General features: G+C 40.3%; 9 protein-coding genes and 1 pseudogene across 10 annotated transcripts; 6 read left to right on the forward strand and 4 right to left on the reverse strand.

Annotated features, from left to right (window-relative positions):
* The first annotated feature begins 1,568 nt into the window (after positions 1-1,568).
* LOC128123769 (olfactory receptor 5AN1-like) lies at positions 1,569-2,507 on the forward strand. The gene has a single exon (XM_052760079.1). The coding sequence runs from the start codon at positions 1,569-1,571 to the stop codon at positions 2,505-2,507; it is 939 nt and encodes a 312-aa protein (XP_052616039.1).
* Positions 2,508-11,833: 9,326 nt separating this feature from the next.
* LOC128124372 (olfactory receptor 5AN1-like) lies at positions 11,834-12,747 on the reverse strand (annotated as a pseudogene).
* Positions 12,748-20,810: 8,063 nt separating this feature from the next.
* Positions 20,811-28,958, forward strand: LOC128095126 (olfactory receptor 5A2). Of its 2 annotated transcripts, XM_052713850.1 has the most exons (2): positions 20,811-21,722; positions 28,944-28,958. In XM_052713850.1, exons 1-2 carry the CDS (start codon positions 20,811-20,813, stop codon positions 28,956-28,958), a joined length of 927 nt encoding a protein of 308 aa, XP_052569810.1. The 2 variants fall into 2 exon arrangements, with proteins under 2 accessions (XP_052569810.1, XP_052569808.1); XM_052713848.1 differs by lacking the exon at positions 28,944-28,958 and having other exon boundaries at positions 20,811-21,770.
* Positions 28,959-31,780: 2,822 nt separating this feature from the next.
* On the reverse strand, positions 31,781-32,746 carry LOC128123770 (olfactory receptor 5AN1-like). The gene has a single exon (XM_052760080.1). The coding sequence runs from the start codon at positions 32,744-32,746 to the stop codon at positions 31,781-31,783; it is 966 nt and encodes a 321-aa protein (XP_052616040.1).
* A 7,945-nt stretch (positions 32,747-40,691) lies between these two features.
* Positions 40,692-41,733, reverse strand: LOC128094513 (glyceraldehyde-3-phosphate dehydrogenase-like). Its single transcript, XM_052712924.1, has one exon. The coding sequence runs from the start codon at positions 41,716-41,718 to the stop codon at positions 40,729-40,731; it is 990 nt and encodes a 329-aa protein (XP_052568884.1). The 5' UTR covers positions 41,719-41,733; the 3' UTR covers positions 40,692-40,728.
* Positions 41,734-42,618: 885 nt separating this feature from the next.
* LOC128094511 (olfactory receptor 5AN1-like) lies at positions 42,619-65,152 on the reverse strand. Its single transcript, XM_052712922.1, has 2 exons — positions 63,407-65,152; positions 42,619-50,668 (listed from the first exon to the last, which is right to left on the reverse strand). The coding sequence occupies exons 1-2, from the start codon at positions 63,442-63,444 to the stop codon at positions 49,699-49,701; spliced, it is 1,008 nt and encodes a 335-aa protein (XP_052568882.1). The 5' UTR covers positions 63,445-65,152; the 3' UTR covers positions 42,619-49,698.
* An 8,568-nt stretch (positions 65,153-73,720) lies between these two features.
* On the forward strand, positions 73,721-74,659 carry LOC128094865 (olfactory receptor 5AN1-like). Its single transcript, XM_052713451.1, has one exon. It carries the CDS (start codon positions 73,721-73,723, stop codon positions 74,657-74,659), a length of 939 nt encoding a protein of 312 aa, XP_052569411.1.
* A 12,122-nt stretch (positions 74,660-86,781) lies between these two features.
* LOC128094183 (olfactory receptor 5A1-like) lies at positions 86,782-87,858 on the forward strand. The gene has a single exon (XM_052712346.1). The coding sequence runs from the start codon at positions 86,797-86,799 to the stop codon at positions 87,760-87,762; it is 966 nt and encodes a 321-aa protein (XP_052568306.1). The 5' UTR covers positions 86,782-86,796; the 3' UTR covers positions 87,763-87,858.
* Positions 87,859-117,708: 29,850 nt separating this feature from the next.
* LOC128123772 (olfactory receptor 5A1) lies at positions 117,709-118,669 on the forward strand. The gene is given in 2 exon segments (XM_052760081.1): positions 117,709-118,352; positions 118,354-118,669. Coding segments are annotated over 2 exon segments (960 nt in total).
* A 9,845-nt stretch (positions 118,670-128,514) lies between these two features.
* LOC128094736 (olfactory receptor 4D6) lies at positions 128,515-129,459 on the forward strand. Its single transcript, XM_052713238.1, has one exon. It carries the CDS (start codon positions 128,515-128,517, stop codon positions 129,457-129,459), a length of 945 nt encoding a protein of 314 aa, XP_052569198.1.
* The last annotated feature ends 8,796 nt before the right edge of the window (positions 129,460-138,255 follow it).

Below are 138,255 nucleotides of genomic sequence, written 5' to 3' on the forward strand. Positions count from 1 at the left end.
GTTCTTCAGAATTCTGCTTTTAAAACAACAACTTGATTTCTGTTAAAATACATGGCTTGATTATAATTTTTGGGTAGCTAGACACAAAGTAAGTGTTAATGATATGACACAGCATTCGTGTAACTTCTTTTGCACTTTTGAAGGCTTCAATCAATTTGTTTTTCTCCTTCATTGTCCTGGCAGTCTGGAATCAACAGGATGGCAAAGCAGGTATTGGAATGCGTACAATAGGTGCAGAAGAATTTCAGCCTTCTGACTTCTTAACCTGAATCATTTTTTTTTCAGCAACATTCTCAGCCTCACCTGGTTTTCTGCCTCACAAGCCTCAAACTGATCACATCTTTATCAAGTCATCATTGGGAAACATGTTGATTAGCTCTGTGTACCTAGTTAAGTCTCCATTCAAGATTTGCATCCATCAGCTTTCCAGAGAGATAGTGGATGCAGAGAACATATCCATCAAAAAGAGTGAGTATATTCAGACTTCCCCTTTGTCAAATTGTACAGTATCAAGAAAAATCTTACTGGGAATAAAAAATAAGAATCCACATCTCCCCAGTCTCTTCTGGAAATGGTGGGCTACACAGAATTCACTGAAGCTTGGCTGCCCATGTTACCAGAGTGCAATTTAAGAAAATGATGAAATCTACTGCAGTTGATGGGTCGAGTTTCCCTGAACTTACCCCTGTAGGTCTGTGTTTCGAGATGCTCATAAACCTCCCAGTAAACTCAGAGTTCAAAGGCACTGGTGCTCAATTTGTTAGGAAAGGGGTAACTTTAGTTTTCTTAAGCAGTTTAGACAAATTCATAGTGAAAGGGAGCATCAAACCTAACCCTCTTATTTGGACCTTTAACCATATTCCTGCTATGTGGTTGCTCAAGAAACAAAACACCCTAAAATTGAAATAATTCTCCCTTAGTGCCAAGAGTGAACTACCACTTGCAGATTGGGTGTTTCATATGAGGGCTTCCCCAAGATTTACTCCATAATTTTATTGGCAACATATGCATAATTCTATTACAATTATAATTATATTATACTACAGGATACTTTCAAAATGTTGTATTAAACATATTAGCAAATACTTTGAGAAACTCTTATAAATAGGGTAACTTTTCCTAAAGGAAAAAAGTAAAATATTTCTAAAGTCATAATCTGGGATATAAAATTATTTCAAATTTATTCTGAAATAATGCCACCTACACTGTCATGAGTATGATGCAGCAGTTACACCAAAAAATATCAGTGAACCGCTAAAACCATTTTATTCCAATCAATGGCATCTGCATTCTTTTTCATAATCTCAGCATTTCATGGGTGCTCTAATACATATTTCCAGTCAATCTTTTATATATCTTTTTAAAAATCCTCATGACATTACATGAATCAGTTAGATCAGAGAAATGCATTGACAGATAGAGAAGACACACTGGGGCTTTTTCTGCAGAAGGACAATGAAGTATTTTTCCTCCTTCAAACTCACTGAAGCAAGAGACAGAAAATGCTATTTCGCTTGAGCCAACGATGCGTTCTTTTTCTCCTCTCTGATACTAGGATCACAGAAGCAATGATTGAAGGAAAAAATATTACTGAGATCACCCAATTCATCCTCCTGGGATTCTCAGATTTCCCCCGAGTCATAGCACTGCTCTTTGTTATATTCCTCATCCTTTACATTACAACACTGACCTGGAACCTGTCACTTCTTGTTTTAATAAGGATGGATTCCCACCTCTACACTCCCATGTATTTCTTCCTCAGTAATCTGTCCTTTATAGACCTCTGCTATATCACCTCAACAGTCCCCAAGATGCTTTCCAACTTCTTCCAGAAAAAACAAACTATCAGCTTTGTGGGCTGCATAGTTCAATACTTCATCTTTTCCACTATGGGGCTGAGTGAATCTTGCCTCATGACAGCCATGGCCTATGACAGGTATGCTGCCATTTGCAACCCACTGCTCTATGCATCAATCATGTCACCCACCCTCTGTGCTCGCATGGTGCTGGCAAGTTATACAGCAGGACTCATAGGTTCTTCATCTCAGATATGTGCCTTGCTACAACTCCACTTCTGTGGACCTAATGTCATCAGACACTTCTTCTGTGACATGCCTCAGCTGTTAAATCTATCCTGCACTGACACTTTCTTTGCACAGGTCTTGCTTGCCATATTAACAATGCTGTTTGGGCTTACAAATGCCTTAGCCATCATGATATCCTATGGCTATATTGTCTTGTCAATCATGAAGATCACTTCAGCTAAAGGCAGGTCTAAGGCATTCAATACCTGTGCTTCTCATCTCACAGCTGTTTCCCTCTTCTACACCTCCAGTGTCTTTGTCTATTTGAGTTCCAGCTCTGGTGGCTCCTCCAGCTTTGACAGATTTGCATCTGTCTTCTACACTGTGATGATTCCCATGTTGAACCCTTTGGTTTATAGTTTGAGGAACAATGAAATCAGAGGTGCTGTAAAGAGGTTACAGAGGAAGATGAGATGTTTCTAACAAAACATTCTGAGAGTTCTCACTGATCTGCCCTACAAAATGCCTACTTCCGTTGAAGAAAGGCTCAACTTGATATAGATTATATAGCAATATAGATCATTACTGATTCGATGTTCCTGAAACGTTATTCTTATAAGTCCTGGAGGTTTATCATTTTCATTTTACATCAGAAATAGTCTCATCTTATGTTGTTATCCAAAGTATTTATGAAACATCCAAATTTATAACTGTTTGCTGCTGCAATTGAAGACTTTTCAGCCCTGGGCCCCATCCTTACAGAAGATGCCTGGCTCAGGCTTCCTGGGTCCAGAACTCTTGTCCCACAAATGGCCCAATGTAGCCTAATAAAGACCTGGTGGGTTGTTCTTTGTTTTTAATCAGGAAACCTACTGTTTGAAGGAATAAAAGTAGCAGTGGTTTGGCTATACCTCCTAGAAACAATTACTTCTGATAGTTACATTGTTTCTAAGACGAATCAAGGCTAATCATCTATTATGTTTTGGGTCATATTCTTGTCTCCACCAGCTACTAGCTAAGTGAAGAAGACATGGTCTGACTCTTCAGTAGTGATGAACAATATGGTTTGTTCAGAGCTACGTAATATGAGTGTAGTTATTTCATTCTTGAAACCAGAGTCCAGATGAGATTTCATATTTAAATTCCAAAAGACCAATAGCATAAAACATGACTATTTGGTTAACATAGACAATGATATCTTACTATCAAATTGCTTCTGATATTTCAAGTATCTGTTCTATTTCTTATGCAATACACATATGATTTCACTGTACTAAGTTACTGAATATTCAATTTTCTAAAGACTAATAGCAAATATTGGAAACACTATACAGGCATCCAAAATTGAAAGAACAATATAGGTACAATCAAGAAACTACTAAGTGTCTATCAAGGGTCTGGAACCCCGAACAGAAGTGTCTGAGAGGAACTTGGATGGCCTGTTGTATAGAGAGCATGGTTACTTCTCTATATTTGGGCTGGAAAAACATTTGTGATTAAAAGACAATGGCATTAGCTTGTTCCATATTTACTGCTTTCTTCTAGTTTCTTTGTCATTTAAGATTATACTTGACAAATGCTCAAAAACACTTTTAAATGTGATGGGTTTTGCTGGTGAAAGAGGAGCAGGTGATGTGAATATTTGCAGGAGGAAGTCTGAAGAGGTAGATCACACATAGCCCAGCGTGCTTTCTCACTTTACCACTGGGAGCCAATGTGGCAGACAGTGATTGCTCTATCAGTAGAGACATGGGAGATGGATCGAGTTGCCTGACTTTGGCTGACCTTGGGGGATTATGGGATAGTAAAAAAAAATAAAGGTTGATTATTAAGTTATTGAGTTTTGGGTTGTTTGTTCAGTAGAACCAAACCTCATGACTATAACATTTGACTTAGTATGATCATAAACTCCAGATACCCAGTAACCCAAAAATTTCTAGTCACTCATATTATTTCATACAATTTGTTTTATCCTCTAGCTTAGTTTTCTAATTACTCTAAGCCTGATTTTATCAAAGAATGTAAGATAAATAGATTCCAAATAAATAAACTGAGAAATATCTCCAATAACACTGATTATCTGGACTATAGTAATGACCCATAAAGGAGTCTCACTTGAAATCATTCAAATTATTGAATTCAAAAGATATTTACTACATAAATTTTATTACAAAAAGATTATAGAAAAGTATTTTGCCATAAATTTAGTAATACATATTTTCTTTCTTCTGAAGCTAAAGATGAAACAAGTATGGATATTTACAAAAAAATACTGTGGGATATTCCTTTACACTGTATGAATGTATGTCTCTATGATTGATTTAATAAAGAAGCTGTCTGGTCAATAGCTGGTCAGAAAGAGATTGGGCAGGAGAGCTAGACTAGGAGAATGCTGAGAGGAAGAAGGGCAGAGTCTGGAGTCACCAACTAGATGCAGAGGGAGCAGGAGATGGTCGTGCTGTGTTGAAAGAAGGTACTGCTATGTTGCAGAGCATAAATAAGAAATATGGGTTAATTTAAAATGTAAGAGTTAGCTAGCAACAAGCATGAGCTATCAGCTAAGAGTTTATAATTAATATTAAAACTCTGTATCAGCTATTTGAGAGCTGCTGGTGAGAGAGGAACTTCTGCCTACAAATGAAGCCCAATGTCCAGGTCCATGTATATCCACATAAATCCTGAGAAAGCTTTAGAAAGGTTCTAAGGGCACAGAAATAGAGACTAACATAGCTTCCTAGTGTCACAGTCTTATGCCAGTGACAGTCCAGAGCTGCATCTCCCAATAGCTGCCTGCAAGATGGAGCCATCCACAAACCATCATGAGCTAAACAGTGTAGTGAGTTCCCACAGTCTCTCACATGGGCTGCAGTACAGAGAGGCTTCTCCCAGCCTCGGCCTGCAGGCTTAAGCTGCCATGGCAAGATCCACCAGCATACTGCATGGTGGGTTTGGAGTTTTGCTCATGCTGACAGAAATGGATTACAGATACACAGTAAAGACAGATTCAGATGGGAAGAAAAGCTCTAAGTGGGTTACAGTGTGTTTTTTAAAAATTTACAAAGGCTTGGGAGAAAGAGTATATACAATCTTAGACTAAAAATACAGTTTTAAAATAATAAAGTTCTTAAAAAGGAAGTAAAGTAATTTTAAAAAGCCATGTAATGATGGAAAAACACAAAGAATCTGGATACTGTATGTTATTGTGTTGTCTTTGAATTTTTTTGACTGCCGAGGAAGGAGTGATGGCTACTAAGAGACACTGGATTGAAGCTGCTAGATTAAATCAACCTATATATTTTAAAAATATCTTGACTTCAAAATTTAAGTCAAAAGGTATGTTGCTTTGGGGGGGGAGTATGCTTTTGTTTCCATGGGAAATGAGAAGCTGTGGATTCATTCCAGGTTGAAGAAAATCAGGTTTGATCACTGAAGACCCCCTGAAAACCCTGGCTACAAACACAGAGAAATAAACCTAAAAGAATTACAAGACACATGATGTATATTTTACCTGCTCAAACATATAACAAAAAAAATCATCTTTAGCTGATTTATGTGCAATGCACAGTCTATACTTGTATTAATACAGATATGTATGTTACCTTTAAAAGTTTATTTATTTTCAGAGCAAGGAGACCAGACACTAGTGAAAACAGATGGTCCAAGTGATCCAGCATTCAAAATAGCTTCAAGGTTGCTGGCTGAGATGGTCCAACCTCACAGAATACTTCATCTGTGACTTCATTATTATCCCAATTTTCCCCAAGTCCCCCCAAAAATAACAGCTCCCACAAACAAACAACAGGAAGTAGTCTAGAGAGTGACTACTTCTAGTAGTCACTACTTTAAGTAGGGTTGGTTACAAATTGTTATTGGTCATAGTCAGGAAAAAGCTAAACAAAGGAGTTAAATTCAAAGATCTCTTTGTAAAGGAAAAAAGGGGAATAAAATATAGAAATGATAGGATAAAAGGATAGATTATTGAATCTACTTTAATCCAAAAAACAACTATTAATTTTAAAATATTTTACATTGGTACGGATTTTGGTTTATTGATACAAATTTAAAGTTAATTTTGTTATACAGTATGTATGTTTCTACTCTTGTTTAGGATATTGTATTTACGCAGCTCATTTAAAAACGTATGGTATAATTTAAAAATATAGATTAATAGACATCTGTAATAGTCAAACCTATACTCATATTATGGCCTGTGTTGTTTACTTAGCAGGTATGAGGCCTTAGGTTCAATCCCCAGAGGAAAAGAGTAATACTTTGTGTCTAAGTTCATAGATTTAATTCAGGATTCTCCGTCCTGTTCAGTTACCTTACTTGCTGTTTTTTATTTGTTTTTTGTTTTGTTTTGTTTTAATAAAAGAAATTTATTTTCCCTCATGTATGTACCTTCCTGTCTGTTTGTTCACCAAATGTAGTGCAATGCTCCAGGAGGATCGGAGGACATCAGATGCCCTGAAACTGAGGGTTACGGGTGGTTGTAAGCTGCTTCCTGTGAGTGTCCACAGGAACACAGGTCCTCTACAAGAGTAGTAAGCACTTTTAACAGCTAAGCCATATTGTCAGCTACTTTTATATTGGTTTTTGTACAAGTACCATGCTCTTACTATAGTTTTATAGTACATTTTAAGTCAGTTATCTTGATACCTATCTCCATTTACTTAATATTGCTTTAGATTCTGTGATTTTGTATGAAATTTTGAATTTATTTTTTTATTTTGTGAAAAATGTCATTAGTGTTTTGAGTCATAGATTGGTTAGATTACTTGATCTTTTTAAAAATATTGGTTCTTCAAGGAATAGGAGACCATGGTAAATGAAGACCACATGAGAATAGGAAGAAGCAAAGTGCTAGAGAGGCCCACAGAAATCCACAAAGATACCCCCACAACAGACTGCTGGCAATGGTCGAGAGACAGCCCGAACTGACCTACTCTGGTGATGGGATGGCCAAATACCCTAACTGTCATGCTAGAAACCTCATCCAACTACTGAGGGATCTGGATGCAGAGATCCATGACTAGGCCCTGGGTGGATCTCTGGGAGTTCAATTAGCGAGAATGAGGAGGGTTTATATGAGCGAGAATTGTTGAGACCAAGGTTGGATAAAGCACAGGGACAAATAGCCAAATGAATGGAAACACATGAACTATGAACTAATGGCTGAGGGGTCCCCACTGGATCAGGCCCTCTGAATGGGTGAGACAGTTGATTGGCTTGATCTGTTTGGGAGACATCCAGGCAGTGGGACCGGGTCCTGTGCTCATGGCATGAGTTGGCTGTTTGAAACCTGGGGCCTATGCAGGATTGCTTGGCTCGGCCTGGGAAGAGGGGACTGGACCTACCTGGACTGAGTCTACCAGGTTGATCTCAGTCTGTGGGGAAGGCTTTGCCCTGGAGGAGATGGGAATGGGGGGGGGGGGGGGCTGGGGGGAAGGTGAGGGGGATGGGAGGGGGGGAGAACAAGGGAATCCGTGGCTGATAATGTAGAACTGAATTATATTGCAAAATAAAAAGAAAATAAAAGAAACTCAAATGGAAAAAAATATTGGTTCTTAAAGTTCATAAATGTGGACTGTCTTTCTGCTTATCTGTATCATCTTCGCTTTCTCCATCATCGATGTTTGATAGCCTTCATGTAAAGATCTGGCACTTACATGGTTAAGTTCATTCCTAGATTTCATTTGTTTTTGATATGTTTAGATATGTACCCCATGCTGGCCTTGAACTCATGGTGTTCCTGCATTAACCTCCCATGTGCAAGGATTACAAAAATGTACTACTATATCCAGTGCTTCCTAGGTATTTTATTTTGTGAATGATTATCATTATGGATTGCTCCCTTGATTTCTTTTTCATAGAGCTCACTATTAGGCTATAGGAATATGTTGAATTCGTTTGTCAGATCTACAAGTCTGAGTAGGCATCTTTAGAGTTTTAAAATGTGAAATCATGTCACTTGTAAATAGGGACAATTTCTTCTTCCTAATTTGCATGCTTTCTAATTATGCTCATTCCTAATTGCTCTGTCTAGGCTTTCTAATTCTGTGTTTAATAGATTATGGGTCCTTTGCCTGACTCTGTTGAGAGTGATGATAGAAGTCGCTGTGTCATATATAGACTTCACTTTTGGGGTAAAGTCTATACCTAATTAAAAATAATTATAAAGAGATATTGAATTTGTCAAATACTTTCTCTGTAACTATCCAAATGTTTATATACTTTCTCTCCTTCATTCTGTAAGTGTAGTGTACAGTTTATTTGTATGCAGTTAACCATCCTTGTGTCTGTACTTGAATCCCACTACATCACGATGGCTGATATTTTGATATATTTTTGAATTTGGTTTGCTAGTGTAGTTATACCTATGTTCATCATGGGTAGTGATCTAAGGTTTTCTTACTTGTCATATCTTTGATGGGGTTATTAATACTGCCTTCATTGAACAGATTTTGATGCTCTCCTCTTGAATTTCTTGATTAGTTTGAGAATTTTGTGGCTAGTTCTTCACATGTTTTGTAGGGTTAAGAAGTAAATCAGTCAGGCTTTTCTTTAATGCATACTTTTCCTTTCAATATCCTTACTTGTCATTGGTTCTTTTACATTTCTATTTCTTCAAAATTCAGTCTTAGTGGCTGTATTAGTCTGGAAACTATATCTTCTAGTTTATATTTCATCATTGTATTATTGTTTATATTCTTCTCTTGTGATCATTGGCATGTTTGTAGTGTTATTTGTAGTGTCTCCTTTTTCATATCTGCTTTTATCTGTTTTTGTTCCCCTATAATAACTTATTAATCTTATCTTTTAAAAATCCAACTTAAATTTAATTTTTGTATTACTTTTATATAATTAGTTTATTTGCAAAAATGTGAAATATTAATAGAAAAAATTTAATGATATCTTGATATAGTTATGAATTCTGTGATTATATATACATTTATCATGTTGTGGTAAAAAAAATTCAAAGTTCTTTCTAGACTTATGAAATATTTGTTTTATTTCTCTAATCCCCATTTATACTCCTTGTGTTTATTGTTTCCTTCAATAGTGGGTATAAGTTTGTTATTATTTTTGTAGCTCCTTAACACATGATAAAATGTTTATTTGATACTATTATTCTGCTGCTACTATTAAAATGACTACTAATGACTTATTGCTATGCCCATAGATGGTAGCATGCCTCAACCCTTATCAGAGAAACTTCTCCTTGAAGTAAATGACAATTAATAAGACCCTCAACTAATCAACATGCAGAGAATAAGAGACTGTGGAGTCAGGGCATTGAGGGCCCAGGCTGGCTGGAAGACATCCACGGGCACACCTGGCACCATAAGGCACCAGGCAGGCGGGGTCCCATTGTGATGAGCAAATATATGGTTGAGAAATAGGAGAGAAAGAGTAGAATTGATTCATGTGCTGTGGAAAGAGGAGGAATGGAAGAAGTGAAGATAGTAAGGAGTAGGCAGATGTGGGAGGCCTACATGCTACCCAGGGCCATGGCGATATTCAGACCAAGTCTGCAGCCAAGGGCTATGTCTGGGTCCATGGTACTACCACAGCCAGCAACTGCATGGACATGCATGGCCTATGCTGCCTGCCACCAAAGGCCACAAGGATGCTTAGTGTATGGGCTGCCACTGGTGGCAATGTAGATGTCCAAAAGCCATGCCACCAGTTGAACCACATTGATCTGTGTAGTTTTCTCATCAGCTGAGAGACTGCACATGAATCTACTGATACTTAAACTGCCTTCTGCAGCCCAGCAGCCCTCTAGTCAGAGCCCCACCATTCAGGCCACAGCCTAGCTGGACTTCCAGTTCCGCCAGAACCTGCTTGACTGCTGCCTCTAAATGTAGCTTTTAACTAAGTCTATTGTTCTATATACCAACAAAGTCTCAGGAGTCAGACGTTGGGGTGAAAACCTGCTAGCTCAGAGAATCTGAGAAGCAACCAGCTGACCTTCCTTTTTGGCCAGAGATCCAGCAAGAAAGCATCTCTCCAGCTGTCCCAAACCAAAAAAAAAAAAAAAAAAAAAAACCTGCAAAAACTCAAAGTCCCTCCTTACTCCTTCCTGTGCATCTCTCTATCCAACTTCCTGGCTTCTCTGTACTCTCTTTGGCCCTTCTCCCTGCTCCTGCCTTTGAGGTGGATTCGCTCCTGGTCAGATCAGAGGAGGACTTCTGCTGTCTACTCCATTCTGAAATCATGAGTATATTGCCTCAATTTATATCTTAATAAATTCTGTTATCCATTTAATAGATTCATGTGGATTGATCATGATAAGTTTGGTGGGTTTATGAAGTGTAATCCTGACAAAGAAACTGAGAATAAAGCAAATGAGGAGCAAGCTAATGCTATCACCTCCTAATCACATTTTTTTTAACCTGCACACAGAGAACTGATCACATTCCCTACAGAAGAGGGAGGGCTATCCAATCTCCTCTCAAGCACTACTTTATGTGCAGGGTTCAGGATCTTTGATAGATTTTTAAGAGTTTCTTAATAACACCTATATGGTGTAGCTAGAGTTTTTTCTCCGGTTCCCGCCAAGCCCCGGCAGTCCCACAGCCCACTTATAAAATAAACATACAGATGCTTATCTTATTTAAACTGTTTGGCTATTAGCTCAGGCCTATCATTGTTTAGTTTTTACTCTTATACTCAGTCCATTTTTGTTAATCTATATGTTGTCATATGTTTTGTGGCTTTACCTGTTGCCTTTATATGATGTTTTTTGGACAGCAGCTGGAGTCTTTTATTTTCTCTCTTTTTGTTTTTTTAATTTTTTTTCTGTTAGTCCCGCCTATACTTTTCGTCTGGCTACTGGCCAATCAGTGTTTTATTTATCAACTAATCATCCACAGCAATATGGTCCTTTTGGGTTCCAAGACCTGCATACTATTTTCCCGTATTTACCATTAGTCTGCATAAAACTAAGTATTCAGAAATCTGTTGTTACAATGATTTCATGTGTGTATCATTATACAAAATTGAACAGATATCTGAAACATCAAAAGCAATTTAACAATGATATTTCATTGACTATGTTAACCAATGATTAATAATAGTGATTTAATGTGGCACAGAACGAGAAATTGGGGCAGCACAGTATCAGATACTGCCATTGGTCATTTGGCATTTGAATATGAAATTGCATCTGGACTCTGATTTCAGGAATCTAATCATCATACTCACATGCAAATACCTCTGAAGAATCTATAGCCTTCATCATTACTAAAGATTTAGATCACAACATCTTCCCTTAGCCTACTGCTTGTGGAGACAAGAATATGACCCCAAATTTGTTAGATCATTAGCACTCATTTCCTGGAACTCACTTTGATCATCACAGGTGAGTCTTTTCCAGGCCAATGTTAATTTTACTTCTTTGAAAAGAGTATATCCCCCAACATTCATTTGTTCCCACATATTTAAAAACAAATAACAATCAATAGTCCTCACCAGTTTTTTTTATTATGCTACATCAGAGCTGCTGTGAGACAAGGTTTCTCAACCCATCGAGACTCATTCACCAATAATCTGTAGAGACAAAGTCGAGATATGGAGAATCTTCCAGTTTAGCAGCAAAAGGTCTAAATTCAGATATTTCACAAATGTGATAGGTAAATGGTAGAGGATGAGGCCATTTCTGATATAACAGGAGGAAAGATGAACCTCCGAAACAGATATCATGTTTGAATCAGCTATGGCCTGTATTAGCATAAATTCTGCATCAAGCTTTTGTTAAGATGTTTTATAAGATCAATCTGTCAGAAATCTCAGAATCTTTGACCTTAGCAGTAGCCCATCTTCCACAACCTTTTCATAGTGTCTTTGGTTTTCTTGTTCATCAGACTGTAAATCAAGGAATTCGACATGGGAATCACCACAGTGTAGGAGACAGATGCAAATCTGTCGAAGCTGGAGAAGCCCCAGAACTGGAACTCAGACAAATATCCTAAAAGTAGAGAAGAGGCCAACAGCTGCTGTGTGAGAAACACAGGTGTTGAATGCCTTGGACCTGTCTTTAACTGATGTGATCTTCATGATGGATAAGATGATATAGCCATAGGATACTATGGTAACGAAGGATTCTGCTAGCACAAAGATTGTTGTTAATAAGGCAATTGGAATTTGTACAGAGCAAACCTCACTGTGGGATAAATTTATCAGTTGGGAAATACCACAGGAAAAGTGACTGATGACATTAGATGCACAGAAGTGAAGCTCAAACCAAGTACACATGTAAGATACAGAACCTGGAAGTCTAGCCATATAGAATCACAGCACCATCTGAGCACAGAGTGGGGTGACATGATTGATGAATAGAGAAGTGGGTTACAAATGTCAACATACATGTGATTGTCCATGGATGTCATGAGGCAAGATCCACTCAGCCCCATAGTGAAGAAGACAAAGTACTGAGAGATGCCTCCCCATAAAGTTAATAGTCTACTTTTCCTGAAAGAAGTTGGAGAGGATCTTGGAAACCATGACAGTGCCATGGTAGAAGGCTATAAAGGACAGAACACTAGGAAGAAATACATGAAGAAATCCTTACTAAAACAATGAAAGATGGGTTCCAGGTCAGAGTTGTAAAGTAGATGAGCAGGAATGTAATAAAAAGCAATGTTATGATTCGGAGAAAATCTGAGAATTCCAGGAGGATGAACTGGGTGATCTCAGTAATAGTTCCTCCCCAAATCATTGCCTTGGTGAACCTAATACCAAAAGGCACAGAAAGAATGCATTATTGACTCAGGCAAAATTAGAGCATTAACATTTTAATGTTATCTATCTTCTTCTCCAGTGAGCCCTGGAAAAGAAGAAATATTCCACTGCCTTCTGTGGAAAGACTCCAGTATTTCTTCTCAAGATGTGAACAGAAGTCTTCCCAGGAGGCTGATGGTGTGGCTTGGTGTGCACAGTGCTTTTTTTTTTTTTTTTTTTTTTGGAAGCCTGAGAACCTGAGTTCTGATCCTCGGTGCCAGTTTAAAGCTTTGATGTCTGCTCACTTCTGTAACCCAAGAAGTGGTAGATGTTTGAAAGAAGACAGATTCCCGGGACCATCTACATAAGACTGTGAGCTCCAGGTTCAGTGAAAGCTTTTGCTTCAAAAAATTATTGGTCTGATTTTTTTTATTATTATTAAGAAATCCTCTATTCATTTTACATACCAACCACAGATGCCCCTCTCCTCCCTCCTCCAGCTCCCCAGCCTTTCCTCCCCCAATCCTACCTCCTCCAAGGCAATGCCTCCCATGGGGAGTAAGCAGAGCCTGAAACATTCAGTGGAGGCAGGTCCAAGGCCCTCCCCCTGCACCAATGCTGCACAAGGTGTCAAACCATAGGCACTGGGCTCCAAAAAGCCCTCTCATGCACCAGGGACAGATCCTGATCCCACTGCCAGGGGACCCCCTAAACAGTTCAAGCTAATCAACTGTCTCGCCTATCTAGGGAGCCTACTCCCGTCCCATGGGGGCTCCACAGCTATTGGTCCACAGTTCATGAGTTCCCACTAGTTTGGCCTGGCTGTCTCTGTATGTTTCACCCATCATGATCTCGATGTTCCTTGCTCATAGAATCCCTCCTCTCTCTCATCAATTGGACTCCTGGAGCTCCACCTGGGACCTGGCCATATATCTCTGTTTCTGCTTCCATCAGTTACTGGATGAAGGCTCTATGATGGCAGTTTAGGCACCCTCTTGACTATTGCTAGTAGTCTAAAGTGGTGTCATCCATGTGAATTCCTGAGAACTTTCCCAGCACCTGTTTCTCCCTATTCCCGTGATGTCTACATTTATCATGGTATCTCTTTCCTTGCTCTCCCACTCTGTCCCTGTTCCAGCTTGAACTTCCCATTCCCTTATGCTCTCATCTTGTACCCCTTACCCTCAATTGCCCCCCTCACCCCAGTTTGCTCATGTAGATCTCATCCATTTCTCCTTCACAGGGCAACCTGCTTAGGGTTCTCCTTGTTAGCTAGCTTCTCTGGAGCTGTGGGTTGTAGTTTGGTTATCTTCTGCTTTACATCTAGTATCCATTTATGAGTGAGTACATACCATGTTTGTCCTTCTGAGTCTGGGTTACCTCACACAGGAAATTTTCTAGTTCCATTAATTTGCCTGCAAATTTCATGATGTCATTGTTTTTTACTGCTGAGTAGTACTCCATTGTGTATATGTGCCACATTGTCTTTATCCATTCTTTGGTTGAATCAAATTGAAGACCCTGACATTAATACATACACCTATGAACACCTGATTTTTGACAAAGAAGCCAAAACTGTACAAAGGAAAAAAGAAAGCCTCTTCAACAAATGGTGCTGGCATAACTGGATGTCAACATGTAGATCACTGCAAATAGATCCATATCTGTCTCCATACACAAAACTCAAGTCCAAGTGAATCAAAGACCTCAACATAAATCCAGTTACACTGAACCTGATAGAAGAGAAAGTAGGAAGTAGTCTTGAACACATTGGCACCAAAGATCACTTCCTAAATACAACACCAGTAGCACAGACACTGAGAGCAACAATTAATAAATGGGACCTCTAAAAACTGAGAAGCTTTTGTAGGGCAAAGGACACGGTCAATAAGAGAAAACAACAGCCTACAGAATGGGAAAAGATCTTCACCAACCCCACATCTGACAGAGGGCTGATCTCCAGAATATATAAAGACTTGGTCTGATTTTTAATAAGACAATAAAATACACACTGGAAAAAAGAAAAGAAGAAAGCACTTTTACCAAGTGGTTAAGGGGAAAGTGAAGATCTATTTGTAGGATAATGAAACCAGATGCTTATGTCACAGCCTACACAAAAGTCAACTCCAATGGGTGGGTGGCCTGAACACAAAACAGAAAACTGTGAAACTACTATGAGAAAAGGTGGGGAGTACACTACTTAATATTGGCACAGGCGAAGTCTTTTTAAATAGGAGTCTGATTACAGAGGAAGTAAAGCCAACAATAAATAAATGAGATTTTTATGAAACTAAAAACCTTTTTTAGTGCAAAAGAAACTTTCAATAAAGTGAAGGAACAGCCTACCTGTAGGACGAGAAAAAATCTTTGCTAGATACATTCAACGAAGGATTATTGCCAAGAATCCACAAAGAACTAGGGGGGAAAAAAGCAAAACATCAACGAAACAGGCAACCCAATCAAACAGAAGTCTACCAATCTCAACAGGGAGTTCTCAAAAGAACAGTCTCAAAACACAAGTGAAATGTTAAATATCCAGCCAGCCATAAACCCTTGGATTTACAATGGTGTGCTGCCTGCAAAATATGCTAGGGCAATAGCGGCACAAAGCTTGTGGGAGTAACCAACCAATAACTGATTTGACTTAAGGCCTCCTCAAAAGATGGGACCCATACCCGACACTGCTTGGGTGTCCAAGAACCTAAGGCTAGAAAGCCCAGGTGCCTAGGGTAAAATCAAATAATACTGGTCTAAAGAAAGAAAAGGAAATGTAGTGATAAAATTATTTCTAATGTCATTCTGCTGCACTCATATATCAGTGCCTTCTTCAGCTCTCAGGGAGACTTCCTCTCTCAAAAACTGAAGTGAAGAATAACTGAGGAAGACTCAATGTCAAGCTCAGCCCTCCCCAAACAAATAAATGTAATATAACATTGATAATTCTTATATCTATAAAAAACAGTTCTTATATTTATAAAAACCAACATTTGTGAATTAGAACAAAAATGTCAACTAAAAAAGAATCACTGATTAATACACAAATTTACCGTTCTGAAGGAAAAAAATGTTTTGACTCATTCTCTCATACTTTCTCATTAACACAGACAGACAGACACACACACACACACACACACACACACACACACACACACACACACACACACACACACCAAATGAGCCCCTTGAAATGGCAAACACTAAATATAACAGATGACTCAAGAGATGCTCACCACTGGCACTAGCAGCAATCAGTAAGCATATCTAAACAACTCTTTCTCTCTCAGCTTGTCTTACTGCCCTTGGAGTCATTTGAACTGGAGGGGACACAGAGAAAAATATGACTCAAGATTTCAATTTCAATTCCCAAGTAGAAAACCTGAGGCAAGAAATGCCCAAGATGGCAGAGCCATCCAGTCAGGTAGACTGACAGTGATAAAGCAGATGCATGCACACTTCTTTTTTTCAACCCTTGATCTGATTCGGCCATCACAACCGTCCTGCAAAGCAGATGTGCTATTATTTCCCTTGCCTGTGTGAGGAAAACAAGGCACCAGGGAACATGACTGGACTGTCAAGAGAGCTGCAACCTATGATTCAAACTGCGAGGTTCTTAGCTTCAGATTGAAGCCTGTCACTGGCACTTGGGGGTTACATGAACTAGAATAAATTTATTTTTCAAAGCCTAAGTATTTTCCTCTGTAAAATCAGCTAAGGGTAGTAACTAACTCACAGTATAGATCAGTAGTACAGCAGTGTGTGTGTGTGTGTGTGTGTGTGTGTGTGTGTGTGTGTGTGTGTGTGTGTGTGTGTGTCTGTCTGTCTGTCTGTCTGTCCTTGGCCTCACTCTCCAGCACTACAAAAAATAAGAAAGCGAAATCCTTCCCTTTTCCTATTTAATGCAGACATTGTTAATTTATATATGGCTCTTTGCCCTTTATGTTGTCTGTCTTAGTATCATTCATTATCACAGTAATCAGAGTTGGCATAGGAGACAAAATGTATCATTACTCTCCTAGATGCATCAATTATAATTATGAGGTTAATCTTAGAAATTCCCCAGATCTTAATTCAGTATCAAAACACTTTCACAGTGAATTGGCTTCACTCTCTCAGCTTCAGGATCTCCTGGTTGATTTCTAATCCTACAAGAGACTGTTTCTTGTGGCAAAGAGCTCATATTTGCCTCTCATGTTCACAGTCTGAGCATAGCGATTGCAGTCATTACATTTCATTCCCTAATTTAAGCCCATTTACATGTATAGAAGGAATCTCAGAAACCCTATTCCTGTATATGGAATATTTGTTTTCAGAAGAAGGACTGATAATTTGATTTCCATGAAACAGAATAACTATGTTTTAAGATGTATTTATTTTTGGTGTATGACTGTTTACCTGCATGTATGTGCACCATGTGTGAATCTGGTACTTGTGGAAGTCGTAAGAGGGTATCAGATATCTGGAACTGAAGTTATTGAGGGTTATAAGCTGCCATATGCATACTGGGAACTGAACATTTATTCTCTAAAAGAGCAGTACCCACTCTTCACCACTTAGTCATCTCTCCAGCCCCAAATAAACTCTTTTGTTCAAGTTTTATTGCTAAAGAAAATGGGAGGAAAAAGGGAAAGAGAAAGGAAGGAAATCCATGACTCAAAATACAAGATTTTCAGAGCTCCAGGGATCTTCGGGAGATAGCTCAATTTGCTCAGTCCCTGGGGACGTAACTGACTTGCCCATGGTGACCCATTCAGGCGCTGACAGTACTGAGAGTAACACCTAGACATTAAAAAGCAAATGAATTGCTTTCATTCCAATGAAAGTAAGTCACAGTAAAAAGTCACTTGAGGCTAGAGAGATGGGTCAGAGATTCAGAGCACTTGCTGATTTTGCAGAGGATCCAGGTTCAAGATCATCTATAACTCCAGTTCCCAGGGATCCAATGCTTTCTTCTGATACCCCCCAGGCATGTACATGGTACATAAGCATACATACAGGCAAACACTCATGCACATAAAATAAGTGACTTTTTAAGTCAGGTAGAAGGGAAAGACTTCTTGGCCATGACTCAAGAGACAGAGTCATTCATGCTATTGTTTTATATCCCTGGAGTGATTTCTATTTATCGAGCACCGTGTGAAGAAGATGTTCTTATTCACATCCTATGGAATGACCTCAACACCCTTTGGGGCAGAAGTTATTGTTATATCAGTTTTACAAATAAAGAAGCTGGTATTTAAGAGATTAAGCAACTTCACATTTATTTTATATTGATAAGAGAGCACAGTTAGAATTTGATCCCAAATATCTCAGTTGGAAATTTTTGTTCCTAACCACTATATTTTAGCACAAGTCTTAGGCTGTTTATGTGTGAGGTTTATTTCCAGCTGAGGACTTCTTAAAATGAAAGCCTGTCCTTTAACATAAGATGAAGTCTTCTCGGACCCAAAGAAAGGAAGTCTCAGAGGAGAATAATGTGTGGATTTTGGTAATGGGTAGCCAGGCCATCACCATTACTCCAGAGAACAATTAGTACTCTGAAGGAGTTAGTTGTAACAGTTGTTCAGGTTCACACATTGGACCCTGGAGTGGCTGCAGTGGGCAGCCTCTGGGAGGCAGAGGGGGGCCATCTATGCCCATTAAAGTAATAAATTCCCACAAGCCATTTGGAAACTTTAGTGATAATAGAGCAGGTATTCCGTAAGCACACATTTTTATTTACACAAAGTCAATGTATTTAAAAAAAAAAAAAAACTGATGGAACCAGAAATGAGGCACACAGTGGGAAATGCAAATGGACAGAAGATTACAGAAGAGGTCGTGGATGAAAAGCCACTAACCTTCTCTTGTGGCATGGATCTCAAGATACTTCTGCCTAAAGTAATTTAGTAAGTCTAACTCATTCCTTCCCACTTCATTCTCCAGAAAATACAACATTCAAGCTTACCCCAGCTTTCATCTGTTAAAGCGCAGAGAAACACTGCCAAGTCCTGAGGCTGCAAAGGCCAGGCTTTGTACAGATTGAGTCTTTACAGCAGTGCCTGGTACACAGCAACTATTAAATAAGTATTCACAACTATATTATGATTGTTATCATATGTTAATATTGTTGTTTGTTACTAAAAAATATATCATGTATTTTATTATAGTAACATGCCAGGAATAATAACTGACAGGCCACTTGGCTGATAAGCAATGGAAAACATTCATCCATTCCATGAATATTTACCAGGTGCCTGTGACTTGAGGGAAGATTCAACATCTTAGAATACCCCAAGTCAGAAGCAGATGTGCAATGTAAGTGACAAGAAACAGTTTAGAGTCATGCTTGGACACAGGCAAGCATTGACAGTCAAGTATCATAGAAGTGAGAAAATATCAACAACTCGAACTTCACCAGCGTATCATGGCAAAGACTCTTTTGCCTTTTTAGACACGCTTCTGTGTTCACTTTGACATGACACCAGGACCAGCCTGCCTTTCTTAATTGCCAAGTGTGCACAGGCTTACCTCAAGTGTTTAGAAGGATAGTCTAGTCTGGCTGAGGACATGCAAGCTCAACTTTGCTGATCACTGTCCTAACAAACCCTCTTTCTTCCAGCTTCTTTCTCTGGGGGAAATCCCAGCATCTGGCACTTCTTGACATACAGCTAAAGCCAGTATCAGTCACTTCTGGAGTTTTCTCTCCCAACTCATGGAAACTTGTTCATAGCCCTTCTATTCTGTAATCTATGATGCTGAAATTGATCAAATCCAAATTTTCATCTTTCTATTAATTTTGTGTGGTGACTTGTAGAAAAACATTCAACAATTTTCTAATCTTCAGAGTGTATGTATACATACTTTTGTCTTGGTTTTGTTATGTGGAAAAATGAATTGTTAAACTATAGCTTGGATTCCCTGCCCCTCCCACACACATAGATATAATACATCAAAAATTATAGTCTTTCTTATTCATTTCCCTGTCTTTGAGCTTTATATTAAATATATATAAGGCATTAAAACAACCAACTTTATTTTACCTTACTCTAGCTTATATTTTAAGTAAGAAAGTCTTTAAAAGCCACAGAAAACCTAATTCCGAAAGGACTTAAAACAGCTGATTCAAGCGTCTCATTTTGGATTTGAAAAAGTGAGACTCTGGAGAGGTGAAGGGCTTCCCACAGCCCCTTCCACCACTGGAAAGTTGCTGGGGACAAAATCCTGACTCCTTTTCTAATCAGTTTTTACTCTGTTAGATTCTGTCTCTTTTGGTCAACCAGATATACACTATGCAGTTTTTAAATACTGCTAACAGATTATCTTAGGGTGACAACTTAGTTTTCCAGAAGATGTCTGAAACTGTTAACTGGGTGTTCATAGTTTCTGTGGTCTTCCAGACATTTCTATTCTCTCTCTCTCTCTCTCTCTCTCTCTCTCTCTCTCTCTCTCTCTCTCTCTCTCTCTCTCTCTCTCTCTCTCTGACACATGTTCACGTGTGTGAAGGTATGCATAGGGAACATGAAGGACAGAAGTCAACACAAAGCATATCTCTTAATGGTTCTCCACCTGATTTTCCAAACAAGAGTCTTTCAGTGAACTCTGAGCTCACTAATTTTGCTGCTACCCTGGTTGGCCAGAAAGCTCCAGGCATCCTCCTGTCTCTGCCCCACCAACCCCAGCCCCAGTGCCAGGATTATAGGCATGTAAAGCTGGGCTTTTTTTCATAGCTGCTAGGAGTTGCACTCAGGTCCTCACGATTGTGCAAACATCTTACTGGTGGAGTCATCCTGCAGCCCCATGTTTGGTTTTGTTTTTATTTTAGAGAATCATGTGTCCCATGTTGGCTTTGAACTAACTGTATAGTCAAGAATCACGATGAACTTCTAATCCTCCATGGATTACATGTGTGTGCCAGCATTCCCAGCTGATAAGGTGCTGGGGATCAAACTCAGGCCCTTGTGCATGCCAGGCAAACAATCTATCGACTGAGTTATATCTCTAGCCCCAAGTCTTTCTTCTTAAAGCTACAAACAATCTCACTAACCTCAGGACTACCCCTTCTTTTATGCAGGAAGCTTGCCTATGGCTGGAGGAAGAAACAACACAGCTGTGACTAGATTCATCCTCCTGGGGTTTTCAGATCAACCTCAAATGAAGGTTTTCCTTTTCATGCTCTTTTTGGGGATTTACCTCCTGACCCTAGCCTGGAACTTGAGCCTCATCACCCTCATCAGGATGGACACTCACCTCCACACACCCATGTACTTCTTCCTCAGTAACCTCTCCTTCTTAGACATCTGTTATTCATCCTCTACTGCCCCAAAGATGCTTTCTGATATCATCACAGATCAGAACACTATTTCCTTTGTTGGGTGTGCCACACAATACTTTGTCTTCTGTGGAATGGGGCTGACTGAATGCTTGCTCCTGGCAGCCATGGCCTATGACCGGTATGCTGCAGTCTGCAACCCACTGCTCTACATGGCTCTCATGTCCCATACTCTGTGTTTAAAGTTGGTAGCTGGTGCCTACATGGGTGGTTTCCTTAGTTCTCTGATTGAAACATTCTCTATCTACCAACATGATTTCTGTGGGCCCAACATAATCAACCACTTCTTCTGTGACCTTCCTCCAGTCCTGGCTCTGGCTTGCTCTGACATCTTCACCAGCCAGGTAGTGACCTTCATTTTGGGTGTCGTTGTGGGGGTGATGTCTGTCCTGGTAGTCCTCATCTCTTATGGATACATTGTTGCTGCTGTCCTAAGGATCAGCTCAGCTAAAGGTAGGACCAAGGCCTTCAGCACCAGTGCATCTCACCTGACTGCTGTGACCCTCTTCTATGGCTCTGGTCTCTTCATGTACATGAGACCCAGTTCCAGCTATTCCCTCAACCAAGACAAGGTGGTGTCTGTATTCTATGCTGTGGTTATTCCCCTGGTGAACCCTATCATCTATAGCCTCAGAAATAAGGACATTAAAAATGCAATAAGGAAAGCTGTCGAAAGGGACTACATGCTTTCTCATGGGCATTCATTTTTCTGACACTGGGTGGTATTTACACGAAGATCCGAGTGGCTCAATGTTGCAGCAATTTATGTAGTTTTGACTACTTGATCTTCAACACGATTTGAATGGGCCCAGCTTTTTCTCTCCTCTGTCATTTTAATTTTGACTAAAGACTGATTTGCCATTATTGGTTTCTAAAATAAATAGCATGAGTACATTGTGGTTTCAAATGTTCTCTTTAGTGGAAAATCTCACCCTAACGAAATAACATTCTGCAACATCAAAATACCACTTGTCTGTACTTTAGATGTGGGACACAGAGAAATTGAGCTGGAACTCAGATGGAGGCTTCCTCCCTGATGGCTACTGTTAATAGCACCAGAGGGTGTTATATAGGCTGTTAGGAGAGAAGTCATCATATATATCACCTAGCTGTGGACCTTGCCTAGTACAATACCGAACTGCTTGATAATATATGCCCACTGGACCAGTAGTGGCACAAATGTTCTAGAAGCAACCAATCACCTCCTGGTTGAATCTGAAGCCTATTCTATTAGAGGGAATACATGACCTAAAGCCTGTGGCCAAGGAAGCACAGCCACTTTGTGGGAGTCTACTGGTAATTCCTATGATAAATATAGTGACCCATGGGCATGGTGTCGCACTAGACACAGAAGCAGGCTGATCTCTGTGAGTTCAAGACCAGCCTGGTCTACAAATTGGGTTTCAGACCAGCCAGGGCTACACAGTGAGACTCTGTTTAAAAAAACAAAAATAAATAAATAAATAAATGGAATGTATTAAAACTGTCTTCCAAGTATTTATGTTTATACCCTTAGATTAGTGCAGTTCTCAGTCCTGGTCAGAGAGGCTTCTTTTGTTAGTGGGAGGTGATCAAAACAGAGATTCATGATGGGTCAAGGTGCTGAGAATAATAACTCTTGAGTGCTCGACTTTAAATCGAGCATTGATTTGACCTTCTCTCTCCTCCAAGGTTCAGGGAATAACAAGGACAAGGAGAAGAAAGAATATAAGAACATGAGCATGGGGTGGATGTTATGAAATTCTATCTTCTAGGAAGGACATGGCTACTGAACTCCTGAATTCACAGCAACTTTGGTTACCTGCACAAGATCTGCAGGAGATAGCGTCCTCCAATGTCCCATACACCCCTAGCTGAGGAACCAATGGAAGTTAATGTTTCCTGAGAGAGAGGGAATCACATTTCTTTATTTCTTCATTTTCCTCTGGTAAGCTGCCCATGATCAGTAAACGACTTCATGGTCATGCACATGCAAGGAACCCCAGTTAAACTCCGTGGGTTATTAAAAAAAAAAAAAACAAACAAACAAACAAACAAAAATCACATGAAAACAAGAGCAGGTAATATTGGGAAGAATAATAGTTCCAGAAGGAATATAAGGGGGACAAGAGAGAATGATGGGAGGTGAATATGATCAAAACACATTACATGGAAAAAATTTCAAAGAATAAATGTTGTTATCTTTTTAAGAAAAATGCAGTATTTTATCTAAAGCATGCATATTTATGTTCCTTCAAAATATTCATGGTTTGCCAAAGAACAGTATACAAGTACTTGTGATGATTAGGGGAGTGTTAAGGTTTCATTATTTTGTTATTTTTAATTATTATCAAAATTCTCTGTGTGTGTTGGTTAGTTTTAAATGTCCATTTGTCACAACCTAGAGTCATGTAGGAAGAGCCTAAAGGAAGAATTGCCTAGATCCAGTGGCCTCTGGTCATGCCTGTGGGAGACTGTCTTGAGTGTCTTAAATGAGGCTGAATAGAAGACCTACCATGAGTGTGGATAGCAAGATTTCATCAGCTGTGTTTTGTATAGAGTTTGGAGAGCAGAAAGTGAGCAAGCAAATAAGCATGCATTGGTTCTCTCTTTGCTCATGAATGTGGATGTGACGTGACTCCTTGCTTCCACTCCTGTGTTACGTTCTCCTCAAGGATGTAGCTAGGAATTGTAAGCCTAATAAACCCTTTCCTCCCTCCCTGTTGATTTTTGCTGGAATCTTTTAATCCCAAGAACAGAAATGAAACTCAAACACAAATTGGCACTGAGGGAGTGAAGTTGTTCCTGTGATAAAACTGACCGTGTTGTTTGGGCAGAGAAATTTGAAAGACTTTGCAACTTTACTCTGGAAAAGCCATTGGATGCTATTGGAAAAGCTTACTGAGCTGTTTATCTTGATGAAGACAGTAATACTGAAAGTAACGTGAGCAGTGGAGGCCCAGCACATGAGGATTTAGGGTGACAAGGACTTAACTAGAAAATGAGCCAGGGGCCATTCATGAGATATTTGGGCTAAGAATATGTGTGTTGATCAGGCTGGGGCTGAAGAATCTGTTATGAATAATAAGAAATTTGCACTATGGAAGTGAAAGTTGTGCTTCATTGGGACAACAGGAAAGTATTTCATCAGGGTCAGCATGCAGAAACTCATCTAACTGTAGTCCAAAAGGGCCAGGCTGGCTACACCAGGAGCTTACAGAAAAACTTGGCAGTAATGTAAGAGATATCTAAATGGTACTGGTGTTAAAGAAATAAAGTGATCATGGAGAGAAGGTGAGGCCTGGCACTTGTGTGGCAGGTCTAGAGACCCTATGGAAAGATAGTAGGAAACATTGGTGAAATCGAGGACTCAGTTGCAGTGGAGACTCCATTATACTGAGATGCCAGAGCCATTGGATATCCTTCAAGGACAGCTGTGGGTGTGGAATAGAGCCAGGCTAAGATGGAAACTGTGTGCAGGGAAGGGCAGAGCTGGGGAGTGGGGCCACCAAAGCCCTCTGGAGCCCAGGAGATCACCAGCCACAGCTAATCACACACTGAACAACTAGGTTTGGTGTTTACACAGTTGGATTTTGGTTTGGCTTACGTGTGATTGCTCACTTGCTCTGCCCCAGTTTTTCCTTTTTGGAATAAGAATGTCTAAGCGGTAAATTTTTATTTATTTTATAGAAGCTCATAGTTAAGAGACTTTAGGTTTTTTAATATTTTTGGACTATTGAAGTGTTGGACTTTTGGAGCTTTGTAGAGTATGACTTTATTTTGTATTATGATATTAACATGAGACTTTGGAGACAAGAGTTAAAAAGTATTATGGTTTGGGGTGATATGTTTGTGTGTCAAACTGACAAGGAGTGGATTATGAAGGATAACTTTAAATGTCATCTTGCCACAACCTAGAATCATATGGGACAAAAGTCTTTTTTTTTTTTTTTTTTGGTTTTTCGAGACAGGGTTTCTCTGTGTAGCTTTGCGCCTTTCCTGGAACTCACTTGGTAGCCCAGGCTGGCCTCGAACTCACAGAGATTCGCCTGGCTCTGCCTCCCGAGTGCTGGGATTAAAGGCGTGTGCCACCACTGCCCGGCGGGACAAAAGTCTTAATGAATGATTGCCTAGACCAAGTTGGTCCATTTGGTGACTGTTTTCTTTGCCTTACTTAGGATAGAAAGAGGGCCCTGAATATGGGTGGTACATCTCATTTAAGGGCTGGGCCTTAAAACACAGAAAAATAGAATATGTATAAAATCATAAAAAGCAGGAAGTAATAGGCAAAGGTCCCTTTGCTCTCTCCTCACTCTTGAATGTGGATGTGATGTGGCCATTATTCCTTTCTGGATTTCCCTTCAAGGATAGACTGTAACTTGGGATTGTAAACCAAATAAGACCACTTTTCCCCTTTACTGCTCTTTGTCAGAATATTTTTTATTAAAACAACAAAAGTGAAATTAGATCAGTACTTGCTTTATATCGTTCTAATAAATTGGTCCTTCTGTAAGTGAACAGAAAGTCAGCCATGACAGCAAATAAAACACAAAAGAAAAAAAAAGAATCTTCTAATCATTAATAAATGGGACTTTTTTCACACATTAAAAAATCAACCTATTCCAGGTTCTGTGTAGTACACAATGTGCTCTAATGAATTACATTTAAAATTTACAGTATCATTTTGACATGTTATTTGATAGACTATTAACACAATAAAAGGGTCGGAGACATATAAAGGCTTTTGTTACAAATGATCTTCCTAGAACAACTGTGAAATTCTCATTTATATACTTACTTGTCTTCCCATTTTTGTTGTAAATAATAGTACAGATGGCTTTGCAAATTTCAAATGATGTATCTTTACACTTTTAAAATTTATTTGAAGTTCTGGGGATAAAGTTTAGTTGGTAAATTATCTGCCATGTAAGCATGAGATCCTCAGTTTGAGGCTCAGAACTCAAGTAAAAATCCAGGATTGAACATCATCCTAAATGGAGAAAACCAAAACGTCCCCGCTAAAATCAGTAACAAGACATGGGTATCCATTCTCTCCATTCTTGTTCAATATATTGCCTAAGTCTGAGCAAGCACAAGCAGTAAGACAAGAGAAGGAAGTTAAAGGAATACATATAGAGAAGAGAAAAGTCAAAAGTATCCCTATTTGTGTATGACATAATCCTAAAGACACCACAAAATAACTCATATCTGATAAACACTTTCAGCAAAATGGCAGGATACAAAATTAATCTACAAAAATCAGTAACCATCCTATATACCAGTTACAAATACACTGAGAAAGAAATCTGGGAAACAATTCCATTTACAACAGCCTCAAAAAAAAAATACCTTGGAGAAAACATAACTAAAGAAATAAAGAACCTCTATAATGAAAACTTTAAAATGATGAAGAAAGAATTAAGGAAGATGCTGAAGGGTGCAAAGAATTCCTATATTCATGGATTGGCAGAAGCAATGTTGTAAAAATGACCACCCAACCAAAAAATAATCTACATATTCAGGGAAATCCCATCAAAAATTATACTAAATGCAGTAACTAAGGCCCAGAAAGACAAATGCCTCACATTCTCTTCATAGAGCCCACCTTCAAATATTTAGATTTGTGGGTTTAATGGAATACTTGCAGAATATAGGGCCCCTGAAAAGGATCATCGGTTGAATACCTCAAGGGATGGAGCATAGTAGAACACAGGTGATATGGAAACAGATAAGAGAATACTAGGATTGTGGGGGTAATTAAGAAGGCATGGATGGAGGGGATGGAGGAAAGAGGAAATAAAGGAGAGCTAACCACAAAAACAAAAAACGGTATATGAAAAAAACTCATATGGAAGCTGTTACTTTGTAAGCCAACTAAAATGTGTGTGAGTTAGAAGGATGATAACCTGCATGGTTGAACAGTGAGAAGCGTGGCAGTCTGTCTTCAGGTGTGTGTGTGTGTGTGTGTGTGTGTGTGTGTGTGTGTGTGTGTGTGTGTGTGTGTGTGTTTAAGTGCCTTCTCTCAGCTCCTGGGTTATATTTGCACATTTCTGTAACATCTTTTGGTGGAACTTAGATTTCATTTTATTTAATTACAAGCTTATGACATCACCATGATCTGTATGTAATATTGTTTATACTAAACCAGAGAGTGACCAAAATAATAAAATCCACTTGAAGCATACACACCATGAGTTAATTACTATCATACAGACTTTAATGCACTGTCATAATATCCCTGTGCTTTACAGATCAGAACAAAAGATTCAGAGAAAGATGGTCATTTGTCAAGTTAGATGTGGGACCCAGTCTCCAGATTATCTGAGTCTGACAACTGTTCATTCCAACCTCACCTTTGTGGTGCCAAGGTGCCAGGCACAGTGCTCAGTGGTCCAAATGTTCTGGGTAAATGTTAACTATTTGAATGTACTGGGCTTTGAAGGTGAACAGCCTAGGTGTCCATCAGCTAATGAATGGATAATGGAAATGTGGTACATACATGTGATGAAATTTTATTCAGCTGTAAAAAAATAAAATTAGGAAACTTGACAAGTAAATGGATAAAACTTGAAGAAAAAAATCATACTAACTGAGGTAACCCAGACACATAAAGACAAAAGCCACACACACCCACTCACATAGATCCTTGCTTTGAACCTTTAGATATATATGATTAACCTTGAGTACCTTTAGAAACCAGGGAACTAGAAAGAGGCCAATAGGATGGGCCTATAAAGAAAGATTTTAAGACAGAGGGATAACAGAATACAGGTGCCATGAAAGAGAAAAAGAGAAATTGAGTTGGAAAGATTTCAATGAGGAGGGGCTTGAGAGGCTAAGGCAGAGGAAGGGATAAAGAGGGATACCGAACACTAAAAATGCTTGAAAAGGTCACATAGAAACCTACAATTTTAGAAGTTTCTGCATGCGTGTGTGTGTGTGTGTGTGTGTGTGTGTGTGTGTGTGTGTGTGTGTGTGTGTGTGTGTTTAAATGGAGTAATCCTGTAGGGAAAGGATAGTGCCTCTCCCTGCTGCTATAGGTTTTGAAACAAAAAGCCTGGTACCAGATATGAGGTGTTGCTCTTGGACAATATCAACCCTCTCCCAAATAAAACAAGCTATTACCACTGCTCTTGGTTACACATTAGAAATAGACAGTAAGGCCCTATTGTTAAAGACACCATACATTTGGGTCAAAGGATATGGAGAAATGCTGGAGATGCAGCCAGTGGTTGATGCAGTCAAATTTTATTATAAACATGGTGAAACTCTCAAATAATGAATAAGAAAGGTTATATGGGAAACTCTGGAGGGAGGCAAGGGAAGGGAGAAAATATGTAATAATATAATCGCAAATTAAAAATAACTGAGTCTCTGAAGATAATGTGGAAATATAATGACATAGTCACTAACCATTTTGTCCAAATCTAAGCAGGGTAGTAAACCAGTAGCCATTGTTATTTGTATCTTATGGTCATGCTTTAAACCATAGAACCACAAACTTACGTCTGACTTGAGATTACTGGCAGAAATGGCAACTCAGTTTACATAATTACCTGTATCCTCTCCTGGTCCTTTGAACTCCCTGAATATTGGAAGAATTTTCTTGTGAATATATAAATAAACATATCACATAGAAAAGGAACTAGCAACAGACCAAAGAAATTATTCTGTCCAAGTCCAGCTTTCTGAACAAAGGACTTTATTAGGAAATGGTATAATTTTTCTTTTTTTAGTATAAAAATAATGTAATTATAATCTAATTTTTCGCAGTGTCCACATTTAGTCTTGCCAGTTATCACATGACTTTTCAAAGCCTCCTCCCATTAGGACTGTAAGGACAATGACTTCCCAGGTACTAGTTCTCTCTTTAGACTCATTAATTCATTCCATCTGTTAAGGAGTAGCGGGAGAAGAGGTAAAAACAAATGAGCTGTTGGACGATCCAAAGTTATGATATCCTGAGTTACAACTATTTGTCTAACACAATCAGACCATTTCCTTTTCAAAGAACAATTGTAATTTAAAGAATTACATGGTTGAGAGATATTTAGAAAGACATTTTCTAGGCAAAGCTGAATTTAAATCATTCTCCAGATACACTAAGTCCACTTTTTACTATAATTATTTCCACTGACATTACACAAAATTAATCAATTGCTTTTACTATGTGACTACAAAATATTAATTCTACTGCCTCCAAAAAGAATCAATAATTATTCTTATAGCATTAAAGTAATTATGGTATAATTTTTCTATAGAAAATGTATACCAAAGCGTGAATGACTCTTGAGCAGCAGCATCAACAATGACTCCCCTTCTCCAGAATATTGGAAGAACAAGCAACTGGATTCCTGGGGAGTTCCAGTCCCTAAACAGCCATGCACATCCTATATACTCCAGACTGAAAAACCAACAAAAAACCAACCACATGTAATGTTCTAAGAAACTGGGGGAAAGAGACTGGTGACTACAATCTCAGATAAGGGTCTTATGATGCCCTGTTTCAAGATGGAAGTTTGCTTGCATGTTTTGATTGTTTGTTTGTTCACTTTTTTGTGGCATAGTCTCATTCTGTAGCCCAGGCTGGGATGAAATTATGTGGCCCAGGTTGGACTAAAGCCTGTGGAAATTCTCCTGCCTTATCTTTTTCTTCTTATTCTTTGCTTATGTATTACATCTTGACCATGCTTTTCCCCTCCTCCCACCCATTCCAGTCCCCCCTCTTAACCACCTTTCTCCCCCAGATCTACTCTTCCTCTGTTTCCCTTCAGAAAAGAGAAGGACTCCCAGGGATATCAACCAAACATGGCATAACAATTTACAATAAGACTGGCACAAACCCTCATGTCAAGACTGGACAAGGCAACCCATAGAAGGAAAAGGATCTGTCTCAAAAGCAGGCAAAAGAGTCAGAGACAGGTCCCTCTCCCTCTGTTAGGAGTTCCCCAAGAACACCAAACTGCTGTGGGATGTCCTATATGCTTTCGATTTATGTTGCTATGATTGATTGATAAATAAAATGCTGATTGGCCAGTAGCCAGGCAGGAAGGATAGTGTAGGTGGGACAAGGAGAGAGGAGAATTCTGGGAGGTGGAAAGCTGAGGCAGAGAGACGCTGCCAGCCACTACGAGGAGAAGGATGATGTAAGATACTGGTAAGCCACGAGCCATGTGGCAAGGTATAGATTGATAGAAATGGGTTAATTTAAGATATAAGAACAGATAGCAAACAGCCTACCACGGCCATACAGTTTATAATATGAGTCTCTGTGTGTTTACTTGGGGGGCGCGAGTGGGAGAGATTTGTCCCGACTGCTGGTAGGCTGGGACACAGGAAAACTTCATCTACACCAAACTATACAACCAAAACATATAAACAGAAGACTTAGGTCAGACAGGCTACCTGATTGTCCATTCAGTCTCTGTGAGCCCCTAGGAACCTACTTAGTTGATTCAGTGGGCAGTGTCCTTGTTTCCCCTGCCTTATTAGTGATGGGATTATAGGTATAAACCACTTCTTTTGACTCTGGAAGAATTTTAACGCTCTATCCTTTTCATTTCCATGGACATGTTTATCACTGTACTATTGCCAATATTTAGTTCCCATGACTGTGAACCACGGTATTGTGTAAGGCAATTCTGCATCATGATGGTGAAGTTCAACTGGAGAAAAGAGCTCCCCTGCAATACTGGGGAATATCAGCTAAAATCTTTAGTTATTATACTACAACCATTACATCACTCTCTTAAAAACAAACCATGATGGGACACAAAATGCTGAACATACATTGACAATAAGAAAGAATGTGCCACTGTGTCATGAGTTGTTAATCTCAACAATGTTGAATGTCCAGTGACTATATTACAATGAATTGTCAAAAGTCTTTTTAGACCAAATTTGAGCAGATGCCTAAAATAGCAATTTTAATTTTGTGCAATAATCTGATTGGCTATATCAATCCAGGGCAAACTTCTGGATGCTACATGGAAGAGTAAGAGAGATTAGGGTTCCATCTTCTCATACACTGCTATTGATCCATAAGTTACTGCTATAGGTCATGACTTGTCAAGATGCCAGAAATCAAATCATTAGAACACCAAAGAATTGGCACTGAAGAAACCCTGTATTTTTCACCATTTTTCTTCATGGTTCAAACTCCCACATTTATGTTTGACCTATAGTTTACTAAGTGGCTAGTAGTGATTTCCTTTAACAAAATCAAGCTGTTTCTGATTAGTCTTCCTCAAAGGTACAATAAGGCCAACATGTGCTTTATTTCTTTCAAACAGGAAGTTTTGGTGTGATCATCCTCAACTGATCAGTATCACAGAAAATACAGTGGTCAAGGCCTGGTCTTTATTACACTACATCAAGCTATTTATGAGCCAAGGTTGGTAGACTCTGGGGTCAGGGACTCTGTCAGAAATCTTCTCAAGAGGAATAGCCTTGTAATTTAACAGTTTTCATCCTTGCACAAGTTTCTCAACTTGGTATTTCTCAAATAACTATAAGTAGAATAATTAATGAAGAGATGGCCATTTTTTAACAAGGAAATTATGATCCTACTGGTCCTAAGTATGATTCATTTCCAAAGCATCAAACCAATTGTTGGTTTATACTGGCATGCTGTCGGTTTCAAAGACGTCTTTATCCAAAGTGCCATAGACTTTGTAGTGTTCCAGTAATGGGCACATGATTGCTGATAACAGTAACTCTGACATAACATTGTGTTGAAATTTTCTTATCTATGATCTTGGTGGCAGATTGTCTTTTTATGCAACCTCTTCATGGCATCTTTGATTTCCTTGTTCCTCAGACTATATATCAAAGGATTCAGCATGGGAATCACCACAGTGTAGAAGACAGATGTAAACCTGTCAAAGTTGGAGGAGCCACCAGAGCTGGAACTCAAATAGACAATGATACCAGAAATATAGAAGAGGGAAACAGCTGTCAGGTGAGAAGCACAGGTGTTAAATGCCTTAGACCTGCCTTTAGCTGAAGTGATCTTCATGATTGACAAGACAATAAAGCCATAGGATAGCATGATAGCTGAGGCATTGACTGTTCCAAAAAACATTGTTAATATAGCAAGTAGGACCTGAACAGAGAAAGCATCACTGCAGGATAGATTTAACAGCTGTGATATGTCACAGAAGAAATGTCTGATGACATTAGGTCCACAGAAGTGGAGTTGCAGCAAGGCACATATCTGAGATAAAGAACCTATGAGTCCTGCTGTATAGCTTCCCAGCACCAGGCAAGCACAGAGGGTTGGTGACATAACTGATGAATAGAGCAATGGGTTACAAATGGCAGCATACCTGTCATAGGCCATGGCTGTCATGAGGCAAGATTCACTCAGCCCCATAGTGGAAAAGATGAGGTATTGAACTATGCAGCCCACAAAGCTGATAGTTTGTTTTTCCTGGAAGAAGTTGGAAAGCATCTTGGGGGCTGTGGAAGTGACAAAGCAGATGTCTATAGAGGATAGATTACTGAGGAAGAAATACATGGGTGTGTGGAGGTGTGAATCCATTCTTATTAACGCAATGAGGGACAGGTTCCAGATCAGAGTCATAATATAAATAATCAAGAATATGACAAAAAGCATTACTGTGATTCTTGGGAAGTCTGAGAATCCCAGGAGGATAAACTGAGTGATCTTGGTAATATTTCTTCCCCCAATCACTAGTTTGTTGCTCATGTTCCTAATATCAGAAAGGAAATAAGACAATGCATTTGTGACAAGTTGATTTTAGTGATATAGCAATTCAGTTCTGATTCCCTTTGCTCTGTATTAAAAAACCACAGTGGTTACAACACAATGACCTGGAGTACTTACTATAGAGAGAGGACAATAGAAGTCCTTGGCTAGAAAACTGCTGTGACCCTAGAACCAGTGATTCATGCACAGAGTCAGCCTGCACTCAGGTGCACATCCACAGTCCATTAGATTCCGATTGCTAGTATCACTGATTGATTGTCGAATATCATGACTGAGAGTTACACCTTGGGAGAGTGCTGCCTGGTCTACAAGTCCTTGAGATGTCTTCAGCACTGTAGACAGTGAGACACAATGACTCCAAGCAGCTGTAGATTCGGAACCAGCATCCATGCAGATCAAACCACCTAGAAACATCAAAATCAACTGAAAAATCTTATTCTTTGGCCTTTGCTTGACTTTGAGTATGCAGGGTCCAGGGACAGACATAAACTGAAGACCCTTGACACAGAAAAGACTCAAAGCAGATATTTTCTTTCTGAAAAATCTCTGGAAATATTTTTGCAATGACAATTAAAAAGTTAGAGGTCTCTATTTCATAATAAATAGTACTTATTACCTATATTTAGTGCAAGAGCCAGCCTGTGATAACACCTATGAAAGATTTCGGAAAGATGAGCATGAGAAACTATCGACACTTAAGACGAATGCAACTGGACTGTTAACATCATGGCTCATTATTATCACAATGACAAACAAGTACCAAAAGAACAGACATTTCAGAAACAAATGGATTGATATGAATTTTCAAATGAGGAAGCTAGTAATTTAAATTACTGTGGAATGAGCATGCCTTCATAGACTCTGAGATCTGATTCACTGTAGAAATATTATTAGAGGATCCATTATATGTTGATACACTCTTGAGATTGACTGTAACCACCAGATATAAAATATAAAGTAAAAACATGAAAATAAGTGGAAAATCTGGTTAAGAGAAAAATAATAAAAATTGAACTGAAATATATGTTAATAGTCACAAAATACACAAAGACGGTATACAACACCTTTTCTGTGAAAGTTATCTTCTAAATCAACAAGGAATGGTCACCACAGCACTGATGAGTTCAAGGAATGCTCTCCTTATCTGGTATAAGTTTACCTTGTGTAGTTATGGTCATGTATGTGGTCTATGTCTCCCTGTCTTTGTCTCACTCTCTCTTTCTATATCATGCTCATATTCATAGATAAACACACAAGCACACATGTACACACACAAACATGCACACTGTGTGAATCATTTCTGAAGAAATACATTAAAACCAATTAAAAGCCAAACAAAAAAGTAAGGGTGCTGTGATTTTTATTATCTTCTTCCTACTCAACTGTGTTTCCCCAATTTTGTATATCTGCTGTATTTTAATAACAGTTTAAGATATTCATAATAACAACATGGAGAGGGCCAGAGAGAGGAAACCTAACATTCACTTACAGGCTGCATATCCGTTTATCATGTTAACACTTCACTACCTCAGTAGTCTCATGTATAAATAGAGATGATGAAACTCACCATCCTCTAGCACTGCTTAAGAGAATGAATGACATAAGGGCTTACACGCAGAGCTCCGCTAATGTTAGCAATTATTCTTCCTGCCATCACCTCCCTCTGTAAAATGCAATTAATGGCAGAACAAAGATAATATATCAAAGACCTTTGGACAACATTAGTGCCTACAAAAATTGTCTGAGCCAGGTCTGAGACAGGAATATCTGTTCCTGTCTCCTATTATTTTTGGAACTCCCACTCAGTCAGATTGCAAGTTCTTATTGCTGCTTGTCTTTTCTCCACCAAGTGTTGTCTAGAAGACAGTGAGGTCCATGAAGGCCTGGAGGAGATTCTCTCCTTAGTGTTAAGTGTTGTGTTCACTCCCATTTGCATCCACCCACAAGTATAGGTTGAATGTATTTCAACTGGTCCTACTCAACTCTGCATTTGAAATATTACTCTTACTTACTTTCCATTATGATTTTATGAGCTTGGCCATCTTTCTGTTTATTCTTAGAATAAACAATAGTGTTTCTCAGTTCAGACAAGTTATGTTTAATAAAAGCATTTTGAAATTATAAACTCTCATGGGTAACATTCTTAAACATCAACTTAGTCAATTCAATAAAAATGATTTAAATGTTTATTACTATCACATTGCAATCTGGTGATTTAGACAGGCACATGTAGTTATACTCTATATAACCCACTATACCCAGTAAAGACTGAAAAATTATGGACCATTACTTTACTATTAACATTTTTTCTAGACTAAATTATGTAAATGTTGTGACAGAGGGAAGAACAAACATACTCACTCCTTTTATTAGTGTTCTGTGTGTGTTCAGCAACTCCCAAGACAATTTAAAGGGGAAAAGATTCAACTGGATAGACACAGCTTATCCATTCTGATCTAAGAACATGGTCAATTTAATGCAAGGTGATGAGAATAATAAATTAAATACATGTTGCTGAGTGAGAAAAGGGGAGTAAAAGAAACTTAAATGGACAGTTAGACCAACACTACCTGGGTCTGGAGTGGGTGTCTCTGATACCTGCACCGCTAAAGCTAGTATCTGGGGGACCGCCAGGTGACACAGGAGAGCTTTTTGAAGACTGTGAACTGTCTCAGGAAACTGTGCATGAGTACTCTGTCACATCATAAGACTTGGTTTGTCTCTTACAACAGGAAGTCATGAGCCAAAGCTGTGCATCTGAATAGAATATAATTCTTATTATTTCCAAGATATAATCCTGGTAAGCAAAAATGCAGTGAAAAGAGTTCCAGGGAAGGTGGAAGTGAAGATATGTGGACAAGCATGCTCTGCTCTTAGGAAATCTGAAACCCAGTCAATTCTCTGTTTTTATCCAGATCTCAGTTTCTGGCTTTTAAATCAGAGAGGCTTTATAGATAATCTGATTTGGTCTGAGCTGTCCTCATTATGTCCATTGTTATAAGTAGATAAAGGAAAGTAGAATTTAAGGAATATACTTAAGAATTCAACAACCACCTCTCACCTCAGACACAAACCTGGTATTTTAAACACAGCATATATTCTTTTCTATGAACAGCATATAATTTGGGTAAGTACAAAGGGAAACTGAGGGAAAACATACAGGGTATGGAAGTTAGGAGAGTGGCTAGGGGAAGGGTGGGAAAGTCTAACCTCATAAATCTTCTTAGATGGTAAGTCCTGTAAAAATGACAGATGTTGAGACAGATGATTCTAACTGCAAGACTTACCTTCTGACATTCACATAGACTAGAGATAGACTTCTTGCCACCTGTTGAAACTGCCAATATTCCAAATAATTTTCCAGGAGGGCCACTAGTATATTGCTAACCAATGTTTTTGGCCATTAACCTGGCTGTCTACTGGTGAGACAGTGAGAGAGAAACACCAGGGAATCCTCTTAAATGTGCAGTTGAGAGCCAAAGTGGCAGGGAAAAGCCAATTAGAGAAAAACTACAGTCTCTTGCTCTCTGGCATCGTGGTTGTCATGGGGATTTTTCTAATAATTGCAGGCCCAGTTTGCCATGGCATCAGTTCTTAACTTCCCCTGTGATCCTATTATGACACCAGATTGTAACTTTACTGACCTTGGAGACATTTGGTCTCCAAATGACATGAAGATCTTCCAGTCCCCAAATGTTAACTTTTGGAAGGCATGCTTGAGCTCTGAGATGTTAAGGGATTCTTCAAACATTTTGACATTAGACACAGAGCCGCAGAGTTTGGAATTTGCCTCGCTGGGTTTTGGTCTTGCTTTGGTCCGGTATTTCCTTGTTATGCTGCCTTCCCTGTGTTTTGGAACAGTAATGTATATCCTGTATCATTATATGTTGAAAGTATGTAATCTGTTTTTTAATGTTGATTTTACAGGTGATTACAGTTAAGAGATTGCATGAATCTCAGAAGAAACTTTGAACTTTGGTCTTTTAAACATTATTGAGACTGTTGATAGACTATGGGGACTTTTGGAGTTGGACTCAATATGTTATATTGTTACAAGCTTATGGGGTCCAAGGAGTGGAATCTGTTAGTTTAAATCTAATTGTCCCCCATAATCTCATAGGGAGTGGCACTATTAGATGGTGTGCCTCTATTTGAGTATTTATGGCATTTTTAAAGAAAGTGCATCACTGTGGGGAGGGCTTTGAGGTTTCCTATGCTCAGGATACCACCCAGTGTCTCAGTTGACTTCCTGTTGCCTGCAAGATGTAGAACTCTCAACTACTCCACCAGCATGCCTGCATGCCACCATGCTCCCTGTCATAACAATGGTCTGAACTTCTGAAATTGTAAGCCACCACCTCAATTAAATATTTTCCTTTATAATAAAAAGAAGGAGATTTTTCTCAAATTGGCATAACTAAATGAAAACATAACTTGATATTGATAAATATATGCATACAATATAGAAAGCACTTTATTTTATATAGATATGCACACACATTGTCTTAAATATCTGTTGTGAATCAATCAATACAGCACCGCTAACAGACCTGCAGCATATCTAACACATAAGTGAAGAAGCCAACGCAATAAGTTATCTACCAATTTATGACAAGAAACTGAAATTCAGGACAGAGAATGTCCTATCCCTATCACAATCTTGACTATTGGTATTATACAGTAAAATTTGCTTTGAGGACTGGTAAGATGCTCATTCAGTAAGGGTGCTTGTATCAAGATTATGACCTGAGCTTTTGGGTGCACATGGAGGGAAGAGAGAACTGAGTCCCAAAGTAGCCCTCTGTCCTACACACACACACACACACACACACACACACACACACACACACACACACACACACACACGCACGTACACATCTTTGAGAAAAGAGGGACAGAAAGATTGTAAAAGCCAGAGGATGTGAAGGACTATTTAAATGCAGTATTGTCTGGACATGACATCGCCTTGCAGTTATGAACTCATTGCAGCTTTAGTTACCTACACAGATCAAACTAGTCAAATTCCAACAGAGATGGGAAGGCTCAAGGAATCCACCACTAACTGAAGAGCTTTGGTATCTGAGGAGGCTGGGATAGCAAAACTCAGTTTCCTTCAAGGAATTGTCCCCTGAGAGGTTGCCCACACTTGACTCTACAACCATTCTTATATAAATATCACTGAATGGACTCAGTGGTGACTAAAAAAAGAGAATGAAGGTAGACAGATTCCTTGGGGTAAGATCTAAGAGAAATTAGAGTTGGAACCAATGGTTGATAATTTATTGTAAATATTGTGAAACTCACAAATAATGAATAAAGAAGGGCATATGGGAAACTCTGGAGGGAAAAATGGAAGGGAGAAATGTAATTATATTATAATCTCAAATATAAAATATCTAATGAGTCTCTGAAAATAATTTGGAAGTATAATGACATAGTTACTAACCATTTTGTCCACTTCTAAGCAGGATGGAAAAACAGTGCCCATTGTTGTTTACACATCATGCTCCTGTTTTAAACCAGAGACATAGAACCACAAACTCTTGTCTGACTTGATATTCCTGACCAGAAATGACAACTCAGTTTACATAATTACCTGTATTTTCTCCTGGTCCTTTACATTCCCTGAATATTGCAAGAATTTTCTTGGGAATTTATAAATAAACGTGTTAGGGTTTTTTTTTTTCTCTTTTACTTTTTTGGGAGGCCCACCACTCAGCTCCCAAATAAATCACACACAGAGGCTTATTCTTAATTAAGAATGCCCTGTCTTAGCTTGGGTTATTTCTTGCCAGATTTCCTTAACTTATCCCATCTACCTTTTGCCTCTGGGCTTTTCCCATTCTCTTACTTCTGTAAATCTTTCTCTTACTCCATGGCTTGCTGTGTAGCTGTGTGGCTGGTGCCTGGAGTCCTCCTCCTTCTCTGGCTACTTCTTTCTTATCTCTCTCTCTCTCTCTCTCTCTCTCTCTCTCTCTCTCTCTCTCTCTCTCTCTCTCTTTCTCTCTCTCTCAGATTTCTCCTTTGATTTATTCTCTCTGCCTGCCAGCCCTGCCTAGGCACAGTAGCACAGCTTCACAGAGTTAAACAAATGCAACATAAACAAAAGTAACCACCTTAAAATAATATTCCCCAACATAAACATACCAGATAGAAAAGGAACTAGTAACAGACCAAAGAAATGATTCCAAGTCCAGCTTTCTGAACCAATGACTTTATTACAAAATGGTATAATTTTCTATAAAAAAATTTTTATACCAAAGCGTGAGTGACTCTTGAGCAGCAGCATCAACAATGATTCCCCTTCTCCAGAATATTGGAAGAACAAGCAACTGCCTTCCTGGGGAGTTCCAGTCCCTAAACAGCCATGCACATCCTATATACTCCAGACAGGAAAACCAACCACATGTAATGTTCTAAGAAACTGGGGGAAAGAGACTGGTGACTACAATCTCAGATAAGGGTCTTATAATCCCCTGTGTCAAGATGGAAGTTTGCTTGCATGTTTTGATCGTCTGTTCACTTTTTTGTGGCATAGTCTCATTCTGTAGCCCAGGCTGGGATGGAACTATGTGGCCCAGGTTGGACTAAAGCCTGTGGAAATCCTCCTGCCTTATTTTTTTCTGTTTATTCTTCTCCTAAATATTACATCCTGATCATAGTTTTTCCCTCTCCACTAGATAAACTCCTCTTCTGTTTCTCTTCAGAAAACAGCAGGCCTCCCAGGGATATAAACCAAATACTATAAGACTGAGCATATACCCTCTTGTCAAAGCTGGACAAGGCAACTCATAGGAGGAAAGGTCCCCAAAAGAAGGCGAAAGAGTCAGAGACAGGCCCCACTCCCACTGTAGGAGTCCCCAAGAAAACCAAGCTATACGACTATAACGTATATGTAGAGGACCTAGCTCAGACACATACAGGCTCCCTGATTGTCACTACAGTCTCTGTGAGCCACTATGAGCCCACTTAGTTGATTCTGTGGACAATATTCTTGTTCCCCCCTGCCTTATTAATGCTGAAATTATAGGTGTAAACCATTCCTCTTGGCTCTGGAAGAATATTAACATTCTATCCTTTTCATTTCCGTGGACATGTTTCCGTGGACATCACTGTACTACTGCCAATATTTAGTTCCCATGACTGTGAACCGAGGTATTGTGTAAGGCAATTCTGCATCATGATGGTGAAGGTCAGCTGGGGAAAACAGCTCCCTTGCAATACTGGGAAACATCAACTCAAAGTTTTAGTTATTCTACTACAATCATTACATCACTCTCTTAAAAACAAGCCATGATGGGACACTAAGTACTGAACATACATAGACCATAAGAAAAAACGTGGCAATGTGTTAAGGGTTGTTAATCTCAGCAATTGAATGTCCAATGACTATATTACAATGAATTCTCACAAGCCTTCTTAGAATAAATTTGAGCAGATGCCTGAAATATCAGTATATATTTTATGTACTGATCTGATTGGCAATATCGACCCAGGGCAAGCTTCTGGATGTAATATAGAAGAGTAAGAGAGATTTGGGTCCCATCTTCTCATACACTGCTATTGATCCATAAGATACTGCTGTAGGTCATGACTTTTCAAGATGCCAGAAATCATTAGAATACCAAAGAATTGGCACTGAGGAAACCCTGTATTTTTCACCATTTTTCTTCAGGATTCAAACTCTCACTTTTATGTTTGACCTAAAGTTTAAGTGGCTGGCGGTGATTTCCTTTAACAAAATCAAGCTGTTTCTTTTTTGGGGGGGTGCAGTGAACTTTATTGATGGTGTTCAAGAGAGTAGGGCTCCCTAAGCCCCTCCTCCTGATGTTCTGGGGGTCTGGGATGGAAACTGTGAGGGAGATGCTCAGTATCAAGGGCTGAGATGGGACAGGAACTGCTCAGCAGCCGAGGGTCTCTCTTGCTGTCCTTGCTGGGGTGGGTGGTCCAGGGCGGGCTTCTTACTCCTTGGAGGCCATGTAGGCCATGAGGTCCACCACCCTGTTGCTGTAGCCAAATTCATTGTCGTACCAGGAAATGAGCTTCACAAAGTTGTCATTGAGAGCAATGCCAGCCCCAGCATCGAAGGTGGAAGAGTGGGGGTCACTGTTGAAGTCGCAGGAGACAACCTGGTCCTCAGTGTAGCCCAGGATGCCCTTTAGTGGGCCCTCCGACGCCTGCTTCACCACCTTCTTGATGTCGTCATACTTGGCAGGTTTCTGCAGGCGGCATGTCAGATTCACAATGGACACATTGGGGGTAGGAACACGGAAGGCCATGTCCATGAGCTTCCCGTTCAGCTCTGGGATGACCTTGCCCACAGCCTTGGTGGCACCGGTGGATGCAGGGATGATGTTCTGGGCAGCCTCACGGCCATCACACCACAGCTTCCCAGAGGGGCCATCCACGGTCTTCTGGGTGGCAGTGATGGCGTGGACTGTGGTCATGAGTTCTTCCACAATGCCAAAGTTGTCATGGATGACCTTAGCCAGGGGGGCTAAGCAGTTGGTGGTGCGGGAAGCATTGCTGATAATCTTGAGTGAATTGTTGTACTTCTCATGGTTGACACCCATCACAAACATGGGGGCGTCAGCAGAAGGGGCGGAGATGATGACCCTTTTGGCCCCGCCCTTCAAGTGGGCCCCAGCCTTCTCCATGGTGGTGAAGACACCAATGGACTCCACAACATACTCGGCACCAGCCTCACCCCACTTGATGTTGGCGGGATCTCGCTCCTGGAAGATGGTGATGGCCTTCCCGTTGATGACCAGCTTCCCGTTCTCAGCCTTGACTGTGCCGTTGAACTTGCCATGGGTAGAGTCATACTGGAACATGTAGATGATGTAGTTGAGGTCAATGAAGGGATCATTGATGGCAACAATATCAACTTTGCCAGTCTGGAAGGCAGCCCTGGCAACCAGGCCAAATCCGTTCACTCCGACCTTCACCATCGTGTCTCAGGAACGAGGCTGGCACTGCACAGAAAAATGCAGCTGTCTCTGGAACAGGGAGGAGCAGAGAGCCCAAGCTGTTTCTTATTAGTCTTCCTCAAAGGTACAATAAAGTCAACATGTGCTTTCTTTCTTTCTTTTTTTAAAAAAAATCTTTTATTCATGCCACATACCAACCACAGATCCCCCTCTCATCCTGCCTCCCACTCCCCAGCCTTCCCCCTCCGCCCACCCCCCATCCCCTCTTCTGAAAAGGTATGGCCTCCCATGGGGAGTCAGCAAAGCCGAGCGCATTCAGCTGAAGCAGGTCCAAGCCCCTCCCCCTGTATCAAGGCTGTGCAAGGTGTCTCACCATAGGCAATGGGCTCCAAAAAGACAGTTCATGTACCAGAGATAGATCCTCTTCCCACTGTCAGAGGCCCCTCAAATAGAACAAGCTACACAACTGTCTCTCCCATGCAGAGGGCCCAAATCCAGTCCCATGCAGGCTCCACAGCTGTCGATCCAAAGTTCATGCATTTCCACTAGTTTGGCTGATCATCTCTATAGTTTTTCCCATCATAAGCTTGATGTCGCTTGCTCATAGAATCCCTCCTCTCTCTCTCTCATCAATTGGACTCCTGGAACTCAGCCTGGCACCCGACCGTGGATCTCTGCATCTGCTTCCATCAGTCACTGGATGAGAGCTCTATGATGGCAGTTAGGATATTCAGCCATCTGATTACCAGAGTAGGCCAGTTCAGGCACCCTCTCGATTATTGCCAGTAGTCTACGATGGGTCATCCTTGTGGATGCCTGGGAACTTCCTAGCACTCTGTTTCTCCCTATTCCCAAGATGTCTTCATTTATCATAGTATGTCTTTCCTTGCTCTCCCATTCTGTCCCTATTCCAGCTCAAACCTCCTGTTCCCCTATGTTCTCATCCCCCATCCCTTGCCCTCAATTACCCCCCACCCCCAGTTTGTGCATGTAGATCTCATCTATTTCTCCTTCGCTGTGCAATCCATACATCCTTCCTAGGGTCCTCCCTGCTAGCTAGTCTCCCTGGAGCTGTGGGTTACAGTCTGGTTATCCTTTGCTTTACATCTATTATCCACTTATGAGTGAGTACATAACATGTTTGTCCTTCTGAGTCTGGGTTACCTCACTCAGGATGATATTTTCTAGTTCTATCCATTTGCCTGCACATTTCATGATATCATTGTTTATACTGCTAAGTAGTACTCCATTGTGTATATGTACCACATTTTCTTTATCGATTCTTTGGTTGAGGGGCATCTAGGTTGTTTCCAGTTCTGGCTATTATGAGTAATGCTGCTATGAACATAGTTGAGCAAGTGTCCTTGTGGTGTGATTGAGCATTCCTTGGGTATATGCCCAAGATTCTTGAGGTAGAGTGATTCCCAATTTTCTTAGAAACCACCATACTGATTTCCAAAGTGGTTATATAAGTTTGCACTCCCACCAACAGTGGAGGAGTGTTCCTCTTGCTCCACATCCTCTCCAACGTAAGCTGTTATGAGTTTTTTGGATCTTAGGCATTCTGACAGGTGTAAGATGGTATCTCAGAGTCATTTTGACCTGCATTTCCTTGATGACAAAGGATGTTGAGCAATTTCTGAAATGTCTTTCAGTCATTTGAGATTCTTCTGTTGAGAATTCTCTGTTTAGCTCTGTAGCTCATTTTTTGATTGGATTGTTTGGTATTTTGAAGTCTAGTTTCTTGAGTTCTTCATATATTTTGGAGATCTGCCCTCTGTCAGATGTAGGGTTGGTGAAAATCTTTTCCTGCTGGGGGATGTCTTTCTGTATGTTGTGAATATGTGTCGCTCTGATTGGTTGATAAATAAAGATGCATTGGCCTATGGCAAGGCAGCTTAGAGGCAGGCAGAAATCCAAGGGATAGACAGAAAGAGAGGAAGAAGGCAAGGGAGATGCCAGCCGCAGCCGAAGAAACAGCATGCCATGGAACATGTGGCAAAATATAGATGAATAGAAATGGGTTAATTTAAGTTATAAGAGCTAGCTAGCAAGAGGCCTGCCATAGGCCGTGCAATCGGTAATTAATATATGCCTCTGAGTAATTATTTTATAAGCAGCCCTGAGAAACCTTCTGATTACATTTTGGGTGACTGTCCAGGCAGTCAGCTGTCTCTGTCATTCTAGATTTTTGGAAGTTGCTTACAATGCTCTTCCTGTTTACTTAGGTAATATTATATCCTTCTGGGTTCTTTGATATAGTAGAAGACTAGATAATCATAATTTTCTTTAGTCATGATAAAAGATAAATTAGATATGAAACTTTAGACTCACAAATATAGGATAGATGAGAGAATATTTTCTTTAATTTTGCCAAATACAAATATATTGGATATTGTAACTGTAATTCTTGCTTGATAACTGTTCTATTATATGTGATTTTACTACGTTAAAGTTAAAAATGTCCTTTTTGATTAGACACAAAAGGGGAGGTGCTGGGGATATCTTTCTGTATGCTGTGAATATGTGTTTCTCTGAATGGTTGATAAATAAAACGCTGATTGGCCAGTAGCCAGATAGGAAGTATAGGTGGGAGAAGCAGACGAGGAGAATTCTGGGAAGAGGACGGGCTGAATCAGGGTCGCCAGCCAGACATAGAGAAAGCAAGATGACAAGGCAGAACTGAGAAAAGGTACCAAGCCATATGGCTAAACATAGATAAGAATTATGGGTTAATTTAAGTGTAAGAGCTAGACAGTAATAAGCCTGAGCTAATGGCCAAGCAATTATAATTAATATAAGCTTCTGAATGATTATTCTATAAACAGGCCACGGGACTGCAGGGGCTTGGAGGGACCCAAGAAACTTTCGACTACATTTTCCCATTCTGTAAGCTGTCATTTTTGTCTTATTTACCATGTCCTTTACCTTACAGAAGCTTCTCAGTTTCAGGAGGTCCCATTTATTGATTGTTGCTCTCAGTTTCTGGACTACTGGTGTTATATTTAAGAAGTGGTCTCCTGTGCAAATGCATTCAAAGCTACTTCCTATTTTCTCTTCTATCAGGTTCAGTGTAACTGGATTTATGTTGAGGTCTTTGATTCACTTGGACTTGGGTTTTTACACAGTGATAGATATGGATCTATTTGCAATCTTCTATATGTTGATATCCAGTTATGCCAGCACCATTTGTTGAAGATATTTTCTTTTTTCCAAGGTACAGTCTTGGCTTTTTTGTCAAAAATCAGGTGTTCATAGGTGTGTGGATTAATGTCAGGGTCTTCAACTTGATTCCATTGGTCCACATGTCGGTTTTTATGCCAGTACCAAGTTGTTTTTATTACTATAACTCTATAGTGGAGCTTGAAGTCAGGGATGGTGATGCCTCCAGAGGTGGCTTTATTGTACAAAATTATTTTGGCTATCCTGGGTTTTTTATTTTTCCGTACAAAGTTGAGTGTTGTTCTTTCCAGGTCTGTGAAGAATTGTGTTGAGATTTTAATAGGGATTGCATTGAATCTGTAGATTGCTTTTGATAAGATTGCCATTTTTATTATGCTGATTTTACCTATCATGAGCATGGGAGATCTTTCCATTTTCTGGTATCTTCTTCAATTTCTTTCTTCAAAGACTTAAAGTTCTTGTCATACAGGTCTTTTACTTGCTTAGTTAGAATTACCCAAGGTATTTTATATTATTTGTGGCTATTGTCAAGGGTAATGTTTCTCTGATTTCTTTCTCAGCTAGTTTATCATTTGTAGAGAGGAGAGATACTGGTTTGTTTGTTTGTTTTTAATTTAATCTTGTATCCTGCCACATTACTGAAGATGTTTATCAGATGTAGGAGTTCCCTGGTAGAATTTTTGGGGTCACTTATGTATACTATCATATTGTCTGCAAATAGTGAAAGTTTGACTTCTTCCTTTCTACTTTTTATCCCTTTGATCTCCTTTTGTTGTATTATTGCTATAGCTACAATTTCGAGTACTATGTTGAATAGCTATGGGAAGAGCGGACAGCCTTGTCTTGTTCCTGATTTTAGTAGAATCACTTTGAGTTTCTCTCCATTTAGTTTGATGTTGGATGTTGACTTACAGCAAGTCAACATCCAACATTGCTGTAAATTGCCTTTATTATGTTTAGGCATGTTTTTTGTATTCCTGTTGTCTCCAAGACCTTTATCATCAAGGAGTGCTGGATTTTGTCAAAGGCTTTTTCAACATCAAATGAGATGATCAGGTGGGTTTTTTTCTTTCAGTTTGTTTATATGGTGTATTACATTGACAGATTTTCATATGTTGAGCCATCCATGTATCTCTGGGATGAAGCCTACTTGATCATGGTGGACAATTTTTTTTATGTGTTCTTAGATTCAGCTTGCCAGTATTTTATTGAGTTTTTTTTTTTGCATCAATGTTCATGAGGGAGATTGGTCTGTAATTATCTTTCATTGTTGCATCTTTGTGTGGTTTGGGTATCAGGGTAACTGTAGCCTCATGAAAAGAGTTTGACTGTGTTCCTTCTGTTTCGATTGTATAAAACAGTTTGAAGAGTACTGGTACTAGCTCTTCTTTGAAATTCTGGTAGAATTCTGTGCTGAAACCATCTGGTCCTGGGCTTTTTTTAGTTGGGAGAATTTTAATGACAGTTTCTATTTCCTTAGGGGTTATAAGTCTATTTAAATTGTTTATCTGGTCTTGATTTAAGTTTGGTATGTGGTACCTATCCAGAACATTGTCTGATTCTTTTAGATTTTCCAGTTTTGTGGAGTACAGGTTTTTGAAGTATGACCTGTTGATTCTCTAGATTTCCTCAGTGTCTGTTGTTATGTCTCCCTTTTCATTTCTGATTTTGTTAATTTGGATATCCTCTCTTTGCCTTTTGGTTAGTTTGGATAAGGGCTTGTTTATCTTATTGATTTTCTCCAAGAATCAACTCTTTGTTTCATTGATTCTTTGTATTGTTCTCTTTGTTTATGTTTTATTGATTTCAGCTCTCAAATTGATTATTTCCTGGCATCTATTTATCCTGGGTGAGTTTGCTTCTTTTTGTTCTAGAGCTTTAAGGTGTGGTGTTAAATTGGTAGTGTGATATTTCTCCAACTTCTTTATGTGGGCATTTAGTGCCATGAATTTTCTTCTTAGCACTGCTTTCATAGTGTCCCATAAGTTTGGGTATGTAGTATATTCATTTTCATTGATTCTAGGAAGTCTTTAACTTCTTTATTTCTTCCTTGACCCATTGGTGATTCAGTTGAGCATTATTCAGTTTCCATGTGATTGTAGGATTTCTGTAATTTTTGTTGTTGTTGAAATCTAACGTTAAGCCATGGTAGTCTGATAAAATACAGGAGGTTGTTCTAATTTTTTTGTATCTGATGAGATTTGCTTTGTGACTGCATATGTGGTCAATTTTAGAGAAGGTTCCATGGGGTGCTGAGAAGAAGGTATATTCTTTTTTGTTAGGGTGGAATGTTCTGTAGATATCTTTTAAGTCCATTTGAGTCATAACATCTGTTAGATCCCTTATTTCTCTGTTAAGTTTCTGTCTGGCAGATCTGTCCATTGGTGAGAGTGAGGTGTTGAAGTCTCTCACTATTAGTGTGTGAGGTTTGATGTGTGATTTAAGCTTTAGTAATGTTTCTTTTACATATATGGGTGCCCTTGTATTTGGGACAAAAATATTCATAATTAAGACTTTATCTTGAAGAATTTTTCCTGTAATGAATATGTAATGTCCTTCCCGATCTCTTTTGATCAATTTTAGTCTGAAGTCTATTTTGTTAGATATTAGCATAGCTATACCAGTTTGCTTCTTAAGTCCATTTGATTGGAAAGTCTTTTCCCAGCCTTTACTCTGAGGTAGTGTCTGTCTTTGAAGTTGAGGTGTGTTCCTTGTATGCAGCAGAAGGATGGATCCTGTTTTTTATCCATTCTGTTAGCCTTTGTCTTTTATAGGCAAATTGAGTCCATTGATATTAAGGGATATTAATGACCAGTGATTGTTAATTCCTGTTATCTTTTGTGGATAGTGTGTGTGTATTTCCATTCTTTGGGATTTGCTGCTACAAGGTTATCTATTGCCTGTGTTTTTGTGAGTGCATCTAAATACCTTAGGTTGGAATTTTCCTTCTAGTACTTTTTGTAGGGCTGGATTTGTGGATAGTTTTTTTTTAAAAATCTGGCTTTGCCTTGTGCACTTTGTCTACAGTGATTGAAAGTTTTGCTGGGTATAGTAGTGTGTGCTGGCATCCGTGGTCTCTTAATGTCTACATTCCGTCTGTCCACGACCTTCTGACTTTCAGAGTCTCCACTGAGAAGTCAGGTACTATTGTGATGGGTCTGCCTTTATAAGTCACTTGGCCTTTTTCCTTTGCTGTTCTTAATATTCTTTCTTTATTCTGTATGTTTACTGGTTTGATTATTATGTGGCAAGGGAACTTTTTTGTTGGGGTCTAGTCTATTTGGTGTTCTATAAACTTCTTGTATCTTCATAGGTATTTCCTTCTTTAAGTTAGGAAAGTTTTCTTCTATGATTTTGTTGAATACATTTTCTGTGCCTTTGAGTTGGTTTTCTTCTCCTTCTTCTATCCCTATTATTCTTAGGTTTGGCCTTTTCATGGTGTCCTAGATTCCCTGGATGTTTTGTGTTATGACCTTTTTGGCTTTAGTGTTTTCTCAGACTGACAAATCTATTTCCTCTATTGTATCCTCCATGCCAGAGATTCTTTCTTCCATCTCTTGCATTCTGTTGGTTATACTTGCATCTGTAGTTCATTTACTAAGATTTTCTATTTCCATCATTCTCTCACTTTGTGTGTTCTTTATTGTTTCTATTTCAAATTTTCAGGTCTTGAACTGTTTTCTTGGCTTTCTTTAAGGGATTTATTGATTTCATCCAATCTTTTTGTTTGTCTTTTCCTCAATTTCTTTAAGGGAACTGTTCATTTCATCTTTAAAGTCCTCCATCATCTTCATAAAGTTATTTTTAAGATCTCTTTCTTCTGTTTCTTCCACGTTGTGATGTTCAGGTCTTGCTGTTGTATAACCACTAGGTTCTAGTGGTGCCATATTGCTATTTACGTAGTTGTATGTATTTTGCACTAGAGTCTACCCATCTCTTCCTCCAATAGGTGCAAGAAGTGTCTGTTTCTGAGGGAGCTGCTCTTGGTCCACTCTGTGCTAACTGTGTCTGTGTCTCAGAGGGCCACTCTTGGTCCAATCATGGCTCTTGCTCCAATCAGGGTTGACAGATTCTGTTTCTCATGGAGCCACTCTTGGTCCTATCAGAGCTCTTGATCCTCTTGGTCTAATCAGAGCTCTTGGTCCAATCAGAGCTGGTGGATTCTGTGTCTTGGGGAGCCCCTGGGATCACAGGGGCATGGGTGGGTTTGGGGCGGGAAGTGGGTCTTGTAGATTGCAGGGTCCAGTCTAATGTGGGTATTGGTGAGGATGCCTGCCTGTGGGAGTCTTCTCTGCTGGCCTGCACCTGAGGCAATAATGGGTGGGAGAAGGAAGCTTGGGTCATGCCCAGAGGGCCTGTGTCCTAGGGCACTTTGTTTCTTTCAAACTCACCTGATCAGTATCACAGAAAATACGGTGGTCATGGTCTGGTCTTTATTATACTACATCAAGCTATTTATGAAAGAAGATTGGTAAACTCTGGGGTCAGGGAATCTGTCAGGAATCTTCCAGAGAGGGATAGCCTTGTAATTTAATAGTTTTCATACTTGTACAAGTTTCTCAACTTGATATTTCTCAAATACCTATAAGTAGAATAATTAATGATGAGATGGCCACTTTGTAACCTGGGAATTATGACCCTACTGGTCCTAAATATAATGCATTTCCATGGCATGAAATCAATTGTTGGTTTATATTGGCATGCTGTCTGTATCAAAGTCGTCTTTATCCAAAGTGCCATAGACTTTGTTGTGTTCTAGTAATGTGCACATGATTGCCGGTAACAGTAACTCTGACATGACATTGTGTTGAAATTTTCTTATCTATGATCTTGGCGGCAGATTGTCTTCTTCTGCAACCTCTTCATGGCATCTTTGATTTCCTTGTTCCTCAGACTATATATCAAAGGATTCAACATGGGAATCACCACAGTGTAGAAGACAGATGTAAACCTGTCAAAGCTGGAGGAGCCACCAGAGCTGGAACTCAAATAGACAATGATACCAGAAATATAGAAGAGGGAAACAGCTGTCAGGTGAGAAGCACAGGTGTTAAATGCCTTAGACCTGCCTTTAGTTGAAGTGATCTTCATGATTGACAAGACTATATAGCCATAGGATATCATGATGACTAAGGCATTTGTAAGCCCAAACAATATTGTTAATATAGCAAGCAGGACCTGTGCAAAGAAAGTGTCAGTGCAGGATAGATTTAACAGCTGTGATATGTCACAGAAGAAATGTCTGATGACATTAGGTCCACAGAAGTGGAGTTGCAGCAAGGCACATATCTGAGATAAGGAACCTATGAGTCCTGCTGTATAGCTTCCCAACACCATACGAGCACAGAGGGTGGGTGACATGACTGATGAATAGAGCAGTGGGTTACAAATGGCAGCATACCTGTCATAGGCCATGGCTGTCATGAGGCAGCATTCACACAGCGCCATAGTGGAAAAGATGAAGTATTGAACTATACAGCCAATGAAGCTGATAGTTTGGTTTTCCTGGAAGAAGTTGGAAAGCATCTTGGGGACTGTTGAGGTGATATAGCAGAGGTCTATAAAGGACAGATTACTGAGGAAGAAATACATGGGTGTGTGGAGGTGGGAATCCATCCTTATTAGAACAAGAAGCAACAGGTTCCAGGTCAGTGTTATAATGTAAAGGATGAGGAATATAACAAAGAGCAGTGCTATGACTCGGGGGAAATCTGAGAATCCCAGGAGGATGAACTGGGTGATCTTGGTAATATTTCCTCCCCCAGTCATTACTTCTGTGCTCCTGTTCCTAAAATAAGAAAGGAAATAGGACAATGCATTGCTGACTCAAGTGACATTTCAGCATTGTCTCAATGAGAGACATCTTAAACTTGATTAACAACTTCTTAAAACAATGCCTAAGAAATGATGTGATCACACACACATGAACATGTATACATATGCACAAATAAGTATATTCATAAGCCGGTGTGTACAGACACATGTGAGTACACACACACACACACACACACACACACACATACACACACACACACACACTCACACACACATACATATACAGACTTGGATCATACTGTCATGATTTGTAATTTTGACACATTTTGGTGGAACAATAACATATGTCCCTAGTGAAGTTATGAAATCAGTCTTCCTATGAAATGGTCATATGAAGAACTCCAAAATAAATTTTAAGATTTCATTTCCTGACATCAATTTAAACTTCTATTACAGTTAAAACTTATTGTTCTATTTATAACAATTTCCAAAAACTTGTTTAATACAACATTTCCAAATTGGTCTGAATCATAGTGTCATGATTTGAAATTCTGACAGATTTTGGTAGCACAGACACTTACATTCTCAGAAAAGTTTAAAATTCATCCCTTATGGAAGTGTCACGTGAGGGACTTCATAAGGACATGGGTAGTGCCCATTCTTGATGCCAACACTGCTTCATTTGTAACTGTGCTTCTTCTAGTAAACAGGGCAGTCTGGAGGATTTTAGGGATTTGGAAGTTCAGTTCTGATGTCTGTTGTTCTGTATTAAACTACCCCAGCAACTTCAAGACAATGGCCTTGAGCACTCACTGTAGAGAGACGACAGCAGAAGGCCTTGGCTAGAAAGTTGTTGAGACACTAGAGCCACCCATTCATGCACAGAATCAGCCTGCACCTAGGTGCACAGCCACTGTCCTTTAGATTCTGATTGCTAGTATCACTTATTGTCAACAATCATGACTGAGAGTTACACCTTGGGAGAGTGATGCCTGGTCTACAAGTCTCTGAGATGTCTTCAGCCCTGAAGATAGTGAGACACAATGACTCCAGTCAATTGTAGATTCAGAACCAGCATCTATGCAGATCAAACCATCCAGAAACATCAAAATCAACTGAAAAATCCTATTCTTTGGCATTTGCTTGACTTTGAGTACACAGGGTCCAGGGACAGATATAAACTGAAGGACTTGACAGAGAAAAGACTCAAAGCAGATATTTTCTTTCTGAAAAATCTCTGGAAATATTTTTGTAATGACAATTAAAAAGTTAGAGGTCTCTATTTCATAATAAATAGTACTTATTACCTATATTCAGTGAAAGAGCCAGCCTGTGATAACACCTACAAAGGATTTCGGAAAGATGAGCATGAGAAACCATAGACACTTAAGACGAATGCAACTCGACTGTTAACATCATGGCTCATTATTATCACAATGACAAGTACCAAAAGAACAGACATTTCAGAAACAAATGGATTGATACGAATTTTCAAATGAGGAAGCTAGTAATTTAAATTACTGTGGAGTGAGCATGCCTTCATGGGCTCTGAGATCTGATTCACTGTAGGAAAATTATTAGAGGATCCATTATATGTTGATACACTCTTGGGATTAAACGTAACCACCACAAATAAAGTAAAAAACACAAAAAGAAGTGGAAAACCTGGTTAAGAGAAAAAGAATAAAAACTCAATTGAAATATATGTTAATAGTCACAAAATATACAAAGACAGTATACAACAGCTTTTCTGTGAAAGATATCTTCTAAATCAACAAGGAATGATCACCACAGCACTGATGAGTTCAAGGAATGCTCTCCTTATTTGATACAAGTTTACTTTGTATAATTACTCTCATGTATGTGTTCTATGTCTCTCTGTCTTTGACTCTCTTTTTCTATATAATGCTCACATTCATAGATCAACATAGAGGCACACAAATGCACACACGCACAAGTACACATAAAAACATACACACTGTGTGAACCATTTCCAAAGAAACACATTAAAACCAATTAAAAGCCAAACAAAAAGTAAGAGTGCTGTGATTTTTATTATCTTTTTCCTACTCAACTGTGTTTCCCCAATTTTGTATATCTGCTATATTTTAATAACAATTTAAGATTTATATCCATAATAACACAGGGAGAGAAAGAGAAGCTGACATTCACTTACAGGCTGCGTATCCCTTTATCATGTTAACACTTCACTACCTCAGTAGCCTCGTGTATAAATAGAGATGATGAAACGTGCCATCCTCTAGCACTGCTCACGAGAATGAATGACATAAGGGCTTACACGCAGAGCTCCGCTAATGTTAGCAATTATTCTTCCTGCCATCACCTCCCTCTGCAAAACGCAATTAATGGCAGAACAAAGATGATATATCAAAGACCTTTGGACAACATTAGTGCCTACAAAAATTGTCTGAGCCAGGTTTCAATAACAGTATTGAGAAATAGTTACTAGAATATCTGCTCCTGTCTCCTATTATTTTTGGAACTCCCATTCAGTCAGATTGCAGGTTCTTATTGCTGCATGTCTTTTCTCCACCAAGTGCTGTCTAGAAGACAGTGAGGTCCATGAAGGCCTGGAGGAGATTCTCTCCTTAGTGTTAAGTGTTGTGTTCACTCCCATTTGCATCCACTCACAAGTATAGGTTGAATGTATTTCAGCTGGTCCTACTCAACTCTGCATTTGAAATTCAAATATTACTCTTACTTACTTTCCATTACAGTTTTATGAGCTTCACCATTCTGTTTATTCTTGAAATAAACAATGTTGTTTCTCAGTTCAGCCAAATTGAGTTAACTTTAATGAAAGAATTTTGAAATGATAAACTCTCATGGGTAACATTCTTAAACATCAACCTAATTGGTCAATTCAATAAAAAATGATTTAAATGTTTGTCTCTATCTCTTTGCATTCTGGTAATATAGGCAGGTACATTTAGGTATATTCTATGTAGCCCACTATTCCTAGTAAATACTGAAAATTATGAACCATTACTTTACTATTAATATTTTTCTAGACTAATTTATGTAAATATTGTGACAGAGGGAAGAACGAACATACTCACTCTTTTTATTAGTGTTCTGTGCGTGTTCGGCATCTCTCAAGACAATTTAAAGGGGAAAAGATTCAACTGGATAGACACAGCTTTTCCATTCTGATCTAAGAACAAGGTCAGTTTAATGAAAGGCGGTGGAATAATAAATTAAATACATGTTGCTGAGAGAGAAAATGGGAGTAAAAGAAACTTAAATGGACAGTTAGACCAGCACTACCTGTGTCTGGAGTGGGTGTCTCTGATATCTGCACCGCCAAAGCTAGTGTCTGGGGGACCACCAGGTGACACAGGAGACCTTTTTGAAGACTGTGAACTGTCTCAGGGAACTGTGCATGAGTACTCTGTCACATCATAAGACTTGATTTGTCTCTTACAACAGGAAGTCATGAGCCAAAGCTGTGCATCTGAATAGAATATAATTCTTATTATTTCCAAGATATAATCCTGGTAAGCAAAAATGCAGTGAAAAGAGTTCCAGGGAAGGTGGAAGTGGAGATATGTGGACAAGCATGCTCTGCTCTTAGGAAATCTGAAACCCAGTCAATTCTCTGTCTTATCCAGATCTCAATTTCTGGCTTTTAAAATCAGTGAGGCTTTATAGATAATCTGATTTGGTCTGAGCTGTCCTCATTATGTCCATTGTTATAAGTAGAAAATGGAAAGTAACAGAATTTAAGGAATAGACTTAAGAATTCAACAACCACCTCTCACCTCAGACACAAACCTGATATTTTAACATAGCATATATTCTTTTCTATGAACAGTGTAAACTTGGGTAAGTACAAAGGGAAACTGAGGGAAAATATATAGGGTGTGGGTATTAGGAGAGTGGCTAGGGGATAGGTGGGAAAGATTTATCCCCACAAACCTTGTTGGACAGTGAGTCCTCTTGTAAAAATGACAGATGTCGAAATAGCTGACTCTAACTGCAAGGCTTACCTTCTGATCTTCACACAGACTAGAGGAAGACAGAATTCTCGCCACATGTTGAAACTGTCAATAATTTTCCAGGAGGGCCACTAGTATATTGCTAACCAATGTTTTTGGCCATTAACCTGGCTGTCTACTGGTGAGACAGTGAGAGAGAAACACCAGGGAATCCTCTTAAATGTGCAGTTGAGAGCCAAAGTGGCAGGGAAAAGCCAATTAGAGAAAAACTACAGTCTCTTGCTCTCTGGCATCGTGGTTGTCATGGAGATTTTTCTAATAATTATAGGCCCAGTTTGCCATGTGAATTAATTAATTCTTAACTTCCCCTGTGATTCTATAATGACACCAGTCTGTAACTTTACTGACCTTGGAGGTATTTTGTCTGCGAAGGACATAGGGGTCTTCTAGTCCCCACATCTTAATTTCTAGGAGTCAAACTTGAGTTCAGAGATGTTAAGGGATACTCCAAGTTAACACAACTAGCTGATAACATAACTTGATAGTGATAAATATGTACATGCATACAATATAGAAAGCACTCTATTTTGTATAGATATGCACACACATTCTCAAATATCTGTTGTGAATCAATCAACACAGCAGCTCTAACATTCCTGCAGCGTTTCCAATGTATACATGAAGAATTCAAGGCAATAAACTACCTACCGATTTATCACAAGACACTGAAATTCAGGAGAGAATGCCCTATCCCAATCACAACCTTGGCTGTTGATATAATACAGTAAAATTTGCTTTGAGGACTGGAAAGATGTTCATTCAGTAAGGGTGTTTGCATCAAGCTTATGATCTGAGCTTTGGGGCACACATGGTTGGAAGAGAGAACTGAGTCCCAAAGTTAGCCCTCTGTCCTACACACACACACACACACACACACACACACACAAATACAAAATTGACGTATTGAATTCTGGCTTTGCCTCTTACTGTTTTGTGTCCTTGTATACATTTCCCCAAACCACAGTATTTCCATATATTAAATGGCAATAACAGTAATACCTAAACCATAAAGGAGCTCCAAAGAGAATTAAGTTAAAGATTATAAAAATTTTAAATTTCATAGTATACATCAGATCTTCTATTTATTAATGCCATGTATTTAGAAATGTGATTTAGAAATCGAACATTTGCCGTAAGTCCAATCCTTCAAAATAAACACTTCATGAAAACCCATGGGCAATGGATGATTACAGCAAAATAGTGTCTTCAGCAATTGCACACAGGAGCTCATGGGCAGCTGTGACCATCTGCACAAACCTCCACCAGATCAAGCCAGACAAAAATCCCATCATGCACAGGGAGATAGTAATGAATTCCCACCCCTAGATGAGGAGCCACTGACAGCTGCATCTCCCTAGAAAGGGAGAGTTGCTTGATTGCTCCAGGATGTGGCCCCTGAGGGGCTACCACGCTCCAGCAGATGGTTCTACACTCATGCACATAAAGCCAACCCAAAGTGGACTCAATGGATTCCAAGTGGAATAAATAAAGTGGGGCAGGAATAGTGGTGGAAGGGATAACGGAAAACTTGGAGGGGAAAGGAATGAAGAGTGAACCTGATCAAAATGCATTACATACATTACTAAATTCTCAAACAATAACAAAATAAAGCACAGACTTAAGTACCTGAGGACCTCTCCCTGAGTAAGGTCTGGCTGTGGGTCTCAGTGTTTCCCTTCCATCTGCTGTGGAAGGAAACTTTTCTCTGACGATGGCTGAATAAGACACTGATCTGTAATTTTCTGAGGAACTACCATATTAATTTCCACAGTGGCTGTACAAGTTTGCACTCCCACTAGCAATGGATGAGTGTTCCCTTTATTCCACATCCTTGCCAGTATGAGCTGTCACTTGTGTTATTGATCTTAGCCATTCTGACCGGTGTAAGGTAGAATCTCTAAGTAGTTTTGATTTGCATTTCCCTGATAGCTAAGGGTGTTGGACATTTAAGTGTTTCTCAGCCGTTTGAGATTGCTCTGTTGAGACTTCTTTGTTTAGTTCTGTACCCTATTTTAATTAAATTATTTGGGGGTTTGTATCTAGTTTTTTGAGTTTTTATATATTTTGGATATTAGTCCTCTGTTGTAGAGGGGGGCAAGTCTTTGTGCACACAGATACACACTGGAGAAGCCAGTAAAAGCTATTTCTTCAATGGAATGAAGTGCTTGGCTGTTCCTCCTAGAATTCTGGGAATGGATATAGTTTACAACTTGGTGATCCTTTTCTGTCTGATGAGCCAGGCTTTGTTCATATCTCTCAGAATTTATGCTTTACTTATCCCAGACCCTTTCCCCTCAAATACTGAATATAGTTTTTAAGCTTAAAAAAAAGGCCATCCATATAACTGATGTCTCTTGTACTTTACAACAGCCTAAGTGACTTCTGTGCTATGTTAGGGCCAGGCCAATCCTGACACACACAGGTATTATATTTACCTCAGTCAATCTCTCTAGATCCTAAATTTTAGCCATTATCTCAGAATCAATAGTAGCCATCTTTGTGAAAGAAGCCCGATGTACTTTGTAAAGAATCTCAATGTAAGCGTGTCTTAAATTTGTTGTGCACTCTGGACTAAGTTAATTGTTCTCAGAAAACTTTTTTTCCAAACTTGTGCAGCACTTAAATATGGCTAAAGTAAATGATCTGGAATCAGACTCTAGAAGCCTTGGCCCAGAACCAGTACCAAAATCAGGCTGAGCCAAATTTCATGCTTGTCTCTTCATGAATCCTTTCCCTCCCTGCTGTAAAGCCAGCAGGGACCCTCCACACTTTATCAAATGTGAAGTTGGTTAAAAAAAAAAAAATCTTTTCCCATTCTTTAGGCTATTGTTCTATCCAAATGACAGTGTCCTTAGCCTTACAAAAGCTTTTCAGTTTCATGAGGTCCCACTTATTAATTGTTTTTTAAACAAAAAAGAATAAAAAGAAAGAAGGCATGGATTTGGACGAGTAAGAGGGTGGGGAGGATCACTGAGGAGTTAGGGGAGGGAAAGTCATGATCAGAATATATTGTATGAAAAAATCTATTTAAAAAAGACTGAAGGCAGAGCCAGGCGGATCTCTGTGAGTTCGAGGCCAGCCTGGGCTACCAAGGGAGTTCCAGGAAAGGCTCAAAGCTACACAGAGAAACCCTATCTCGAAAAATCAAAAAAAAAAAATAAATAAATAAAAATAAATAAAAAAGACTGAATTTGAGGACTGGAGAGATGGCTCAGTAGTTAAGACCACCTGATGCTCTTCCAGATGTCCTGAGTTCAAATCCCAGTAACCACATGGCATCTCACAACCGTCTACAGTGGGATCTGATGCCCTCCCCTGGTGTGCAAGCATATATAACAGACAGCACTCATATATATATATATATATATATATATATATATATTAAAGATTGACCTTGCAATGTCATTCCACCGATCCAAAATCTGACAAGTTGGGAGAAGAGCAGAGATCCAAATGCCCACTCCATAAAGGTTATCATATGGAAAGATATCCATATGAGAAAACACTACCAAGGATACAAGTCCACTTGAAAAATCACAAACAATATAAATAACCAAGACAATATGTCTCCTCCAAAAATTGACACTGTAATACTAATGTTCCTGAAAAATGCAACTTAGATAACACTCAAAACAATGAATTCAAAATAGCAATTATAAACACATTCAAGGAACTCAAAGAGGATATGGAAAAATACCAGAATGAAGACCACAAAGATACAAACACCTGAATGAAAAGGGAAAACAATTAAAAATGTAGAAATAGAATTTAGTAAGAAAAAAATAGAACTTCTGACAAAGTAACTGACATAAAATGAAAACATCACCTTAGTGGAAAAGGATAGACAGAAGTGTTCCAATCAAAGGAAACTAAAAAACAAGCAGGCATAACATTCTGATATCTGACAAAATAGACTTCAAATCAATACTATCAAAAGAGAGAAAGATGATAGCTTCATACCGATCAAGGGAAGAATCTATCAAGAGGAAATTACACTATGCACCAATCTCAGATACACTCAACTTCATAAAGCAAGTACTACTGGACATAAAGCAACAGGTGGTCCTTAACATATTAATAGCAGATGACTTGGTTCATACCCCATTTTCACCAATGGATAGATCATCCAGGACCAAAAACATGAACAGAGAAATGATAAAACTTAATGATGTCATAAATTAAACAGACCTAACCAGACATCTATAGAAAACGCTACCCAAACACTAGAGAATATATAGACTTATTCTGAGAAGCCCACAGAACTTTTTCCAGAATGAACCACGTATTAGGGCATAAAGCAAATCTTAACAAATACAGGAAAATTGAAATAATGTCATTAATTATCTAATAATTATCTAATAATTAAATATCTAAACACAGTCAGATAAAGCTGGATATCAGTATCATTAGAAACTACAAAAAATATGTGAGCTCATGGCAACTAAGAAACACACGCATTCATAATTGGGTAAAAGGAAAAATCAAGAAGGGAAAGGAAAAATTAAATGAATTAAGTAAAAATGAAAACACAAAATATCAAAATCTATGAGACACAATGAAGGAAGTCCTACAAGAAAAGTTTACAGCACTTAATGCCTATATCAAAGAAAGAAAGAAAGAAAGAAAGAAAGAAAGAAAGAAAGAAAGAAAGAAAGAAAGAAAGAAAGAAAGAAGGAAGGAAAGAAACAAAGAAAAAAGCAAAGAAAGAAAGCTCTAGAGATCTCATAGTAGTAATAACTTGATGATGTACCTGTAAGCTATGGAAAACAAGAACAAACAGTATTCAAAAACAGTACATGGTAAGGGGTAATCAAAATAAAGGCTGAAATCAATAAAATAGAAACAGAAAAAATTCATTGTAAGGAATTGCTTTTGCTCCAGGTGGTGGTGGCACATGCCTGTAACCCCAGCACTTGGGAGGTAAAGGCAGACAGGTCTCTGAGTTTTAGGCTAGCCTGATCTACAGAGTGAGTTCAAGGACAGCCAGGGCTATATAGAAAAACCCTGTCTCACAAAACAAAACAGGAAAAAAGAGAATTGGTTTTGCATTTACAGTTGGAGTTGAGTTTTGTTACAAATAGTAATGACTGTAGAATAGCTTTTTTTAAAATTCTTCCTCAAAAGCAATTATTTACAATGAATTTAGTGTTACACACATCATCCAAACATTGAGAATTCTTTAAATTTAATAACCAAATTTTCTCCAAAAAGTAAGTTGTTAAATTTTAAAATTAGTGTCCCAGTTGCACCCTTGTAGCAACCCTCAGTTTGTTCTATGTGGCACCCCATTTGAAAAGACTTACATATGAGATCAATGCTTAACATCTTTCTCCTCTGCTAGATGAACCCAAAAGAGCTGTGTTGTTCATCACTAAATACCAAGCCCTACAAAGAGCCTGCCCATCATAAGACAGCAGTAAGTACTGGCTGAAAGGCAGCACTCAAGTCCTTGGCTCTAGTTCCTCCCTTAGGTCATGTTTCACATCTTAGGTCCACTACTCTACCATACTATTTAAAGAGTGGCTTAGTTTAACTTCAAGTAGGCTTGAGAGGATGTCTTTCACATAGAAACGCCACTTTAGGTAAATACACGGGATATGTATACGAAGTTGTACGCCTGGAATTGCTTTAAGAGCCCCAAACTCCAAAGGTATGGAATTGCCTGAAATGACTGTCTTGGGGAGAGCTAAGAGAAATGAACTTTATATTTTTGCCTCTATTAGTTATTTCTCAAGGAGTAAAAGTTGAAGATAAATTCCTAGGCACTTCTGACCCCTGTGTGCACAAGGAAAGAATGTCCTACCAACCTGAGGCCCATTTGCTCATAAACTGATGAAGGCCAATGGCAGTGGTGGTGCATACTTTTAATCCCAGCACCCTTGAGGCCGAGGCAGGTAGATCTCTGTGAGTTCAAGGTCAGCCTGGACTACAGAGTGAGTTCCAAAACAGCCAAGACTACATAGAGAAACCCTGTCTTGAAAAACCAAACCAAAAATAAAAATAAACATAAAAATAAACCCTGAAGAAAAATTTTGCACCAGGAAACTCTCACAGTTGATATCTTAGTTACTCTTCTATTGCTGTGAGGAGACACCATGACCAAGGCAATGTATAAAAGAAAGTATTTAATTGGGACCTTGTTTAGAGCTTCAGAGTTTTGGTCATTTCTCATTATGGCAGGGAGACATCAAACAGGCAGGCAGACACTGGAGCAGTAGCTAAGAGCTCATAACCTGATCTAAAGGCAGCAGGCACAGCCTGGTGTGAACTTTCAAAACCTCAAAGTCCCCCACGGGGACATACCTCACCTCACAAGGCTACACCTACTCCAGCAAGGTCACACCTCCTAAACCTTCTCAAACAAGACCAGGCATCCAAACATATGATCCTATGGGGGACATTTTCATTCAAACCACCACAGTTGGTAAACACATTCAGAAAAGTAGCAAGTACGAAATTAAGACACAAAAGTCAGAAGTCATCCATATATAAACATCACCATAAGGCTGTTTTCTGGACATGAGTGGGGGTAATGAAAGGCGAGGGTCGAGGGAAAGAGAGCTTGGGGGAGCGGGAGATCCCAGCTGGATCAACAACAGAGAGGGAGAACAAGGAATAGGAGACCATGGTAAATGAAGACCACATGAGAACAGGAAGAAGCAAAGTGCTAGAGAGGCCCACAGAAATCCACAAAGATACCCACACAACAGACTGCCGGCAATGGTCGACAGACAGCCCGAACTGACCTACTCTGGTGATGGGATGGCCAAACACCCTAATTGTTGTGCTAGAAACCTCATCCAACTACTGAGGGATCTGGATGCAGAGATCCATGACTAGGCCCTGGGTGGATCTCTGGGAGTCCAATCAACGAGAATGAGGAGGGTTTATATGAGCGAGAATTGTTGAGACCAAGGTTGGATAAAGCACAGGGACAAATAGACAAATGAATGGAAACACATTCCAACTATGAACCAATGGCTGAGGGGTCCACACTGGATCAGGCCCTCCGAATGGGTGAGACAGTTGATTGGCTTGATCTGTTTGGGAGGCATCCAGGCAGTGGGACCAGATCTTGTGCTCATTGCATGAGTTGGCTGTTTGAAACCTGGGGCCTATGCAGGATTGTTTGGCTCAGCCTGGGAGGAGGGGACTAGACCTACGTGGACTGAGTCTACCAGGTTGACCTCAGTCTGTGGGGAAGGCTTTGCCCTGGAGGAGATGGGAATGGGGGGGGGGGGCGTTGGGGGGAAGGTGAGGGGGATGGGAGGGGGGAGAACAAGGGAATCCGTGACCGATATGTAGAACTGAATTGTATTGCAAAATAAATTAAAATAAATTAAAAAAAAACTGCAAAAAATAAAAAATAAAAAAAAAATAAACATCACCATACCAAAAAGGAATTAGGGAATCAATCCAATCATAGTCTCAAAAAAAAAAAAACAATAAAATATTTTGAAATGAGCCGGGCGGTGGTGGCGCACGCCTTTAATCCCAGCACTCGGGAGGCAGAGGCCGGCGGATCTCTGTGAGTTCGAGGCCAGCCTGGGCTACCAAGTGAGTTCCAGGAAAGGCACAAAGCTACACAGAGAAACCCTGTCTCGAAAAAACCAAAAAAAAAAAAAAAAATATTTTGAAATGAATCTAATCAAGAGAGTTAAATGTATGATGAAAACTTTAAGAAACTAAAGAAAGAAATAGAAAAAGACACTAGAAGATAGAAAAACCTACCAAGCTTGTGATTGGTATGATTAATATTATGAAAATGGCCATCCTACCAAAAGTAATCTATAGATTTAACATAATACTGATCAAAACTCCAATGCAATTCTTCATGAAATTGAAAATATAATCTCAAAATTCATATGGAAACAAAAGACCCAGGAGAGTCAAATCAATCCTACAGAAGAAATCATTATACCTGATTTCAAGTTATATGACAGAGCCATAGCAATAAGAACAGGTATAGTAATAAAAATGACACAAAACAGACATATTTCCCAGGGGAGTAGAATTGAAAACCCCCATATAAGCCCATGTTCCTAAAGCTACCTCATTTTCTACAAAGAGACACTGGACAAATAAAGTACACACTGGAGAAAAGACAGCATATTTAACAAATGGTGTTGGTCAGATTGGACAGCTACATGTAGAAGAATTAAACAAAGTCTTTATTGTTGATCCTGCACTAAACTCAACTCCAAATGGGCTGAAGACCTCAACGTAAGACCTGATACTCTGAATCTGACAGAGGAGAGAATAGGAAACATGATTCAGATTACAGGAACAGAAGAAGACATTCTGAACAGGACCTGATAGCACAGCCATTAAGACCAACAATTAGTAAATGTGACCTCATGGTACTAAAAAAGCTTTTGCACAGCCAAAGACACCATCATGTGAGTGAAGAGCTGTCCTACAAGGGGAAAAATCTTTGCCAGCTGTGTGTACAGCAGACAGAGGGTTGGTAACTGTAACACACGAAGAACTCAAAAAGCTAAACACCAAGAAAAAATAAAAATTGGGACATGGAACTAAACAGAATTGCCAAAAGAAGAAATACAAATAGATAACAATATTTTCTAAAATGCTCAGCATCACTCACCACCAGGAAAATGCAAAATTAAAACTACTCTGAGGTTTTAATCTTATCACAGTCAGAATGGTTGAGATCAAAAACACGAACAGTTATGATAAATGCCTGTGGAGATGAGAAAAAGGGAAACACTTACTTACTGCTGGTGAGAGTTAAAATTGGTGCAACCACCATGGAGATCAGTGTTGAGGTTGCTCAAAAAGCTCAAAATAGCATGTGATCCAGCTATACCACTGCTGAGCATATACCCAAAGGACTCTATATGCTTTGAGGTACTTGCCCATCCACGTTCGTTGCCATCTATTCCCAATAGCCAGGAAATGGAAACAGCCAAGATGTCCATCAACTGATGAATAATAAAAATGTGTCACATGTACACAATGGTATTTTATTTAGCTGTAAAGAAAAATGAAATTATGATATTTGCAGGTAAATGGATGGAGCTGTAAATAATCATTCTGACAAGCTTCATGTGTTCTTTCTCATATATGAGTGTTAGTTTCAAATGTTTAAACTGGATTGTCCATAGAATTCAGGAAACTAATAAGAGTCATGGAGGAGATTTTAAATGAGGAGGGTAGCATGCAGGTGCTAAGAAAGGGGGAGGAACAACGGAACATTAAGGGTTAAATGAAAAGAGGAGGGCAGGGCAGAGGAGGGTGTGTGAGGGGATACCTAACACTAAGGACTTTTGGGAAAGTCATTTTGAAAACTACTACTTGACTTGCTTGGCATCACTAGACCTGGCGGACCCCAGAGGACAAGCACAGCTCCATCCCAAGTCCTTAGACTGTGAGAAGAATTCACCCATGAACCATTTGGTGTTTCTAGGCCTGGAAGGCTCCACAGGACAAACATAGCTCTGCCCCAGGTCTCTAGATCCAGGGTGGGAAGAATTCACCCGTGAGCCCACCCAGTGCCTCTGGCGCTGGGCTGTTGGTCACCATTATACTCTTTCAGCAGAATCACCTCACCAGTCCAGGTTTCTGAATAAGTGACCTTTGTTGGAAGTTGCATAGTGGCCTGGAAGAGAAGAAAGGAACCTGCACAATGCCAGTAAGACTGAGTGGGAGATGAGGTGAAAGCAGTGAGGAGCAGGCTGAGGTGGGTGCTGTCCAGACCCGAGCTGCAGCCAAGGGCCACATCTGCACCTGTGGCCCTGCTGCAGCCCTGGTCTGTGTTGACGTCCTTGGCTCCTGTTCCCACTGAAGGCTGAGAGGATAGGGCGGCACAGAGTTGGATCTGTCCCTCACTGGCGCGACACTAGGGAGAACTGATCCTACCCTTGCAGCATTGGAGAGAGGAGGTGGGTCCTGTGCCTTACTGGGCATCATGACAGAGCTGACCCTGTTGGCAGGTGTGGGCGGGCTAACCCTGAGGGCATGAGAGCGGGAAGGCTGATCCCACCTCCTTGTCTGCCATGCAGTGGTGTGGGTGAGGGAAAGACGCCCTCCCCCCTCACCCTTCACCACTGTAGGAGAGCTGGACCTGAGGTCATGAGAACCAGGGAGCTGGCCCAGTATCTCACTGGCTTCAGCATTAGGGAGAGCAAGCCCTCCTCAGCAACACTGTAAAGCTGGCCCTGCTGGTGACGATGCAGGTGAGTCAACCCTGAGGGCGTAAGCATGGGAGAGCTAGCCCCACTTCTCATCTGTCATGCAGGGGAGAGATGATCCCTCCTTGCCCCTCGCTGCCTACAGCGCTCAGGAAAGCAGGCCCTGCACCTCACCTGAGCATCGCAGTAGTGCTTACCTGTGGGATGACTCATCCCTAACAGGCTTGTGGGCCATCCGGCCCTAACAAGTAAAAAAGATACTTTCTGAGAGCCAGCCTGGGTCTGCCTGATGGTCTTAGCAACAGCAGCTGAAACATGATCTGGAGATGACCTGGACCAATGAGAGGCAGCCATGTCACAACCAACAGATGCATATTCATCAGACCTCCCCCCAGGGTGGTTGCCTCGTCCTGAATAAACTGAGCTTGTTATTTCGACATTCTCCCAGAGTCTGTGTGGTTTGACTCTGCACCTACTTGGCCCCCTCCCCCAAAGGGAACAACAGCAAAGGACCCTGCTACACCTACCCTGCTGGTGGGGTCAGGGGCTAGCCTGCCCTGAGATCATAAGAGAGAGAGCTGGCACTGTACCCCTTGTCTGCCATGGGGTAGTGAAAGAGAGGGAAAGATGCCCTCCCCACCTCACCCCTTGCCACCTGCCCCTGCCTCTCATCAGATGAAGCACTAGGGAGAGTGGGCCCTGCTCCTCCCCTGGGCAACACAGGAAAGATAACTGACCCCGTTGACAGAGGCATGGGTGAGCCGGCCCTGAGAACATGAGTGTGAGAGATCAGGCCCACCCCTAATCTCTCATATCATGGTGTGGGCAAGGGAGAGAAGACACCCCCCCCCCAGTGCCCCTCAAGGCCTATGGCAGGTGGGATAGCCGTCACTGAGGTCACTAGAGCGAGAGAGCTGGTCCTGCCTCTCACCAGCTGCAGCACTAGGCAGAGTGGCCCATACACCTACCTAGACAACACAGCAGAGCTGGCCCTGGTGGTGTAGATGTGGGAGAGCTGACCCTGAGGACACCGAGAGCAGGAGAATCACCTCCACCCCTTGCTGCTTACTTCCTAGGGTGAGCTAGCCAAGGGGGTGCTGGAGAGCTCACCCTGGTGGTGAAGAAGAGGGAGAGCTGTGGGGCTGACTAACCCGGCAATCACACAGACCCAGAACCAGGGTTATGATTGGCCCATCCCATCCTCCACCCTATCTGTGCTCTGCTGGAGCAGGTGAAAGGGCTGGTCCTGAAAACCCAAAGTTACAAGATCTCCATGACACAGGACAACAACAGGATATCCAAGAGGAGTCCCAGTGAGGGCCCAATATTGATGATGTAGCAAAAACCAGAGACCTCAAACCAGATCAATGACTCATTGCAATGAACATTTGCAAGTAATAATATTTAGACTAAAGGACTGTGTGACTCACTGTGTCATACTATAGCTTCCACAATGAGATTTTTTTCTTTTTTTGCTCTCCCTTCTTTTCTTTTAAATTGTATCTTGTTTTATCCTTGGGGGCAGGAGGTTGCAAGGGTAGAGGGCAGATGGGAAGGGACAGAAAGATGAGTGGGATGGAGATGCATGATATGAAAACCACAAAGAATCAATAAAAAGTTAAGTTGAAGGAAAGAAAGAAAGAACAAAAGAAAGAAAGAAAGAAAGGAAGAAAGAAAGAAAGAAAGAAAGAAAGAAAGAAAGAAAGAAAGAAAGAAAGAAAGAAAGAAAAGAAAGGGAGAAAGAAAGAAGAAAGAAAGGAAACAACTATCATAGAACTTAATAAAAATCTGCACATAAACATGTACAGAGTTTAGACAGAGTCACCCTGTACCGAGGAGACAGCACCTCTCCCACGGTGTCTAGCTTACCTTTTCATTTGTTGCTGCTTCTTCTTCTTCTTCTTCTTCTTCTTCTTCTTCTTCTTCTTCTTCTTCTTCTTCTTCTTCTTCTTCTTCTGTGCAGAAGCTTTTTAGACCCACAGTAGTTGCCCTGCTTTTCTTGTCCCTGTGCCCATGTATCTACCACAGGTAACTGAAGGAGGGAAAGATTTGCTTTGAATGGTGGTTTCAGCACATCCTGTGGAGAAGGCAGAACAGACAGCGCATGAAGCACAGGTCACATGACAGTGGCTGACCAGCTTTGGAGCACAAGGCTAGACGGAGAGAGATAAGTGCCAGATATAACCTGTGAAGAACTGTCCCACAGTGGCCAGCATATGCCAGTGAAGTGCCCTGTCCCTAAGATTTCACAACCTTCCAAACAGCTCCAGCAGCTCAGGAGCAAGTGTTCAAACATGAACATGTGTGGGCATTTTAGGTTCAAACCCTACTGGCACACTTTTGTTTTTTAGACCTACACTTTACTGGTACATCCAAGAAATCATTGTCAAGGAGCTGAAGTTGTTCTTAAAGATTTTCTTCTTGGAAACTTTTAGTGTCAGATTGTAAGCATCTATGTGTGGTACTGTATTCCCCCAAATATTGTGCATGCTAATAAACTTATCTGGGGTCAGAGACAGAACAGCCACAATATTAAACATAAAGAATAGGCAGTGGTAGTACAGGCCTTTAATCCTAGCATTCCAGAGGCAGAAATCCATGTGTTCAAGGATACAGCCAGGCATGGTGACTCATCACGCCTTTAATCCCAGAAAGCAAGCCTTTAATCCCAGGGAGTGGTGGTAGAAAGCAGAAAGGTATATAAGGCGTGAGGACCAGAAACTAGAAGCATTTGGCTGGTTAGGCATTTGGTTGGTTAAGCTTTTAGGCTTCTAGCAACAGTTCAGCTGAGATTCATTCTGGATGAGGACTCAGAGGCTTCCAGTCTGAGGAAACAGGACCAGCTGAGGAACTAGCAAGGTGAGGTGGCTGTGGCTTGTTCTGGTTCTCTGATCTTCCAGTTCACCCCAATACCTGGCTCAGGTTTGATTTTATTAATAAGAACTTTTAAGATTCATGCTACATCTATGTTTACTTACCAGGGTCATGGTCACTTAATATGGCCATGAAGAATTAAAACTGGCCACAGCACAGCTGAGCCTGTGACCATTTTATTGAGAGCAATCAGACTTTTTATATCTTTATTAGAGACAGACTATAGTGGCAATTGCCAGAATAAGTCAGTTATAGCTGCCAGAATACAATGAAGTTTCCAAGCCATACAGGGTACACAAAATTAATGTCTAAGAACAATTGTCCTGTCAAGCCTTCATGCTTCCTTGACTACTGACAGAACATACAGAGAAATGCAAAACAGCTTGAACACTTCACTGCCTGAGGAAGTGCATCAATCTCTCGGGAACTGGAAGATCAAATGTAGGAGAAAACTATGCATCAGAAGTAAAAGTTCTATATAAGCAAGAAGGTGTATCCATACCCAGTCTATTATCAATCTATGTTACTAACTGGCTGTTCCATTTTGGAAAACACTGACTGCTGTGGGATAATGCTTTTGTGCACTGGTTTAATAAAATGTTGATTGGCCAGTAGCCAGGCAGGAAGTATAGGTGGGGTAAGCAGATGAGGAGAATTCTGGGAAGAGGAAGGCTGAGTCAGGAGTCACCAGCCAGACACAGAGGAAGCAAGATATGAAGGCAGAACTGAGAAAAGGTACCAAGCCAAGTGGCTAAACATAGATAAGAATTATGGGTTAATTTAAGTGTAAGAGCTAGTCAGTAATAAGCTTGAGCTAATGGCTGAGCAGTTATAATTAACATAAACTTTTGAGTGATTATTTCATAAGCAGCCACTACAGGGGCTTGGCAGGACTGGAGAAACTTTAGGCTACATCTGGCCTCATGTTTTTCCTTTGGAAATTGAGAGTTTATGACTAGACCCATGCATGTGTCCTCTCCAATTTAAATAACTCTAAGGGCAGCCAGAGGTTATAATCCTGGGATCATCATTAGACCATGGAAAGGGAGCATGAGTCCAGAGGGACATGGCAATGTGGGTCCTCAAACCTGTAGAGGCTACTTCATGACAACCAGGCACCAGAGAGCAAATGTCATGAGTGAGTTCTCACTGTAATTGGCTTTCCTCTTTCACATCTGCTCTCCATGACATATTTAAGAAGATCCCCAGTACTGGCTGTCTCTCCTGCTATACATTGACAGTGGTTCTGTGCCCCCAAAACACATATCTAAGAAACAGTAGGCCCACTGAAAAGTAAGCTTGATGAAGAAATAGGGGATTTCAGCCTTTGACATTAACTATGGCTCCTTGAATCTCAGTAACTGGCTGGTGCTCCCCATAATACCCACGGGGACAGCATTTACTGAAAAACATCTTGTTCTTTCCTCTTCTGCTGTGGAATAATTCTTTTGTACACTATGAAGATGTTTTGCTCTTGTTAGTTTAATGAAGAGCCAGTTGGCCAACAGTTAGGCAGAAAGAGGTTAGGTGGAGGAGCAGACTGAGAGAACACTGGGGAAAAGGAGAGTGGGGTCACCAGCCAGATGATGAGGAAGCAGGAGATGAACATACCATCATGAAAAATGCACTACCACATGGTAGAGCATAGATAAGAAATATGGGTTAATTTAAGTTGTAAGAGCTAGTTAGTAACAAGCCTAAGCTATCAGCCAAGCATTTATAATTAATAATAAGTCTCTGTGTGGTTATTTGGGAGCAGGATGGTGGGACAGAAAACCCCACCTACACTTTCCCTCAATTCCTCATCTTCCATTTAGGACTCTTCCTTGGGTTCTTTTTCTCTTGACTCAAATTCTCTGAACTATAAAAAGAATGCTCAGAAATATAGAGGCATTACCATGAGGTAAGTGATAATGTTAAATTCTAGTTATGTGTTATCTTAAGGTATGACCTTGAACTTTGTTACCCTCTTGTTTTTTCACCCATAAAATGGCAACAATAGGACCATGTAGATTTGAGTAAGAAAATGTATATGAAACATGACTTAATGTAAAAGTCAGCAATTCAGAGTTTAATCAAAAACAGTAGTTTACTGAGTTTCAGGGGAATTTCCTAAGACCAAAACATGTTTGTCTGTGTTTTCCAATTTCCCCCACCCAAAGGACACTTTTAATGTTTGCTCTTGGGGATTTTGCTTTGGAAGTCATAGTAATTTCATTCCCATTTAAATAAAGAGCGATGATTCATGACTAATGAGGAGCAAGAGACAAAAATGAGTGGTGATTATGTGGCAGAGTGCTCATGCACAAGTCAATTAGACCTGATGGAATATTCCAAACAGTTTCTGTTGTTTTTGAGCCCCATAGTCTAAAACTCAAGCCCAGGTAACACAGGCATAGGAGATGCCCACAGCAGGCAGAACTGGCTTGGTAGTCCCTTTGAAACTTCTCATTGAACAGCAGCCCAGTTTTGCCTCAGTTTACCTGACCATGTTTTCATTAGAATAAGATTGTGAAGGGTCTTGATTAACTCGATCCACATAATGAAATCTCCAACCAGTATTTACATCAGTGTTTACACCAATCAGTTCTTGCTTCACTCATCTGGGAAATGCCAAATTCCTGCAAAACCCTCTTCAAAGAGAGTGAGTATATTTAGATATATTTTCCTTTTTCTCCAGTGTTTCTAAATTGTTACATGAAAAACTTCAAGATAATTATGTTGTAAAAAAAGAAAACCACCCTCAACTTGTCAGTCTTTTTCTCCTCTGGACTAAAATGAATACCACAAGATTGGCTGCCTGTCACCAGAATGCATAAAATAGTACTGAAATTAAGTGAGCTGCTAGGTCAGGAGTTTGGCCTGATATCGGTGAATTGGTTGATATCTGTGAAAGTGTACAATTAAAAGATGCCTTTATTTGATCTCATATACAGTGTGTACTGATAAATTGTGTTAGCATCACTCTAAGAGTAATTATCATTACATTACATCATGTACTAAATTGTTACCACATCACAGGTATGTACTAAAATGTCACACTGTATCCCACAAGTATGTACAACTATATGTCCATTAAAAATGAAAAATTCAAAAAAAAAACAGTAAACAGAAAGATTCCCCAACGTTCTTAATAGTTAAATAAAAATTAAACCAAAATATGATAGTCTTAGCAGCACATCCAAAGCTAGGTTTATTGGTGTATTTTCTTATCTCTGTTGGAAGTTTATTCCAAAACACTTGGTACACTTTCCTATACTGATATCTAGGCATGAGTCTCACAAAATGCTGTCTTTGTTAAAATATTGCAGACTCTGAAAACTTGTTTCAAGTTTTCCTTTCACTCGTTTAAACAGAGCATTCTTTTCAATGGTGAAAGATGAACTTATTAATGTGTTTAACATGATTACTAAATCATGCTAGCATTATTGTGTATGACACTTATCACGTAGTAGTGAAACATCCAAGTTACTCATTGCATTTAATATTTGGTATTGTAAATTATTCATGTGGTGTGTGAATGTGTATGTGTGTGTGTGTGTATGTGTGTGTGTGTGTGTGTGTTTAAGAGAGAGGGATGGGGAAGAGAAGGATTATATAAGAATTGTTTCTTCCTGTAAAGTAAAACATTTTGAGCACTTGTCAGGGGGTTATTTTTATATCACAGGTATTACTATATTGTCTTTTTCAAAATTAATTTGTAATTTCCTTTTCCAAATTTACTGTATTTCTTGAGATAAGGTCTCACTATGTATCCCTGCTTTGCCTGGAACTCACTAAATAGACCAGGATGGCTTCAAAGTCATAAAGATCCACCAGCCTCTACCTTCCAAGCACTGGAATTATACAGGTGTGCCAATATTCCCGGCTCCATTTTAGTTTTTAAGAAAAACTATTTATTTACTTATATAATAAGTTTTTCATATATTTAACAATGTTCTTTGATCATATCCATTACCTCCTTTCAATTCCCCTAGAGAATCTCTGCATTACTCTCCCAAACTTCATGTCCTCCTTTATTTTTTGGCTATTAACAACCCCTGAGTCCAATTAGTGCTGCACTATGCACGTGGGTGTGTGGCCATCCACTAGTGGCCAGTTCCCTTAGGAGAGTGACTCTCCCTCCCTTGGGTACTGTAAGCTGCTAGGAGATTTAAATACCAAGAGATTTAAATCATATTTCCTCTAAGACTGTTTTATTTCTATGGATCTGAAATGTATTTTCTACTTGAATGTCATATAAATGTATATATCTATTTCATCCTTCAATAAGTTCAATATGTGAGAACTAGTAAGTTCTTACATAGAATTTGTGGAAGAGTTTTTCTTTTCCCTATTAATTTAAAATACTAACATTAGCACATAGAAAAATGGACCAATATTTACATTTATTTACAAGGTATTTGTTCTTTGGGTTCATGTCTGCTATTCTAAGAATGATGAGTTATCAGTGTCTGCAGTATGTATTGGAATCTGAAAATACAAATACTTTATTCATCTTTATAAAACATTTTGTCTGTTGTCACTGACTGTAACTTTCATCTCAAGGGAGGGCATGGAGTATAGACAATAGGCTTTAACAATAATGCTACTGGCCGGGCGGTGGTGGCGCACACGCCTTTAATCCCAGCACTCGGGAGGCAGAGCCAGGCGGATCTCTGTGAGTTCAAGGCCAGCCTGGACTACCAAGTGAGTTCCAGGAAAGGTGCAAAGCTACACAGAGAAACCCTGTCTCGAAAAACCAAAAAAAAAAATAATGCTACTGTTAGTGAATCCTAACTCACGAATTGCATAAAACAATAATACCTCTATGATTTCAGAAATGAAATATTTACTTTTATCCTTTCTCTCCATAAAGGTCAATCCCATTATGATGTGATCTTTTTCACCCAAAGCCAAGCAAACCAATCAAAAGATAATCAAGAGGGCACATATCTTCATGACCCAAAGGAATTTCACTTTCATGGGTCAGGGTCTCAATAGGACTCTACCTAGAGCAAGTATGCCTCACTGTCCATAGGACTGACAAGAGAGATCTCAATTTCTCAAAAAAGAAAAAAATCAACCCCAGCATTTCTATCACAGCACAGCTGTCACTCATGATTGATCGTCAACTCTCAACAATGACAACCATTATCTACTGAATGGTATCTACTGGTGTGTGCTGTGCACTGGCCTCCATTTTCTGCCGTAACTGTCTCTGCAAACATGAAATTTAAGGATTTTTATTGTTATCGTTTTTTTGTTGATCAAGCCAAAATAAGTATATTTTAGCTACTTAGGACAGCTTAATAGAGGGTTTGGATATTAGGAACACTCTAAACTCTAACTCCTTACTACAACTCATGACATTTTTCAAGAAACAACATACACTAACATTGAGATAATCTTGGGAACACAAAATAGTGAAGTATAATTGCCTCCTTTGGAGCACTTAATATGAAGGCTGCTGAGGAAAACTTTGTGTACACGGTCTCAATCCACCAAAACATAGAATCATAAGTTATAGTACTTTGCAGTTTGGAGATTTAAACATACTTATAGGACTTTTAGAAATTATCATAAATATGCTAAATTGCTTCATTTTCTTTGTTATCAGGGTAGATTTTTCTTTTCTTTTCTGTTTTATTTGAGACAAAGTTTCATTATATAGTGTTGGCTGGCCTGGAGCTAGTCTAGAACTCACAGAGATTTGCCTGCTTTTGCCTCCCCAGTGCTGGGACTGAAGACATGAACTACTACGTACGGTTCTATTTCTTTCTTATTTTTTTTAATTCTTGAAAATTTCACACAATGTGCTTTGATGATATTCTCCCACCTCCCCCAACTCCTCTCACAGTCTTCTTGACAATTTGAGAATTTTGAGAACTGGGGTCTTTCCACGGGACAATGAAGCATTTCTTCTTTTTCAGGGATTATAGGAGAAAAAAACAGATGGTATGGAAATAGTAATGCTATGGTTTCACCTTGGTCAATTATGTACTTCCTTGTCTCTTTTCTGATCTTAGGAACACTGAGGAAATGATTACAAGGGAAAACAGCACCAAGATCACCCAGTTCATCCTCCTGGGATTCTCAGATTTCCCCAGTATCATAACATTGCTCTTTGTCACATTCCTGCTCATCTACATTACAACTCTGACCTGGAACCTGTCCCTCATTATTTTAATAAGGATGGATTCCCACCTCCACACTCCCATGTATTTCTTCCTCTGTAACCTGTCCATCATAGACCTTTGCTATGTTACCTGCACAGTCCCAAAAATGCTCTCAAACTTTTTCCAGGAAAAACAAACTATCAGTTTTATGGGTTGTATTATTCAGAATTTCATCTTTTCCACCATCGGGCTGAGTGAATCTTGTCTCATGACAGCCATGGCCTATGACAGGTATGCTGCCATTTGTAACTCACTGCTCTATTCATCGGTCATGTCACCCACTCTTTGTGTTCTGATGGTGCTGGCATCCTATACATCTGGACTCACTGCTTCTTTACTTCAGTTGTTTGCTTTACTTCATCTCCACTTCTGCGGGCCTAATGTCATCAGACACTTCTTTTGTGACATGCCACAGCTGTTAGTTCTGTCATGTACAGACACTTTCTTTCTACAAGTCCTGACTGCCATATTAACAATGATCTTTGGGTTTGTAAATGTGCTAGCTATCATGGTATCCTATGGCTATATCGTCTTGTCCATCATGAGGATCACTTCAGCTAAAGGCAGGCTCAAGGCATTCAATACCTGTGCTTCTCACCTGGCAGCTGTTTCCCTATTCTACACCTCCAGTATCTTTGTCTATTTGAGTTCAAGTTCTGGTGGCTCCTCCAGCTTTGACAGATTTGCATCGGTCTTCTATACTGTGGTAATTCCCATGTTGAACCCTTTGATATACAGTTTGAGGAACAAGGAAATCAAAGAGTCCATGAAGAGGTTGCAGAAAAAGACAGTCTGTAGTTAAGGTCACAGAAACTGGTATTTTCAACATATGTGTCCTGTCATAGTCATTGTTGACCACAATAATATGCATTGTCTAGAACACTACAAAATTCATGGGATTTTGGAAGAAGAAGTCTTATTTTGAAACAGACAATATTTCTGTATGAATGAAATGATTTGATGCCATGGAAACACATCTTTAAGACCCATAGGGTCATGGCTTCCACATTGCACAATGACCATCACTCATTGTCCTATATTCAGGCATTTGAGATACATCAAGTTCACAAACTTTTTGTAGAAGATTGAAGATTGCTAAGTCATAGAACCATGCCCATAGAGAAGATCCCCACCCCAGGGTCCCAAACCCTGTGTCACTAGTATAATGACATCATGTTCTAAAGACCAGATCAGACCAGCGGCTATTCTGTGTTTCTGAACAGGTGAGGATGAACAGGTGAAGACTTCCTGTTTGGAAGACATAGAATTGTACAGCGGCTTGATTGCACCTTTCAAATAAATGAGTAAATAAATAAATATGAAACTGATGGTTTCTTTCTAAGGAAATTGCTGCTAAGAATTACTAAGTCTGGAGTCATATACTTGTATCCATCAACCACAGCCTCAGAGAAAAGCAAATGGTTTTAATCACTAAGACTGATGGCAAGAAAGTACCATTTACTTAGTTTTCTGATGGCTTGTCTCTGGCATCTAGAAAAGTCACAGCCAATAACCGTATCTGAGCAACCCGAGGGAACCTGACATTTCTACTGTCCTACATGAAAGCCAGACAGTTTGCCCTGGGTTGGCATAGCCAATTGGATCAAACACTCAGATTTATTTTTGATATTTCCAGCATCTGATCAAGCTTGCTCTAAGAAGACTCATGTGTGAGATTAGCTGCACCTGAAACACTAGCACATCCCTGTGTATGTCCAGCATTCCCCATCCTAATGTTCTGTGGTTCTGAGGCTGATGCAATGGTTTTAGTAGAATAACAAAAACTAGACTGATGAGCTGACTCAGTGGATAAAGGTACTTGTCCCCAAATGTGACAACTTAAGTTCTACCCCAGGGCCCTACAAAGTGAAAGAAGAGAACAAACACTAAATACTGGCATGTGACATCCAGTCACATGTTGTGACACTCGAGAAGCATGAATGAGCCTGCACACATGATTTTTAATTACAGAAATTTGGACAAATGTAGTGCTCACCTCTTCTGTGATCACTCACACAAAGGAGTAATCATTTGTGCTTTACTGATCTGTCTTCATACAGCTGATTTGGATCCCCCTGATGTAAAACTGAGCAGGGGGAGCCCTCCTGCTTGCACATTGATGCTCTCTACACCCTTGTTCATGATCTGTGCACAACCTCCCTGAGCTCCTGCGGTCCCATCTTTGCAGACATGAACCAACTGTTTATATCAGAGCTTCACCTCTTCTGTCCCCCTTCCAAAGCTGGCAAGGCTCGTATGCAGCATGGCTGCCTTGCTGACTCCTCTTCCCACAAGCACAGGAATAGCCACAGCAGTCACTCACAATCATGGCTTGGAACCTTTACAAGCTGGCTGTGGAAGCATCTCTCTTCAGAGCTGCCAGGCCAGATGGCTGGCTGGCATTGTCTAACTGGAAGACAGGCAGACCACAGACTTTTATGGACCACATTCTAGAAGCAAAAATGCAGCCAAGTTCTGAAATAAAACTATGAGGTTGGACTTTGCTTCAGTGCCTGCACACAGAGGAAAATCAGCTTGCATAAAGTATGGTTTGGTATTATATGGCAGAGTCGAGTTTGTTCTAATAAACTTCTGTCTTACAAATAAGCAATCTGGATGCTTTTTACTTTATGAAATCTTTAAGAAGAAAACTTGATCCACATGACGCAGAAAAAAAGAAAGCCATACACTGACTCCCAATTCATTTCTGATAACTGAGCTGAGGAAGTGGCTTGCAGGGCACATCTGACCCCTGACCTTGACCCTCAGCCTGCAGTGCAATCATCAGTGAGACTCCCTCTGGGCTGAGCTGCTGCTGGGAGAGTGTTGTGAGCCTAACCAAGAAGATGTGGCTCCTGAGAAGCCCTGCACCGCTGGCCTGCTCTCCTGTCACCTCATGTATCCTGTGACAAATGCCACTGACAGCTGGATGTAGCTGAAGTTTTCCTGTGTCCTGGCCTGCCAACAGTTGGGACAAATCTCTCCCACTAGCATCCCCCAAATAAACACACAGAAACTTATATTACTTATAAACTGTATGGCCATGGCAGGTTTCTTGCTATCTCTTCTTATATCTTAAATTAGCCCATTTCTATTAATCTATACCTTGCCACGTGGCTCATGGCTTACCGGTACTTTACATCCTGCTCCTCATGGTGGCAGCTGGCCTCGTCTCCCCGCCTCAGCCTTCCACATGCCAGAATTCTCCTCTCTCCTTGTCCCGCCTACACTATCCTTCCTGCCTGGCTACTGGCCAATCAGCGTTTTATTTATCAATCAATCATAGCAACATATATTTACAGCATACAGGACATTCTACAGCAACTGGACGTGTTGTTTTTGAGCCTGCCTGCCACCTATTTCCTTTCTAGTTCCTGTACAAGACAAAGTCAGTGTTTTTTCTGCATTTAACAGTTTTGGTGTTGGTGGATTTACATCTTGGGAGGCTCAGGAACTGTTCTGTATCACAGATGTCATCTTTGGTGGTTTTCCAATGGAAGGACATGCATGAGATTTCTACTTCAGCCAGCTAAGTGCTTTTATCCTTGTTTTGCAAGCATGCTGTGGCTTGACACCAGGCTTTCCAAGTGCTAGACATGAGCTCTTACTCTGATTCACTCTACAGGTTGGCCTTCTTAATGCTAACCTGTTTTACTTTGATTTCATTAACTTATTTTACTTAACTCCACTTTAAATTTGCAGGTCATAATTGTGTCTATTTATGGGAGCCAACATAATTTTTGATTTATGTATGTATTCAGTGTGAAACGATAATATCTTAGTTAATGTTTTATTGCGTTGAAGAGAAATGATAACCAAGACAACTCTTATAAAAGAAAGCATTTAATTAGGGGCTTACTTGCAGTTTTAGAGTGTTAGTCCATGATCATCATGGCAGGGAGCAGACAAGCATGGTGTTAGAACAATAGCTGAGACTGTAACACCTGATCTGTAAGTGGGAAGGATGAGGGAAGGAGAGGAGGAGAAGAGGGAGAGAGAGAGAGAGAGCCAGTCATGGGCTTTTAAAACCTCAAAACCCATCCCTAGAGACACACTTCCTCCAATGGGCCACATCTCCGAATCCTTCCCAAATTATCCCACTAACTGGGGACCAGCATCCAAATATATAAGCTTATGGGGAGTATTCCTTTCAAACTACTATGGATGATGTTAAGGTAATGAACATAGCCATCACCCATTTTTTCCTTTGACATTCTGTGTGTGCTGCATGGTCCAAAAGGGGCCATGTTTTAACAACTGGATTCCCAAAATGAGACATTTGGAAGGTGGTGAAATCTTTGATAGGTTGGAATCTAATCAGTGATTACCAGCGGTATACCATGCAAGGGCTAGTGGACACCGTCTGTCCTTCTCTCTCTACTTCTTGGCTCAGGATGTGGGCTCCCAACCATTGCCACCCAATGGCCCCATGCCAGCCCTGAAGCAATGGGACTGTGCCTTGTAACTTTCCTGTCTTTGTCAGCTGATTGCCTCAAGCATCTTGTAGTAATAGATAACTGACTAAAAAGCATGCTTGCTGAAAGGTAAGTTTAACTCTGCCCTTCTCTCATCTCCAAAGGTAATTTTCCTCAGTCAGAGATTTTGGTAAGATTAAGAGTCGGGAGAGATGGAGTCTCATGTCCATAATCTTTCTGTGATGTTGTCTGTCTCTTTGGGTTTCTAAATGAAGGAGAAAAATGATTTTACAGTATACTCTTGGTCACCTTGTTTTCAGTTACTAATCACTGGGCTCGGTGTTTGGTGTCAGAATAGTGCCTAACTCCCCCAAAGCACTTAATATTTGCTGAATTGAATCATTAACCACGGTATTTTAATATAAACTTTAGTAACTTGACTCATACAGTCAAAACTACCATGTTACTTATACTCAACAAATTTCCTCTCATACTCTAAGAAAACATTAAATTGATAATTCCCATGGAAGAAAATCTTTTGATAGCTCTAAGGTAAATGTGATTATTGCTAACTATTTAGTGATGGAGCATATTTTACCAAAGCAACATATTTTACTGCTAAGTATATATGGAAATGCCATAATGGAACACATTACTCTGCATGCTAAATTTAAAGAGCTTATAAACTAGAGTTGTCTTTGAGGTACCTCCCCGCAAGTTATTGAGCAGGAGGGCCCTAAAGCAGCCACAAAAACACAAGCTATCGCCTTTGTCCCTAGTAGTCCACCACAGCAAAATGGCAAGACTACTGCTAAATATATCTGTAAGTGCCTGTGCTTACTTACCAGGGCCAAGGTCACCTGATATGGCCATGAGGAATTAAATCAGGCCAGTTGGAGGGGCCTTCACACAACTGAGGCTATGACCATTTTATTGAGAGCAGTCAGACTTTTTATGCCTTTATCAGAAGCAGAATATAACGGCAATTGCCAGGATCACAACGATTGTAGTTGCCAGGATAAAGTGAAGTTTGCAAGCCGTACAGGGTACACAAGATTAATATCTAAGACCAATTGTCCTGTCAAGTTCCCATGCCTCCTTGACTATTGACAGAACATACAGAGAAACACAAAGCGGCCTGAACGCTTCACTGCCTGAGGGAGTACATCAGCCTATCAGGAACTGGAAGGCACATTGTGCCCTAGGAGCTGTGGACTCTAACCTGAAAAACTTATGAGGCATGCCTCTCAAGGAAGCTAAGTCAGGCCAACTCCATGGTTCCCTGCATATTCCACCCATTTCTGTTTCTACCTCAACATCATGCCTTCTCCTCCAAAATGAACTGAATTCCCTTAAACTGTAAGACAAAATAAATCCTTACCCTAGCATATTATTTCTGACAAGTATTCTATCACTGCTACAAGAAAAGTAACAACACAGGTAGGTAAGAAGAACCAAAAAAAGTGTGATTGATTCCCAATACATCACCCCAAAAATTAAGGTAGTGGAACTTGCACAGAGTGGGCAGGGCTGAAAACTGACCTTTCCACTGAAAATGTAACACATAAAAATGTAACAGCTAGATTTCTAGACAAGCCCTTCCACTCCTTTTGTGTTCACACAGCCTTTCTGAATGCCTATCATCACTCTGACCAAAGATTAAGCTCTGTAGTCAAGGGAATTGGACCAGGCTCCACGGGCCCAGGACCATGAGCTATATATACACATAGGAGGGAAAACTAAAACAGAAGGGTAAGATCATATCTACATGGTGAGGTGTTGGAGCCCACCCTTCACCATACACCTATTCTACTCTATCTCATTAGCTCTTGGAGCACTTCTTGCTGGGTTGGTGTTTCCTAAAAGACGGGAAGCTCCTGTACAGTGCCAAGGCTCTCCAAGACAAAATAACTTGTCATGCCTATAGCAGGATTCCACAGATCAACCACAAATCCCTGAAGGATCAATAGCAGAAGCCCAGCCAATCACAGTCATGACCACAAATGTCAAGCTTCACACTTTTATCTTTAAAAGATAGACTTTACTTTAAAAAAAAATCTATCCAGGCATTGGTGGTGCCTGCCTTTAATCACAGCACTCAGAAGGCAGTCAGGTGGATCTCTGTGAGTTTGAGGCCAGCCTAGTCTACAAAGCAAGTTCCAGGACAGTCAAGGCTACACAGAGAAATGTTGTCTAGAAAAACAAACAAACAAACAAGCAAGCAAAGACAAGTCTAGCTCCATTATTGGTGAAATTATTAAGGCCACTCCACATAGTTAAAAAGGAGATTTATTTAATGGTATAACTTACAAATGAAGGGATAGGTAGGTGGCGGGTTCTGGGAAAGACACAGCGCAGTCCGGCCGTGTTCTCTGGAGAACTCTCCTCGGTCTACCTCTAGCGTCCAGGGTCCAAGCAGGAAGAGAGCGTGGCACATCCTGATCTCGGGTCTTCAGGGCCCTCCCTTGGCCCCACCTTGTAGGCATGATAGTTACTGAAGCCTCAATGGGGGTTGGAACTTACAGACCAAAGCTGAAATGACTACCCACTACATCCATATCAAGATTGAGGTACAGGGTCTTCTTGTGAGTCTTCCTGCCCTCCCCATTGATGCCTCCTCTCCAATGCACCAAATCTAGCCAGATCCCACATCCTGTGTCTCAACCTACTATGCCCTTCCTTGCCTGTACCACAATTAATTTCTAGTCTTCTTCCAGGACCTTCCCTACCTATGCCCCAACCAATAGGCCCTGATCATACCACATCCAGTCTTTCCTGTGTTTTTATAAATTTTTCACATTCCTTGTTTATCTGATCTAGATCCTCTATTTTATCTTTAAGACCTGATAGCCTGTCTTCAACTTGATTCATCCTACATATAAGGCTTTCCTTTGAGTTTTCTAATTGGGCTATTTTGGGTTTTTCAATTCCATCTACATTTCAGCTTGAGTCCTTCTTCAGTGTTTCCATCTCCAAAATAAATTCCATTCTCTAGTCTTGTGTTGTCTCTGTCATTTCCATTATCCTTGTGTTTGTTTAGTTGGGCATGTATTATCCTTAAGCTTTCTCCTTAATTTCACTGAGCTATTTCTTCGTGTCTTCTTTAAACTCCTTTGAAGTGTGAACCTAATTAGTCTTAGCAATAAAAACCAGGAGTCAAATATCAGGGTAATAACTTGAAAGATCAGAGAAGCAAAGGAGCAGCTGCTAGTGACTTCTTACCTCTCCGGATCCTCAGACCAAACGGGGGCCGAGATCCTGTCTCCACCTGCCTTATATTCCTGTCTCTAGCTCTGGATTGTGCTGGGAGTAAAGGCCTGAGCCTCCCAAATGCTGAGATCAAAGACTCGAGCCTCCTAAGTGTTTGGATTAAAGGTGTGCACCACCACTGCTGGGCTCTATGGTTAACGAGTGGCTAGCTCTGCCCTCTGATCTCCAGGCAAGCTTTATTTGTCAGAGCACAAAATACCACATGAAACTCCTGGAATTCTTTGATGAAGTTTATGATGATTCTTTTAAATTCTATGTCCTGGAGTTCATCTAGATAATTCTCATCGGCAAGCATTTCTAGAGGACTGGTAGGTTTGGGAGAGAATATACTGGCTTAATCTTTCATGTTGCTGTTATTTCTGCAATGAGATCTGAGCATGTGGACTTCCTTTGTTAGTTCTGAGTTCATTATGGATAAAGCAGGTTGGAGAAGAAAATAGGATGTGGGGGCAGATTGGGCCTAGGAGTTAAAAACGGCTTGGGTGAAATGAAGTAAGGTGGGTAGAGAGGACTGAGCTGGTGTACAGGACATACTTCCTGTTCCAAGCCTGAAGGGTGGAGTTAGATCTGTCTGGTTAGAAAGGTTGGATATGACATGGCAGAGTCCTGTGGTCTGGGCTGTGGAGGCTCCTGGCCTAAGCCTGACTCTAGCAGTGAAGAGAGGGAAGGCCAGACTAGGCTAGTATACCGGCGGTGGGACCCTAGCTCAATCTGATGAGTTGCAGAAAAGGTGTGAACAGGAGGTCAGGGGGTACTTACTAGACTAGACCCTAGAAGGGATTGGGAAGCCTGGGTACCTAGTGGGGTGGTAGGGGCGGCCCAGAATGGACCTGTGAATGGTTGCAGGTATGGCAGATTCTGGCAGAAGCCTAGAGGTTGGCTTTGACATAAGCGGGGTGCAGAACCTAAACAATAGTTTAAAATACTATCTTGTGGGCTAGAGAGATGACTCAGAGGTTAAGAGCACTGACTGCTCTTGAAGTGGTCCTGAGTTCATATCCCCAGCAATCATATGGTGGCTCACAACCATCTGTAATAGGATCTGACGTCTTCCTCTGGCATGCAGGTATACATGCAGAGCACTCATATGCATAAAATATAAATAAAATTTAAAATATTGTCTTGTCACACACAGCTAAGTCAAAGATTTTAAAGGGGTGATTAAAGATAAAATAGGAGCTAGATGCAGAAGTGGTCATCTTATGTATCTGAATAGACTGGTTTTCTCCACAGTCTGAGTGGTCACTCTTACTCCCTCCAAGATGCTCTTCCCAGATACTGCCCGGTGTTTTTCTGAAGGAAAAGTCAGAACCTGAGGACCAATAGACATCAGCTTAAACCTTGTTGGTATCTTAGTACAACGCAAAGACCATTTTTCTTCCTGCACATGTGGATAGGGAAGATGGCAAGGTCAGATAGAGGGAAGAGGAAGAGGTCTGCCTTGGTGTGCTCTTTGAGGACCTTCAATATTATTTGTCTTTTCAAAGTTTCCTAAACACATTACCTAATTCTTTCTCTTTCTCTCTTCATTTCTGTCATTATGCTCCTTCTGTCCTTTCTTTATTCTTTAAACCAGGCAGCTACACAAACCTAAGGGGAAAGAAGAGATCTATTTGTCACTTTTTCTCATTCCCAACTATCTGTGACGTCTTTTTTAATATGTCCCATCCATGTAGTCCCATTTAAAAGTTAAGAAAATTGGTCTAGGATAAGAAAATAGAGAATCTGAGAATCCATTGCAAGGAGTCTGACTCAAAGCTGCACAGAGAAGTAGTGACAGCTTCTATGGAAAACTGGCATAGTATCTAACAAGGTTAGGCATGGCCTCTATATGAGCTCCAGGATTCTTTCAGGATGAAAGGAAGATTTGTTGGTTTCAAAATGTCTCAAAAGATGAACACATTCCCAAGAGGGCATGGAGTCTGAGCAGGGGACTACCTCCTAAAGCTGGTCTCTCTTCTATGACCCAGGAGACACATTATTTACAGTTTGTATGGCTTTAAGTGGTTTCCTTTGGTGGGAGTTGTGCATTCAGTTCTTTTCCTACATGTGACCTAGAAAATTCACAAGCACTTGAGACCCTCTTGCTCCACAGCTGGACCATTGCTGAAGAAGGTGGAGGGAGTCAACCTTGCTAATAATAAACATGTGCTCAACTGGAAGCAGTGAAGAAATGAGATTCACCCAGAGCCTAGAAGTGGAAACATTTATTGGTTACTTCAGAATACCTGTGTGCACCACAAAGTAGAAGGACTTGGATCACAAGAAAGGAAATCTTTCTAAGGTGAGTCCCTTAGCCTCTGTAACAAGGTGTGTCGAGGGGTGCAGATCCAGGTACAATTTTATAGATTTACAAAAAGCTTTGTTTTATCCTCCTTCAATGCAAGGTTTCACTATGTAATTGCTTTTGTGCAGCTTTTACACACAGTAGTCAGATCTGTAGAAGGTTGACCTAAATATGTAGACTGTGAGAGACAATACATTAGCATGTGGAGAATGGGGACCAGATGGGAGGTCTGCAAAGCCTTTCCTCATTCAGTTGATGTTGAGGTCTGCAAACACAGACTCAGAGGTGTGGGTTCATGTTGAGGCACCTAATCTATCTGATTTCTTTCATTAAAAAGCATTAACTTTGTAAAAGCTATTGTTCCCTAATCGATCAAATCTAGTATAATTTGATGAACATTCTAGATTTGAAGTCAGAAAGCATCTCCTGCTTTGGTTGTTTGTTTGTTTGTTTGTTAAGATTGCTTTCCCATGGTAGGGTGGGTACAGTCAGCAGCAATTCAGTGAAAATTTCAAAAGGCTGGAAGAAAGATTTTTAATGTTTTCATAATACACAAATGATAAATACTTGAAAAGATCAATATGTTTAGCCTGCTTTAAAGACTGTAAAATGCAAACATGTACACAAAATGTTTTTTTACATAGTCATGTCATTAGGGTTTTTTTTGCTTCTATCACAAACATTACCTTTTATTCCATGACCAGATTAGGGAGATGGCTCAGCTGTGATGTGCTTGCCATGTAAGCATGAGGACATGAATTAGGATCCTCGGCACCATGTAAAAAGCCAAGTGTTTGACATGTACCTGTAATCTAGTATTGAGGAGGCAGAGATAGGTGGATTCTTCAAGTTCTTTGGCCAGTCAGTCCAGCCAAATTTAAGAAGTCCGGGTTCAGGAAGAGCCCTCTTTCAAAAATTAAGATAGAGAGTAAATGAGATAGACACTCGATGATGATATGTATTCTCTACATGCATATACACACAGGTGTACATGTGCACACACGAGATGCATGACCAACATTGAGGGATATTTATTTTGGAGACAAGATCTCACTATGTTGTATCTGTTGGTCTATAACTTGTGAACTCAAGCAGTCTTCTACCTTATCCTTGTGAGTGGTGTGGCTACTGGCATGCACCACCAGACCGGGCTATGAAGAACTTCTAAACTATGAAAATGCTTGACTGGGATTAGCAAAAAGAAGGGTGGAGAGAGGGAGAAAGAAATGAAAAGAGGAATTAATGTAGTGCTTGGGGTTTTACAATTAGTCCTAATTCCTAATAGGCAAAGTTTTTCATATTTTGTTTCGGACAAGAGTTGGCTTAGTCACATTTTTTTTTCAGTGTCAGCTAAGTAAATACTATGGAGGGCTATCAGTCAAATATCTTAAAGGAAAAGAAGGTATCAGAGATCTTTTTGATGTCATCTTTCAATTCCTTCTCTTTCAATTTTCTGAACAAGCAAAAGTGGAAGTTGACCCCAGTGAGGAAGGAAAATTTCTCACAAAAAAAAAAGTGAGAAAAAGCTGAGGGGTAAGGCCAAGATAAGTTATCTGAAACAAAAAAAATAAATACTAAGCCTTTTTCATTGGTAGGAGGCAACTGAAAACAAGGCTTAGTTAGAAATAGCAATCCCTAGTGGATGAAGAAACAACGTGGCAAGGTAAAGATACCTCTGAGATTAGCAATATCATGGCAGGTTTAACCCAGGTCTCTGTGTGGTTTTTTCAGCCATTTTCTCTCTCAGAGCTCCTTGGGAGCATGCTCAGCAGGCGCCATCATGGAAAGCTGAGAGTTTCAGGTCATCCGTTACTAGAGTCCTTTTGAAAAGTAATGTACTACCTTGTAGTTTCTTCTTCCTCAAAGAGGATAAATTGCCCTCCCTTTCATGGAGAAATGTTTATGAAAAATATATTATGGTTGTCTGTGTGTGTGTGTGTGTGTGTGTGTGTGTGTGTGTGTGTGTGTGTTCTATGTATATGTTTATGTGGATATGTGCATGTGTGTTTGAAAATGTGTGTAGAGGCCAAGAATTAGACATCAGGTATCTTGATGGCTCTCCACTTTGGTTTTTCATCTGTTTGTTTTTTTGTTGTCTTGTTTTGTAGTTTGTTTTTGAGACGGGGTCTCTCACTGAATATTGTCATTAATGGCTAGACTGGATAATCAGCTGCAAAATCTCCCTGTCTGCACTGGCCCGCATCCACCCAGCACTGAGGTTACAGATGTACTCTACCAGCCCCTGGCTTCTACATGGGTGCTGGGACCTGCATCAAGACTCGGGCCCTCATGCTTGGGTAACATGCACTAAGGGAACCATCTTCTCAGACTTAGTTATCCTGTTCCTGACAGCACTTTCAATGACCTTCTCATTGCTCTGTTCACTTGCCCAACAGTGTCTCTGAAATAAGTTCTGTTGATAAGGAGACATTTGGAAAGATAGTCTCAACACCTAGAAGTCTTCCATATTCTCCCTTTCTTTTTTTTTAAGATTTATTTATTTATTATGTATACAGAAGAGGGTGCCAGATCTCATTACAGATAGTTGTGAGCCACCATGTGGGTGCAGGGAATTGAACTCAGGACCTCTGGAAGAGCAGTCGGTACTCTTAACCTCTGAGCCATCTCTCCTGCCCCCACGTTCTCCCTTTCTACCTGCATCCAGCGTGTAATAGCCCACAGGAATGTGTGTCTTCTTCATACTACATGGGGACTCTAGATTATAGTTATGCCTCCACAGGGACATTTTTACATTTTATGTGGTCATAGACTTTTTATAAGAGGCTTTGAATTACCAAGCTCACCAAAAACATTGCTTTCTGCGTGCAGCAGTTCTTAAATAAGATCAAAGCAGGGATTGCTGTACTTTACTGAGAAACAATGAGGCGCAACGTTCTCAGATGGGATGGGGATTTGAAAGATGACTAATAAAATAATCTCCTTTTTCTCACCTTTGCTCAGCAGGTGATGCCAAGCAGATCTGTGTCAGGAGATGAAAATCACACCTCTGTGGACACGTTTGTCCTCCTGGGGCTCCTGGACCAAACAGAACTGCAGCTCATCCTTTTTCCAGTCTTCTTAGGGACCTACCTCATGACTCTGATTTGGAACCTGGCCCTCATAATCCTCATCAGGATGGACTATCACCTACAAACACCCATGTACTTTTTTCTCAGTTTCTTGTCACTTATAGATATCTGCTATTCTTCTTCCATCAGCCCAAGGATGCTTTCAGACTTCTTAAAAGCTGAGAAAACGATTTCCTTCGTTGCTTGTGCCACTCAGTATTTTGTTTTGGCTTGGATGGGTATGTCTGAGTGCTGCTTGCTGGCTGCCATGGCCTATGACAGGTATGTGGCCATCGGTAGTCCTCTGCAGTACTCAGCCATCATGGCCCCAAGCCTTTGCTGGAGGATGGTGGCTGGTGTCTGTGGGAGTGGTTTCCTTAGTAGCCTTGTTCAAACAGTTGCTTGTTTTAATCTCTACTACTGTGGACCAAATGTCATTCACCATTTCTTCTGTGACATGCCTCAGATCCTTCCCTTGTCTTGTTCTGACCCCTTCATCAGCCAGTTGGTTCTTTTCCTGGCAGCTGTTTTTGTTGGGTTTGGCTCTTTCCTTGTTATCCTCTTATCCTATGTCTTCATTGCAGTTTCTATCCTGAAAATTGCCTCGCTCAAAGGCTGTATCAAGGCCTTCAAGACGTGTGGCTCCCACCTGGCGACAGTGACCCTCTTCTATGGCACAGTCCTCTCTGTGTACCTGCACCACAGCTCTCAGCACTCCACAAAACAGGACAAGGTGCTTTCTGTGGTCTATGCCATCCTCATCCCCATGTTAAACCCTCTGATCTACAGTCTGAGGAATACAGAGATCAAGGGGGCCCTCAAGAGAATGATGAAGAAGGCAGCACATTCACCTCAGAAAGAGTAGCATCTGGGCAGGTACCATCCCCAAGAGGAAGGCAGAAGTAAGAACAAGGAGGATACCTTCTGTAGACCTTTCATATTAACAACTGGGAATTGTAATAACCTGGCTTCCTTGACTCCTGGTGTTACTGTGTTAGCTGTTTCCAGGTGGTCTAAGGCAATGTCATTGAAACTGAACACAGTTTTAAAAACTTGCTTCTCAGTGTCTTCTGGTTATGACAAGACCTTTGCACTCATGAGCTCAGCATCTATGGTTGTCTACACAAGGCCTAAATATTAAGCCAATCAACATGTTAGCACAGCTGGAAAGGGGGCACATAAGCCCTCACCCCTAAGGTGAGGAAATATTTAACAATTGATTACTGTCATAGGATGGAGAATTATTTTTAAAGGGGATGAACTTCGCAGTTGGATGACTGTCTACCTGTGCATATATAGTAGCACTAACTGGGCTCAGTGGATTTTTTTTAATGGAGGGCGTGAAATTGAAAGGGAAATGTGATGATGATGGGACAGTTAGGAAGGTAGATATGAGTAAAACACACTGTATGAATTGATGAAATTCTCAAATATTTAAAAAAAAGAAAAAAGCCACTGGTATTAGTAACTAGGTCCCAGATAGATAAAACCTTAACATCACAGCGGATTTTTAGAACAAAGTGTGTTTCAAGAGCTAGTACACATAGAGAGATGGCAAGAACCAGGAGTGAACACAGCTCTTTCATTTCTTCACTGGTTGTAGTGATTTTAATTTAGCAATTTTTACATTGTAGTAAGCATAAAGTTGTGTGATGCATGAAATAACTCTATGGAAATTGAAAATTAGTTGAAATAATTATTTTTATAATATTAGGCCCAAGCAGAAATGCAGAATGAGAATAAATGAATGATAAAGACAGAAGGGGAAGGGAGAGAGGGAAGGAAAAAAGGGAGTGAAGGAGAGAAATAGGGGAAGAAGAGGAAGAAGAAAAGGGGAGAAAGGGAGAGGAGAGGAGGGCAAGGGAGAGAGTGAATGGGAGAGAAGGGAAAAGAAGAGAGAAGAAGAAAGAAAGGAAAAAATTAGAAGAGGAGAGGAGACATGGTGCAGACATACAATGTTCTTAGGTTACTTCTCAAATAAATAATCCTTTCCCTCTGATTTGAAGAAGCTTCATTGAAGCAGTAAGATCAAGAGTTCAAGGTCACGTTCAGCTATGTAGTGGGTTTTAGGTCAGCCCGGGCTACATGATACCCTAAATAAATAAATAATAAGGTATGAGTGTATTTGCATGTGACATCTTTAAAAGGGAGAGAGAGAGACAATAAGGGAAATAAAGGAAGAAAATATCAAATACAGATAGATTTAAAAAATAAAACAGTGGATATGAAGGTGGGGTATGCCGAGGAGGGAATGGGAGATACAGATTAAAGAACTGAATTCAAAGTAGGAAATTGGATTGAACAAATCCTAAGATCTAATATACACCATGGGGATATGATTATAAGGAGTATATTGCATTAAAGGTTTCATTTCTGTTGCATAATTCCCTCATCTGGTTAAAGGGAAGAAGCAGTCAGCCCTGCGAAGCAGATGGAGGATCACTTCCCATGTATGTGTGAGCAAAACAAGACATCAAGGAACACATGGGGCTTATTCATGACAGAGCCACAACTTGTGATTCAAACTATGAGAGCTGAGAGTGGACGATTTGAGTTGAGTTCTGACTCTGGCACTTAGAGCTATGTGACTTGAACAGATAATCTCTCAAAGCCCAAGTGCTCTTACCTAATGTGAGACTAGGAGCAGTAACTAATTAGCATAGTGGCTCTTTAGTGGGAATTAACTTGAATTAAAAAAAAAATACTAAGCAGTAAATTACATCACAAAGATGTAGTAAACAGTCCAGTGGGGACAAAAGCAGACAAACCAGTAGGACAGAATGCAGAACCCAGAATTAAGCCCTGGCACACCCACTCATCTGGTGTGCAACAAGAGCTTCGGGAAGACATAACAATCAGCTCCTCGATACAGGGTACTGGAAAAACTGTATTTCCACATGAAAACTATGAATGTGGTCCCTTATCTTACACCACACACACACACATCCACTTGAGCATGAGATCTGACTCCAAAAGTCTCCAACAAGAAAATATATAGTAACAAGTCCAACTCCTAGACAATGATTTCTTGGAAATTTCAACAAAGTTCTTGTTCAAAAAGCAAGAGTGAAGAAATAGGATTATTTGTTATGACTGAATTTGAAGTTCCCATCCTCATTCGTTTGTTTTTTGTTTTATTTGAGACAGGGCCCCACTATGTAGACCAGGCTGGTCTGGAACTCACTATGTAGACCAGGCTGGTCTGGAACTCACTATGTAGACCAGGCTGGTCTGGAACTCACTATGTAGACCAGGCTGTGCTTGAACTCACAGAAGTTCTGCCTGTGCCTTCACCTCCCAAGGGCTGGCATTACAGGCCTGCACCACCATGCCCAGCTATGCTCATGTGTTTAAATACCTATTTCAGCTTGTGGCACTGTTTTGAAAGGTTATGGAACCTTTGGGACACAGTCCCTTGCTGGTATTGTTGGCCAATAGGTGATAGTCCTTTGAAGGTTGTATCTGGCCCCTTCTTGTCTCAGTCTAGCCTTGTATTCCAAAGCTGATAAGTCACTATGGTGTGACTTTTGACCTGTGCCCTATGACCTGTGCCCTGTGTCCTGTCCACCTGTTGCCATGCCTTCTCCACCATGATGCCTTGAAACCATCATTCAAAATAAAATTCCTTCCTTTAAGTTGTTTCTGTTGGGTATTTTATCACAGGAACAAGAACGGCAGCTAATATACATCAATATAAAAACACTTGCACAGAAAAGGAAACATCAAAATGTAAGGCTAGCTAGAGACTGAGAACAAATATTTGAAAACCACATATCTGATAATGAATTAACATCAAATTCCTGTGAATATCATAGGCAGCTCAACAGCAAGAAACATAAAACCAAATTAAAAATGAACAAAGCTTGTGATTAGACATTCACCCAAAGATAATTTTTCAATGACCAACAGGTGTATGAGAAGTTCATGAGCATCCCTAGCTTGTATGAAAATGCAAATGAAAACAGACTAAGTTATGACCTGTGTCTGTTTGAATAGCTGTGATCAAACAAAACAAGAGACCACAAGTGTGGGCAAGTGTGTAGAGAAAAGAGAATCCTCTTACAGCATTGGAGAACCGAATGTTAGTGACCCACTGTGGAAATACTATGGAGGCTCCTACAAAAACTAGCATAGAATTATCAAATGACCCAGCTATCCTCTTTGTGTGTATATGTACAGAGAAAGTGAAACCAACACCTCCAAAAGATAGCTGACCCCCATGTTCACTGCAGCATCATTCAAGAAGTCAAGATGCAGAAACAACAGAGGTGTCTTTCTGTGGATAAGTAGACATACACACACACACACACACACACACACACACACACACACACGAATTTAAACAAAAGAGATCATTGGAGAGTATTAACTGGCTGGCTTAAAACAATTAGGGTTTACCTCTGAACCTTTAGTTAAAATCAATCCCATTCAAACAATCATGATTGAGAACAGGAAAGAAATCTCTCCCTTCCCCTGTTTCTCCTCAGAAGATGGTTATGAAAGCCAGGCAACAATTACATGCTTTTGTAATTTAACTGTCAGTGTAATAAAAATCAACTATATACAGTCCTAACAAACCAGTCATTTCAATGCTTATAGAAAGGAGCTCTGGTTCCATTAACATATGCACATACATCTGTTGTCATCTTTAATAATTTCTATAAAATAAAAATTATATTAATACTCATATTAGTGAGAGGACTCAGCAGGTAAAAGTACTTTCCAACAAGGCTGGTGACCTGAGTTCAACCTATGGAGCCCATAAGCCTCTGATCTCCACAAGCATACCTGGACAAGTGCTCAGGGGCACACATCAATAAGGAGATGTAAATTATGTTGATAACGCTTTAGGCATTCCTACTATTAAAAGCTACACCAGAAATCTGGGCATTATATTGCTAAAAATATCTTACACAAACTTCTAAATATGAAAGCTTTGTAATCTATAGTAAAGATATTCACACTGTAAACAGATTGTTACCTACATTGAATGTTCATTAGGAAGTTTCAATTAGAAAAGAAAAATAAGCCAGTCGTGGTGTCTCCAATCTGTAATATAATATTCAGGAGGCTGAGGCAAGAGGATTGTTGTAAACTCAAGGGCATCCTGGTCTACATAATGAGTTCTAAGTCAGTCTGAGCCATGTAGTGAAACCCATGTCAAAGAAATAAAAGTAAAAAGGAATTAATAACTGCAATACCAAAGTAAAATATTAGATCCAGAAGAATCTTAGATGGATATTGCTAAGTAAAAACAAAAAAAATCTGAACAAACAATACACTACTAACTCTATGGTACTCCAGAAAAGGCAAAATTATGGAGACATTTAAAATATCAATGTTTTCCAGTAGTCATTCATATACCAGGGAGAGATGAACAGAGCACAGAGAATCATTTAGGACTATAAGACACTGTAGTGTTGGCTGCCTGTTATCATATACTTAACAAAACTCACACTGAACAGGACTACAAACAGAATACAAATGAAAACTAGTTATAAGTTGGGTGATAATGTTCCTGTGAGGGTTTATCAATTGCAACAAAAACACCGCTGTAATGGGGTGTTATTAAATGAGGAAGGCTTCATGTGTGTAAGGGTAGGGGGGGTGTGAGGACTCTCTTTACTTCTTGCTCAACTTTGATATGGAACTGGACTTGCTTTTACAAAATAAAGTCTATTTTTTAAAGACAAAAGAATGAAGCTTGACACTTATGGTCATGGATGTGGTTGACTAGGCTTCTGTTATTAATCCTTCTGCAAGGATTAATAACAAGGACTGTGGAGCCCTGCTGTAGGCCTCACTTGTTATTTTGTCTCAGGGAGCCTTGGCTCTGCATAGAAACCTCCTGTCTCCCAGGAGATTCCAATCTAATAGGCAATGTTCCAAGAGCTAATGGGATAGAGGATAGAATAGGTGTACAGTGAATGAGGGCTCCAGCACCTCACTGTGTAGATATGATCTTATCCCTCTGTTTCAGCTTTTAGAGAGAGAGAGAGAGAGAGAGAGAGAGAGAGAGAGAGAGAGAGATTTATATGTATGTATGTGTATGTGTATATATATATATATATATATATATATATATATATGGATCTAGTGTTTTACTTTGATATTGTAGTTACTAATTCCTGTTTACTTTTATTTCTTTGACATGGGGTTTCACTGCATAGCTCAGGCTGACTTAGAATTCATATATATATGGAGGGAGGGAGAGCGAGTGAGCTCATGGTCCTGGACCCACAGAACCTGGTCCAATTCCCTTGATTATAGGTTTCTGTCTTTCGCTGGAGTGATGTTACACTGTGGGAAAGGCTGGCTGAACACAAAATGGGGAGAAGACTGCCTGGAAACCTAGCTGTTTTGCATTACATTTTCAGCTGAAGGGTCAGTTTTCAGTCCCGCCCCACCCTGTGCATGTTCCTCCTACCTTGATTTCTAGGGCTGTTCAGTGAAAATCAGTGCACTTCTCTCTGACTTTTCCGACCCACCTGTGTTAACTACTTTTCTTGCAGCTATGACAGAATAGACAACAGAAATAATTTGCTGAAGGAACGATTTGTTTTAGTGAATAAACCATTACGGTAGAGATAGCAAGATGGCAGGTGGCTCTCATACAGGGCAGTGGGAGATTGCCTGAGGGGAGGAGAAGCAGGCTACAATGATATTCCCTTCCCTCAGCTATCTCCACCTTCTGAAGATGGCAGACCCTCTTAAAACAGCGCCATCTGCTGGGAAACAAGAGTTTAATCACGTGGACTATTAGGGACATTCCACATTCAAACCACTTTTTTTTTTTCATTTTACATACCAACCACAGATACCCTCTCATCCCTCCTCCCGCTTCCCAAACCCCCCCCACACACATTCCACCCCCCCCACACACCGACCCACCCCTCATCTCCTCCTCCAGCAGGGTAAGTTCTCCCATAGAGGGAGAGTTAAACCTGGTACATTCAGTTGAGGGAGGACCAAGCCCCACTCTGCTTTATCAAGGGTGAGCAAGATGTCCAACCATAAGTAATGGGATCCAGAAAGTCAGCTCATTCACTAGGGATAGATCCCGGTCACACTGCCGGGGGCCCCTCAAACAGACCCAGCTACACAACTGTCTCCCGTATGCAGAGGATCTAGTCTTGTCCCATGCAGGTTCCACAGATGTCAGCATAAGTTCATGAGTTCCTTTGAGCTTGGTTCACTTGTCTCTGTAGATGTCCTCATCATAATCTTGAACCCCCTTGCTCAAATAATCCCTCTTCCCTCTCTTTGACTGGACTCCCAGAGCTGTAATCAGATTGGTGACTATCCTGTCATTATAGAGCCTTCATCCATTAACTGATGGAAGCAGATGCAGAGATCCACAATCATGCACCAGGTCAAACCACATTTTAAACATTTATATATTCAGTGTGTGTGTGTGTGTGTGTGTGTGTGTGTGTGTGTGTGTGTGTGTGTGTGTTTGGGGATACATACCACAGCCCCTATGTGAAGATCAGAAGACAGCTTACAGGAATTTATTCTCTCCTTCCACCAGGTGGATCCTGGAGTTTTAAACTCAAGTCATGTGACTTGGCTGCAAGCTCCTTTATCTTCTAAGCCCACTGGCCCACATACAGTGGTTTTACTTAACAACAAAAACAAATTTTAGTATCATTTGTAGGTGAGCTTTAGAAAAGAGTAAGAATCCTATGTGGATTCAACCCAAATGTTTAACACAAAATTAACCGTATTTTCCAATTTTTAAAGCCATTTCCTGTTTTCAGCATAAATAAATGATTAACATACTATTGTTAATGTAGTGTTTCCAAAAACTTCAGATAATGTAACTTTTAAATTATTTTAACATATTTTATTGCTAACCATTAAGTAGAGAATTTTTTTTAATTTTTATTTTTTTACTCTTGAATTAGAAGTTGTTTGTTTACATATGTCTAATCACATTTATTTCACCCTAATTTTCTATTTAATACTTCTCTCACAAAATTAACTAGCTTACACTGTTGTCTTAGCGTTTCCACCGTGAAGTGTTATTCTCGGATGGTAAATATACATAAATGCACGAACATTTACATCGTAAAAGTATCACATTTGTTCTCACTCCAAAATTATAATTAAAGCTTTAAAAAATTTAAATTGCAATCTGTTGGAGGAGACTAAGAACCTGAGGAATTCTGTGTCAAATACAGGAAGAAAAAAAATACTAAATACTTGTTCTGATACACTTCAATCAACCTGAACAAACAAGGCCTACCAATGCACAATTTTTATGAATTTCACTTTCAGAACAATTCTTTCATTAGCTCTTTAAAATTAGCATACCTAATAATGAATTTCATCATGGCACTTTTATAAACTACCCTTTTAAAATAAAAAAAAGAATTTATATGTTGTTGCAATAGAATATGTAAATTATTAAATAGTTGTGATAATCATATTTACCTAAGATCTCTACCAAAAACTTTCTTCCTATGTGAGTCATTCAGTTTAGGTTTTTTGTTGTTGATTTTGGGGTTTTTGTTGTTGTTGTTTTTGTTTGTTTAGGTAGGCCTGGAAATTTTCTAAGCATAAATAGCAGGACAACTTAAACATTATGAGTCAAATCCATAACATATATTAAGATACTAAGATTAATTCACACATTTGATGAGCGAAGCACTATTCTAGTGCCAGAACGCCGAGGTCAGTTCTCCGTGACTGAAGAAAGGTGAGAGCACTGTGAAATCATCTCCCTCCAAATGGACAGGTTGACAGCGTCACAGAAATGCTTACCAAAGAAAGGCTGCACCCCATCCTGTTCGGCATATCACCAGGAACTCTGAGGAAAACCATCTTTGGAAAATAGAGTGCAGTCACTTGCCTTTGAGTAAACAGGCCATATTCGTCAACTATCCATTGCTACAATGGGATTCCTGAGGCAGTTGACTTATAAAGACAGGTTTATTTTGCCACAGTTCTGGAAGTTGTAGTCCAAGACTGGACAGTCCCATTACTTTTCTCTGTGACGAGATCACTGGTGGCAATGGTGGGGAGCACGTTGGGGTAAACCTCTCACCTCCGGAGCCAGGTAATGGCCTCAGACCTTAGCACAACTGACTTCATTGATGGAAGTACCATTCAGACCATAAAATCCAGCACGTAGGCAGGACCACCTGACAAAACATAAACAAAGACCTACTCCATCAAAGTCTAGTTCTGGGAAAGTCTCTAAATGTGCTAATCTTGCTTTTGGGCTTCTGTAGTTCTGTTTCTAGCTTACTGTTCTTGTTAACTGATGTGTGTCAGCCCAGAATATGGGTTTTGTACTTAAGGTGTACCCTGAGAAATGCCACATTGGGATCTCAAACACCTAGTATAGTCGCCAGCTGACTAATAAAGACTTTCTGTTGGCTTAAACCCATGACCCAGCAGGCAGTCTTCTCTGGTGAACTAGAAGGAAGAGAGACTGAGACATGGGCTCCACAGGCACTTGCATAATATATGACTAGTGACCCCTGATTAGGCTCCAACCTGTCAAAGGATCTACCACCTCCCAAATGTCTCATTCTGGGAATCCGGCTGTTAAGATATGAGCTTTGGCAGGGCTCACATGGGCTCACAGAGACGGAAGTAGTAAGCAAGGGACCTGCATGGGTCTGCACCAGGTCCTCTGTGTATATGTTATGGCTGTTAGCTTGGTGTCTCTGTGGGACTCCTAACAGTGGGAGCGGGTGTATCTCTGACTTTTTTGTCTGCTCTTGGGACTCTTTTCCTCCTGTTGGCTGCCTTGTCCAGCTCAAGGCTTTTTCCTTGTCTTATTGTATCTTATTTTGTCCTCTTTGACTGTCATCTCTTGGAGGCCAGCTCTTTTCTGAAGAGGAAACAGAGAAGGAATTGGTCTGGGGGGAGGAGAGGGAAGGGAGAGCTGGGAGGAGTAGAAACTGTGGTTGGGATGTACTGTATGAGAGAAGAATCTGTTTTCAATTACACACACACACACACACACACACATACATGTAAAATTTTTAAAAAGACATGTGCTTTGGGAAGACTCCTCCAAAACACAGCACATCCAGAATGCCAAAGGAAGAAGTAGGTAATGGAGGATATGGTCATCACCTTGGCGCCATCATTCCACATTGAATCAAACACCACATGGAATGTCATAAATACGCAGTGATGATCTGTAAATGTAAGGTGGTCTTAATGAAAGCAAACCAATTAAATCAAAGTAAGCCAAAGTAAAACAGATGCATTAAGAAGGCCAAGCCGGGCGATGGTGGCGCACGCCTTTAATCCCAGCACTCGGGAGGCAGAGCCAGGCGGATCTCTATGAGTTCGAGGCCAGCCTGGGCTACAGAGTGAGTTCTAGGAAAGGCGCAAAGCTACACAGAGAAACCCTGTCTCGAAAAACCAAAAAAAAAAAAAAAAAAAAAAAAGAAGAAGAAGAAGAAGGCCAACCTGCAGAGTGACTCAGAGGAAGAGCTCATGCCTAGCATGTGAGTCAAGCCACAGAACGCTCTCAAAACCAGGATAAAGGCACTTAGCTGGCAGAAGTAGAAATCTCATGCATGTCCTTCTGTAGGAAAACCACCAAAAACAACATCTGTGACACAGAACAATAATTCCAGAGCTGCTGTGGGATGTCTTTCTGTATGCTGTGAATATATGTGGCTCCCATTGGATAAATAAATAAAGCTGTTTTATCCTATGGCAAGAAAGCTTATAGCTAGGTGGGAAATCCAAGCAGAGATAGAGAGAAGAAGGTCAGAATCAAGAGAGATGCCAGGCTGCCACCAAAGGATCAACAAGATGCCAGCAGACCAATAATGCCACAGCTACATGGCAACATATAGATTAACAGGAATGGGTTAATTTAAGATGAAAGAGCTGGCTAGCAAGAAGCGAAAGCCATAGGCCACACAGTTTGTAATTAATATAAGCCTCTGAGTAATTATTTTATAAGCGGCTGTGGGACTGCCAGTGGGAGAGATTTGTCTGGACCTCAGAGTCTGGTAGGACTGTAGAAACTTGCGGCTACACAGAGCCTCCCAAGATGTAAATCCACCACCCCCAAAACTGTTAAATGCAGAAAGAGCACAGGCCTTGTCATGTAGCAGGAACTAGAAGGGAAATAGGTGGCAGGCTCAAAAACAACACGTCCAGCTGTCAGTGGCATCTGTCACAGGATACATGAGGTGACAGGAGAGCAGGCCAGCGGTGCAGGGCTTCTCAGGAGCCACATCTTCTTGGTTAGGCTCACAACACTCTCCCAACAGCAGCTCAGCCCAGAGGGAGTCTCACTGATGATTGCACTGCAGGCTGAGGGTCAAGGTCAGGGGTCAGATGTGCCCTGCAAGCCACTTCCTCAGCTCAGATATCAGAAATGAATTGGGAGTCAGTGTATGGCTTTCTTTTTTTCTGCATCATGTGGATCAAGTTTTCTTCTTAAAGATTTCATAAAGTAAAAAGCATCCAGATTGCTTATTTGTAAGACAGAAGTTTATTAGAACAAACTCGACTCTGCCATATAATACCAAACCATACTTTATGCAAGCTGATTTTCCTCTGTGTGCAGGCACTGAAGCAAAGTCCAACCTCATAGTTTTATTTCAGAACTTGGCTGCATTTTTGCTTCTAGAATGTGGTCCATAAAAGTCTGTGGTCTGCCTGTCTTCCAGTTAGACAATGCCAGCCAGCCATCTGGCCTGGCAGCTCTGAAGAGAGATGCTTCCACAGCCAGCTTGTAAAGGTTCCAAGCCATGATTGTGAGTGACTGCTGTGGCTATTCCTGTGCTTGTGGGAAGAGGGGGCCAGCAAGGCAGCCATGCTGCATACGAGCCTTGCCAGCATTGGAAGGAGGACAGAAGAGGTGAAGCTCTGATATAAACAGTTGGTTCATGTCTGCAAAGATGGGACCGCAGGAGCTCAGGGAGGTTGTGCATAGATCATGAACAAGGGTGTAGAGAGCATTGATGTGCAAGCAGGAGGGCTCCCCCTGCTCAGTTTTACATCAGGGGGATCCAAATCAGCTGTATGAAGACAGATCAGTAAAGCACAAATGATTACTCCTTTGTGTGAGTGATCACAGAAGAGGTGAGCACTACATTTGTCCAAATTTTTGTAATTAAAAAGTGTGTGTGTGTGTGTGTGTGTGTGTGTGTGTGTGTGTGTGTGTGTGTGTGTGTGTGTGTGTATGCTAAGTGAAAGTGTGCATGTGGAGGGCAAAGGACAACTTTTAGTAGTCAATTCTCTAATTCTACCCACATAGGACTCAAGTAACCAGATTTTGCAGTAAGTCCCTTTTTGTGCTGAGCTATGTCATAGGCCCATTTGTTCACTTTTAAGACTAAAGATAGAAAACGATTGGTCTTGGAATGGGGATTAAACATCTCACGAAAGCCTGTGCAGTACAGTACATGCTTGCAGATGTGTTCAGCCTTTTGACATAGCAGTTTGACATGGTCATCTATAAGGTTCACACTGGAGAAACAAGCACTCAAGTTACAAAAACTAATAGCAAAGAAATAAACATAGTATTTTGAGTAACTATAATGATTTTCTATTGGACCACATTCATAACTATCCTCAGTCTCCCGGAAAGCATGGATTGGCCACATCCGATCAATTTGTGTAATTATCTATAGTTATAAAGAATTAAGGGTAATTGGTAAATCATAGGAACAGTAACCAGGTGTCTATCAAATTCTACATATCAAACCATGAACTGGCTTAAAATAGATAAAATGCATATCAGAGACACTGTAGAGAGAAAAGTTTCTTTAACCAAACAGAGGGGAAATGCCCATTCACCAACCTATAAATAATACATTGATATCAAGGAGGATGGATATTTGGGGACAGACAAAAGGGAATACTTGTAGAGAGAAGCAGGCAAGTGGCATGTCCTAGAACCTCAACCTTCCCTAGCCCTCTATCTGGTCCCGACAGGCCCCGACATATATTTTCTACTTAGCTTTGATTTCTTTCTCTCCAAATAGCCTCATCTGTAATTTGTCTGTCTGCGTGTTTCCCTCAACAGATGGAGAGTTGTAGCCCTGGTCCAAGTGCAAATTTCTGCAGTTTTGTTCTCTGCTGGCAGCTAAAATAGGCATTGAGGCTCATGCAAACATCTATTCTGAACTTGATTAGCTCAAGTCCATCTGGGAAAGATTTGGGGAGGTTGAAAAAAATGAGAGACACACCCTGGACTGCAGTGGTTTTTCTGAAGTGAATTCTATATTCCACTCACAGGCCCTCTTTAGAGGAGAGACTTGTGACTTGTCCTATTTCAGACAGCTTTAAAATACTTCTTCTGGAGTCCAAAACATTCTCATGTGAGTCTGTTTACTTGCCCACTAATAAACATAGTAGTCTGGGAAGTGTGACCTAACAAATGCTTTTCAGCTTTTGCTTCTCTCCAGTTTTGCACTGCAATGAATATTTATTAATAAGTCTCTTTGATAACTGAGCATAAAAGTGCTTTCTGTATTCTCATTGCAAAGAGATAGCTTTCATTGCTGATAAATATATGCTTGACCAAACAACAGAGGTTTTTGATAAAGATTTTAAATTTAGAATCTTTGTTTACCAGGAAAAAAGCCTACTGATGATTGATAGAGCGGCAGGAGCTGTTCCATGCAACCCCAAACCATGAGGTATTTTTTTTTTACTGATAATCAGTTTGTGGCTGTGTTATTTCAATGACTTCTGGCATTAGGAGAATTTCAGGATAATTTCCATCTTGAAAGTTGGCAAGTCAAACAGTTTGCTCAGCAAACTGGAGTGAAGGCAAACAAATATAAGAAAAAAATTAGCTATGAAAAAGAAGATGGGACCCTGGTGTGGTGGCTCAGGCCTTTAATCCCAGCACTCGGGAGGCAGAGGCAGGCAGATCTCTGTTTCAGGCCAACCTGTCTATATAGCGAATTTCCGACCAGCCCGAGCTACATGGTCTGTCTCAGAAAATCAAAGCCCTGTCTCAGAAAAAAACTAAAGAATAAAGCAAAAGGAGGCTATCCATGCAGCTAAGGAATTGGCACAAGGAAACATTCCTATATAAGATTACTTCCATCAACCAGAGCCCTTTCCCATCCTCTGTGGACTTCTGACATGCAAAGACATCGCGGAGAGTCCTACCTCACTTTTCATTGTGATTCATTTTCACTGGGATGAAAACAATTCGTTTTCTCTCTATGTCTGGGTGTTGCTCTCAGTATTGTTGCTGCCTGCATGGTTCCCTGTGGGCATGTCAGTCAAATCCTCTGGGGCTCCAAAATCCTCCTACTGTGAAACACAGGTTTTCTTTTTTGCTCTTCTTTCTCTTGAAATGTTTTCTTTAGGAATAAAACTTACAGAAGAAATGTGTTATTTTTTTTAATGGAAATCAAGTTAGCAACCTCAGTCTGAAAAGCAGAACAAGAATTAAGACAATGACTCCACATCCATATGCATATGGGAAGCACTGGTTGGACCCCATGGGTTTAAATAAATTGTTGTGGGAATTTGGTCTGATAGCCAATGGTATTGGAGCGGCTTGGCCCAATGGGTGTGGTCTTCTCTGGAGATATGTGATCGATAAGAGCCAGGGAGAAGAGGCTCCCACCTCTCTCTGGGGTGTGGAGGAGGGCTTGCTGAAGATGCAGCTAGATGACCTCTGGACCTTCCCCATCTCTTCCTTGTGAAAAACAAGGCGGTGGCAGCGTCTGAGCTTTATTTTGTATTCGTGACTGTATTATATTGATTTCAACCGTTAATAAAACTGATCTTCCCCAGATTTCCATACCACTTTAATAAATAAATAAATTTTAAAGGACGAGAGGAAATTGGGAAGGAGATGTGACGGAGAGTCCTGGAGGGAATAAAAGGGGTATATGATCACGATACATTACAGACATATGTACGATTTTCAAAGTATAAAAAACTGGAGAAAAAGAAAAGTCAAATAAACTATACAAAAACTAAATAAACACGTGTATGAAAATGTATCTTCTATGTGCAGGAATATGATTCTGAGATTCCTGCTAAACAAAGTAATAGGCTTAACTTGGGGAAGAAAACTGAGTAACTAAAATCACTATGATCAAAATGTGAGCATGAAAGGCAAAGAAGCTCTTGGTCACAAGGAACATTCATATGTAGGACTGGAAGTAAACCAGCCTCCTGCAAGAGACTCTGAAGTGGAGAGAGTGAAGCCAATTCACCAGGGAAGAGTGCTCATATTGGATAAAGATCTGAGGAGTAAAAAAAATAAATAAACTCTATAATTATGACCAATGCATTGTCCAAGGACTAGAAGCTGCTAATAAGAAAGGATAGCAATACACTTTGTCTACAATACCAACTCTGGTTACTATGACAATGATAAAAAAGCAAGACAGAGAATCCAAAGAATAAAGAGAGATTAGCCAAAAACAGTGGCTCATGCTTTTAATCCCAGGCTGGCCTCCAAGTCCTGGATCCAAAAGATACTCCTGCCTCAGTATCCCAAGCAGGAAAATGGAGGCTAAGGCCATGTCATATATTTAGCAACCTATTTTATAGACATTGGAGAATAAAGGACACTCTCAAATGTACTTGGATTAAAACCACAAACTATACTTCTATCTTTTAAAAAGCCAAATTTGATTGCAGTCAGTATATACTTTTTCAAAGTGAATGTGCAAAACAATGTGTCTAATACCAATGTGCACGTTAGTATTAATGAGCATTACAGTTAATGTTATACCTAACAACTACATCATAAAATGCATAAAATGTGGAGCTGGAGAGAAGGCTCATTGGGTAAGAGCACTGGCTGCTTACAGTGGACCCAGGTTCAGTTCCCAGTTCTCACATAGTGGTTCATAATCATCCCTAATTCCAGTTCCATGGAATCTGATGCCCTATTCTGGACCCATGGACACCAGGCATACATGTGGTGCACATACATACATGCAGGAAAACATTGATACACATAAAATAAAATAATGTAAAGGCAAAATATTTTAATGTATAAAATGATATCATTGTTAATTTTAGGTACTATTTTGAATGAATTAAAGGACATCTGTGTAGCTTATCAAGTGTTTGTCCTTGATAACTTTCAGTAGGCATTTGTGAACTGAGTAAGATGGAGATTGGGCACCATGCAGTCGGCTGTGGGTCCAGATGAACGGAAGTGGAAGAAACACAAATATCCCCCTCTCTCTGGAGCTGGTATCAGTCTTCTCCTGTTCTTAAGCACCCTAGCTCCAGGTGTTCCAGCCTTTGGACTCTGCAATTCACATCAGTGGGATCCTAGGTTCTCAGGCCCTGCCCTCATACTGAGCTACATCTTTCATCTGCCTGGTACTGGGACCTTCAGACTGGAACTGAGTCACAAGACAGCCTACCTGATCTCCATCCTTTGGACAGCCTTTCATGGAGCTAATTGGTCTCCATAATCACATAAAGGATTCCCTTAGGAAATCCTCTATTTCTCAGTGTACCATCTACCTACCTGTAGCTAGAGTTTTCCTGCCTGGCCCACAGGACAAATCTCTCTCACCTGCCAGTCCCACAGCCGCTCAGACCCGACCAAGTAAACACAGAGACTTATATTACTTACAAACTGTATGGTCGTGGCAGGCTTCTTGCTAACTGTTCTTACAGCTTAAATTAATCCATTTCCATTAATCTATACCTTGCCACATGGCTCGTGGCTTACCGGCATCTTCACATGCTGTTTGTCATCGTGGCGGCTGGCAGTGTCTCTCTGACTCAGCCTTCCACTTCCCAGCTTTATTCTCCTCCTTGTCCCGCCTATACTTCCTGCCTAGCCACTGGCCAATCAGTGATTTATTTATTGACTAATCAGCAACACACTTGACATACAGACCATCCCACAGCACTTCCCCTTTTTTTTTTCAAAAAGGAAGGTTTTAACCTTAACAAAGTAAAATTACATATAATTTGGGAATTTGGGCGTAGCTTCTCTTACTACTTCCTACTGGAGGGGGCGCTGTATCTTATGGGGACACAAAGAAAATTTTAGGATCATGGAGTAGTCTGTGAGGCTGTATCGTCTGAGCCAGTTGCCTTCAAACCATTCTGGATGTTGGATCATCTGGGCCATGGTGTCATTGGAGACCTTTCAGGGGGTCTTGGCTGGTCAAACCTGATGTATCTTAATCTGGAACAAATCCATAGCCTCTTGCTTTCTGTGGAAACAAAAGAGACTCTTTTCCAAAGCAACATATCCTTACATCCAAATTTTGAAATCAAGGTATGTATTTTAAAATATACATACTGGTTTAACTCAGCTTCCTTTACAATCAAATATCTCTCTGCAGTTAAGAATCCCAAAGACAACACAATCCAGATTCTCTGTGTAATATTCATCTTTACGTGGCTTATTTTCTATATTAATTTTTACTGTCTCTTTAAAGACTTTATTTTTTAAAACTATGTATTTGTTTATATAACTGTATATATCACCTTTTTTATTCTCTTTCAAGCCTACATATATTTTACACACATTGTAAACTATTACATCTGAATCTGTCTTATTGTGAATCTATTGCTTTAAACTGCTGTGGCTGCTGGCTCCGTCCACCTCAGCTTCCCAACATGGCGGTGGTATGCTTTCCACCAGCTCTGGGAGCTATCATGGGTCTATGCTTTCATCCAAGCAGCGTGTAGCCCAGAACCCTCTTTTTTTGTTTTGTACTAGCAAAGGCTAAATCCACCACGCAGCTTCATGTGCCACTTGCACAGGCCTCATTCCCGCCATACGGCAGGTCGAGCGTGCACGCTAGGAACCCACCAGTAGCTCAAACCGGCAGCTGCCGCTCATTTGAGAGAGACAATTAGGAACTGTTTTTAGCTCCGTTTTAGAATCTTTTTTCTTAGTTTTTAGGTGGAAACTCTTGCCACCATGTTGGACCTACCTATCTAACAATCTATACAAACACATCGTGTTGGTCTTGTCTTTCTAGAGAGTTCTCATATTTATGGTTAATTTAATCTTATTTAGTTTTGCCACATTAAAAACTACAAGATCAAATAATACATGTAGACAAGTAAATGCCACAGAATTATAAATCAAAGTAGAAGACAATAATATAAAATTGAACTTAAATTTATCTCACTAGCATACTGTGCATATTAGATTGAATTCTCCGAATTCTCTTAAAGTGTAATTTGGTTTTATGTTTGTATAGCGTGTTAGCATTGTTGTTTTAATGAGCACATTTGAAACAAAGCCCAGAGAACAATAAGGAGGTCCTTAGAAGAAAAACATCTTGATTCTCATAATGAATTTGAAACGTTATTTCAGCTTGTATTTCTTGCATGGAAACTAGAAAAAACTTCAACCCAACATAGGTCCAAAGTCTTGCATCATACCTCTCTAATAATTCTAAGATAAAGGTTCATTTAAAAGTTTTAGAGAGCTGGGCGGGTGGTGGCGCACGCCTTTAATCCCAGCACTTGGGAGGCAGAGGCCAGCGGATCTCTGTGAGTTCGAGGCCAGCCTGGGCTACCAAGTGAGTTCCAGGAAAGGCGCAAAGCTACACAGAGAAACCCTGTCTCGAAAAAAAAAGTTTTAAAGGTCTTTTAAATATATATAAGGGGTAGCTTGGTTAGAAATCACAGGACCTGAATTCGATTTCCTATTGTACTGTGGGAAAATTACTCTATTGATCATTCATGGTTTCAGATTTTTATGATGAAGCTAAACAGCTAAAGGGAACATGCTTGACAACCCAATTAACATGATTAAATCTAAGATCATTTTATTATCAAACTACACAGGAGCCTGCAAGGTTAGTCCCCTATGGGATGTTGCTGCCACCTATTGGAAGTGTGGCTGAATTGCACACAGCTTTAAGAGTCCATGTTAAAAGCAGAGAACACTGGCCTAGTATCCACAAGGTCCTGATTACACACCCACCACTGCAAATAATAATAATAATTTCTAAAATATCTCACCCACTTTGGGGGCCTGACATAAGACTCCAGCACCGAGCAGTGACTGACCACCCTCAAACACGTTATATGCCCTATGTCTCCATGACAGAATTACTAAACAAATTGTGTTGTATTTATACAACTGAAAACTACACAAGATCAGGGCATCCTCTCAGCGACAACATCCACCACTGTCCCCCTCATCCTGATTCTTCCTCCCTTAGCTATCCTTGTTTAATTAGAGGACTTTTTCCTTTGCCTCTAAAATAGTTCATGCAGACCCCTCATAATAAACTCAAGTTAGTATTCCTGTTTCCATAAAACACTGGATTCTTCGCTCTAAAATGTGCCAGCAGAGATCAGTCACCTTGGTCTATTGAATATATGTGTGATCCAGGAAACAGTGTTACATTTACTCCCAGAATATCACACTGAGACAGTAACTTCAAAATCCAGAATACATGTGTTACCTAATCTAATTCTACAGAATATCTTGCTTGAGAACAGTCTTACAGTATGATGTCCATATGGTCTCCAACATGCTTCCAAAACTATCTAGCAATATCTTTCGAGCTTAAAAGAAACAATTTATCTTCCTCAAACTCATGCATTGCTATCATCCTTCTGAAGCATAGGAATATGAGTTGGCAGCAATGGGGCTGAACTGGTGGATCTTCAGACGGTAGGTATCATTTTGCAAAGCAATAAATTCATATGAACTTAAGAAATATTTATCAAGCACATGTCTTCTTCAGACAGGCACTGTTTCCATGGCTACATAGAACCATAATCATTTGAGGATTCCAAGTTACCAAAATTCATTTGAGTCTAACCAAATGGCTCCGTTCTAAGTATCATGTTCTTTTTCCCAAGCACACCAAAGACTGGGGTGATGGGTCAGCTGACAAAGTACTTGCCATACAAATATGAGGGCCTAAGTTCTAAATTCCCATCACCTACCCACATTTAAAAAGTCAGATATGGCAGAACTTGGGAGATAGAGTCAAGCTTATCCTAGGTAGTTGCTAGCCAGCCAGTACAATTGAATTAGGGAGCTCCATGTTCAATGATAGATCTTATCTCAAAATACAAGCTAAAGAGTGGGTGAGGAAGACACCAGATATCAACCTCTGACCTACACACACACACACAAACACACACACATACACACACACACACACTCACACAAAGGCATATTGTAAATTTCACTTAAGAAGCTCCATGATGTGCACAATTAAATTTTGTTCTGATTTTAAGTCTTACTAATGTACAAGAAATAAAATATTTTTTAGCAACTCCATAGAGATAGTTGTATGATTGGGAAGTGACTTGGAGTTTAAAACCTCAAATTTTTGACTTATTATTTCATAATAAAATCAATTTGGTGCCTGCACTAGAAATACCCAACCCACCTAATAGTCATAGTAACCACAATTAATATGATAATGGTCACATGCAGCAGCTGTTTGGTGTTCCAAGACTTGGCATAAATAGGACCTCCATCATAAGGAACTTTTTTTAATGATGTAAGCACCAAGCAAGAAAAATTCTTGCATGTCTCCAGTGAGTCATAATAAAAACTACATCATCTTAAGTGAAGTGTAAACAAACTAAATTCAACAGCATCTTCAGTAATTATTCACTGTGATCAAATAGAATTCATCTCTGGAACATAAATAGAGAAGTAAATCTGATACACCACAATAATAGACTGAAGAATAAAAACAATATAACCATATTAATAGATACAGAAATTTTTTTTTTTCGTTTTTCGAGACAGGGTTTCTCTGTGTAGCTTTGCGCCTTTCCTGGAACTCACTTGGTAGTCCAGGCTGGCCTCGAACTCACAGAGATCCGCCTGGCTCTGCCTCCCGAGTGCTGGGATTAAAAGCGTGCGCCACCACCGCCCGGCTAGATACAGAAATTTTAACTGGCAAAATATATCATTTCATGGTTAAAAAAAACTCATCATGCTAGGTGTCAAAGAAGTGTACCTCACATAATAAGGTTATGTGACACACGCCCACAGCTACCATCATACTTAATGCTTAAACACAGGTAGCCTCTTCCTAAACCCAAGCCAATCCTAGCTAGGGAGGACTAACGAGGCCTGGGCTCCTTCAAACTGGGCCCCCAGGAGCCTATAATAACCTTCACCATAGGGGGCCAACCTGTAAAATTTCTGAGGGACACAGAGGCTACTTCATTAGGTATTACAAGAGCTCCTGGGACCCCTCACCAACCAAACAATGGAAGTACAGGGACCAAAAGGGGATGTCAAAGAGTACAAATGGACAACTGACTGGACTGTTAACGTAGAACGAGGACCTGTGATTTATTCTTTTATTGTTATTCCTGAATGTCCCTACCCTTTACTGAGGCGAGACCTCTAGAGTAAGCTCTAGGCAACAATATTGTTCCCAGGAGACTCTCTTAGTTTGCTATTGGGATGTCCTGCTAAGGCTTTAAGTATAACCTGCCCAATGGAGTGAGGAATATCTGCTCCTTCAAAATCCAATCTATCCCCTGGAAGGGGAATGGAAAAAGTTTCTGATCCAGGAAATTCCTACAGTTTGGTCAGAGAACAGTCCTCTTGGCTTGGCAAACCATGTGCCACCTCTCATAGTGCAACTAACATCTGGGGCAATGCTCATTTGAGTCAAGCAATACCCATCAGTTCAGAAGCCAGGGGAGGGATTAAGATTCACATCAGGAATACTTAATGCTGAGGAGCCCATCCATGACTGTCTGGAGATGCTGGACATCATCCAGGGTGTGCAACCTAACCTAACAGACATTCCTATCACTACCAGGGATACAGATCTCTATATGGATGGCAGCAGCTTCATTCAAGAAGGAACCAGGTATTCAGGGGGTGTGGGGGGTTATAGCAGAAGGAGGTCATTTGGGCACAAGGCTTGCCCAGGGGCACATCTGCCCAGAGAGCAGAAACAATTGCTCTGACACAGGCTTTAAGATTAGCTGAAGGGAAAAAGGCATGGCAGCACCCAGGGAGGCAGGTAGGCATGGTGCTGGAAAAGTGGCTGAGAGTTCTACATCCCTACCCATAGGCAGAGAGAGAGAGAGAGAGAGAGAGAGAGAGAGAGAGAGAGAGAGAAGAGAAGAGAAGAGAAGAGAAGAGAAGAGAAGAGAAGAGAAGAGAAGAGAAGAGAAGAGACTCTGAACTTGGCATGGACTTTTGAAACCTCAAAGCCCACTCAAAGTGACACTCTTCCTCCAACAAGGCCACACACGTCCTATCCTTTTAATCCTTTCAAATAGCACCACTCCCTAATGACTAAGAATTCAAATATAAGAGCCTATGGGGGACATTCTTATTCAAACCACCACATTTGGGAAATTATCAGCCTATCCGTATTTCAAAAACTGAGGAATATTCAAAGACAACAGTAAGGGTATGGTCAAGTTATCCTTCAATGGTAAGATAAGTTAGGTATGAACTAGGAATGCAGTCAGCCACTTCAGCAGTAACAAAACAGAGCTATTTAGTACATGTATGCTATTCTTCAAGACAAGGGAGGAATGAACATGAAGGTGATTTGAAGACCAACAGGTCTTCCTCCTCAGTCTCCAAAAGTAGAAATAATCTTAGTTTTCACAGGCCAGAATTCCTCTGCCAAAAGCTATTGAGGTTGAACCAAATATGAGACCTCTAGGATTACAAGACCTGCTCAATAAGACATGGGAACAGGGCTGTTAGCCAAACTGATCTAGAATGATGGACCACTGTCCAAATGAAGATACTATGGTTTGCCATTATATTAGAAATTCTAGACCAAGAAATAGAAAGGCGTCGAGTATTCTGACATAAGGCCAGGTCTATAAATAGAACGCTATCTTTACCCCAAGATAATAAGATAATACATTTAACATATAGAAAATCCAAAAGAACACACACACAAATACAAAATATTAGAACTGATAAAGCAATACACTTTTTGAGACTTGTTTTATTTAATGTGTGAGTGTTTTGTCTGCCATGTATGTGTGTGGACCACATGCATTCCTGTTGCCCACAGAGGTCACAAGAGGACATCAGATCCTATGGAACTAGGGTTACAGATAGATGTGCACCACCATGTGGGTGCTAGGAACTAAACCCAGGTCCTCTGCAAGAGCAACAAGTGCTGTTAACTGCTGAGTCATTTCTCCAGCCCCAAAGCAACGTACTTTTTAGCTTCAAAGAGAATAACACCAAAAAAAGTACAATACTCAGGAATAAAAATGTTAAGAACATGTACCAGATAAGCTTTGATCAGACTTGATATGGTGGTTTGGGGTATAAATTCAATATTAATGAAGGAACATTATAAATTAAATAATATGTTTGAATAGAAATACACAGAATAAAACTGCATGTTGATAGATGCACAAATACTGAAATCAGAGGCTCTGTGTTCCCCCAGAAGAAAAGGTTCAACATTTGTCACTGAAACTCTTAAAATATAGTTATCACTGATAATGAAAACTGGCTATCTGTGTCGTTAAATATTATCCATACACTTAGGTAATGATATAGAACAAGATCTGCCAACTTGTTCAGCAAAGGTCTGAGCAATAAATACTTAAAGTTTTGTGAGTCTTGTGTTGCTTTTTTTTTTCTTGTTTGGTGTTCACAATCTTTTAAAATACATATATTTTTAAATCATTATTAGTACATGGCCATTGAAGGGCCTGGTTTGAACACTAGGCCACAGTTTACTGACTTCTGACATAAGTTTAAAGCAAAAAGGCAGATTAAAGAATTGTGTGTGCATCCTGAGATGAAGAGCCAGGGTTCAGGCTGCAGATACAGGTGATAAAGATGTCTGTGGCCTCTAAAGCAACCAAAGATGAGATCACTTACTGAAGGCAATGAGGAAATAAGGGTATTTCCTGAGATAAAGGTATGAGAAACTTCCTCTGCGTACGTGTGTGTGTATGTGTGCGTAAAGGTGCACATGTACCTGTATGCACGTATTTGTGGAAGCCAGAGTTTAACACTGGGTTTTTTCTTTGATCACTTCCCACCTTATTTTTTGAGACATGGTCTCTCAGTGAACTCAGAGAACCCATTATATTAGAAATTCTAGACCAAGATATAGAAAGAATTTTTTCTTTTCAGCACATTCTAGAGATTCTCCTGTCTCTACCTACCGAGTACTGGGATTACAAGTACCCCTGCCATGCCTGGCTTTTACACGGGTGTTGGGAACCAAGCTCAGGTCCTCATGCTCACACAGCAAATACTTTATGGACTGAGCCATTTTGTCAACTCAAAGAAACTTGTTTGTTTACAGTAATAGGAATTTAATTCAGGGCTCTCACATTCTAGGCAGGCACTTTAATACAGAGTTATATCCTTGGCCCAAAAAAAAAAAAAGCCTGAAAAAGGAAAAGGAACTTGCAAAGAAAAGGCCAAAGAGATGGAAGGAGAAAGAGTAGAAAGAGAATAGTAGCACAAAAGAATCAAAAAGGGCTGTTACAAATAGTATGCCAGTTTTTAGCGCAGGGCTACTAAACAGAAGGTCTCTAGATAGTGCTCATTGAATGTAACAGCAAGAAGGTGACTTGCTACCTTAAAAAGCCAAGTGTCAATGGAGTAGAGAAAGAATCAAGCGAATCTCCAATGATAACCCACTGCCTTACACACCTTCCAAATGATTCTTGTGCCCACCTTTCCTGCTCCATCCTACTTCACGCACTCAATACCTCATGTCAGAGTTTTAGCAGTCATTCCTATAGCTGTTTCTTATGTGGTCTCCTTTCTAAAAATGGCTCTTCCCCCAAATGGAATATAGTTTATCTTAGGACAACTTCCAAAGTAACATTGCTGATGTACAGCACAGAGCAATCTTCTCAGAAAAAGAAATTATTCTCTGCCTCCTCCAGAATAAAATCCAAACTCCTATACATTACATTCAATGCCTTACACTGTTGGGTCTCAATAAGCAAGCTCAGCTGTATTAACTACAATGTAAACATCTGAATTTACATTAAAAATGACCTTTTAAAAATTAAATGCTTGTCGGGCGGTGGTGGCGCACACCTTTAATCCCAGCACTCGGGAGGCAGAGGCAGGCGGATCTCTGTGAGTTCGAGGCCAGCCTGGTCTACAAAGCGAGTTCCAGGAAAGGCGCAAAGCTACACAGAGAAACCCTGTCTCGAAAAACCAAAAAGAAATTAAAAGCTTGTCAGAAGCTACCCCCATAAAGTCTCACCCACATGACTGCCTAAACATGAGTTGGACAAAGGCAACACCAATAAACATGCCCAAGTGGACAAAGGAAAGACCAAGAGACCTCAACCCTACACAAAGAACTACAGGCAACTAAGGAATGCTCAGAATGGGGGAAATAAGTCTTCCCCAGGGAAGAGCACAACAATTGATTATCTAATACCAAATAGTCATCCCTGAAAATGCATACAGACAAGTAACAGACTGAGCAGATTATATGTAGGAATATATATGTATATACACATATATGTATGTGAAAACAAGTAATTTAAAAAGAAACTGTGAATTTGAGAGAGAGCAAGGTGGGGTATATGGGAGAATTTGCTGAGAGGAGAGGGAAGGGAGAAAATATGCAATTATATCATCTCAAATATTTTTAATTAAATTTATTTAAAGAATCAAGATCTGAATTATGATCATTTGAATAAGAATCATTTTTCTCTTTAAAAAAAGTGTTATTACATTTGTTTACTTAGTGGTCAGGCCTTCCACCAACACCTCATTTCCTGATGCTCCATCCTTTCATGCTTGAACCTTTCCACTCTCAGTATTTGCTCTCTTTCAATTTGCCTATGTTTAACTACACTCCCCCCTATTAAGGCATCTTCCCCCAGTGGACCACTTCTGGCTTTTGGGCTCTCACATGTACTCCAGGTTAAACATAGAAAACAACAGCGTCCAAGCTAGGATCCACCTATCAGACAAAACACACAGCATTTGTCTTCTGGGCCTGAATTACTTCAGTATAATTTTTTCTAGTTGCATCCAGTTACCTGAAACTTTCATATTTTTCTTTTTCTTTATAGTTAAGTAATACTCCATTGAGTAAACGTATCACATTTTCTTTATCAATTGATGGGCATCTTGGTTGGTTCAATTTCTTAGCTATTGAGAGTTGAACCCCAATGAAAATGGGTGTGCAAACATTCCAACAGGAGAAATTTCTAAGCAAAGTACCAAAAGGCCTGCAGAGTTATTCTTAACTATTATGCTGAGATTCTGAGTCAATGGAATGATCTAACAATAAATAGGATCAGTTTTTCATTTGTAATGTTTCAGCAGCTTACTAACCATTTTGAATTTGTTTCCTCCTCTGAACTTTGTGGAGATTTATAGGATATGCATGAATTAACACACAAAAAGTCTGAAATACAGGGTTTAGCACATAGTAAGAGCTCAGTAAGCACCCATCAGGCCAGCTACACATATTACATAGCAGAGTAGAAAGGGGGTCAGTAAATGTGTTCATGTGTAGCCAGTCTTGCTTTCTTAGGCCAGATGTTTATGCTGTTACTGTGTTCTGCTGCAACCCAGAGCTTCTGCATCATGTACCAGAAGATACGTTGATTGCCCTTCAGGGGATGGAGGACATGGCCGTAGAGATGACATTTAATAAGCATTGTCTTTGGAGCATTTATGAGTTTTACTGTATGTAACCCCAGAGATCAATTAAGTACAAAGCCTTCAAGTTTGAGAAATGTATTCCTTTCTCATCCATAAAGAACCTCTAGGGCAAATGTAATGAACCCTCTCCAAGGAGAGAAGAAACCAGCCCTTCCCGTGTTCACCCCCAATATCAGTTTCCAAACACTTCCAAAACTGACCCCCAAATAAATATATTAGCTGATTCCAGTGGAGCCTCTTAAAGATCTCAAGCTCTCCCCATCCTTGCCATATCCTTCCCTCCATTCCTCTATCCACACCCTTTCTGTGTACCAAGCAGATATTGTGATCCTTGAAAGCCAGCCTCAATTCCTTCTCCAAACTCATCAGCATTTTGGATGATGCAGCCACTGAAGTCTGGTTAAACTCTTTCAAAATAAGGGTATCTAGAGACTGGCGTCAGTGAAAGACAGAGCGAGGGAGAGGGTAAGTGCGGTCACCTGTGGCTCACTGTCTTCATAACTACATTGATCTTAGTTATAGAGCACCCTAGAGACCTACAAGCCCGGACAGCCAGCACCCAGGGTTTGCAGTATAGCTTTGTTCTTTGTACCACTCATTATTATCTACCCTTCCTCAAATTCAGCCGAATCTGTTTTGAGAGTTTTCTTTTTGTGCTTTTTAAAGGAAATTTGCTTTATTTCTTAGAGTAGTTTTATGTTGGCAGCAGCTATGAATTGATGATACAGAGGTTTTTCTACGTGGCCTCTGCATCTTCTAGGACCAACGTCCTCCATAGAGTGTTACCATTGATGGGCTTGCGTTGACATGTCAATGGCATCCAATGTGCAGTTTATTAATACTCTGAGTTTATGCTTGAGACTGGACATGGTATAGGTTAGCAAAGACGTAACGACAGGTATCCACCACTGTGGCGTCCTACAGATGACCTTCTGACCAGTGCATGCTTCATGCTCTGCGCGTCTGAATTCTTCCCTTCCCCAGAGTATTAGCAATCACTGACCTTGTTAATGTTCCCATAACTTAGCCTTTTTCAGAATATGTATTTGGAATTATATAATGTGCAGTCTCTAGGTTACTTTTAATTAGAAAAACACAGTTTATAGCCCTTTCATATCTTTTAGAGGCAGTAGTAACTCATCTATATTTTAGCATTATGCTTTTCAAAATGTCGGAGATATATATATTTATATATTTGTTTCCAAACGCTCACATCTGTCATTTCTAAGCTTGCATAAAATCTGGGGAAAAAAACAGAACAAATTGAATGGCTGTTTCTGAAAAACCTTTATTTTTTTTTCACGTTTGAGCTTTCTCTTATCCAATTCAAAACTGAAATTCAAGATAGAAATTAAAGATTCCAGATAAATCCTGCCATGTGTCTCTGAATCCTGTGCACTCACTGTATTAGTTAAGCAGGTAAATAATCTCCCTGTCACAGTGCATTATTAACTGATGTGTGTAGAAGTATTTGACATAATTCTGTACTGGATATTAAATGACCATGTTGTTGGAAGAGGGAAAAAGAGAACTAATTCTGTTACTGTATTTTCCCCTTCGAAATATTTTCTGCCTCCTATAATGATCACAGCAACTTGTTTTTCTATTTCTGTTTTTCCACATTTGAATAGTAGTCTGTCTTCATTGTTACATTGCATGCTTCAATGTTGGGTGAAAAGAGAGAGGGGGAGGGAGGAGAGAAAGAGAGAGAGAGAGAGAGAGAGAGAGAGAGAGAGAGAGAGAGACAGAGAGAGAGAGAGAGAGAGAGAGAGAGAGAGAGAGAGAGAGAGAGAGAGAGAGAGAACCAACAAACTCAAGACTTGGCTGAAGAACAGCAGCCAACTTTTTTGTTCAAATTATCTTCTTCTTGACAGACTTCTAAAACATATTTAAGCCTTTGCAGTTAAGAAAAGAATTCAGAAGGAATAGAGAGCCAGAGGGTAAAGGCACTTGCCATCAAGTCTGAGGACCTAAATTCTATCTCTGGAACCTACATGATAGAAGGAGAGAACTGATGTCCACAATTTGTCTTTTGACTTCCACACATGCAATGGCACACACATACATGCATGCTGTGACACATGTATGCTTACATACAGAAAAAAAATTAATGTCAGAGGGGAAAAAAGAGGAAATGAAATTTCTGAAGGAACAGCTATACCCTTGGATACAGTCCCAATTATTAGTAAATACTCCAAAAAGTAATTTGGACAGCATGTAATTAAGACAGACTTTACATAGCAGATTCTCCAAACACTGTAGGGACCTCTAACCCCACACATGCTTTGAACTTTACTATCTGAATCCACACTGCTGGGTTAAAGTCTTGGCTTCTTTTGAACAGTCTCCCTGTACTGAATAGGACTCTTTCCACTTCATCGATCACTCACACACCTGATGAAAGAAAGAGCTGGAACAGCAAGACTGAGGACTCCAGGCACCTGCGTGTGAGGTGAGAGGCACACGGAGTGAATGAAGGATCAGATCAGGTTGAGGAGAAAAGTCAGAGTGCCGCCAACTCTGCAGTTTGCCTGAGGTTTGTCCATGTCTTCATGTTTCCCTCCAAAACCAACTGTACAGTCTGTGGGAGACTTGCTCCCACATTTATGTCCAGGGAACTCTTGAGGAGGGAGAAGTGAGAAATATTTAGATAGAAAGAGATGCCTAGACGATGAGAGGAAAGACAGAGAAACACAGGATAGCCTTGGGAGGACCTGGCCCAGAACTTTATTCAAAGGGCCTTTTTATAACAATGCCAAGGGGCAAGGCAAAAGACCTCCCCCTTGCTAAAAACAGCCAAGTGTAGACCCTTCCAAACACCTGATACCCAGTCCCGTGGTCCAATCATCCTCTTATGCAGTCCTGCTGGTAAAGCAAGCTCAGATCTCACTAGGAAACCTCTGTGGGCTCTCACAACAGTCTAAGTTCAAACCAGGCAATTTTGCTTATAAATCATAGAGCTTTCTCCAGATGTTTTCTAGGGCTAAGTCAGGAAAGAACTCTACTGTTTTCTATGCACAACATTCTGTGTTCGGTGCTTGATTTTCCTGTGTTCTTCTTGAAGGTTAATGCTATTTACAAAGTTGAAAGTTCTGGCATAGGTGAACCTAGTGAGTTCCCTGAGCCTCTCAGATTCTCCCTCTTCAACTGTGTAAGTGGGTATAGTATTCATTATTCCTATATTGTGTGATATTGGTCATTTTCTGTTGCTATGACAAAGTATCTGAGACTGGGTAACATAGGAAAAAGATGTTCAGTTAGCTCACAGCTCTAGAGGTTATAAGTCCATAATTAGGCAGCCATATCTGGTGAGGGCTTCATGCTATACATCACAACATGGTGGGAGAAAGCAGGAAGGAAGAGAGGTGTGTGTGGACGAGAAGAGAACAAAGAAACTGACCTACTTTTTATGAGCCCACTTTCTGTAAACAAACCCATTCCTGCAAGAACTAACTCAGTCCCAGAAGAAAGACACTAATCCTTCACCAAAGTTGCATCTCTCAACACCAATGCCTTGACAAAAGATACGAAAACTGTAACATTCTGTTTCATCTTACACGAAGCCCTAGGGCATGGACACAGTGGCTCTTCTGGAACACACATCTTAATAACTGACTGGCCACTTACTATGTGTCAGCATTTTATACACATCACCTTATTTGTTTTTAAAGCAAATCCATGAAGTACTTACTGCGACCTAGTTTAAAGATAGAGAAATTGAAACTAGAGATATTAGATAGCTCACCAAAGTGATACACCATGAGTAAATGATGAAGACATGAACTGATTCCTGGAATTCTGAGTCCATAGGTGAGAATCATTTCAGCTACAGTTTACTACTCAAACATTTAAGGCAATGGTGCAATTGTGGGGGGAGGGATCTTTATGTACATTGGTGTGTGTGCATGTTCATTTGTGTACAGATGCACATGCATGTGGAGACCAGAGGGCAACCTTTGCTGTCACTTATTAGGCACCACCTACCTTGTTTTCTGAGACAGGTCTATTACTAGCTTGAATTTTCCAAGTAGGCTCAGCTGGCTGCCTAATCCCCCGTACTGGCTTTTTAACATGAGTTCTTGAAATCTTACTTGGACACTCATGCTTACGTGGCAGGCATTTTATTGACTGGGTCATCTCCCCAGCCCCTTTTGTTTTTAGCCCCATGTAGTTCCAGCCCCTCATGCATGTGTAACCACTTGTCTATAGCATCTGTAATGTGGATGGTCATTATTAACCCAGGTCTGCCCCTTATCCTTATGGTCCATGGGAAACGTGACTGTAACTAATGCCTGGAACAGCTCTGTGACCATGTTCATCTTCTTGGGATTCTCAGACCACCCAGAACTCCAAACTTTCCTCTTTCTGACTTTCCTGGGCATCTACCTCGTGACCTTGACCTGGAACCTGGCCCTCATCTTTCTGATCAGAGGTGACACCCATTTGCACACACCCATGTACTTCTTCCTCAGCAATTTATCCTTCATTGACATTTGCTACTCGTCTTCTGTAGCTCCCAAGATGCTCTCTGATTTCTTTATAGAGCAGAAGACTATCTCATTCTGGGGATGTGCCGCTCAGTTCTTCTTCTTTGTTGGTCTGGGCCTCACTGAATGCTTCCTGCTGACAGCAATGGCATATGACAGATATGCCGCCATCTCTAGCCCCCTGCTCTACACTGCCATCATGTCCCAGGGTCTCTGCATGCGCATGGTGGCTGCGGCGTATTTTGGTGGCTTCCTGAGTTCTTTTATTCAAGCCAGTTCCATATTTCAGCTCCACTTTTGTGGACCGAATGTCATCAACCACTTCTTCTGCGATCTCCCACCGATCCTGGCACTTTCTTGCTCCAACACATTCCTCAGCCAAGTGGTGAATTTCCTTGTAGTGATCACAGTTGGGGGGACAATCGTTTATCATCCTCCTGGTCTCCTACAGTTACATAGTGTCTGCAGTCCTGAAGATCCACTCTGTGGAAGGCCGATGGAAAGCTTTCAACACGTGTGCCTCACACCTCATGGCAGTGACCATGCTGTTTGGGACAGCACTTTTCATGTACCTGCGGCCCAGTTCCAGCTATTCATTAAGCAGAGACAAGGTAGTGTCTGTCTTCTATTCGATGGTGATCCCCATGCTGAACCCTCTCATTTACAGTTTGAGAAACAAAGAGATCAAAGATGCTCTGTGGAAGGTGATAGAGAAAAAGAAAGCGCTTTTTAGCTTGTGAGTGGAAAAATACTCCTCCACTCTACTGGAGGTGTGCATGACCCATGGTGCTACCTCCCCCTCTGCCTTAGGCAAAGGAGATGTTCTGTGGTCATATTTGAAAATGAACTTTAAAAATGATCCCTGAGAAAGTACGGGGAGAGACAATCGGAATTGGGTGGCCTTTGGGGGGCTATGTGGAAACCTAATGCAGTGGGAAATGCCCTGGAATCTACAAGGGTGACCCTGGCAACAACTCCTAATAATGGAGGATACAGAGCCTGGACCAGCCATCTTCTATAGCCAGGCAAGGCTTCCAGTGGTGGGACTGGGACACCAACCCAGCCACAAAACTTTTGACCTACAATCTGTCCTGCCTACAAGATGTGTTGGGGCAATGGTGGTGTATCACTTGCAGGAGTGGCCAATCAATGACTGGTCTAAATAGAGGCCCATAGCACAAGAGGGAGCTCATGCCTGACACTGCCTGGATGGCCAGGAACCAGAGGCTGGATAAAAGAGAGAGAGAGAGAGAGAGAGAGAGAGAGAGAGAGAGAGAGAGAGAGAGAGAAGAAGAAGAAGAAGAAGAAGAAGAAGAAGAAGAAGAAGAAGAAGAAGAAGAAGAAGAAGAAGAAGAAGAAGAGAAAGAAAGAAAGAAAGAAAGAAAGAAAGAAAGAAAGAAAGAAAGAAAGAAAGAAAGAAAGAAAGAAAGTCAATGAAATGATTCCTAATAATATTCTGCTATACTCACAGACCAGAGCCTAGATGCAGAGACCCACAGCCAAACATTAGATGGAGCTCAGGGAACCCTGCAGAAGAGGGGGAGGAAGGACTACAGGAGCCAGATGGGTTGGGGACACCAGGAGAACACGGCCCACAGAATCAACTAAGCAGGGCTCTTAGGGGCTCACAGAAACTGAAGCAGCAATCACAGAGCCTACATGGGTCTGAGCTAGGTCCTCTGCATATATGTTACGGTTGTTTAGCTTGGTGCTCTTATGGGACTCCTAAGATTGGAGGGCGGGGGTGTCTCTGACTCTTTTGCCTGCTCCTGTGACCCTTTTCCTCCTACTGGGTTGCCTCGTCCAGCCTTGATATGAGAGTTTGTGCCTAGTTTTGTTGTATATTATTATGCCACGATCAGTTGATAACCCTGGGAGGCCTGCGCTTTCCTAAAGAGAAACAGAAGAGGAGTGGATCTTGGGGAGAAGAGAGTGTTGGGAGGAATGGAGAGAGGAAAAACTGTGTCAGGATGACTGCATGAGAGAAGAATAAAATAGAAAAAGAAAATGAGGCCTTTCCCATCAGATGCTCGTCACGCTCACTGACCTATTGAGTTCACCAATCAAGACAAAGGTGAAAGGAGTTTCTTCATTAAAAAAAACAACTTTCATCTGGGCGTGGTAGCCCACTCATTTAATCCCTACACTCAGGAGGCAGCAGAAGGAAGGTCTCTGTGAACTGATGCTAGTCTGGTCTACATAAGGAGTTCCAAGCCAGTCAGGACTATATAGTGAGATGCTATCTCAAAAAAATATTTATAATAATGTATTTTTATAATAATTGTGACAACTATCTGTCATTAGATAATGTATATCAAACACAAAAGTTATTTAATCCAGTGTTTGTTATAATGCTTTGGTTATATCACACTGTATGTAGGATACAAAATGAAGAAACAATATCTCATCTCACACCAGAAACAAGGACAGAGCTCTGGTACAGGTGCAGGTCTTCTGGAAATTGCTCCTACCAGATGGCAGAATTTGAAGAGATCTGTTATGGATAGGTTGGATAAATAATACAAAAAAAAAAATCTACTCCATTAAACAGCATCTTCTTGTTGAATTGCCTTTATGGCTGCTGAGCCAGTCTCTAAGCAAATACTAAAGGGCATTGCCCTTTGCTACAGCTTCTTGCTGTCTCAGCTAAACAAGACCCTAACATACCTGAGTCCGATGGTCCAATGATATTGCACTGTTGCTCACCTCTCTCTTTGTCTGTCATCTGTTGAGTCAGTATTACCTAGATTTTAACCATGTTATTCCTTCAGCAGTCTGACACTGAGAACAAACTCCACGTCTGCTTCATGTCTATCTTAATCAGCATAACCATACTTAACTCTCTTCTGTCTAAAAAGACCCCTCCAAAATCTCTGTCCCTCCCCTACCTAAACATGTGCAGCTCCATGAGGTGTATTTCGTATTTTCCATCACCTAGGGCAATATAGAACAGGCTTTCATTTACATATAACTGCTCTTTGGAGGTAAAGACATTTAAAGTAGACGTGTCCATCAGAGATGTCTCTACTAGGAAGATCTACTCTGGTTTCTTTGTGTCTTTAGACACCAACATACTCCCTTTTGCCAGCCAGGCCAACTGAGGACCCTGTGGAACCATGCCCCTCCTACCTGCCTCCTGACTATACACCCAGCTTCCCAAGATCCGCTGTCCCCAAGATGACATGAGCTTACAGAAGGTAGGACATCTAGACTTGGAGAGTCTCACCAGAAGGCAGGAGAGAAGAAGCCAGCAGGCGGTTTGCCAACCTTTGGATAGTGTCTGTTCACACAGACAGTAACGGACAAGTTCCACAAAAGAAAAGAAAGTCTCAACCTTCAAAAAAGCTTACTCTTCTCCTGAACATTGTACAGGCCAGTGCACTGACTTTTAGTAAGTGCAGGTTTAGCAGCAATGCAAAGTTTTAATGTGATTTCATTGCTCAAATAAGAGAACTGATGGGGATATTTGTACACTGTGAAAATGTGTCATTGTGATTGGTTTAATAAAGAACTGAATGGCCAATAGCTAGGCAGGAAGAGGCTAGGTGGGAATTCCAGGGACAGAGAGGACTCTGGGAAAAAGAAAGGTGGAGTTACCTGTCAGACACACAGAGGAAACAGGAGGTGTAAGATGGAAAAGAGGTAACACCACATGATAGAACATATATTAATATAAGAGGGTTAATTTAACTTATAAATTATAAGAGCTAGTTAGGAACAAGCCTAAGCTATAGGCCGAGCTTTCATAATTAATAAGAAGTCTCGGTGTCATTATTTGGGAGCTGACTAGAGGGATGGAAAAAGACTCATTACAGAGAACTATCACTGCACATTGAGGGAAGTATAATCAATGCATGGAGAGGAGAAATAGCTGTCTAAGGTTTCCTGAATTCCCAAATTTAATTCCCATCTAAGACCAAGAAAATTTAAGTTGACCTCCACAAGTCATACATAGTCATTGCTTGATATCCAAAACTTTCTACCTATATGCTAATTAAAAATAAAGGGAAAAAAAACTAAGTATTAGGATGAGTTAGATAACTTTGTAGGTAAACGTGCTTGCTACACATGCCTGATGGCTTGAGTTCCATTTCTGGAACCCACCACGGAAGGAAAGTGCCAACTCCCAAAAGTTGTCCTCTGACCTCTACACATACATTGTGGCATATACAAGTGCACACATGTGTTCACACACACAATAAAAATAAACAAATTTTTTTTTTTTTTTTGGTTTTTCGAGACAGGGTTTCTCTGTGTAGCTTTGCGCCTTTCCTGGAACTCACTTGGTAGCCCAGGCTGGCCTCGAACTCACAGAGATCTGCCTGGCTCTGCCTCCCGAGTGCTGGGATTAAAGGCGTGCGCCACCACCGCCCGGCTAAAATAAACAAATTTTTAAATAAAAAAAAATCAGCTGAATTACTGATGGTGTTCTAGGGAGGACAAGGCTTTTATCTGACCCAGTGGCTGCTTCAGACAGATTAACCCACTTAGGAGGAGCCCTGTAGTGCTGTGCTTACTATTGCTGTGCCTACCAGGTGGCTTTAAAAAGACGGCATGCTTTCTACTACAAGGAGACAGATGCCACTGAAACAAAAAGATGGGGGAGCTGAGCTACTCTACCCAATTTTCCCCAAAAAATGCCATCTCATGAGTCATGCCAACCTTCCTAGGACAGGCTGAGTGAAGGAAGAGCATAAACCAAAAGAACCCTTTCCATGTAGGCTCTCCTTCTAGGAGATATGAGAATAGAGTTCTTCACACATGCTGAGATGTCTAGGCTTCTTCCGCTATCACCCACCAAATGCTGAACTGAAACACCATTTGTGACTCCAAGGACCTCCACGCTAGGAGGGACTCACATGGGGCAACCAGATTGCCAGGAATCCAAATCTCAGGTTAGGGCTCTGTAATGATGTTCCTAGCCAATGCCTGGATTTTTCAGGACCATTGAAAAACCACATTGATTATTTTAAATGTTTGATAAAATAATTTAATAAACATTATGAATTTTATTATCTAATATCGCATACACACTAAGGAAGCATCTATCAGAGAAGCATTTCAAGGTTCCCAGGACCAGCAACTAAATCCCTGTGCCATTTTTCCCTGTCTTTATTCCACCACCGTTATAACAGCCTGTGGTGTAATCTATGCGAGATTTCCCTACAGACAATAAACTCCATGAATGTAGAGGCGGTGCTGGTTATCTGATACCCAGAAGGCACTAAATGCATATTGTGATTGATCATTGTCACTGACCTTTTAGAGAAAATCAATAATATGACCAAACTGTGATACCTGTCCTACGAAACTGGCTGTTTTAAATGTCTGCACACGGGTGTAAAGGACTTTACACAAAGCCCAACGGTGATCTGCGCCAGAGAAGTGGCTTATGAGAACTGTTCAGGCTTCCCTGACTACATTTTCATAACCTCCTCATTGTCTTCTCATTGCGGTGGGGGGTGCAGAGAGATAGAGGGAGCGAGCACACACATACGTGTTGCTTAGTAACTTTTTAATAACTCCCATTGCATCTGCAAGCACAAGCCTTCTCCATTGGAAATTACATCTACCCCAAACATCTGACACAAATCCCTATGCTGACTATTATATTAGACTTCTAATTTGGTGTTTGGGGGAACACTGCTGGTTGTGCATGTGTTTGGGTGAAGTAAGGCAGAGCCTTCACAATGGAGAAACTGGCAGGCTTGTCTTTCTAACACAAAGGTAGGTGAGATCATCCTAAAGACTTGAAAAAACTCATGATTTATGTAGTGTACAGCCTTTAGTCCCTGAAAAGTAAGACATCTGTTAGTAATTTAAATATCTCATTGTGAACTAAAAGTTTAAAACTCTTAGCTAGGTGTGATAGCACACACCTGTGATTCCAGCACTCAGGTGACCAGCCTTGTCTACATAGGGAGTTTAATGCCAACTAGAGCTACATGGTGAGACCTTGTCTCAAAAACTAAGATATACATTAGAGAAAGGTAAGATTTCTAGCATAAAACATTGTACTTCTGAAGACATATTTAAATTAAAAGGTGCTTTTTTGATGTTAAATTCATTGTATGAGCATCTATTGAATATCTGTAATGTAGAGGACATTAACCCCCATGGTCCTTTTCTAAAAAGAAGATTAAAAGATAGCTTCAAGCAGGAGAGGAACTTGAGTCATAGCTAGGTCAACATTGTGATGACACTGGCGACCTACATTTGTATAAGTCATGGTGTACACTCACAGGCAGACAGACAGCTCACGGACTCTCACAGTAACACAAAGGAATAGACGTGTTTGGGCAGTAGACAGGAGGATCACTAGTTCAACAACAGCCAGAGCTACCTGTCATGACCCTATCTCCAAATAAATAAATAAGTCACTGAATTAGTTAATTAATTTATAAAAAATTGACTAAATAAAACTGCTCACAGATAATGGCCACGACTATTGAGATCTACATCCTTTCAGGTATCTAGGCATGTAGTTTTTCACCAAAATTACATCAGCTAATATATTGAATGTTTTAACCCATCACTAAAAGACCTTGTCACAATTCTACACTGTCAGTCTGAAAGTTGGCAAAGTCTAAACTGTACATTATATAGCACTTACTGGGCCAACTTTTTTACAACAAGCATTGACTTAAATCCTTATTTCTTCTACTTTGCACTGCCCTGTGAGGAGCCTTCTTTGTCCTTATGACACTAGGCATTTGGTTTATTCATCCTTTAATCTGAATTCTTAAAGCAGAATTTCATACTAATAATGTTTGCACACTTTAACACATATTTCCAAAATGTCATTCCTCCAAATTTTGTCCCTGGTATTCAACATATTTAAAGGTATTTCTTTCCCCATATTCATAAATAACAGGCCTTTTCAACATTGGCCAATATTCTACATTAAAATGTTATCTGATTACAATTTTAATTTACATTTCTTTCATTAATAGTATGATTCATCATCTTTTCATATGTGGGCTGATAACACATCTCTATGTGACTTAAGGTTCATTTATAAAGTATCTGTCTTGTTCTTTTGATTTATAAGAGTTCTTCATTAAAGATACTAAGAATAGGCCAGGCATGGTGCTGCACACCTTTAATCCTAGCATTTGGGAGGCAGGGGAAGCAGATCTCTATGAGTTTAAGGCCAGTTTGTCTACACAGTGGGTTTCAGGCCAGCCAGGGATGCATAAGGGAGACCTTGTCTCAAAAACAATAAAGATTAATAGTTTGGTTTTGGAGGGTTTTTGCAGATAGTTTCCCATTTTTCATTTATATTTAATTGTTAATATTTATAATGCTTTTGAAACCATAAATATTACATACTGTCACTTAATCAAACTTGATTAATCGTCTTTAATGTAATTTTCATTATTTTTGCATAATTTTATGTATTTATTTATTTTTGTTTATTTATCTTTATGTGTATTAGTGTTTTGCCTGCATGTATGTCTGTGTACCACTTGTGTGCCTTGGTGCCCCTGGTACCTGTGGAGGTCAGAAGGAGGCATCAGATCCCCTGACAGTTGAATCACAAATGGTTGGGAGCCACCATGTGGGTGCTAGCAATCAAACCCTCTGAAAGAGCACCCAGTTGCTTTTAACCACTGAGCCATCTCACCAACCCCTCCAAAAACTGTTTTTAAAATCTTCACTTCAGTTTTATCCTAATGTTTTCACTGCTTGAACATTTGATGTCTATGCTTTTCTTTTTCTATGAGAAATATATGTGTCGCACTCTATTTCAGTTTTAAGTTTCCATATGTAAATGAAGTCAAACATTCAAGCACATTTAGAACTAGGCTCAGTCAAAACTAGAAACTTAATATCATATGACTTTATAAGTCAATTTCTGGGAATTTGTCTTAAAGAAATTATAGATGCATGCAAAGAAAATCATTTACTAATTGCTCCATGCTGCATTATTTGAAAATACTAATAAGAGCCCACTGGTCAACTTAAAAGGAACTTGTCACTTACGTGGTCCCCTATCTCCTATGCTTTCAGAACCCCTGCTCCCAATGCTATCCATCACTGGCTTTCCAATCTCCCAAGACTGCTTTCTCACCTAGCTAATGCCTTGTTCCTTTCAACCCTTCATAACAAATGTGACTCCTACCCTGCCTGATTTATACTCCACCAATGAAAGTCTCTATCTTAGTAAACAATATGTTGTCCATCAATCTACAGAAGACCTGGCAGATTTTATAGCAACAGTAACAAGATATACTCAATAAAATAAAATGTAAAAAAAGAAACTATAGCATGGCTATACATTTTTAAATTGGGTAAGTAATTAAACCACACATATGTTTTGAAAAGCAAAGCAAAGATACGTGGTTAGTAACAAAGTCCTGATTTTTCTAAGATGAGTATTACTAAAGTCTTCCTGTGTGACAGAAACATTTCCCCGGAGCTTCACAGATTCTGCCTTTGACGTGATTAGGTGGATTTCCTTCCTCATAGATACCTTTGATAAAAGACACAATTTCAAGTAGATTGTATCACCTGCATGGCTTACTGCTACTGCTTAACAAGTGAGTGGGGATTAAAGAAACAAATCACTTCCGAATATCAGTCACAAGGAGGACCTTACTGAGTGCTGACATATTGAAGTAAGATTTCTATGGAGATGTGCACCTTAAGCATCTATCAATGAAAGATTATAAAAAGGTTTTAACTAAAAATATGAAAATTAAAATCAAAAATTTGCTATAGAAATGAATTTTTATGATAAGAACATCAGGGTTCTAAGGTACCCACAGAATTTTTATTTAATTCTATGTGTATCTGAATTTCTCAAATAATGACATTAAGTTGACCCAATTTTGAGGTAATTTTAAAGGAAAATCATGAACAATTGATTGTTTATGGAATCCTCTAGTATGCTTTTATTTTGAGGGAAAATGTTTTATTATTTTTTTTCCTCTGTATTCTCATGTTTACTATGCTGTATTCTTCACACTTACTCCACTGCTTCAAATCCAACTGTCTGTCTCTACTCCTGATAGTGAAATTTGGTCGTCTCAGCTGTCTGAATTATCTTAAAAATTTCTGAGATACAATTTGCTTAGGAAAAGCAGATATCCTTATTGAAACCGATCTTATTCTCTAATGGCTCATTTTTTATTTGGAAATAGAAATTACTCTTCTATCATATAGAAATAGTATAAAGCCTTTGAACACACATCAAAGACCCTGGCTAAAATTCCTTTTCCTAATCTATAGTCTGGTTCTGACCAAAAGAACAGCTTTATCTTTCATTTCTGTAGTGAAGAGCACTGGGCTGAGCCGCCTCTGATGTTGTGTGAAGCTTTAATGATCAGTTCTTCTGACCACTAAACATTCTGGTCATTAAACAGCCCTAAATATCCACTGCTGGCCTGTCCACCTGGGGCCCTGTGAGTCCAAGGTAAGATCCAGGTTTCCAGTTTGCTAGAGAAGTACTTATGAGGGCCCAATTCTTCCTTCCTGTAAGTCAGGAGATGAGAATTAGTCAGGCTACTTAACTAACGGTGTAAACTTTATCTACCCATCAGGATGCTGATAAGCCAAAGTAATTCCCAGACATTGAACTGGCAGAGTGGTGTAGTCACAAATCTTCTGGATATTGTTAACGGGGGGGGGGGGGGGGGGGGGGGGGGGGCAGGAGAGGATCAGCGGACACTGATTAAACATACCAAGAGATTTTAGACAAAACTATTGCAACAAAATGGAAAGTTTGAGCTCAACTCCAGATACAACAAGGATGGGTGGGCATTTACATCTATGAGCCAATGAGAATGAGAGGATTAGTGGAAATCAGAGAAAACAGTAAAAGGGGGCGTGGAGAGCAGATGAGTCTCATTGAACTAGCTAAAGTGAATTCTTGCTACAGACAAGCCAAGCACTCAGATACAAGGATTTTGATATTAGAGATGAGGGATGAAGAATTTGATTGAACACCAAGGGTGGAGGAATCTCATTAAATGGACTTAGCAGGTTGCTTGTTGAAACTGGGTTTGGGAAGAAAGGACAGGGAAGGCCACATCTGAAGAGCTGGTGGGAAGAAGGCTCAGAGGAGCCTAACCAAAATCCGGTCAAGGAGAATCATTTGAATTTGAGTGACAGCAACTATGCAGGTATAGGCAAGTCATGCACAGGTCTAAGCTGCAGAGGAAGCCATAACCACTCTGAAGATCCCACAAACTTTAAGGTGAAACTCAAGATGAAATTGCAGGGTTTTGAAAGTCCCCAGTGTTTGTGCAAAATAGCCTCCAGGTGAAGAAGTTATCCTTACAAGGCAAAGGACAAATTAGTAGGTAAATGACCACAGCACATGAACCTCTCCCTACCTAGAATAAAGGCTAGGACTATGATGGTTCTCCCTGAAAACCAGGGACCATCAGATAAGGAATATCTAGACCAAAAATTGAAGACTCTGGTCTAGTTTCCCTACATAGTCATGATCATCTGAGTACTTTAAAAAGCCTAATAACAAAACAGTATGTAACAAAGGACGTTTCAACCTCATGCTACCATACTGCAAACCCTAACATATCTTCTCCCTAGGTAGATGTAACAGAGGCTTATCCTAGTCATGGGCCAGATAAACCACACCAATGTGAAGGAATTCGTCTTCCTGGCACTTACTCACTTCCGAGAACTGGAGTTCTTTTTGTTCGTGGTCTTCTTTCTTGTGTATGTAACAACTGTGCTGGGAAATACCCTCATTGTGGTCACCATCACCTCTGAATCCCGTCTTCATACTCCTATGTACTTCCTCTTGAGGAACAAATCCATCCTAGATATTATTTTTTCATCTATCACAGTCCCCAAGTTCCTGGTAGGTCTTTTGTCAGAAAGGAAAACCATCTCCTACAATGGTTGTTTGACCCAGATCTTTTTCTTCCACTTTGCTGGTGGGGCAGATATTTTCTTCCTCTCTGTGATGGCCTATGACAGATACCTTGCAATTGCTAAACCCCTGCATTATGTAACCATTATGAGGAGAGAGGTATGGGTGGCTTTGGTGGTAGCCTCCTGGGTGGGTGGTGGTTTGCATTCAATGGTCCAGATAATTCTAATGCTTCCACTCCCCTTCTGTGGCCCCAACACCTTGGATGCCTTTTACTGTGATGTACCCCAGGTGGTGAAGCTTGCCTGCACTGATACCTTTGCTCTTGAACTTCTCATGATCTCCAACAATGGGCTGGTGACCCTGCTGTGGTTCCTCCTGCTCCTGGGTTCCTACATCATCATTCTGGTTATGCTCAGAACCCATTCTGGGGAGGGACGAAACAAGGCTCTCTCCACCTGCACCTCCCACATCATGGTGGTGACCCTCCATTTCGTGCCCTGTGTTTATATCTATTGCCGACCCTTCATTACCCTGCCCATGGACACGGCCATATCTATCAATAACACTGTCATCACCCCTATGCTAAACCCCGTGATCTACACTCTCAGGAACCAAGAGATGAAGTCAGCCATGAAGAGACTGCAGAGGAGGCTGGGGCCTTCTGAGAGCAATAAGCTGGGGTGAGCCATCTGGTGGAGTCCAGAAGTCTAAGGCTAATTCAGTTCTCCACATCTGCTAGTCTAAGAATAAGAGAGAGCTGGTTCTGTGTATCTTCTGTGATGTAGACGTCACCATATGCCTTCTATGATATAAACATGCAAATCCATTAGCGGGAATATGAAAATAAAATGAGGAGATGAGACCAGACAATGTGCACTATCTGACTTATGGGCAGGGGAGACATCCAGGAGAAACAACTGAAATCAGTCCCAAAAGGGCTACTATGCTGTCATCTATTGCTCTCGTGCCATCCTTTCCTTGTTTCACCACCTCTGATGCAGAACAGCACTACTGTCCACAAAGTTGTCAGAGAACGAAGTGTGGTTAATGGTGTGAGGGTGGGAGTTGCAAAAGTCAGCATTGCTGCAAATGCTCCCTGTTGCTTCTATCCTTACGTTCCTAAGTAAGCATGTATGCATCGGTCGATTATTAAAAGTGATGCTACATAATGAATACAGCATTATAAATGTATTTCATCAATTAGTGAAAAGAGAAGGATTACTTAAATTGGGTTAAATCTGGTGTGTGTGTGTGTGTGTGTGTGTGTGTGTGTGTGTGTGTGTGTGTGTAAAGATCTATGTCTAAAGCCAGGCAGTGGTGGCTCATGCCTTTAATACCAGCACTTGGGAGGCAGAGGAAGGTAAATCTGTGAGTTCAAGACCAGCCTGGTCTACAGAGTGAGTTCCAAGACAGCCATGACTACACAGAAACCCTGTCTTTAAGAAAAAAAGAAGAAAGAAAGAAAGAAAGAAAGAAAGAAAGAAAGAAAGAAAGAAAGAAAGAAAGAAAGAAAGAAAGAAAATGAAATGAAAAAGAAAAAAAGCTATATCTAATCCAGATACTTCCTGTTCTTCATTCCATTCAATTGATTTGTCCACTGAAATTAATCTTGGGGTTACATGTGCAGTTTGTGGACATACACTTAGCATATCTGTTATGTTATTTCATCTCAACCTCAACTTCCCTTTTCACTCTATCTGTTCTTTCTGTTTTTCCCAAGAGTTCTCTGTGTGTGTGCATGTGTGTGTGCATGTGCACGTGCATGCACTCGTGCACATGTACATGTGGTCAGAGGACAAATGTGGGGTCATTCCTCAGGAGACATTCATCTTATTTACTGAGGCAGAGTCCCTCACTAGCCTGGAGCTCATCTACTCAGCTCGGCGGCTGGATCAGTGAGCCCCAAGGATCATCGTCTCCCCTACATTGGAGCTACAAGCCTGCACCCTCACCTCACCCAGCTTTCTCACATGGATTCTGAAGATCGAACTTAAGTCCTCATGTGGAAGAGGCAAGCATCTTACTGATGGAGCCATCTCCCTAGACCATTGTAGGACTTTTAAAAGGGAAATAAAACAGCACCTTTTGTCTAAGTATTAGTAGACTATCCAAGACAGTTCATCATAGTTCAAAACAAAACAAAACAAAAAACACCCTAAGAAATATCTTCCACCATCAAGGCTTCTTTTAATAACAATATTGGATAAAAGAAACACGTCAGTGTAGGGTCATTTGCAAATGACTATTGAATATGTGTTAGAATTCATCTCTACCACACAGGAAGGGTTTCAACTGTGGATATGTGAAGACAATCTTTCTCCCTCTGTGCTTGCCTCAAATTCCACCCTTCTGTTTCCCCACGGTCATTCAAGATCAAGTAATAAAAAAAAAAAAGATAAGAAAGCTCAGGAAATTGAAACACATTGAACTATTTTTCTTTTAAAGTATCAAATTGTTACAATGCAGAAGATTAAGTCAGGAAGGTTCTAGTAGATGATGTCCATCTGTGATCCTCCCTGACTCCCATAAGACAAAGCTACTTGCAGCCAAGACTTAGGATCACAGGGCAGTGCTTCTTAGCCTTTCTCTTTTATCTATTCTTTCAAATTTTCACACACACACACGAGCACATATGTGTGTGTATACATCAAAGCACTGTGTATACATATACCCATGTAGTATATGTATATATTCGTATATGTAGATAGAGTACTTTGATAATATCACTCACAAACACACATTATCCTCTCTTCCCTCCCACTCCTGCAAACCCCTTCTTCTCAAGAATGTCTCCTCCTGACAGTTAAGTAGCTGGGTCTGTTTGAGGGGCCCCCAGCAGTGTGATCAGGATTTATCCCTGGTGCATGAGCTGGCTTTCTGGACCCCATTACCTATGGTTAGACACCTTGCTCACCCCTTATAAAGCATGGAGGGGCTTGGTCCTGCCTCAAATGAATGTGCTAGGCTTAGCTCCCCTCCCCCCCGTGAGAGAACTTAGCCTGTTGGAGGAGGGTATGAGGGGGAGGGAGAGGGAAGGTGAGGGGGAGCGGGAGGAGGGAAAAGAGGGGGATCTGTGGTTGGTATGTAAAATGAATTTTTAAAAAGTGTCTCCTCCTGTTTTCATGCCTTCTTTTTTATGACCTACTGAGTTGGATTAGGGTTGCTTATATAATTATAGGTGGGAGTTATTTATTTGAGCAAGACAAACTTACAGTGGCAACAACACTGAGAACATGACCTCCCTGTACCCCAGCAACAATATTCCAGGATGAGATAGTCACGGGCCCTATCTTGAAAAGGTCTTATGCTGATAACTACAATACTGTGGGTTCATGGGAGTGACAGCCAAGTGTCCAGGAGATGGCATTTCACAGCACTCCTCCCCATCCTCCAGCTCTTTTTATAGTGTTCCCTGAGCCTTGAAGTGGGCGTTATTGAAGTCTTTTTTAAGGCTGAGCACTCAACAATCTCAGGACTCTGACTCATCCTCGACCGTTCTTAAATTCCTATCCCCTTAATGAACTTCATTAAATATTTTTCTTGATGGTCCCCACAAAGAAATTCCCTACCAACGATTTATTATGTATCTTTTCATATACCAATGTTCATTGAAAAGCCACACATTATTGAAAAAAATAGGCTGATTTTGCTTTCCCCAAAATCAGTTGTCCCTTTGTCCTTTGAAGAATGAGTGGTTCTATGCCATTAGATGCTCCCATAGACCAATGTTTCTCAAAAAGTCAGAGAACAAGGGAATGCATAGTTTTGTGTCTTCTACAGTTTTGGGAGAATTTGAAAAACAGTTGTCCTGATTAGCTTTAACTGTCAACTTGATACAACTTAGAAATATCTTGGAAGAGAATCTCAGCTGAGAAAACAAATTGGCCTGCGTCCATGTCTATTGAAAATGGTCTTGCTCGTTAATTGATGTAGGAGAGCCCAGCCCATTGTGGGCAGCACCATTTCCTAGGCATGTCGTCCTGAATTCTATAAGAAAGTTATCTGAAGATAAGCCTGCCAGCCAAAAAACAACATATTCCATGGCTACGACTACACTTCTGCCTTGACTTCCCTCAGTGATGGACAGTGACCTGGAATCATCAGCTGTGGAAACCTTTCCCTCTGTGAGTTTGCCTTTGGTTGGCGTGTTTTATAACAGCAACAAACACAAAACTAGGACAGCCATATGGAAACTAACTACTTCATAAGCCAATTAAAATATGTTAGTTTAAAAAGGGAGAAGGAAAATATCATTCATGGCTAGATAACGATGCTTCTGGAAGCTATGAGTTATATAAAAAAAAAAATCAGTGCCAGGTGGTATACCTCCTTAGAAGCTGTTTCTCAGGGAGCCACCCCCCTCAAAAAAAAAAAGTACAGATGTCTTACCATTCTTCATGGTCTACAAGAACAAGATTATAATATTCTATTACTAAAGACACCATACACCTTTGTAGCAAGATATAGAGAAATCATGAGGGAACTGAGATGTAAAGTTCCTCCCCACTGTCTAGTTTTCATACTGCTAAAAAGGTGCTACACGGGCTTCTGGGGGAAAACGTCATCAACAGCCTTACTTGGCTTTGAACTCTATGAACTATGACACTAACCCACCAGGAAAGATGGCCACACTGGTGCAATAATGGTATGACTGTTATGGGGGATAACCAACTTTTCTCTGAGTGGATTTAACCCCAGTCCACAGGATAGAATTCATGCCTGATACTATAAGCCTTGTCGAAAACCCGTGGCTTTGTGGGAATGGAGGATTTACTTCTGGTAAATGGTACCAAATGAGAGGGATTTACTTCTGGTAAATGGTACCAAACTACTTTTATATATATTACAGCCAGCCATAGAGAAGCTTCTTTTTTTTTTTTTTTTTTTTTTTGGTTTTTCGAGACAGGGTTTCTCTGTGTAGCTTTGCGCCTCTCCTGAAACTCACTTGGTAGCCCAGGCTGGCCTCGAACTCACAGAGATCCGCCTGGCTCTGCCTCCCGAGTGCTGGGATTAAAGGCGTGCGCCACCACCGCCCGGCTGAGAAGCTTCTTTTTGCCATGAATTGTGCTGAATGCAGACAATTATGGCTGCTCAAGATCCTGAGAATAAATAACAGTTGAGTGTTCTGCCCAAAATAGGACATTTATACCATCCTCCCTCGCAAAAACTCACAGGACATTGTAGAAAAAGGAGAGGGAAAACATAAACACCACATCTGGAAAAAGGCTCTGAAATGCTAACTTCTTGGCATGACACAGCCATCATAATCCTGCAAGAGCTGCAGTTGTTTGCATTAGGCCTGCACGAGACAAGATTATTACAAACTAATAATCATGGATTGAGGAAGGGCTCAGGGGACCCTAACCCTCCCTTCTTAAATATTGGCTAGTGATGGATTTTGGAGAGGGCAGTTGTTGTCTTCAGTTGCATGCCCACCAGTTTCCAGTGGATAAATCCACACTCATGGTCATACAGATAGCCCTGGTTAAACTCAGTAAGTCACAAAACAAAACAAAAACCTACCATTATGGTAGAAGGGACTAGTAGAAAAGAAGGGCAAAAAGGAGATTAGAGAGGGTGGGCATGAGAATAATCAGAATACATTATACACATGTATTAAGAACAAACTCAATAAAAAATAATTTGAAGAGCAAAGAAAGTGGACACTTTTACATGCATGCACATGACTGATTTGCAAGTAATTACTTAGAAACTCTCTAATAACTCACACTGGGACCATGGTACTCAGAAGACTGTCCATTCTATTTCAATGCTCACATTCAAATTCCCTTTGCTAATTTTCATACTAAGTTTGGGATTCATAAAACAGTGCCCAAGGCAAGGACAGTTTGGGATAAGAAGAAAGTCACAACAATGTGACTCCCAAGATCTGCCCTTCCAATGTGAAGGCTAAAGAGATGACATTGAAGCAGGCCATAGCTCATCTTCATAAGGCCTTCACCTACAAACACAATGTTTGCCTCCATCATCTGCACTGAGGCCTAGCAACCCAAGCCTTCATGATATGCATTCATGGTTGGACACTGAAGAATTTAGGTAAGGACACTGAGCTGTTGGAATATGGAATACTATAGGCTGTGCAGAAGATGCTGAAGAAATAGTTGAAGGTTTGACAGTTGTAAATAGAAACATAGTGTTAAGTATTAGGAAGTCAGGAATGCCTTCAGGAGAAGGAGAAACGGACATGAACTCAGCACAGCAAAAGAAAAGGAAGATTTTACTAGAAAAAAATTTAATTGAAAAGAAAGAACAGGTTTTGTTCCAGTTTAGGCCTTAGGATAATCCTTGAGGATCATGAAATCTTTCTCTACAAAATAATTCCTCCTTTTAAAACCCTAAATTCTCTTTAAAACCATATTCATTTCAGAGGCAGATTTATATGCATACTTTTCCAATGGCTGACTGGGTCTCCTTGACTTAGACCATAAACAGCAATATTCCCAAGCACACGGATTCAACACCCAAGTTTTTTTTTTCCACTTGATCAGTTCCCACAAATTTGTTCAAACAAAAAGAACAAGTTGGCTCAAAGAGGTTTTATAGTGAGGCATTTTACATTTTGTAAATGTTTTTGTATGCAATCCTTTCTTGGTAGGCAAAGAAGATGATGCTTTCAGAAGAAAGGAAAGAGCCAAGTTAATTGAAAGCCTATTGTATGCTAGGGACTTTACAAACTTTACTATATTTATTCTTTACATAACTTCATGAGTAAAGGTTTTGCTTTCCAAGCTTACAAAGAAAACTGGAGAAACATTAAGGATTCATTCCAGGTATAAACAAGAAGGAGGAAGAGACAGAATTCCAAGCCAGTGGTGTCCTGTTCTTAAGCCCTTGACTTTGTCCTGTAGTTAATACAACCAAGAAGCCATGTATAATATGGTTTTCTCAAGATTAAAGAACTACTTTGTAATCTGCATCAGAGGAAGATATCTCTATCTTACATCTTTGAGGCCAAGGCAGAAAGATGAGCAAAAGAGTTTATTAGGGTCTGGAGCTGCAGCTCATTGGGAGAGTTATTGCCTCAAGTTATTGCTTGAGGACCTATGATTGGAGAGATAAGACAGGTAGACTGAAGTTATTTATCTACATTATTTTTCAAACTCATTGCTTTCCAAAGCTTGCCCAAACCTGCTTCCTTGCTGACATTAAACTATATATCTGGCCGGGCGGTGGTGGCGCACGCCTTTAATCCCAGCACTCGGGAGGCAGAGCCAGGCGGATCTCTGTGAGTTCGAGGCCAGCCTGGGCTACCAAGTGAGTCCCAGGAAAGGCGCAAAGCTACACGGAGAAACCCTGTCTCGAAAAACCAAAAAAAAAAAAAAAAAAAAAAAACTATATATCTGTATGAAGGTGCCAGGTAATTAAGTCAAATTCAGGTGCTAAACCTAAATATAGCTCTCTCCTCCAAGTAAATGTTTGACCTTTTGTTACCATCATAAGCTTCCTCACACATTGTTAAGGAATTGAAAGTCAAAGACTGACTTCACAACTTACTTGCTAGGTGACTTTCTGTGTGTCACTTAAGTCTATAAGAAATAGTATCTTTCTAGAATTAAACTAGAAAAGATTTTAAGCTAGAAAAGATTGCTCAGTCCTGACTGACCTGGAAAAAAAATACAACGAAGTAAAATTCCCCTCAGTTGAATCTACTCTTTCCTCCCCATCCAAAATTTCATAATGAGAGGATGGACATGATACCAAGGGAAAAGTGGTAGCTGTCATTATGTCCACCTGTGGTAGGGTGAAAGCCAGAAATTATAAATCCCAAGATGAACAGACATTATTTGATATTTCTTCATTGGAAGGGCAAAGAAGGATCCACCATACCAATGGTCTACATCATTCTGGTAATGTTAGGTTTGGGGAGGAGAAGGAGCAGGGGTTGAGAAAGAGGGAGAATTGTTCTTCAGACAGATCTACTCACACTGCATCAGAGTGTTATCTGAGTAAGGAGCTTCAGTCCTGCCAGACAAAGCAAGGTGTCTGATCTTAAAGGTTTCTTTTTTAAGATATTACTTTCTTTTTGGTAACTATATGTATATGTTGAGGCAGTCTAATCACATGAGTGCAGGGTCCAGAAAAGGACATCAGATCTCCTGGAGCTCAGGTTGCAGGCAGTTGTGAGTTGTCTGGCATGGGTACTAGGTACTGAACTTGGGTACTAGGTACTGAACTTGGGTCCTCTGCAAGAGCAGCAAATGCTCTTAATCTCTGAGACATCTCTCCAAACCCTGACCTTAAAAGTTTCTGCAGGATGGGGAGGTCCTGCAAATGAGGGATCAGGTCTACTTAATACATGACCTGTGCTATAAGACAAGAAAGGGGAGCAGGGCGTGTGTAACTTAGGATACATGGCAGGAGTCGCTCATACTCTGAACATGGGAGTGGGGCTTGGTTAATGTGTGACCCAAGCAACTTGACAGCAGTCAAGCTTCCTTTGACCCTGGAGTGGCAGGGAAATAGGTGTACATCTGCCTTGCTCACAGCCCTATCTGCTTAGGGCCTGGCTAAACTGGCATTTCTGTCCTTTTTCACACATGTCTGGACCATAGCTACTTTCTTCACTAATAAATCCATCTCTACTGCCATTCTTTGTCATCTTTTTATTGTTGTTGTTTAAACCTCATCATTTACCCCCAAAATGTGAGAATCCATAAATGAAGTTTAAAATGTAAAGGGTATCATTTGTGTGACATAGCATGTAAGAAGTGAAAGAACTCCATTTCCATTGTGAAAGAATTCACAATTCCATTGTGATGGGGAGAAGAGAAAGGGTGATGAAATTCACCCTTGGAAGTGCTTGGGAAAAGTAAGGAGGTCCTTACATAAATTATTTTTAGATTTGTGGGTCTTGAAATTGACAGGAGAATGAAGTGCCAGGAGAAATTTGTCTTATTTCTACCCTGCCATTGACTTTCTTTATGACCTTGGAGACTTTATTTTCTTTTACTGTGCTCAATTTGGTTATCACTAAAGTGAGATAATAATATCTACCCCTTGAGCCTCAGAATGATGCAAAGAAACATTGTATTTAAACATATGGGAGTTTCTAAAACAATAATATCTCTCCATGTGGATCCTTATTATATTATTGGAGAGTGGCAATTTATTCCAGTGGCTTTAAGATTAGATAGACAGATAGATAGATAGATAGATAGATAGATAGATAGATAGATAGATAGATAGATAGATGGATGGATGGATGGATGGATGGATGGATGGATGGATGGATGGATGGATGGGTGGATGAATAGATGGGTGGATGAATAGATGGGTGGATGGATGAATAGATAGCACACACACATGAGTGCCACTGCCAGGGTGTGGAGGTCAGAAGACAATTTGTAGAAGTTTGTTCTCTCCCTCCACCATGTAGGTTCTGAGAAACAAACTCAGGTCTTCAGATTTGACAGAATGTGCCTTCACGTGCTGAGCCATCTCACCAAGCCCTTGGTATCT

This window comes from Peromyscus californicus, unplaced genomic scaffold, assembly GCF_007827085.1.
Source record: "Peromyscus californicus insignis strain IS unplaced genomic scaffold, ASM782708v3 Scaffold_4__1_contigs__length_199733344, whole genome shotgun sequence".
Classification (NCBI taxonomy): domain Eukaryota; kingdom Metazoa; phylum Chordata; class Mammalia; order Rodentia; family Cricetidae; genus Peromyscus; species Peromyscus californicus.

Bases quoted from the DNA above. Each gene is read 5' to 3' on its own strand.
- LOC128123769 (XM_052760079.1), top strand. From the start codon at position 1,569: ATGATTGAAGGAAAAAATATTACTGAGATCACCCAATTCATCCTCCTG.
- LOC128095126 (XM_052713848.1), top strand. From the start codon at position 20,811: ATGGCTGGAGGAAGAAACAACACAGCTGTGACTAGATTCATCCTCCTG.
- LOC128123770 (XM_052760080.1), bottom strand. From the start codon at position 32,746: ATGAGCAACAAACTAGTGATTGGGGGAAGAAATATTACCAAGATCACT.
- LOC128094513 (XM_052712924.1), bottom strand. From the start codon at position 41,718: ATGGTGAAGGTCGGAGTGAACGGATTTGGCCTGGTTGCCAGGGCTGCC.
- LOC128094511 (XM_052712922.1), bottom strand. From the start codon at position 63,444: ATGGTGGTTGCACCAATTTTAACTCTCACCAGCAGTAA. The intron at 50,669-63,406 runs GTAAGTGTTTCC...TTCTTATTTTAG, and splicing joins TTAACTCTCACCAGCAGTAA to GAACAGGAGCACAGAAGTAA.
- LOC128094865 (XM_052713451.1), top strand. From the start codon at position 73,721: ATGATTACAAGGGAAAACAGCACCAAGATCACCCAGTTCATCCTCCTG.
- LOC128094183 (XM_052712346.1), top strand. From the start codon at position 86,797: ATGCCAAGCAGATCTGTGTCAGGAGATGAAAATCACACCTCTGTGGAC.
- LOC128094736 (XM_052713238.1), top strand. From the start codon at position 128,515: ATGGGCCAGATAAACCACACCAATGTGAAGGAATTCGTCTTCCTGGCA.